Raw genomic sequence first — 144179 nt, 5'->3', positions numbered from 1 at the left:
TTTCTGGTGAAAATGAAGATTGTGACACAAAAAAATGATAATTCCCATTAATCATGAATCATATTGCAATTGCAATATCTGTCAAAATATGATATATAATTTTTTAACCATTTCGTGCAGCCCTACATTGTGCTAAGTATGCAAGGATGAGCCAAAAGCTTAGAGGATAGAGAAGCAAGATTTTTCAGGTGCAACTGTTAAGTGCATATTAGTTCAGTTCTTTTCCTGGAGATGAAGTTTAAAGTAGTCCAAAAATTGGTTACAATAGACAAGTATTGACCCACATAAGTTGTTTAACCAGTGTTTAAACTCGTTAAACACAAAAAAATTTAATAAATTGAAAATGTTGGGATTTTAAACTTTCTCAACTACTGCTTGCACAACCAAGACAGCAAAGATTGTAATCAGCAGCCGTATCTATTCGGTAGTGACTTTTCTTATTGAGAGACAGATTTACTAAGCCCTCTGATCTTAATTAAACAGGCACAGCCCAAATTTGCACCTCCTTGTCATGTGTGTAAATTTTTACCATGGTGTTAAAGGTCCAGGAGCACTGGGTGACCTTCACAGAGAGGGTGGACCATTTGGTGGAGAAAGCTCTAAGGATCAACATCAAGAACTCCATGATGAAACTCTCCATGGCAATCAATGGAGACAGCAAGACCACCCAATCACCCAATCCCTTGTTTAAAGTTCTGGTAACACTGCACCGGGCAACTCCTCAAACCACACCAAAGGTACCAGCAACCCTCTCAGTAACATGATAGTGATGTGTTTATACAGTGTTCAAATATGTCTGCATGTGTTAGGGAATTGTCCACATATGCTGACTTAGTCTTACTTATTCTTACTCAGATGCACGCATATAGTCATCCGTCCTATCATTGTGCTGCAAGTTTAAGTTCTGCTCCCCCCTCTTGTGTCAAGCTGAGTGTCGGTATGTTTGTGTGTGCATGTGTGTGTGTGTCTGTTTTGACAGGTCGAGTTCTCCCCCGCGCTTGCAAAGCTTGCTGAGATTGTGAACATTTTGCCTCAGCTCATCAACACCATCTCAGAATTTAAACGACTGGCTGAACTTCACCCTGGCAAACAACCACAGGGGAATCCCATACACATCAATATAGGTTAGAACAATTTTTTGTTTTGTAAACGTGTCTTTCGTTTTATTGCAAGCTTTTTTCACCAATCTTTTTTCCATTTTTCGAGAGAGAGTACTAGTGTGTACACCTGAGCTGTTTATACTGGGCGCTGAGCAAATGTGGGCCTGATGTGTATATGAAATCAGCTTTAGATGTGACCATGTCTATCTTTCTGTGCTTCTAGTCTTTGTCCCTGTTATCACCTGAGTCCTTTTTGATCCTTCAGAGCAAGACGAGGAGATACGGAAGATTCAGGCTGCTCTTTCCTCAGGGATGACAGCCAATGTCAGCCACCTGCAGGCCTCTCTGAAGAACTGGGACAAATACAGAGATATCTGGGAGATCAACAAGGACTCCTTTATACAACGTTACCAGAGACTAAACCCACCAGTCACGACTTTCGATGCAGATATACACAGGCACTGTTGATCAAAAAACTTATTTCTAAACATCCACACAGACTGATATCCTGATTGTGTTTGTTTTTGTTTGTTTCCATTCCCTAAGTGGAAACCCTTTAACTTTATTCTGTCTGAAGACATTCTCTAAAATCTGTTGTTTGCCAAGATGAAGCATGCAGAAGCATTCATCTCTCTCCTCTGCTCTTGTGTTCTGTCCATTCTCTGATTCACCCTCCAGGTACACAGAAAAGGTCAACAGTGTTCAACTGGAAGAGACGCTACTGAACATCGGCTTCGTCATGCTGGACTGTTCAAAACTTAAGTCCTCCTTGGTGCAGCACTGCAGTGACTGGCAGACCAAGTTAACTCAGCTGCTCAGCCACATAGCCAGCACCCGTCTAAAAGAACTTCATGCCTCAATGCAAGACAATGGCAACAGGTGGGGATTCAAGTGAAAGGACTTTATTTTGGGCTGAATTTTCATGTGTTCATTACAGACAGAAGGACTCAAGGAGCTCATGTTCTCATCGGGGTCCATGTGTTACGGTTGTTGTAGGTGGTTTGTAAGTCAAGTGACAACATGATGAATTTAGGTAAAAAAAGAAAGAAAAAATATCGATTTAATCTATCATGATCTCTTTAGTCATTAGGGGAAGAAGAGATGGGAAGATACAGGAAGAAGCTTTTGAACTTGAGATACGTATTCTGCCAAAGGTTGTGTGACACATTGTTGTTTTGTCTGTATGTGTGTGTTTAGGCTGAAACAACCCCCCCAGACACTGCCGGAGCTTCGTGAGAGCCTGAAACTCTTGGAGACTCTCCAGGGTGATTTGACTAAGACAAAGGTTCAGATTCCTCTCATCCATGATCAGTTTGCTGTCCTGGACAAATATGACGTTGACGTGGAACAAGATGTAAGTACCTCGCTCATGTATAAAGACAAACAAATATACAGCCAAGTGAAAGTGCTGTATATCTACACATAAACACATAAACACATAAACAATGTCATCATTATTCCAATCGTGCCACTTGGTTCACCCACAGGTGCACAAAATGCGTGAGATGCTGAATGAGAGGTGGGTGTGGTTCCAACAGCTGTTGATTGACAGTGACATCATGCTGCAGAAACAGAAGGTGAAGTTCAAGGACAACCTCATCCTTTCGGCTAAGGAGCTCAAGAAGAAGAGCCACAGCGCTTTTACGGACTTCAATAGAGCAGGTCACACATAGTCTCTCTGTAACACTCATTATCCGTTTTTTGCTTATACACTTTACGTCGTCAAGTAAATACCTGACAAACAAAGGTTCTTGGTAACATTTAATGTAGATCTGTAGACCTGTAAATTTAAATATTTCCACAAAGCAGCATAACAACTCTACTCACAATTGTCTAATTTAGCCAGACAGATTACACAACATATGTTACTGAATTTACTTTGGTAGAATCTTTGGAACCAATCTTCTGATTCTCAAGGCATATACCAACAAGGGATGCAACTATTATATACAATATATACGTTTTTGATGGTATGATTATAGTCTGAGGAAAAGGGCTGGTTTCATGGATTATAATGGATTCATTTATTTCACAACACTGCAGATGTGTGAAATCACATGAGCATTTTTAATGAACGTTTTTATTGTATTTTGACCCCACAACATATAAACCCCCATTCAAACACAAATGAGGGGAGTCACGCTCGTAACAACATGTGTGACTTTGCTTACCTGAACTTGTTGTAGCATGCCATTTTAAGATGGTGCACCATGTTTCTCTTTGTCCTTCCTGTTGTCTGCCAGTTCACCAGCAACTGTACTGTACAGCTGCTGTTCATAGAAAAAAAACATAATGTTCCTCTTTTGAGAGTGAGAAGAGAAACGCTGTGTAGCTGAGCATTCACGGAGACAAAACCATGACATTATAAACCGTTGTTAAAAGTGACGTCTGTAATGGTTGCACCCCCTATTCCAATCTGAGTGTGTTGGGAGAGATGACCTGTGTTTTGTTTTTGTTTAGTATGTTCTTTTTACTATATATATTTGACAAAGTTGTTAGTTGACAATCCATGGTTTGGATGATTGCTTTTTCACTTATGTGTGTATCTCCCTACATTCTCATATCCAGGGCCGTTTTCCAGTCAGCTGAGCACTTTGTTCGCCTTAGAGGAAATAGCAGGCCATCGCATCCAACTGGAGGCTCTAAGACAGGAAGAGCGCACCATCCTTCAGGGGCTGGAATTCTTCAAAATAGAATGGCCTCCATTCAAAACCATCCAGATGCTGGAGAAGGTCTGACACAGCACTAGGCTCATAGTCTTAACATACTGTTGTAATGCCATAATTGTATGCAGACTCAACGTAACCTAGAGAAGGTTTCTGTGGGAATTGTGTTTGTGAGGAACTGGCTCAACGTGTGTGGATGATACAAGCAGGTTATAAGCTTTTTTGGGCAGTTTTAAAAGTTTTTGATTGAGGGGTGTCACAGTATTCAGATATTGACGATAAATGTGATATTAAAAAATGAAATATTGATATTGTGTTATAACACATCCCCTCTTAAATCGGCTTGTTACCCGCCATAAACAGAAAATGGAGTATTCAGTATAATAGTACTTTTTGTAAACTTTTGTGCAGATTTGGTTATAGACACTCCTCCAACTCCTCACACTTGCATTTTAAGTGTAATTCATTTGCCAAAAAAAGATACAAAACACGCAATAAACACGGGTAAAAATTAATTTGACATATCATTTTTTAAAAATGTTCTTAGTGATAACATCAATATCACGGATCCTTTAGGCCATGACAATCCTGAAGTGAGAATATGGTATCGTGACAGCCTTAATTTGATGATACAGTATGATTGACGCAGAATCCATCTCAGGTTAAACCTAAGATTTTGTGATGGATTTTAAAGACATGTTTTTTCTTGCAGATGCTCGAGTAATGCAAGGTGAATTTAATAAAAGTGTTTGTGCCTGTATGTTTTGTACAGGACATAGACCACCTGCAGCAGGTCTGGGGGATTACACAGGACTGGAATGCCAACTGGGATGTCTGGAAGGGTGGTCAGTTTGCCACATTACAGGCAGAGGGCATGGAGAGCACAGTGCAGGACATGTTCAAAAAAATCCATGAACTCCAGAGAGAACTTAAGGTCAGTTCTGCCACACAGAATCATTAAATAGCTGCAGATTTTGGCATCCTGCTACAAGCTTTAATATATTACTAGTGTCAGCTTTGGTTTGTTTCATTCAAGTAAATTGTACAGAAATGCCCAAATGATCAATTCAATCCATTCTGTACTATCTGGAAGCTGTAACCTGGTGATGGTGTGTGTAGAAAGAACACATACTAACAGCTACAACGGTTGCATTATCTTAGTGGACACAGTAATCTTACAGTAATCTTAGCTTCAGATCCACAAATTCTGCCTTAAATGCCTTTTACAGTGTATAGCTTTCTCTCAGGATGCACAAAAGTAATTGCTAATACCATCAAAGGCACAGCCCCCCCAATGTGAACCCTAAGTTGCTCTCCCATTTACACGACACAGTAGTGAGGACCTGATATTTGTCGATTGCAGGATAAGAAGTGGGAAATAGTACATTTCACCAAGAGCAAGACTGATCAGTTCAAGCAAATCATCCCTCTCATCGCTGATCTGAGGAACCCAGCCATGAGAGACAGGTACTGTTTGAAACCAAAATAAATGCATGAATTTACTTGTCAGTATATCTTGCAACTATTGTCTTGCAATAGGCACAATGTACAAGACATAGCAGGAACATGAATAAGAAATACCTGTCAAATAGTTAAACAGTGGTTAATGTTTTAACATCCTTATTGAGAAGACCAATTTTAGATGAGATAAATGTTATGCACGCTTTTTTTGTTGACTAAAAGGGTGGACATAAAGCATGTTAAGTCACACACAGTAGAATAAGCATATTACTATTGTTACATCCCCGGCTCCAGGGAAGCAACACAATGGGACAAGAGAGACAAAACTAAGTGCAAGGTGGTTTATTAAGGCTAGAAAACAACAGAAAACAGAACAAAGGGATGGACAGCCAGGGATGCTGCAGCATGGCCTGCTGTCAGTGGCAGTGTGAGAGAGAGAGGGAAGGAGGTGTGGCCTGCTCTTTTAAGCAGGGGGCCATGTGACCACAATCAGCACCAGGAAGTGAGAGGGCCTGGACAAAAACAAAAGCACAAGCAGGCAAACAAACATAATATGAACATAACATGAGGCCTGTAACACTATGGTTAATCCAGTCTGCTGTTCTGGGAGTCTCTTCTGCTGCTTTCTTTCCAAGGTCTTCTTCCCATTTGTGTTTCCCCTAATTATTGTCTTTAGCTCAATTCCAAGCGGGGTGTACAGATGGTTTGTCCCTGTTGCCACAGTCAATAAGAAAGGCATTTAGTACACAGTAAGAAGGTCATGTTTGCATTCAAATCTGTACAAACAACATGTGCGGTTATGATGTAGGTGAGCAGTCTAAATATACAGTATATACGTATAAATCGGGGGTTGACCGATATGGCTTTTTCAGGGCCGATACCCATACCGATTATTAGAAATCAAGGAGATCGATAAATGATATTCATTTGAGTAAAAATGAAACTCTTTGTGTCAAAACTTTGAACAACCAGTGATGAAATAAGTACAGTTTACTCAAGTACTGTTCTGCTTATTTAAGCAAATGGTGAGTGGTGATTTTGGGATATACAGATTAAATTGACTTGACTTGACTGGAAGGTGTTACTATTCACCCTTTTTTTTTTCTTCTGTCAATCGTCTGGGTAATTTGAGACTAGTAGTACTTTAACACCAAAATTAGCATGTATAGGTGCTTTTTTTCATGAACCGTATGAACAAGTCTGCGTCCACCTGGGTGTTGTGTTTTCATCACAGCTGGAGCCGATAAATACACCCATGACCTTTGCAAGACAAACCATGCTTCCAATGCCACCTTTCTTTCAGGCACTGGGCGCAGATCTACGAAGAGCTGTCTTGCTATTTTGACCCAACCAGCAGTGAATTCACCCTGGAGAAGATCATATTTCTGGGCCTCGACAAATATGCTGAGAAGATCTGTGAGATCTCTGGAGCTGCCAGCAATGAACTCTCTATTGAAAAGGTCAAGTCTCTTCCTCTTGTCTAGACTGATGCTCAGTTGGCATTTTTGTAGTTTTCTTTTGCCTCCATTCATTTTAAACAGGGTCTCGCCTAGGAAGTTGGCATGTTTGTAAGTGCGGTATACTGCTGTAATAGCCCTTACACATACATCCAAGGAAATTAAAGAAAAGGAACTTTAGGAATTTTAGAATAACATAAAAAGAAGCACAGTATAGACTTATACTTAACAAAATACAAGACAATTTGTACTGTGTAGGGTGAAAAAAAAAGCATCTCTGATCTATGCAAGCTTTAGAACTCAAAGCTTAGATTTATGGTTTCAGGTCATTAAACAAACAATCATGAAAATGTAACATATTTAGCTTGTGGGGAAAAAAAGAATAGAATAGAAATTTTGCCACCTCTTCTGTCTTCTGTCTGTTGACATTACTTTTTGTGTTGGATATTTAAGAGCCTGGAGGAAATGACGACAACATGGGCGGAAACGTTCCTGGACATAGCACCATATGAAACTAAAGGCCACTACTGGCTGAGGTGAGAAAGCTTTTGGGTTGAGGGTTTGAGAATCAATAATGTAACCCAGGCTGAAACAACTTATTGTCATAGATTTTTGTTTTCCGTCACTTGATCCCACAGCCTTGGTAGCCTTTTTTTTTTAAATTTGGCCTTTTTTTTAACCAGGTAAGTCCCATTGAAATCACATATCTCTTTTACAAAGGAGCCCTGGCCAAGAATGGCAGCAACACAGAGTTACAACAGCAAATTAACAGACAAAGCACACTCAAATAATCAGATAAAACATATGCAACACATCTCCATATTCAATAACATGCAAAAAGGTGGACTCCACCAGTTTCTGTTCCACACCAAGTTAAAAGCAAGACTTGTTTCTGTAGTAAAATCCTAACAATACAGTGCAGCATAGCTGTACCAAGGGCATTTATGAAGCTGATGCCTGAATGATCTGTTTAAAGCCTTGTTGGAGAAGTCAGGAACAGGGAGTGATTGTGCTTGTTTGTAGTTAGAGATGAGTGAGCAGAACAGTTAGGTGAGTAACAGCCTGGCTAAAAAATTTATTTAGCAGTCCAAGTCTATTTAGCAGTCCAAGCAATTGCCACTGATTCAACAGAGGGATGAAGACTACAGTCAGCTACTGGCCCAAACGAAAGATACAGAGAAATGTTACCAAACATAAAAATATAATCAAACATGTATAAATAAGATATTTTTAGAAATTACCCATAAATAAAGAGGTGGAAAAAAATCCCACAAAAATATGTTTCTGAATTTTTTTTAGATGAGAAGTAGATGATGACCAAGATCTCGGTTAATATTTGATCAGCACTGCTTTGTTTTACAGTTTTTTTCAGCCTAAGGCAAAGGGCAACAAATAAACATTATCCACCTTCATAGTATTATTGTTAACAAATGGAAAATGAATTTGACATTTTGCCTTGTTAGGTTTTTACAAGCTCAAATTATCCCTTCAGATTTTTTTTTTCATAAATTATGTGCCTTCATCATATTCAGTCAAGTAATGATTATGAATAAGGGGACTACAAACACCTGAATTGTATGCAGTCAAAAAATGGAACAATAACTACAGCCTCAACAACTGGTACAGTACACTGGATTACATTAAACTGTGCTGGTTTACTTTATAAACAGATTCTTCTTCTACTTTTTCTGCTGTAAAAACCATGATAAGCAATCATCAGCAGTCATGCTTCATTCTCCCTCTCTGTCTCTCCCAGGAGTACAGAGGAGGTTTTCCAGGCCCTGGAGGACAACCAGGTTATTCTGTCCACAATGAAGGCATCTCGGTTTGTCAAAGCCTTTGAGCAGGAGGTAGATTGCTGGGAACGTCAGCTGTCCCAGGTGCAGGAAGTCATCGAGATTATCCTCACTCTACAGCATCAGTGGATTTCTCTGAAGGTACAGGAAACACACTCATGTATTTTACTATCTCATAGGATTCATTATTATACATGGGTATTCATTGCTTTATGATTGGCTTTTCATTATTGTCTGTGAATATTCATCGTGGAGTGTGCATTTATTATGTGTTGTGGTCTTTTGATGATAGTTCTTGTCAGTAGACATGTAGTTTAATTGTTTCTAATTCTGGCACAATACACACACAGTATGGCACCCCCTGTTGGCTATATTGTTGCTTTTCAGTGTAACAGTGCAGAGCAGCAGCATCTTCGGTGCTCCGTCTGTGTCTACACAGGACGCGTTTTATTCATGTTTCACTGACAGACAATTCTCATTTCCTACAAAATCATCTCTGCACAGGAGGCAGTTCAGCTGCCTTTCCAGTTATCCATTTTACACAGGAAAAGATATGCTCCTTTTCTTATTTTTTTTTTATTTTTATCAAGTTTTAGAATGGACACGAACAAGAACAGGCATACATTAGTTCTAAGGGATGCAGGTCAATACCACATATACATTTGTTTTAAGATTGTGAGACGTTATGGGTTGTAAACAATCACTGTTGTTACTTTGTAAAACAGAGAAAAATAGACTTGACACATAAGACTAAGTGTTATGCCGCATTTACTTATGTAGAGCGCAAGTAAATAGATAAAAGTAGGAGTTTTTTTCTGAAACTCTCCATATTTCTTCCTTTTTTTTTCATTGCTCCAGAACATTTTTCAAGATAAGGACATCCGGGAGCAGCTGCCTCATGAGTGCAAAGAGTTTGAAGACACTAGTTCTAGTTGGAAGACCACCATGGGCCGACTCCAGAAGGATAACAACGCCTTGCAGGGAACACACCACCCAAGTATGTACAGTACAGTACATACTGTATACTTTATGTTTAAAGCGGAGACAGACAACTTTTCAAATTCCCCCTCCTGGCGTTTCCCTGTTGTATTACTGCCAAGACAGCATTAGCACTGGCTAATGCTGTCTTGGCCTAGCCACTGTCCAAAACAAAAAACAGCAATAAAAATCCCAATTTGATCTAGAAACCCCGATGTCAGTGTGATGGAAGGCGGAGTAAATTGATGATTGTATTAATAGTTCGGAAGATTTTGTTACTTACTGATCCATCACAGCCTTTGACAAAACACCAGCGCTCTCCATCGAGTGAATGTCCATCCTCAAGAAAAGAACCTCAATTTCTATCATCTGCTATTTCACTTTCTTTGCCTCCTTCATCAGCAGGGTTCTTTTTCTTTTGTAGTGTAGAGTTTCAACAGTTATTCCAGTTGTTCCACAGTTACCTGGGGATAGTGACCGGGGAAAACAATGCTTCTCCCTCTTTTGTTTGCGTAATAGCAGATGTCTTTCCTCCGTATGTAGTGTGACCTTCATTTTTACAAAAAAAAAATGCAGCCTGGTGGCAGGCCACATAGCACAGTGAAAGCAAGGTCTATTGGAAATATATCTATGTGTTGATGGTGTAATTCTTTTTATTTATTTTTTTATAACTATTACACTGCGCAATTGGTGTTTACTGATTATGTTTTCAGAATGATAAGTTAAAGCAAAAATGTTGTCTCTTGCCAGTTTAAAGAACTATTTATTATCATGACTGTTCATGGAGTCACACCTTAGATAGCATAGAAACAAAGAAAAAATATATATTATTCAAATTTTGTGTATTCAGGGCCTCTATATGAGTCTTAAATTTGTGTTGTGTTTTCTAATGTTAAGATGTCTTTTTTTTCTTCTAGTTATAGTGTGATGGGTCTACAGCTGTTTTGAAATGTGTTCCATGTTAAATCCATATCTTTAATGTCAGATGCAGATTCTACCTGTCATTTGGAGTGAAGAAATTACCAACATTTTATTGTGTTAAGAAGCAAACCTGTAATGCTGATATTGGCCTAAATAGACTTCTTATTTATGAATAAAATAGATGTTATTATATGTTACATATCAGCATAAATCCTCTCCCTTTTTAGGCTTGCTGGAGGAGCTGGCACAGATGAGCACCAAGCTGGAGGAGATCCAGAAAGCCCTCGACATGTACCTGGAGACCAAGAGGCAGATTTTCCCAAGATTCTACTTCCTGTCCAATGAGGATTTGGTGGAGATCCTCGGGCAGTCAAAGAACCCAGAAGCCATGCAGCCCTACCTGAAGAAGTGTTTTGGCAACATCAGGAGCCTGCGTATTGAGGAGGCAGGGAATCACAGGCACACATACACTCAGTGGCCAGTGGCTACACTATTGCTGAGAAAGAGTCATTTAAGCCTATTTAGTCAAGATCAGATTACTAAAAATTATAGTTTTACATGACTAGTGTTTCTTTACCTGATGTTCTTGCAGCAAGTTTCACTCTAACAGTCCTCTACTTTATGGGTGTGATACGACACAAAATATAGGATATCATTTTTGCCTTTATTTAGTGAAGCAAGATGTAACAAATGAGACAAAACAAGACACAGCTTGATACACCTGGAAACATGACAGAATTAGCACCTTGAGGAAAGACGTCCAACAATTATTTTTTACTACTCATGGAATTGTCATGATGGACAACAGAATAATAATATTTGTGTCAATGTAGTCTACTTTGCATAAGTAGGGAATCTAAATAAAAAGTACTTTTAAATAAATATTAAATACTTAAATATATATATTAAGTAAATATCAGATCAGAGTTTGATCAGGATTCAGTACAAAACAAGACATAATAAGATGTGAAATCCACTGGTACATGCAATCTTATTTAATAATATGGAACCACATTACGTGCTACAGACACAACTTTTTAAATTGAACCTTGTGCTAAGTGACTAGTATGTATTATTCTTTACTAATCTTAGATGTTAGCATTTATCTCCAAAAGCTTGTGAAGGCTACAGCGATTGGGTTAAATTTTGCTATATTTATTGCTTGACTCTGTATCAAACATTCAGTATGGATTGGCCTTAAAATATGGACCTCAAAACACTGTATTGAATTTGGGATGGACCAGTACATACAGAAAGATGTCACTGTGTATGTATGTCTTCTGTAGGTGGTCACTACGCCTACGCCAATCGCTCTCGGGATGTTCTCTGCTGATGGGGAGTATATTGATTTCAACGAACAAGTGATGCTTGACAGATCTGTGGAGGTACGGCAGCGATGATTATGATAATGGTCATGGCTATAAGACTGTTATACGGATTAAACTGTGTAGTTATGATGGTACAGGCAAGGCTGTGTTATGATGGCAAATGTAAGCACCACTTTATTATGTGTGTATGTAGGTTTGGCTGTGTGATGTTGAGGAGAGCATGCGTGCTACACTAAAGATACAGCTGAAAAATTGCCTTTCTGCTCTGAAGAAGACATCAGGACAGAGAGACAAATGGGTCAAAGCATGGCCAGGACAGGTAAAATTGTCTTTTCCCTCTTTATATGCCTATTCTGCTTTAGCAGTGAGTGTTGGTCATGGGAAACAAGCTGTGTGTCAAAGCAGTGCAAATGGATTTCCCAATTTGAAAACTAGTGTGTAATCGCAACAATTTTTTTTACAAATACCAACTCAACTAAACGTTTACTCGATCCAGGTCATTGGTTGTTGCAGTAATTGCAGTAATATTTTGCTTTAAGGTACACAAGCTGTATTGCCTGATATCAAATGTATAGAATTTTCTTCTGCTTGTGGAGTTTATAGAGAATAAACTTGGAAACTTTTAATGTTAAAATCAGATGAAAATAAATTTGCAATGTTCTTAAAATTAACGGATTCAGTTTTCCTTAAGTGTGCATTCCTCCTGTTTTAGATGCTGATCACAGCCAGTCAGATCCAGTGGACCAGTGACGTTACTCAGTCTCTCAGTACCAGCAAGGAGAGAGCTGAGTCCTCCCTTAAGTCTGTAAAGAAGAAAAAGGTTTGATGGACTTTTGTCATTTCACTAGACTTTTTTTGTCTCTATACAGCAATGCTCGTTGTCCAGCATGTAAAATGTGTATTGTGTCATCTGTGTGTGTTTACATTTTCAGAACCATAGATAGCCAACATAATTTTGTTAAGGTGTAGTCCACATGTACACAGGTATTTTTGGAAATAGAGTTTGAAGAAAACAATCTCCATCTAAACGAGTGTTTTAGCACCATTTCAGATTCATTTAATCTCTGTCCAGTCCAACACAGACGAAACAGTGACTGCACTTAATCTTCCTGGATAATCCTATTTTGTCTGCAAAACATTGTCAGCAGCCAATGTGTCTGTCTTTATCATCACTGTATTTCAGTGTCCATTTGTATCCTTCTAAATGTAGACAATATAACACCGATTCCATCAATGTACAAACTTAAATACTCCACAATACCAAAGCACTTACACTGAGTTCACATTTGCCTACAATACTTCATACACTGATAAGGCCCAAATTAAGAAGTGGGTATGGGTGTCACCTTTTTTTTCCAAAAATCGCAATCTCTGTCCATCTCGACATAAACACAGAGAACAGTGTTCCTCGGTTTCTTCACCCTGCAAGGAGTTTTCCAAAAGTTCCTTCTTCAGTGACCTACAACGCCATTTTATGTGTGTACGAAAGGGCAAAACTCATAGAAAAAGTTCCTTTTAATCAATACCTGGAGGTCTTTTGCTAACACTGTCTTTGTTTCTCAGGCCTCCACACTTCAGTGCTATTCAGAGATCATCCGTGGCAAACTGTCCAAAGTTCTGCGTCTGAAGCTCATAGCGCTGGTCACGGTGGATGTTCATGCTCGGGATGTCATTGCTAAGCTGGTTAAGGCAGGCTGCAATGATGCAAATGCCTTTGAGTGGCTCTGCCAGCTGAGACTCTACTCTGAGAAGGTATGTTCTGATGGTCAAGCTATGATCAACTTGAGTTGAGCTGAGCTGAGCTGAGATGAGATGAGTTAGAACGAGACCAAGAGAACCTCCACTAAACTTTTTTTAATTCATGTTTTGTTTTGTTTTTTGTTTTTTCATTAGGATGATTGCATAGTCCGACAGACCAACGCATGTTTCACTTATGGCTATGAGTACCTGGGCAACTCTGGACGGCTCGTTATCACTCCACTTACTGACAGGTCACAATCAGTCACTCAGTCAATTAGTGCACCAACTAGATCATATTTTTATTTATATAATGATTTTTCCTTTCTACATGTTTTTTCTGTACAATAAATGAGCATGTTTGACTTTGTTCAGGTGTTACATGACCCTGACCACAGCGCTCCATCTCCATCGTGGGGGCTGTCCTAAGGGCCCAGCTGGTACTGGGAAGACAGAGACAGTAAAGGACTTGGGCAAAGCTCTGGGCATGCATGTCATTGTTGTCAACTGCTCTGAAAGACTGGACTACAAATCCATGGGACGCATGTTCTCTGGCCTGGCACAGGTAGGAAAGAAAAGACATCATGATGGCGATGCCAGCTATAGTTATTATCACAAAAGTGATGATGATATCAACCTACATAACAAGAGGCACAACAGTAGTTTTATATCTTTAAAGGATTACTTGTGACTGAATATGCTGTTCATTATGGCTAGATACATGAGTGGGTGTGTGTTCCAGATGGCATTTACGACACAATCATTGAAACACTGCTGTCATGCGAGCCAAGATCAAAAACACTTTTTACACTTTTATTTAAACCTTTTCTGGGATAGTTAGTGGTCGTTCTCTCTCTTTCTCTCTGTGTGTTCACCATGTACAGTTTATGATGATCAACAACAGTCAACAAGACTGTGTTAAGGACACAAGTGCAGTGTCTGTTCAAAACATGCTGTTTGGCACAGACGATCTGGTAATGTGAGGGGTCTACAGATCCAGTCTTCAGCCTCCTGAAATGCTCACTGAGTCATCGGCACCACCCAAATTATCAACATGTTTGTTATGTAAGGGATAATGTATAGTTCTGAGGTTGTTATGGAGAAATAAACCCCAACAGGTTGTATGGAACCCCCGACGCGAAGCAGGGTTTCTGTTTCGTTTATGTCTGCTTTCCTATGAGATCACGTGAGAGGGATCATGTGTGTGCACAGCTCTGCTTTATAGTTAGTTGGATTTATTTATTTTTTTAAATTTATGTAATTGGACTTTCAAATGTATATGTATATATTATATATTTATATTTGTATATGTATATATTTCATTATGTCCACACTGAACAGACTGGAGTATGGGGGTGCTTCGATGCGTTCAACCGTATCAACGTTGAGGTGTTGTCAGTAGTGGCCCAGCAGATCCTCTCCATCCTGTCTGCCCTCTCATCTAGACAATGCAAGTTCCATTTAGAAGGACAGCACATACCTCTGGTCGACTCATGTGGCATCTTTGTCACCATGAATCCTGGTAAGTCAATGCTAATGTGCAATGCACACACTACATTTTATGTTGCCGTGGACATACAGACATTGAACCATACTGAGCATATAACTTGACAGATTTGGGATGTTGCGGAAATAGAAACATTTTCGGGGAACAGATTATTTTTGTAATGAAAACCTGTTATAATTAGCTCTTTTGGTGTTTGGAATTGTCATCTTCCCTCTCCTTTTTTTTTTTCCCCCTAGGTTATGCTGGTCATACTGAGCTTCCGGACAACCTCAAGTCCATGTTCAGACCTGTCTCCATGGTGGTGCCAGACTCCACTCAAATTGCTATGATCATGCTGTTTGCAGAGGGATTCAACAAGCCCAAGGTACTACCACTCAATTAAAAGTTGTACTGGACATGTGCTGGAAAAAATTAAACAGATGAGAGGAGAAAAACATCTAAGTAAGGTTAGTCTTGGTCTTATTGTCAGGGTTAAACACTGACATGCGTTCTTAGATGAAGACACATTTTCTGCCATAGTTAATACTGAATTGTTTAGGTGTGTTTGCTGCTTGCTGCTCTGTAATAACTGGTATCTATACTTAAATTGTTTTACGTTTACGTTTATTTTTTTACTATTCACCTGTAGTACAAAAAGTGCTTTTGAGGTTATTTAACACAAGCAGCAGCGACATTCAATGCTCAATCACCCTGGCTCATCTTCTCCCTCTGTCCTTTGTTTTTCCCTCTTCTCTCTGTGTCTGTATGTTACTCTGCATCACTCTCACTCTTTCTCTGTCTTTGTCCTCATAGCCCCTGGCGAAGAAGGTGTTCACCCTGTACTCACTAGCAGCGCAGCAGCTATCTAACCAGGACCACTATGACTTTGGCCTGCGCGCTCTCATCTCCTTGCTCCGTTGTGCTGGAAATAAACGCAGCTCTTTCCCCAAAGTTCCTGATGAAGAAGTGGGTCTTTGTCTCTATCTTTGTCTCACTCTCTCTCACACAGAACTTGCTGAGGGCTTGTTCATCAACATTTCGGTAGATTAAGTCTTTAAATTCACTTGCGTGAAAATGTTGTGATAACTGAGATGTGAGAGCATCAAACATGCATTTTAGATGAATTTGTGGTATATGTTTTGAAAAAACATGATTTAAAAAAAAGGCTAAAAAAAGCCTTGCAGGTGCCAGTGTGAAAGCTTTCTTAGCCTGGGGTTAACAGCTCCCTCAGCCTAGAGCAAAGTTCAGTGTGGAAAGCACAAAAGAGAATTAAATTGCATATAAACTAGTGCCTGATGCAGACGGTTTTTAACCTGGAAGTAAGTGTATACAATCATTGTGATTTGGTCTATATAAGAAGGAATTTCATACTACAAAAGAATGTCACAGGGAGAGCAAGAAGTGTCTATGCCTGTAAAGCTGAAATGTGAACCCAAGCCACTATAATGTCAAATCAGATGAGAACAATCACACACACATTTGAATAGACTACCAACTTTCCTTTCCTTTCAAATGAACTAAACTCTTAAATAGGAAGTGTATTCGTGTGCTTTTGTATCTCTGTGCTCAGATACTGCTCATGGCTATTAAGGACATGAACACTGCTAAACTGACCTCGACGGACCTTCCACTATTTGATGGGATCGTCCAGGACTTGTTCCCGGGTGTTGAAACACCAGTTACAGATTATGGACAGGTGGGTCAGCAGTTGAGGTCAGCATTCTTTGTGTTATAACTAAAGTTGTGTTTAGTTATGTCAACTCTGACTGTAAGACTGTGTTCATTGATTATCCCTCTGTTCAAATAGATTCACAGGTAAGTACAGTTCAATTGCAGTTCATTTGCCTCAGAGGTTGTCCTGAGAGCTGTCAGCTCCTCTTAATGTTCATTACAGCACCAACATATTATAAACAGCTCTAAGCAACGCTAAAACTAGAATGCTCAGCATATTTAGACTACAACTACTGTCATTAAACCTGATGTATAACCATCGTCTCTCTGTCTCTCTTGTTTGCAAATAAATATATTAATATTTATTATATAATTAATTATACAGATATGCATCATCACATGCCCAGCACACACATGTTGTTGGTAAACATAATTCAACCTGACCCTGTTACATCGTGGTCGATGTATCATCATTTTCTACATATTTATAATATCACTCAAAGCATCACCTTCATAACTAAAGTCTTTTGCTGTCACTTTGTTGCAGTTGAAGGAGGCTATAACGATGGAGCTTTATCAGAGCGGTTTGCAGGTGACTCCTTTCACCATGACCAAAGTCATCCAGCTTTATGAGACGAGAAACTCTTGGCACTGCTCCATGCTGGTGGGCAAGACAGGCAGTGCAAAGAGCGTGACCTGGAAAACCCTGCAGAGGGCCCTCACTGCCCTGCACCACAAGGGAGAGCCTGGCTTCCAGCTGGTAAAGGTGGGTGTGGATGGAAAACAATACAATGTATAGGCAATATTGGCTAGTACTGCTGTTTTATCCACAAGTAACTTTGAGTGTTGTTGTGTTCCATGCAGTCAATTCTCCACAAATAGGTCTTTTTCAGGTCATGAAGTGCTCCAACTTTATTAGAGAAAGTCATGAGTAAATCAGGCAATCAAGGGGCACATTATGAGCAACATTATGTTGGAAAAAATCTGTTTAACATTTTTGCTGGCTGTAGAGGACTCACATATCTTGGCACACTTGCCACCACAATACAAAGCGTTACAACTATTCTACTGTCTGCCTTTCCCCAATTTTCTATTATTTATTTATTCTTTGTATTTGCACACAGAGACAGTCTTAGATTAGGTGACTGCTTTAGTTGACATGTTTACTGTTTTCATCCGGCAATACTTAGTTTATAAAAAGAGCTCTTTCAAAACAGCCAGAATCACAGATATGTTTGTTTTGTTTCTGCTCTCTCTTATAACTGAATCAAGCAGCATGTGTAACCAAGGTTTTAGTACACAGTACACACCCTAAAACATGTACTTATCCTTGACAGTCTTCAGTAAATATGATCTGCCGTTACAGTGCACTTTTGTCATCTTTTTATTTTCTTCTCTTTTTCATTCCTCCTGGAACAACAGGAGTATCCTCTGAACCCTAAGGCAATGAGTCTGGGAGAGCTGTATGGAGAGACTGACCTTTCCACCAATGAATGGGCTGACGGAGTGCTGTCCTCTCTCATGCGATCGGCCTGCGCAGGTGCTGACACTAAAAACACTCACTGCTGTACATACTACATGTGGTATAAGTGAAAACATACTAGGGTCTGATGATTCTTCTTCTGGCTATACCATATTCCCATTTTTCCACTTCAGCTCAACTGAGTCACATTTTATTTTATCTTAAAGAGCCTTTAATAATTCAAAAGCCTTGTTTAAAAAAATCCAAATGCTTTCACCTGTTTCATCTTGATACAATATTATTTCAATACTTGGAAAACAATGTGACATTTGCAGATATCAAAAAGTCTGCCATGATACAATTGTGATTCAATTCAGGGCCTTGCAATCGATTTGAAACAATATAATGAGCCAATACTTTATCCATACTCTATGTCACTTAATGTTTTCTTTCACACCTTCATTCTGCCTTCTATTCTCAGATGAGAAACCAGATGAGAAGTGGATTGTGTTTGATGGGCCTGTTGACACGCTGTGGATAGAGAGTATGAACTCCGTTATGGACGACAACAAGGTGCTCACGCTCATCAACGGTGAGAGAATCTACATGCCTGAACAGGTAAGTACAGCCAATACTGAAATCTATCAAGCCATCAATCAGCTGGGCAATTCCTCGCATTATAGTTCAAGATCTCCATCAAAACAAGTTTTTATTGTTGGAACATGTGTACATTATTTTAAGTCGACATAATTCATATGTTTTGAAACAACTGCAAACTAGGCATTGCCAACTTTCACATCTCTCCAAATGGAACAATACAATGACGAAAATGTTTTTTGTTTCAGGCAAATACTAAAAGGAAACCATCTGGGCTGTTATGGTTTTTGTGTAGTTAATTCGACAAAGGCAAAGCACAAAGACAGAGTAAGATTAATATCTAAAAACTGAGAGGGAGCCAGAGCATTCAGGCAGCTTGAGCCATTTAGCTGGCTTACACAAGAAATGGGACAAAGTGACAACCAACAAATAATAACCCTGTTTGTGTGCTTTACTTGATTGAAGAGAAAGGCACTTTGAATATTATTTACCTATTACTACATGCTGACTCAAAATTCATTGTTTAGAGTAAATTAATGTTGCTGTTTCTTTGCAAAAGCAGCAATCTGGTATAATGAAATGTTGTTCATGTTCCCATATAAACAACGTTAACACAAAACAAAAATTAATTACTATATATTTCTGTACTGTTGTGAACCATGTACAGTCAAACAGTCACAGTGACAACAACTATATGTAAATCCTTTTTTCATAGGTGTCTCTGCTGTTTGAAGTGGAGAACCTGGAAATGGCCTCTCCAGCAACAGTGTCTCGCTGTGGGATTGTCTACAATGAGTACGCTGATCTGGGATGGCAGCCTTTTTTTCAGTCCTGGCTAGACAAGCGTCCAAAGGTACAATGCACCCACTCATAATAACTCTTTATTAACTTGTTTTTTAAGAACACATTTATTAGAGGGGCATAAAAAACCTTTATGAATGATCCCCATTTTGTGGAACCCTCTGTCTTCCATCTACATCTATTGATCCCCCCCATTGCTGAATTTCTCCACAGGCCGAAGCGGACCATTTAAAGTGTCTGTTTGAGAAGTATGTAGAGAGCACACTGAACTTTAAGAAGAGCAACTGTAAGGAGCTGATCCCCATCACTGAGCTCAATGGAGTAACCTCTCTCTGCCGCCTCTATGACTCCCTGGCCACATCCAGCAATGGGGTATGACAACTAGAGTGCAATCTATAACCTCCACTGCACATTGTAATCCCACCTATGGGCAACCATTTTCCAGCACTTCAAATGTTGATCCTTAATGGAATTTAATGTAAAAGATTTGTTACTAATTGTAAGAAAAACATTATCCATCTTGGCCCCATGTCATCAGTGATTAAATCTCTTTAATAGCCCCAGTGTAAAAAACAACGTAATTCTCTCTGTAACTCAAGGTGAATACTTCGGACACAGAGAACTTAGGTAGGATGGTGGAGCTCTGGTTCATCTTCAGCCTCATCTGGTCCATCTGTGCTTCTGTTGACGAGGATGGACGCAAGAGGATTGACAACTTTCTGAAGGAGATGGGATGCAACTTCCCCACCAAGGTCCTCTGTAGAATATAATACTTGTTGACACATTTATAGTATACAAAGTCACTCAAATTGCAATCTCTCTCTCATCCGTCACTAGGTTTCTTGTAAGACCAGTGTTTAGTGTTAAGTAAGCTGTAGGTTACAACTGCTGTGGCTCGACTATGTTTTCCAAAAAAACAAACAAAATAATCAAATTAGACAAGTAAGGCTAACAAGGCTATTAATTTTTATGTCTGCTGAAAGACTTTAGAAAGAGTGTCCCATTTTGTGCCAAATGGTACCATAAGACAAAGTCATTACAGTGTCTATTAAACTGCAGTAAATCAATATGATGTGTAGATGCTTCAATTGCAAATCATGGTAGGATTGATTTACGCATTTTAAATGCAACACTGGTATAATACTAATGAGAGATAACACTGTATGCCACTTTCATCAGCAAGCTGGATGTATATGTCTGACATTCTCTGAACTTGTGATATAAACATTTTCAGGACACGGTTTATGAGTACTATGTTGACACCAAGAAAAAAACCTGGGTGTCTTTTGAAGATAAGCTGTCAAAGGGCTGGCGCTACAATGCCAAGTAAGTAAATGACATTAGCTGTTGTACACACATATGTGTCAGTGTGTGGATGTTTTATCCATTTGACTTTCTACCAGTTCAGTTAAGATAGATAATATAACTTAATGCTGATCTACAATACATCTGTATATCTCTGTCTGCCCTCTCCTGCAGAGGTCCTTTCTATAAGATTATGATTCCTACAGTGGACACAGTTCGCTACAACTTCCTGGTGAAGGCTCTGGTGCTGGGTCAGTACCCAGTGCTACTGACTGGGCCAGTGGGCACTGGTAAAACTTCAGTGGCCCAGAGTGTCCTGCATGGATTAGACAGCAGTTGGGCTGCCCTCACTGTCAACATGTCTTCACAGGTTGGTGGCTTTGCATGTTCTGTGTTTGTCTGTGCCTGGTCTTTGTTCTTGTTCTTCTATCCTTATTGAAATACGTTTGCTAACTGGTGAAGTTGCATTTGGTTTTGGGACTTCAGACCATCCGTATCTAGAGCTAGCTGCAGTTGATGGTGATAGTTTACAGGTACATGTTTGGGCACACTGCTACAAATAGCCAAAGTTGCTCATAAGGCTGCCGTTGTATCTAATGACAGCTGCACTGATGCTGTTGAATTGCTGATGAAACAGTTGGCTAAACTGTATTGCACTTATCACTTTCTGCTCTTCGGTTCTAATGAGTGGTAGAGTACGCATCCATATACATACGGATGTTGAAGGTTGTTTGTTCAAACTTTTATGAATAATCGTGAGAGTGGAAATGAGGCGTGTGCACATGCATCCGTTTCCTCAATGACTCAGATTTATAAAACAGAATTTTGCGCATCTGGCCATAGGTGTTTGGTGTTCATATGCTTGTGCATGTTTCCGTGTGAGAGTGTAACTGCCTCCACCCCAGCACGTCATGGCTTTGAATGGCCTCCATCTCAGCTTCACTACAATTAGGAGTAAAGTGCTGTGTGGTTCCAAGACAGATATCAGTGCTTGATAGCAGTGATGAAGGCCAACAAGAGAGCCAGGGATGATGGTGATTATTGCCTCCATTAGGCCAGAGATATACTTGTTTTTGAATTAACGCATTCATGTATTCAACCGGTTGCATCCTGAACAAAGTTGCTCGCATGCTTGTCTATATACTACCCATCAGGGTCTACATTAGCTGGTATATGCCGGCTTTTTGGCAGTATCGTGTGTAATTGTCCGGCAGATGAAAATATCAACTGCCAAAGTGGTGGGAAATGTGCAAAAATAAATAGATTAATTAACAGCATATGAAATAACCTAACATTGAGTGACCTGTATGAAATTTTGCCAAGACAACTTGTATTATTTGCAATTTGACTGTTAAGTCACGCTGTGTTTTTTTTTTTTTGATCACTGCACAAGGGCTTCATCCCAGCCAGCATACTGCCAGAGATTTCACCCTGTAAAAATGTAGCATGTTGTTTATTCTAGCAGTTTTTGCTCTTACATTGAAGTTAAAATATTCTCAACTCTTCAGTGCAAGTTGCGGGCCTCCACTTCAGGCAGTTTTTTTTTTCTATTTTCTTCTCTATTGCAAGATTTCTGAATTCTAATAAAAGGAATAGACAAAAAACAATAAAACAGTTGTTTATATTGACAGTAGTTATCATATCAGAGTCTGTGTTAGTATGACAAAGTCGGTAGTACGGCCCATAATACATTCATCACCAGCAACAGGTTGTTAATATCACTTGGTAAAGTTTTTCCTCTCTATATTTTCACATAGAGAATACTATACACACATGCAGATGTTGCCATTTCACGCTAACACGCCACATTAGTCTAATCATCACCTACGCTATTGTTCTCACATTCACTTTTTGAATGCTTTCACTGCTGAATTTTATTGTTACATTGTTTCCATTGATTCATAACATATGAAGCATTTCAAGGTACAAGATGGAACATACCATTCAAATCATATCATCTTTTCTGTATCTTTGTCTCTCTCTCCATCTCTGTCCAGACCACCTCTAATAACATCCAGTCCATCGTGGAGAGCTGCGTAGAGAAGAGAACCAAAGACGAGTTTGTGCCAGCTGGTGGCAAGCGGCTGTTGTGCTTCCTGGACGATCTCAACATGCCTGCTCACGACCTCTTTGGCTCCCAACCCCCGCTTGAATTGCTGCGCCTCTGGATCGACTATGGCTTCTGGTATGACCACCAGAAACAGTCCCAAAAGTGTGTAAAGGTAAGAAAAAACAGTGAACTGAGGTCTGTTTATAGGCATGTGTGAGATTAACATTTTTCTGCCTTCTTCTTCTCTGCCTCCTCTGCAATTACCTCTTAATTTCCATTCTTTTATGGAGTATGTGGGACAAAAGCTTTACATGTGAAATATGTTTAATAGATTTGTGATGAGTAGAAGTCACCAAACTGCATCTGCTTTCTTAGGACATGTTCTTGTTGGCGTCCATGGGGCCTCCCGGCGGAGGGAGGACTCACATTTCTGGCCGCTTACAGAGTCAATTCAACCTCATCAACATGACCTTCCCTATTGTAAGTCCTGCTGATTATTTTTCCTCTCATTTTCTTTTACCAGTGAAGCATACATGTAAAATAGCTATAGTATTACTTAAACAGTCACTGAAATATATTAAATATGCTCTTTTTCTTTATCTGTCTCTTTCCTTCTTCTATCATCCAACAATTTCTGTGTATCTCAGCAAGGTTGATCCTGGTAGTCTTCCACCTGTCAGAAATTTCATTATCTTTATCACCTTTTGTCATCCACTTCTCATCTCACCATACAGGAATTATCCTGATTATGATTATTATCATAACTCTCATATCCAACACCCAGGAGATTATGATTGTATGAAAGAGTCCCCATTCTGTTTTTCTTTCTCTTGACCAGTACAACTTTGGATATGTGTGTCTTATTGACATGGCAGTATCATTTACAAAATGTACTATAGTTGAACAGAGTTGTCTTCTCTGCATGCAGGAGTCCCAGATCAAGCAGATTTACGGTACCATGATCGGCCAAAAGCTCCAGGAGTTTAGGGAGGAGATGAAGCCCATTGGACAGGTTCTGACTCAGGCCACCTTAGAACTGTACGAAGCTGTTTCAGCTCGCTTTCTTCCCACTCCAGCCAAGATACACTACGTCTTCAACCTCAGGGATATCTCTAAGGTACTGTATACAATAATGCATAAATCGTGGTTAGATGGATACAGCTATACCCACAGCGCATATTTTGAAGAAAATACAACTGGAGCCTTGGTAATAGTGTAACTGGCTATGGTGATGTATTTTCTTGAAATTAACTGAAGGCTATTTGTACTATGTTGAATGACACATTGATGTCTTTTTTCCTGTTCCACACCTTCAGGTGTTTCAGGGTCTGCTAAGAGCTGACCCACTTTACCATGACACCAAAAACAGCATGACAAGACTGTGGATCCATGAGTGCTTCAGGTAAGCACCAAATAGTTGACTGCCTACAGTAGTGTTGTTTATTTACCAAAGTTCCAGCCTTATTATGACAGTGTCATTATACATCATTGTCTCTTAGCTGATGGCTAGGATGTATCCAATTGTAAATGGCTTTCTACTTTGTTTTCACATTAGCCAAAAAGTACAGGTACTTTTGTTGTGTACATGCTGGATAATGTGTTTTGTTGTTGATTTCAGGGTTTTCTCGGACCGGCTTGTCGATCACAGTGACATGGAGGCCTTTGTTGCTTTGCTGGGGGAAAAACTGGGCTCACTCTTTGGCCTCACATTCCACAACATCTGCCCAAACAAACAACCGCCAGTATTTGGTACATTTATTATTACACACACACACACACACACACATACATGCACATAGCAAGGACAATGTCTCACTAGTGAGTGTAAAATAATCTTACAGATACGATAGTGGATTGGTAAGGGACTGTCGTTCAAGCATTATGAAACTGATAAAGATGTGAAAGTGTACTTCTTCATCCCAGTTATTGTTCTTTTTGTGTGTTTCAGGTGATTTCCTGAGCGAGTTTAGTGTGTATAAAGACCTACAGGATATGAAGGCTCTCAAGGAGTTCATGGAAACCCAGCTGGAGGACTACAACATGACACCTGGTGTAGTTCCCATGAGCCTGGTGCTCTTCCAAGATGCCATTGAACACAGTGCGTCTGAGAACACAACACACTTATCCACACGCACTCTTGGACACCGATTTAAACGGACAACACAGCATGCATAAAATTCTACTACAGAAATCCTCATCTGCTGTACTGGTGTGTCTTTGCTGTGTTCACTGTTTGCCAGAGACTTCTCTCAATGACCACGTTTACATGCACAAACAAAAATCTGTTCACAGACAGACAGACAGATATATTAATGGCAGGTGTCACCAAGACTACATTTTGCCATAGTGACACACACTCTCACAGACTCAGGAAGTGAAAACATTACCAGCCAGTGCTGTTGTGACTGGAAAATATCAGTTTTTGCCCTTATTCCACAGACAATATTATTACCATACTCTATGTCAAATTGCACACAGGTAGTGTAAATAAAAAAAACTAGATTTTGTCACATGCAAAGTAATAATGTTCTACCAGCGTAAGCAGATGTTGGGACAAAGTACCAGAATAATAGTAAGAAACACTTGTCACGTCATTTGCACAAGCCACACTTTACAAGGATCTTGTAAATGAAGGATTTGCATAATGTTTTCGTGTTTCCTCCACAGTAACCCGTGCAGTACGTGTGATCAGTCAGCCCAGGGGCAACATGCTGCTGGTTGGTGTTGGGGGCTCTGGCAGACGAAGCCTGTCTAAAATGGCAGCCTCTATCTGTAAATACCAGGTATTCCAGGTGGAAATCACCAAGCAGTACCGCAAACAGGAGTTTAGAGAAGGTGAGATAAAACACACTCCATTTACATTCAAATATATATAATATATGCAAATAACTCTTTGTTCTGGAAATTTAAACAAGGAAACTTTGAATCAAAGATGGAAATAAAATTTGTGATGAATTACCTCTGGCTTTGTAAAATTAGTTCCTCTCATCCCCTCAGCTACATTACAGTCAGTGTTTTTTCTATCTTGGCTCTCAGACATCAAAAAGCTATATCATCTGACTGGTGTGGACAACAAGCCCACAGTCTTCCTGCTCAACGACACGCAGATTGTAGTTGAATCCTTCCTCGAGGACATAAATAACATCCTGAGCTCTGGAGAGGTGCCTAACCTCTACAAGCAAGATGAGTTTGTTGAGGTCTGTATTGTCGTCAAATCATTTTTGACCTCCTGTTTGTCCAACTTATTTTCATGTCTATGTGCATACTTGCATTATTTATTTTTTTATTTATTTATATATAAGTCAGCAGGTAACAAACTGGTGGTTTAAATGAACTCAATCATCTAGTCTGAGGTTTTACCAACTTACTATAGACTACTATACTATACTATATAAAACACCAACATAGGTGTTTTCCTTTGTGAAATTAATGAAACCTTTGCTGGGAAAGGTTTAATTGTCAAAGCAGCACATTTAACATTTTGCTTATTTTCTCAGTTTCTCTGTCTTGTATGTCAATGTTAAAAACATGTCTCATGTCAGTTAAATCCTAATTCTAATTGTCAGAACATGTTTCTGTTGTTGTTGTACCTATAGTTATGCAGTTCTCTGTCAGAGTCTGCCAGGAAAGACAACGTGGCAGAGACTCCAGACTCCTTGTTCAGATACCTGATAGAGCGAGTCAGGAGCAACTTGCACATAGTTCTCTGTATGAGCCCAGTCGGGGAGGCCTTCAGGTAGGTTCTGTCACTGTTTCCTGTAGCACAGTGTGTCCCACAATATATCCTTGTTCACAGTATATTCCTCCTTACTCTTTTTTTCTTCTCTCATGTTTTTGAGAATCCTGTTTGCTCTTGTTGTTGAAAGACATTTATGAAAAATAACACAGTTTAAATTAGAGTCTGACCTATACCCGATTTTTGGGGACTATGCTGAAACCGATATTAGGGGGTAAAAAGTGTAATATATTAATCGATGTTAACAGATCCTTTGCAGTGATCCCTCATACAGTATATAGTAATCAGACACTTGTGACAAAGTAATTTAATGAAGGCAGGATATTTTACAGTTTAATAATATACTTGATGGTCTAAAACTAAAGACAATTTTTTTTTTTTTTTGCCCACAGGAAACGCCTCCTCCAGTACCCAGCGCTTGTCAACTGCACCTCCATTGACTGGTTTTGTGAGTGGCCAAGAGATGCTCTGCTGGAGGTAGCTAAGAGGTTCTTGGATGGACTGGAGCTGGGCTCTCTGCCGGGGGTGAGGAATGCAATCACTCACACGTAACACATGTTTTACAGTGTGGGTACTTGACTTTGAACTTTCAAACCATTGCCCATTTAACCCTGTGATTCTCACATAAATAAGAAATACACAAGCCTTTACTTTATGAAGAGTGCCCCTGCCCGAGACCAGACACTTCACATAGATTCCCTAGGCGTGCAGAGGTAAAATATGTTTGCCAGAAGTGGATCAAGAATATTCTAATCATTATTTGTTAATTAATATTATTATTATTGTAATTTTGACCCTCTGTAAGTAATGTTTAGGCTACGTTGACATTTTGTTGCCACGCAAATAATAATAAAAAACACTTGAAATATGTTGGAAAAAATTTTTTTTCTCCATTTCTCTCTTATCTGTTCTGGTTGTTGTAACCAATGTCTAATATGTAAAATCTGAATGATTTATGATTGCTAAACTAGGGGCCGCTGTCTTTTAACATCTTTAATTATAATAAATAATAAGCTATATCTTCTGCTGACACTGTAAGGAGGCAGCAGCAGACACTGAGTTGCCACCACACGAATGGCAGCAATGCTAAAACACAAATTGGTCATCATTTTTGTCTGTAGACAATCTCAAGTTTAGAAGTTTAGAAAACAAACATTTAAACTTTAAACTTTAGCTGTGAACTGCACTGACCCTGTTATGACACTTAAATTAATCCTCATATCAATAGATAAATAATAAATAATCTGACTCCTGAAGTTGCATTTGTTGTGTTTGAATGTCATATCATAATTTTCATATTTGTTGCATGATGTTGTAGATCCAAACAAAGGTTGCCAGTGCCTTTGTGACCATACACCAGTCGGTAGCACAGGTGTCCAAAAGGATGAAGTTGGAGCTGCGGAGACATAATTATGTGACAGCCACCAACTACCTGAAGCTGGTGTCTGGATACAAGAAGTAGGCACCTTCAGACTTTCTCCTTTTCTTGTGTGTCTTTAGGGTCATGTAGCTGGTTAATGCAGATACACCATGCTGGTCCTGCTGTAGCACATGTATTAGGTGTGTTGGTTTGGGTAGTTTGGGTGTTACATGTATCAGATTAGAGCTAAATCAGATCAAGCAGAAGCATAAAACTAACCTGACTAATTTAGAAGATATTCACTTTACAGTTGCCATCTGTCCTCAACTACTTCAAGTTGTACTAACCCTCTGTGGCTAATTGCCCTGTATCTGTATTCAGTTCACTACATGTCTGTCAATCACAATAACATTGTCAATCATCTGATTGTGTTTTTGTGCGTCCATCCAGGCTGATGGCAGAGACATGCAGTGAACTAACGGAACAGGTGAGCAAGCTGCGTAACGGCCTTTTCAAGATCAATGACACACAGGAGAAGGTCGAGGCCATGTCTGTAGAGCTGGAGGAGGCCAAGAAGCAGGTGGTCGAGTTCCAGAGCCAGTGCGACGAGTACCTGGCCGTAATTTTACAGCAGACGTTTGAGGCTGACAAGCAGCAGAGGGTAAGCACCACTTACACCTTAACATGTACACAAATTATTAAGATGTAAAAGTAGAACTGAAAAGTAGTAGTTTATTAATGCACTTACATGGTTCACATCCACCTGACTTACCCAATGATCATATTGGATTAGAACAAATTTACATCTGTGGTTTATGTCTAGATGGTTGTGTGGTAGTTGGCTCATAGGAAAGAGGCATGTATCAGTCAATGACACATTGTTTGTGTGTGTTTGTGTTAAGGTGGTGACTGTGAACAGTGAACACATCAGAGCGGAAGAGTTACAGTGTAAAACCATGGCTGAAAGTGCACAGAGAGACCTGGAAGCGGCCCTGCCTGCCCTGGAAGAGGCCATGAAGGTAGATCTCTGTCCTGCTGATTGCTATAATCCTGCCTGTCACTCTGACCATTGGTAATTTTAACTTTACTTTATTTTACCTCTTTTTGCGCATAGGCTTTAGAGTCTCTGAACAAGAAGGACTTGGCTGAGATTCAGTCGTATGGCCGTCCCCCAGTACAAGTGGAGACAGTGATGCAGGCTGTGATGACCCTTCTGGGAAAAGAGCCTTCCTGGGCAGAGGCAAAGAGACAGCTGGGTGAGGAACAGTGCAGAGATTACAAATGGTTGAAAGAGAGTTTGATAAATAAACAAAGTAATTAGGAAAACTGAAGTACAGGTAGTTAAAGGTACAGTGTTTAATATATTGAGTATTTAGCGGCATCTAGCGGTGAGATTCCAGATTGCAACACTCCTGTGCTCACCTCTCCCTTTCTGAATATGCTCCAGAAGCTATGGTGGCCCTCACGGACAAGAAACTAACTTTCTAAATATGGACTCGTCCACAACAGCGTTGAGTATTTCTACTAATTCAAGTGATGAGGTGAAGATGTATTTAGTTATTTAGTCTATAAAACTATAGGTTATAACTAAAAACAACTTGGTGATGAGTGGACTTAAAGTCATACTTTGACTCCCAGCCCTAAATATCTTTGTTAGTTATCGCTCCATGTGTTGGAATAATAAATCTAAATAAATCTTGCTAACGCAACGTTACCACCAGCTCTTTGAGAGGCACAAACTGAGGCTACAGTGTGCTAAAATTTTACGTTATACATGGCGGCATTTCTTTTCAGTGAGACTAATGTACTGCTAATAAAAATTGTACATTATCTAGGTTTTGTACCATTAGCAGCGAAATGTGAAAGGCCCTCACTAGTGCCAGGTTTGTCTACTCTGGGCTACTGTAGAAGCATGGCGGTGCAACATGGCGACCTCTGTGGACGGAGACCCGCTCCCTATTTAGATATACGGCTCATTCTAAAGTAATGAAAACACAAAGACTCTTATTTTCAGGTGATTATACACTAAATAAAACATACTTATGAATATTATATTCCATTTCTGCCAAGTCTGTTCTGCTAGATGCCACTACATATTACACACTGTACCTTTTAGGGCAAATTAAACACACTCTTTATACACACTCAGACTTTAGTTTGGTAATATCAACCAGATTATCACAAATTCAAAAGGGTTATTTAATATAATTTGGCACTGCGGTACTCTCCTTTTTTTTTTCCTCTGCTGAGCATTCAATGGCAGCGCACGTGTCGTAGATACAACAAAGGTTTAAAACAGGATGGCACCTTTTCCCTTTGAAAGCAATGGTTCTTCAGAAATGTATCAAAATGAAAGCCACATATAAGAGCAATTGGGTTAAAAAACGATTTTCTTGGTTTTCTGACCTATGTGACTTTGAATTGTTTCTGGCAGGAGACTCCAACTTCATCAAAACATTGGTTAATTTTGACAAGGACAATATATCGGACAGTGTGTTGAAGAAGGTTGGTCAGTACTGCAGACAGGTAGACTTCCATCCAAACATTATTGGCAAAGTGTCACTGGCTGCAAAGTCCCTCTGCATGTGGGTCAGAGCCATGGAGGTAACATACACTTGAACACACACACAAACACACACACACACACACACACACACACACGCCCGCTTACAGATAGGAACAATCAGCAAAAACTTACAAGTGCACATAATAATTTGTAATAAATAATTGTTTTAATAATTTCTTATGCACGCAGATTATAGTACTAACAAACCCACTGTACCGCATAGCAGCAATGCACTTAGCAGTAAGGGAGAAATCACAAAACAATGAGGCTCCTTTTTGTTAAATTGTTACATGAACAGGAAAAAAGGGAAATCTAAATCCTTGGATATTTACACTTTTCATCCAGGTTTATGGGTGCATCTACGGGATGATGGCGCCAAAGCGGGCCCAACTGAACACTGCCACAGCCCAACTAGCAGAGAAACAATCTGCACTGGCTGAGGCTCAGGAAGAATTGCGAGAGGTATGGAATCCAGCACATCTAGGAAGTCAAGTCTGTATATGAGTGTGAAAAAAAAAAAAAAGCAGCATTGTGATTAGTCCAATGTACAATATGACAAGATAATTTTAATGATTTATTATAATGCTTTGTGTGTGTCTTTGTGTTTGTGCAGGTGGGGGAGAAGATAGACCAGCTGAAAAAGCAGCGCGGTGAGAAGTTGGCAATGAACACGAGATTGAGCAAGAAATCCCAGGAGATGGAGGAGAGACTGGACCAAGCTGACAAACTGGTGACTGAACTTGCTGGAGAGAGGGTCCGCTGGGAGGAGAGACTACCTGTAGGCCATACACATACACAACAAAAATAATAATCCTTCATCTGCTTTGACCTAAATTTGGTCGTTTCAAGCCAACATCTGTGTAGGTGCACACAGGCATACATATGTAATTTGTGTGTGTGTGTTTGTGTGTGTGTGTGTGTGTGTGTGTGTGTGTGTGTGTGTGTGTGTGTTTGTTTGTGTTGCAGGGTCTTGAGGAAAACATGAGGTACCTGGTAGGAGACTGTTTGTTAGCAGCATCCTACCTGGCCTACATGGGACCCTTCCTTTCAAACTATAGAGATGAGCTGCTTGCCATCTGGATGAAAGAGGTGAGACACATGCATAGTTAAAAGCTTGCCCACATTCACTGAAAGCGATAGTTGATCCAATGGCGCACTAATGGCATCAGATTTAAAGCCCCCCCTCCAGGGTATTGTGTGTTGATGAGCCACGCTGTTCGCAAATATTTTTGGACAAATAATTTAATTTTGCGCTCAAAGTCACAAAATTATTTTTTTTGCTAACACAGAGTGATGTCGTATGACTAGATGAGTAGAATCTGGGAGTCATACGTCCTCCTCCAATAGAGATCATAAAAACAGCTTGGCTGCTTCAAGAAAGCGAGATAGCTACCGTGACTGTGTTCAGAGCAGACCTGTGTTTGTGACCGGAGCAAAGGGGAAATTTAGCAGAGAAGTTTTCTAATGGCAGTTAATGTACAGTACAGGTCACAGTTTGACCATGAATAAACTCTGCAGCTCCTCAATACACAAGAAAACCTTCTGTTTGAGTGATAGCTTTCACTATCCCTGCTAATATCAGCTTGTCCATGCTAATATCGATGCTGTCGCTAATCCATGTTAGTGATGTTCATCTTCATAGAAAGGCTGTCACAAACGTAGACACATGGAAAATGTGTCAAACCCAAGTGTCAAGTAAGTTTCATGCACCTCATAATGCTTTTGATGCACGTTTAGCCACTTCAAAACGTGAAGTGTCAGACACTTTCATTGGGTTTGGCCCTTTACTTTCTCTCCTTCTACTAGCAAGTCTTGAAGGAGAAGTGTCCTCTTAAAATGTTAAATTGTTTATGAATTTATGGTTGTATTTCCAATGTTTAACCCATATTTTTTTCCTACTGTCTGTCTTTCTTTTGTGTTTGCACTCCGTGTATGCTCTCCTCAGTTACAGGACTTAGAGATCCCATGCACACCAGGGTTCAGTTTTGCAGTTTTTCTGTCGAAGCCTATAGCCGTGAGGGACTGGAACATTCAGGGCCTGCCCACTGATGCATTCTCTACTGAGAATGGAGTTATCATTACTCAGGGAAACCGGTCAGTACATGTGGATGCCATTTGCTGTAACAGTAAACAAATTAGGTCAAAATGCATTTGGGTTTGTATTTCTTGGATTTGGATTTGGCTATATTGACTTGTTTTATGTCTTTTCCTTCTTTCAAGATGGCCGCTGATAGTGGATCCTCAAGGCCAAGCTCTGAAGTGGATCAAGAATATGGAGATGGTGAGAGTAAGTCTTGACTCAGCCAATCCTGTCCTGATTAAAACTGAGTGACTGGTATTAACCATTAATTTTGGAAGGTTACATTTCTGGAACAATCATAAATATTGTATATTTAAGTGTTTATGTAGGAAAAACAGATTTGTGTTTAAGGTGTTCCATACATGACGGGAATACATTTGAATTCAACAAATAAATCAGTATATTAACAGCTAATAGTAATCAGTATTTCACATTTTGTTTCTCAAATTAATAATAATTAATAATTATCATTTTTAGAGTTGTCTAACTGTTTCTGATGCAGTTTGTATGTGTGTGTGTGTTACAGGCTGTATTTCTGTTGCCGTTTTTATTTTGCAAAAGAGACTGATGATGAGTCAGGTAGACTTCTAGATTAAATAAAACGTACTTATGATGTATTTCTCTTTCTGTCCTCCTGTCCACATGTGCAGGGTCTCAAAGTAATAGACTTTCAGATGCCAGACTACCTGCAGGTACTGGAGAACGCAATCCAGTGTGGGAATCCAGTTTTGCTACAAAATGTCGAGGAGGAGTTGGAGCCTTCTCTCAACCCACTTTTTAAGAAGTCTCTGACACACAAAGGTCACACACACACACACACACACACACACACACACACACAGAAATTCACAAATTATTTTTCTGAAGAAAACAGTCAGCTAACTCATTGTGTGTGTGGGTGTACATTTGCGTGCATGGTTTTCTAGGTGGCAGGCTGCTGTTGAAGCTAGGTGATAAGGAGGTGGAGTACAATCCAGAGTTTCGTTTGTACATCACCACCAAGCTGTCTAACCCCCACTACACACCAGAGATTTCTACAAAGACCAACATAGTAAACTTCGCTATCAAGGAGCAGGTCTGTGTGTGTGTGTGTGTGTGTGTGTGTGTGTGTGTGTGTGTGTGTGTGTGTGTGTGTGTGTGTGTGTGAGACTGTATATCTGTGAATGTTTGTGTCTTCTACATGTTTTGCCTCTAGTTCCCTATTGTCTATGTTACTCTGATACTCTACCAGTGTGTGTATCCTCATTTGTGTGCAGGTACAGTTTGAGAGTATGAGCTGCTGCCTTTAATTGTCTGTTTGTGTGTGTGCAGGGTCTGGAAGCCCAGCTACTGGGAATTGTTGTGGGTAAGGAGCGTCCAGAGCTAGAGGGACAGATGGACACTCTGCTGATCAGCATTGCCTCTGGCAAGAAAAGCCTGCAGGAGCTAGAGGATGAGATCCTCAGGTTGTTGAGCTGACTGTTTTGGAAACTGTCACCTTTCACATTTTTCATACATATATTATTATCACATATTATTAGTAGTCGAATGAAAGTTCCTTGCTGCTGCTTTGCAGGATTATGTGACTCATTTTTATAACAAGCAGTTTTAAACTTCATTTTCTGATGTATGTGAACCCTTATGCGTTTTTCTTTCTTCTTTTTCTATCATGCTTAGTAAGCAGTGTGGCAGTGTTTTGTTGGATTTATATTCATAGATTTATTTAAAATGTATTTGTGCACGTGTGTCTGCTCAACCAGGCTGCTGAATGAGGCGACTGGCTCACTGCTGGATGATGTGCAGCTGGTGAACACCCTCCAGACAAGCAAAGGGACAGCCACTGAGGTCTCAGAGCAGCTGAAGAGCAGTGAACAGACCAAGATCAAGCTCGACTCTGCTAGAGAGGTCAGGTGTATAGATGAAGTGATTCTGAGGGGATTTTATAATAAATTAAATACCTTTTATGTTTTGGACCATTAGTAAGACAAAGTAAGTATAAGCTATCACTGGGGTTTTTGTGGAAAATTGTGACATGCATTTCTTATTCATTTTAGACGACATATTTAATGAAATTTAATTTCTCTTAATAGGCCTACCGCCCATGTGCCCAACGGGCCTCTATTCTCTTCTTCATCCTAAATGACATGGTCCGCATTGACCCGATGTACCAGTTCTCACTGGATGCCTACATTAACTTGTTCACTCTCAGCATAAAAAAGAGCAAGCGCAGCCACAACCTGGAGGAAAGGATTACCAACCTCAATGACTACCACACATACGCAGTATACAAGTAAGCAAGGATGCAGCAAGAGATCTCTTTTTATAAGCCATGTGTTCATGCAGGTATTTGTGGGTCAAGTGAATTCCAGTCATATAAGGTTTTGTACAGACAGAGAAAGATCAATACTCTTATTTATGATGTACAACCAAGCTGTTCAAGTATGCTGCGTGAAATAGATGGATGGGCTGCATAAAGGAAAAGGGGCTTTATAAGTTGCCCCAGTGTCTTGCTCAGCAACACTTTTACAGGTGGACTGGAGGAGCCAGTTATTAAACCACCAACCCTGCATTTAGTGGACAACCTGTTCTGTTTCCTGTGCAAATAATGCAAATATCCAAATACTGAACAAGTGAAAAAGAGCTTTTTTTTTAGGTGTATGTTACCCCAAAAGTTACCTTGAACTGAAACATACTGTAGTGTCACAGACCTTAATGGTACAGCAGCAAGCGACAGTGTCCTTGATGAAGACGTTTATGTCCTAACTTACCAGTTTGTTTACAAATTGCCATTTTTTTGATGGTGTTATCAGTCAAAAACATTAACTTCGTCTGTGGAGTTACTTGAGCTACAGTAACTCAGTGTGTTTTCCTCTGCAGGTACGCATGTCTTGGTCTGTTTGAGGTCCACAAACTGCTCTTCAGCTTCCAGATGTATGCCAAAATCTTGGAGGTGGCTGGCAAACTCAACATGGATGAGTACAACTTCTTCCTCCGAGGAGGACTCGTAAGAAAACACAGAACACACACAAACATCTTCTTTTTGCTTGATTTGATTTGAGATAATCCAACAAGATACAACCTTTTATATAAGCATAGAGAACGCTTAATGACCCAAAAGACATTCTGTAATCAAATGCTGAGCCATATAGAAGTAATCCTTCCCCTCAAAGACAATGTGTTTCCCCAAACTTGCCATAGCCATTGGGAGATTTTTCTCACAACTTACCTTCTTCACCAGTGCATTGTGTTGACATACCTGGGTCAGGTCTGATACTGTATCATTGATCTATTAGTGGGATTGGTTATTGGTACACTGATGGAAGCAGAGTTTGATTCCTGATAAATTGATGGGTGTGATTCTAGCTACTTAATAAGAAGGGTCCGATGGACAACCCCTGTACCAGTTGGCTGGCAGACAGCAGCTGGGACAACATCACAGAGCTGGATAAGCTGCCCGATTTCCACGGCATCATGGTCTCCTTTGAAGAGTACCCCCGACACTGGAAGCTTTGGTTCACAAGCACTGAGCCAGAGAAAGCCACACTACCAGGTTTGTGTGTCTGTGTGTGGAGGATTTATTTTTCTTTTGTATTGTGTTACTGAAGAAAATTCTTCCCAGTAAGAACTATGAAAACAAATCATACACTTACAGGGTGGCTGTATGGCTGTGTATATAAGTATGTAACACTGTGACAATAGAGAGTGTATTACCTTAAAATGCTTTCTGTATTTGATTGGTGTGGGTGTACAGGCGTCATATCCCTCTAAAGATTTGTGACAACTGAGGTTATTTTAACTGTGTAAGATTTAGAGGGATTTAGGGTCAGAAATGGAATATAATATTCATAAAGTTTTCATTAGTGTATAATCACCTGATATTAAAAATCGTTGTGTTTTCGTTACCTTAAATATACCCTTTTAAATCTACAGAGGAAGTGGGTCGTCCTCCAATTAAATCCCCAAAGAATATATCAATAAATAACGTAATAACGTAAAAAAACGTAATAAAAAGAGACTGGTCTTTCCAACAACATAGATGCTGTTTAGTGTTTGCACACCAAACCATGGCTTCATAGTAGAGTAGTCCAGCTTATTTGACATGTTATATGACTTCAACAAAGACAAGAATGCCCAGACTGAATCTGTGGGCATATTAGATGGCGTTTTTGTGTTTAATTTCAAGGATACAAGGTCACTTTGTTATAGGAAAACAGTTCAGGAACTCCATCTATGAGCTAGACTTTGAATATTCAGTGACTTAAGCATTACCTCAGAAGCATTATTTTGTAAAGCATTACCTCAGAAGCGCTTTATACTTCTTTCAGCCTTTCCCCTCATTGTATTTGTTGTTCAGTTAACCCCCCCTTTTAACTTTCAACTCTCCTAATATTCCACATCATGTTAATAATTCATCTCCTTCACTGCTTTATTCCCTGGCTTTACCCCTCCCCTCTGTTTTCCTTCTAGGTGATTGGGAGACCAAATGTAATCAGTTCCAGAAGATGCTGATCGTGCGCTCCCTGCGTCAGGACCGTGTCTCTGTGTGCGTCACCTCCTTAATTGTCAACAACCTCGGCCCTCGCTTTGTGGAGCCGCCTGTCTTGGACATGAAGGCTGTGAGTGTCATCTGTTATCTTTTTAATCCCTATTGCTTTTTCTGTCCTCAGTTTAAGTTTTGAAGCCTTAAATGTGAACGAAACAAATGTTTTTGCATTTAACTTGTGTGATTAGATATAACTGTAGCTGACTTGAAAACTCAATTTCACAAAGCCCATCTCAGTGTTTCTGTAAGGTGTCAAGTAAGTTACCCATGTTGGCTCATCCATTCTCACTTTCTCTGGCCCTTACCCAGGTTGTGGAGGAATCCACCAGCAGGACTCCTCTGATCTTTGTTCTGTCTCCTGGGGTGGATCCCACAGGAGCCCTGCTGCAGCTGGCTGAAGCATCTGGCATGAGTGCTCACTTCCGTGCTCTCTCTCTGGGCCAGGGACAGGCTCCCATCGCCAAGACCATGATAGAGGAGGGCATCAAGAATGGTAAAACACCATCTTTGCTCTGTCTTTCTACCTTCTATTCTGTCTCAGATTCATTGTTATTTTATTCACCCGCGGCTGTTTTTGTTACTTTCTTAAGTCACTTGTTCTTTACAAGGTGTACTTGGAATTATGCATTTCTTCCTCTCATGGTCACTCCAAGATTACCCAAGGACACAAAGCCAACTAAACATGATGTACCAAATCTAAACAAGTTATATCAGCTTAGCTATCTTTTTCTCTGCCCAGGTCACTGGGTGTTTCTTGCCAACTGCCACCTCTCTCTCTCATGGATGCCTGAGCTGGACAAGCTGGTGGAGCAGCTACAGGTGCAGAAGCCCCATCCAAACTTCAGACTCTGGCTCAGCTCTGCGCCACATCCCGAATTTCCCATTACGGTCCTGCAGGCCGGCATCAAGATATCCACTGAACCGCCAAAGGTGCATACAGATTTCCATACTTGAGATATCTACTTTACAGGCAAACTGTATATACTGTACATGATCTACATGCCAACACGCTTACATGGAAGTTCTTTGTACATTGAGTTTTATTTACTTACACATACAGTAAGATATACATCTAACACGTAACAGCCTCCACAGTGTTAACACCACCCCCTGTTGTCCTCAGGGTGTGAAAGCCAACATGAAGCATCTGTACCAACTGGTGACAGAGGATCAGTTCAACAGCTGCTCAAGACCCGCCTTCTACAAGAAGCTGCTTTTTTCCCTCTGCTTTTTTCACAGCATCCTGCTGGAAAGGAAGAAGTTTTTACAGCTGGGCTGGAACATTGTCTATGGCTTCAACGATTCTGACTTTGAGGTCAGGACCTTGTCCGTTACCGAAGGAATCAGTGAAAGATGTTAGAAAAAACAGAGCAAAAATAGAAACTCTCTTGTTCATTCCAGTGAAGATGTTGATGGTGACGACTGAATCATGCGGTCAAGATAATCAGGATGGAGTTGTGGTTTTGACAGAAATGACTGATTAACTAGAATGTTTTTGTTAGTTTCTTTTAATTTTATTTAATAGGGACGATGCAGTTTTAGTTCCACAACTGATGTGCTGCAAAGAGTTTATAGCTGTTGCTAATTTTCAAAACTTGTCCCTAGTTGGGCTTCTACATTTACAGTATAATGAAAATATAGTCATCAGTATCATAAAACCGCAATACACAATAAAACAATACTTCAATACACATATACATCAATGTACAAATAGCTCTGGTTTGCTTTTTAGACGGCATTTACTCTGATAGATTTGAAAGTTAATTTGAGAATACAAAAATTAGTAAAACTCTCAAAGCTCAGTAGATTGTATCTTTTCAGTACGTCACAGTGATGGCACTGGAAGGGCTTTAATCCATTATATTAAGATGTAATGTGTCTGGTTGTGGACGATGATGCTTGAGTCCAGACTCAATACAATATGAAAAATGAGAAGAAATCATAAAGTGCATAATAATTGGGCTGCCTGAGTGGGTGTATAGTACCTGATTAATTTGAAACAATTAGGGTTGGTCTTAACTGTATCATTGACCTCTACCATTTATTCATTATGTAGCTTTATTTTAAAAATTGTAAAAAATCTGATCTGGAAAGTTAGACTAATAAGTAATGACAGTTAAGTTAAAATGTATGCCACTGAATCCCATTTTTTGCATTTGTTAACATCACCTCCTCTCCAGTCTATTTATACTGTTCCTGTCTACAGAGAATTTTGACTTTCCATTTGCATTTCAAAGTCAGTCTGTTCAAATAATCGTCTTCATGCCCCTCTAGGTGAGTGAGAGTCTGCTGAGACTGTACCTGGATGAATACAAGGAGATTCCCTGGGATGCACTCAAGTACCTCATTGCCGAGGTCAACTATGGAGGTCATGTCACGGATGAGTGGGACAGACGTCTTCTAACCACATACATCAATGACTACTTCTGTGATGCTGCCATAAACCAGCCCTCCTTCAAGTAAGAGACACTGTAACACAAATACACACTCACACAAGCAGTATAAATTAGAGTACACGCTGCTACTGAGTTACTTAAAGTAGATTCTTTGTCATTTATATTGTGAGGGTTTGTTTCATTGCTGTACGTGCATTATTATATCAAAGTTTAGTAGATGAGATGAAAATACTGTCTGCGTTGTGGATTATGAGGGAAAAACACTGTGTTCCAAAAGTCCTTGAAAGCTGTTTGCCATTAAAACAGTGTGTCCAAAGTAATGAAACAAGTCAAATGAAGATGCGATATCCTCCAGCCTCTGATAGCTATCTTTCTAGTAAGACAGGTTATATGCATATGTCCAGCATTAGCTACTTATATATTATGAGGTGTTACAGATTGGAGAATATACATTCTAATTATATACATGATAATTTTCTAATGTATTATTGTACCAAATGTCATCAATAAATGTATATCACTGACTTTGCATTCTGTCAACGCCCTTTATCTGTCAGGCTGTCCACCATATCCTCCTATTACATCCCCTGTGATGGTCCCCAGTCCTCGTACAAGGAATATATCCGCATGCTGCCGTCCACAGAGCACCCTGAGGTGTTTGGCCAGCACTCAAATGCCGACATTGCAAGCCAGATGGCAGAAACCAAGACGCTGTTCGACACCCTGCTCTCCCTGCAGCCCCAGGTCACCAGTACCACTGCTTTGGGGGCCACGCCCAGTAGAGAAGATAAGGTGAGGGGGAGCAAGGTGGATGAGGGGAGGGCAGAGATCACTAGTTAAATGGAAATACACAGGGTAGGATGAGAACAACAATTTTATATCTACGACATAATCGAGCAGTATACAGGGCCAAGCGTCATCTCCATTAAAGAGTCTGTAGAGTATTCAGGTTAATTTTAGCATCTTCATTCAGTTAAAGGTTGGAACATTCTAACTTCTTTGCCCTCTTTAAATCTAATTGTCATTACTGTTTATGGCATTAAATAACCTGTCTTATCTGCTTCTGTACAACGTTTCATTGGTGCTTCCAGGTTTTAGAGATGCTGTCAGACATACGTGATGAAATACCATCACTGATCAACCATGAGGGCACCAGGTTGCTAGTCCAGGGCAACCCCACACCTCTTAATGTGGTCCTGCTGCAAGAGATCCAGAGATACACCTCTCTGCTGGACACCATCATGTATGAACTGTGTGTGTGTGTGTGCTTGTATGTGTTTTGAAACCAACAGTTTCTAATGGGATGGTGGTGACTGTGTGTGTTATGTTATCAAGTAGAAATGGTTAAATTCCTTCATGAAAAGAGGGCTGTGCATTAAGAAACTTGGGAAAGACTTTAGCCTGTTTTCCAGATAAAATGAATTGCATGTGTTAGTTTGTAGAGAATTATGTTGAGCAGTTCATGAGCTCTGGTCAATCCGAGCCTGTAAGTTACAGACCAGGAAGCGGTGACTACGAAACACCTACAGTGTACACCTACAATATAAATGACTGCTTGTTGCTTGTTGCTGTGACTGTGTGTGTTTCTGTGTTAGGTTGTCCCTGGTGGAGCTGGAGAAGGGGATCAAAGGCTTAGTGGTGATGTCATCTAGTTTGGAGGAGACCTTCAACTGCATCTGTGATGGCAGAGTACCACCGCTGTGGGAGAAGGTACCACAAATCCTTCAAAACATGTTCTTTTGAGACTGCAGAAGTTGAACACAAATATCCTTGACTGGATTTATTCTCTCGTTATCTTTTCTCTACTGCTTGACGCACAAGCTTCAGCTTTGTACTATATGCACTTACACTTACTGTAAGTGTAAGTGGAGGACATTCAGGAATAAAGAGAGTAAACCTTTTAATTGTTATTGTGCATATCCACTGGATCCTCAGGAAGTCACCATCTATTATCTGCCCTCGTGTGCAGCCACAATACCCAGTTGAGTCTGGCAGTAAGGCGATCGCCTCCCATTCTGTTAAGATAAGTTTTCTCCCCAACATGAGGATGTCTGAACCCAGTCTGCCTGAGGTGCAGACAAGGATTTTAGAGGGAGAGGATCACCCAAGACAAACAAGCTTGGACAGAATGGGATGCCTAATTTAAGGATCATTTTGATATTCTCATATACAGCAGACCAGAATTTTTGTGCAACGGGGCAGGACCACATGCCTGAGACCAAATGCATAATAATATAGTGATAGATTAGGAATACCAAGGCCACCCTGGTCCACCAATTTAGGGCAATGTAAAGTCACAATGCTACTGTACTAAACTTATCTTGTTCCCACAGTTGGGGAGCATGAAATGACTGTAGATTAGCCATGTCCGTCTCTCTCTGTCTCTGTCCACTAGGCGTACCCCTCACTGAAGCCCCTGGCAGCATGGACCAGGGATCTCTGCCAGCGAGTCAATCAGTTTGCACACTGGGCAGAGACAACCCAGCCACCCGACTTGTTCTGGCTCTCCGGCTTCACCTCTCCACACGGTTTCCTCACCGCTGTCCTGCAGTCCCACGCTCGACAGCACAACGTGAGAGTTCAAACCTTTTACTGACAATTATTTTTGTTTTAATTTTCACAGTACACATAATACACATCTTAAACCACAGTGGGAAACAATTGTTTTCAGATTAACAGTGCGGTCTCCTTGTGTTGGTTTGCCGGCTCATCACTCCTTTCCCAAGCTCTTTTTTGTCCATACATTAATCTCAGCCAACAACCACCACACTTCATGCCGTACACGAGGAAACTTGAGTAATTTATCCGATAGATATTTATTCATATCTGTCATTTGAAAAATCTGTTCCAATATGACTTTTGAGCAACCGTTAACATTGTGTGAAACTCTCCTTGCAGATATCAGTGGACACGCTGTCTTGGGAGTTTATAGTGTCCACTGTGGATGACAGCAACCTCCCTTACCCGGCCAAGGTGAGTCCCTTGACACACATTTCTATTTCCATATAGATTTCCACAGACACCACTTTTCTGCTTTCAGCTGTCACCGCCACCTTCCATCACATTTGTCATGTCAACTCAAATATTGCTGAAAACGCATAATCAGCCAAAGCAGTACACCACTTGCGCCGTTTTCTTCCCATTCATCAAATCTTTAATTCCATTTACGAAGCAGAATTGCTGTCATTGTAGCTCTTTACTCCTCACTCACTTATTTTTTCCTGTATAGACTCTTCTGAATGTCCTGTCACTACTCTGTCCTTTTTCTCTATTTTACCTCCCTATACTACTCCAAAACCTTTTCACACTTCCAGGCCTTCCTGCCTTTTGTGCTCTTTCCCATTTTCTTCTTTTTATCTCTATGACTATATTTCCTTCCAAACTGATCTTTATTTCTTTCCTTTCTCCCTTTTCTCTTCCTTCCTTTTCTCTTTCTTCCAGTTGCCTGTCTCATGTCCCTCCTCCTCCAGCCCCTCTTCTCCTCAACAGCAGTTTTTGCCCCTTCTCTTCGGTCACTCCTTCCTTCTGCCCTCTCGCCTCCATCTTTCTCTTGTTTTAAACCTTCCTGATTGCCCCCTACCTTTTTCTTCCTTGTTAGTCTGCTAATTCCCTCCCTTCCCTTGCTTCTCCCCCCTCCAGGATGGAGTATACATCCGAGGTTTGTACCTAGAGGGGGCTGGTTGGGACAAGAAGAACTCCTGTCTGGTGGAAGCAGAACCCATGCAGATGGTCTGTCCCATGCCCACCATCCACTTCAAACCTGTGGAAAACCGCAAGAAGAGGGCCAGGGGTGAGTTGTTTCAGAACTTCTGCCAAGGACATCCTTCCTCCAATCGTCTGTCCGTCTTCTTTCTATTGAAACACTTCTTTGTTTGATTGTAACTTTTATTATCTTTGGTTTATTGTTTATTTCCATCTGTTTGTATGTTGTTTGTGATGTCATGCCCTGTGGTTTTGCTGTCTGAACTCTCTCTCTTTCGCTTTCTCTCTGTAGGTATGTACCTGTGTCCCTGCTACTTGTTCCCGGTGCGTTCAGGCGGGGCAGGCCGAGCCTCTTTTGTGGTCTGTGTGGAGCTGAAATCCGGAGCAGTAAACCCAGACCACTGGGTCAAGAGAGGGACTGCTCTTGTCATGAGCCTGAACAAATAAATAGCTCAACCTTTTTGGGGTTTTTTTTTCAGATCCGACAACACACACACATTTCACACGCATGCACATTGTACACCACTGACCTTACTGAATTCGACACCCCATATAATTACATTAAAATTCAATAAAAACATTAATTTGATGATTTAGTTTAGTTAAATATGTTTGAATCTAGTTTAATAAAGCGTTTTTTAAAAGATAAACATGGTGTTGTCTCCCATTTTTGTCGTGTTATGGGGGCTTGTCCATTTAGGCCATTTTAGTTGAAAAAGCTGGTTTTGGCTCTGCTTTTTCACCAGGCCTGTGTTAGTCGTGGGTGTTTTGCTCTGGTTTCTGTTGCTCAGGAGATACATACACCATGTGGAAGCCTTGTTTTGTGATTTGATGCCGGTTTGTTGTGTGCCATTCAGAAGGTAGGTGTTACCTTTTTGATGCCCTTTTGGATTTCTCCGGTAGGCGGTAAGGTGCTTTCCTTGAGTGTCCATCTGTTTATTTTTCTTGTAGTGTGAGAGCAGTTGTCTCGAGGGCACATTGGCAGCTGCAGGTGAGTCTCCATTTTACGGTTGCTCTGAGGCTTAAGGATGGGCTATCTAATACATCGACAACCAAACAGACTCACAGTACTCTGCGTCATATTAAATCAAATTTGATTATATTTTGAAGATTATGTGCAACATTGAGATGAGGAAACTAAATAGATAGATATGGTCACAGTGGAGCTGAACAGCACCTCTAGGTTTGAATGTTTTTGTAATTTTTCCGTGTGAGTGACATCACCACATGTCAAAAGCAGTGGGCTGAATTCTGGGTGAATCAGAAGGCACCAACAATAAAAAAAAACTGACTGACTGGACTGACTTATCAGGCCATCACATCCTTCTTGTTCTAATCAGACAACCCTTGGAGAGTCTAGTCACAGAGCCAGCACTTAGGGTTCATTCATTCGTAATCACTGAGGTCACAAATGTGGCATTCAGTTAACAAACACCTCTGTTACAGATACTGTCAATACGTATAATCATAATAATACATCTCCTTCACTGCTTTATTCACTGGCTTTACCCCTCCCCTCTGTTTTCCTTCTGGGTGATTGGGAGACCAAATGTAATCAGTTCCAGAAGATGGTGATTGTGCGCTCCTGCGTCAGGACCGTGTCTCTGTGTGCGTCACCTCCTTAATTGTCAACAACCTCGGCCCTCGCTTTGTGGAGCCGCCTGTTCTGGACATGACGGCTGTGAGTGTCACCTGTTATCCTTTTAATCCCTGTTGCTTAGTCTGTCCTGAGTTTTAGTTTTGAAGCCTTAAATGTATGAAACATTTTGTGTTCAATTATCAACACTTTTAGAGATGTATAACTGTTTCTGATGCAGTGAGTGTGTGTTACAGGCTGTATTTCTGTTGCCGTTTTAATTTAGCAAAAGTGATTTCAGGTAGACTTCTAGATTAAATAAAACTTATTTATGATGTATTTCTCTTTCTGTCCTCCTGTCCACATGTTTCGTTTGTACATCACCACCAAGCTGTCTAACCCCCACTACACACCAGAGATTTCTACAAAGACCAACATACAGTAGTAAACTTTACTATCAAGGAGCAGGTGTGTGTGTGTGTGTGTGTGTGTGTGTGTGTGTGTGTATGTGACTGTAATGTATATCTGTGAATGTTTGTGTCTTCTACATGTTTTGCCTCTAGTTCCCTATTGTCTATATTACTCTGATACTCTACCAGTGTGTGTATCCTCATTTGTGTGCACGTACAGTTTGAGAGTATGAGCTGCTGCCTTTAATTGTCTGTTTGTGTGTGTGCAGGGTCTGGAAGCCCAGCTACTGGGAATTGTTGTGTGTAAGGAGCGTCCAAAGCTAGAGGGACAGATGGACACTCTGCTGATCAGCATTGCCTCTGGCAAGAAAAGCCTGCAGGAGCTGGAGGATGAGATCCTCAGGTTGTTGAGCTGACTGTTTTGGAAACTGTGCATCACATATTTATTCTTCTCTGCATGACTGTATATCTGAAAGCATTGGCCAGCAGGTGTCACTGTTCTCTAATATTCTTTACTGAAACTGCAGATTTAATAGAAATGTATTACACTACTTACCATTGTTCCAGGCTCAAACTTTCTCAATGCCACTACAGGATCATTGACAATATTTTGGCTTTAGATACCGATTCCATGTAGATTATGGCTAAGATTAAATCAAACATTTCTTTGTTAGTGGTTAGGCTGCTGGTTTGTATCAACTCAAGCTTTGTGTGTAGTGTGTTAGATTTAATTCTCAGACTGGTCATTTGAGAAAAACTAAATATGAGTAGTTCAAGACATAAAACTGTTTTCTATGCACAACTTCTACCAGTGTATAGAACAATATAGACATGTTAGGATACAGAGACAGTTTTAAGCACACACATTTTAATAAAACACACAACTTTGGGGGCATTTCATTTTTGACAGATGACATTTTCATTGACAATACATCAGTTCATTCTTTCCTATTTGAAGCTATATGCAGCTGCATTAAATCACCATGTTTCTATACGGTTTTCTCCTTTCTCCTTCTTGCACTGACGGTCGACTCTCACCAAATCATTGTTTGAATTAACAGTGAAATTAATTCTGTCTTAAGCACAGCGATCAGTGATGGCAATTTCCTGTTTCTCTGAGTGGCGCTCTTGAACGTGAACCACTGTACAAGCGAATAGTACAAAAGTCGCAGCCTGATGATGTTTTCTTAAAATAATGAATTTATAGTCTCGCTTTAGGTGGTGCCAAAGCACTTTTTTATGTACATCTAACCATCATGAAGCGTTGTGTGTACTTCCAATGTGGGCCCAGACAGAGACATGACTTTTCAAAAAAGAAATGCAGTGAAGCAGCTGAGCAATCAATGGTACCACATCAACTGAAGACTTACACTAATGAAGAGTCCCATAAATATCCCTAAACACAGAAAGATCACAGACTGAGCAGTAGAGTCCCACAGTTTGCACTCCTCCTTTTCTGGACCTTTAATCCTTGCCCACTTCCTGTCCCTCAGTCCTGATATCTTCTGAAACCATAACCCCAGAAAATAAATAAAAACCATGAGCAAACATCACACATCAGCAACTGGATAAAACAGAAAAAATTACAACTGTTAAGAGGTATTTTGCACACACATACATTTGAAAGAAATTGAGAAAAGTGGAATGTTTAGTACCTTCAGTAACTTCTATTACTGGGTTTCAAACTGCATCGGCAAGCAACAACTTCTTTATGCTTTATCCGTTTTTTTGTGTAACAATAGCATTTGTAGCGGCTTGTTTTTTGCTGCGAGACAGTATATTCCCCTCCCCGCTTCCTTTTTCCTCGTTCATCCCCACTGTAATAATGTCAGAGGCTGATAGTTTTACACAAAACCAGCATTCAGAAGAGCACAATCAGTAGCTATCAGTATATTTCTACACATACTGCACCTGTGCTCACACAGTATACCTGCAACATCTATCTGATAATTAGAAACCAAATCGTGACTAGAAGATGCCTACGATGATGAACAAATGCAACATACTAGAATGTCAATATACATATGGTAAGTGCCTATACATGGATAAGGGGTGCATAATTCGAGGGAACTAAAATGTCCACTGTGTCTTCTTGCGAAGATGTGGATTTAAAAATGGTATGAAACAGTTGCAAGTGCGCAGGATCAAACTCGTGACCCCAGTGTTAGAAAGGAAACATGTCCGACTGTCTATACGGTGAAGCTAAGTAATGGTTCGATAGCACAGCAGGTGAAAATAAGACATGAGTAATACAGGTGTGTGTGTGTGTGGTTGTGTGTGTGAAGAAGTAGTGCGTCAAAATGTCGTACCCGACCTGGGTCAAATAGTATGTGAAAAGAATTATCAGTGTTTTTGTTTTAACCTGCTTGCAATGAATCACCCCATAGATCAAATCAGTGAGTATCAGTGTTACAGTAAAATATCTGAGTGTCAGTTTAGCACATGACATCTGAACTGACCGGGTTTGAATAGATCTGATGTGGTTAACTCATCTGCTACTCCGTCATACACTAAGAAATGTTTCACAGTAGTATTTCACCGAGGTCTGGTGTGTGTGAGCACCTCAGGTCTCCGCCTTCTCCTTCTGCTTCTTGCTCTTTTTCAGGAACGACGGCGGCTTGAACTTCTTCTTCTTCTTGGATGGGGACTTGGAGGGCGAACCCTCAGGAGTGCCGCCTTGTAGTTTGGCGGGCGGAGCGGCAGGCGTGGAGGAGGTGTCGTTGGTCGAGAGAGCCTTCATCCCTTTCTCCAGCTCCTCGGTCGTCTGCTTCTCCTCCTCTCCTCCGTTCTGTATGGCTGGAGAGTCGGGCTTTGCCTCCTCTGCTCCGAGGATTGTCAAAAAACAAACACAGAACATTCAGCAACCAGCGAGGGAGGCTCAAGTGGGGTGGAGCTGCGAAGCTAAATGCTAGACATGTCGCTGCAGATGAACATGCTCGCTTTAATGAGACGTGGGTTGTCAAACTGTTTCTCTGTACTTACTAGTGAGACAAGACCAAAGCACCAGAAGTGTGCCCTATGAATCAGTGTGGAGTGACACAGAAAAGGACAGACAGACACAGAGGGAGAGAGTACAACAGATAAAGCAGGTACACTGACAGATGGATTTCCCGACAAAGGGATGAAATGTGGCAAATCAAACAGTAACAGCCAAGACAACAGACTTGTGCCAGATGTTGACTTACGCAGGTGTAACTGATAACAGAAGCAATGTATGTATTCAGTTTACTTTGAGCCATTTCCAGGCTGGTGCTGGCTCACTGGCAGAGCTACATGTGCCAAAGTCTAGTCAAAATGTTTCTCATGAGAGAGATCGATTGCACACGCCAACCAAACCTGACCCCCATGTTACTCCTCCGGGTATCTCACATGTCAACGTCACACTATCCGTGACTGTATCTGCATCTCTCAGTGTGGTCACGATAATAATGATCAGGATAGCTCTTTCTAAAGTCTATGTTTTGTGGAGATTATATTTGTACTTAAAAGAAAAGAAGGAAAAACAAGACAATAAAGCATACGTCTAATCTACAAGGCAAATCCTTCAACAGTCTTCTGTTTTTTAACTAAACAGAGTCAGTATCAGCTACATGTGGGGAGGGGTAACATGGTTGTCAGTGAGCATTTGAAGCATGAGAGCGCAGAAGCACGAGTCCGAGATGCTAGACCAGAGGCAAGCTGCGGGTCGGATACGCAGCATGCAAGGCAAGCAGGGCAGAGCTCTGCCGAGCCTCACCTGAGAGAGGAGGCTGGCTGGGCGGAGGGCCCTTTGTGGGGGAGGTAGCAGGGGGAGACTCCTTGTCACTTGCCACCTCCTCCCCATCTTACACAAAGACACACACAGAGACACACAGTGAGAGTTCAGATGTGCAGGAGGTAAGATTTGTGAGGGCAAAGAGAAGTGAACACAGTTTACATGACACTCACAAGTGAAGTCAAGTTAACATCAGGGGGCTGTGTGCAGCATTTTAACCTCCGAAATGAGTATATGTGCGTATTCAAACATGACTTACGGGCGGTCTCTAACAGCATCTATACGACATTTAATTTTTTGTTACGTGCAGCAACAATTCAGCTGAAAATCTGCTGCATGATTTAGAGCCCACAATGGTGGACGAAAGACAGATTTCACAGGTTCTTACGATGATGGACGGTGGAATATGTTTGATTTGAACTGATGACATATTGGCATTTAAAATGCATTTAAAATGCTGCACACAGTGTGAAAGAAAGTGTGAAATGCATTAGCAGTGAAAGTGAGGGTTAGCATATAAAGCTGCCTTTACTATACTGCATCACCAAACAGACACCACTATGGTGCCAGTAAAAGACAGGAAAGGGTTATCACATGAAACAAAAATCTAAATGAATACAATAATTAATACAGTTAAATAACTACAATGGTTATGTTAAGCTTTGTGGTTGACAAATAAAGATTTAACAATATTTAGACGTCATAACGTTACAATCTGTTGATAAGTTTAGTTAATTTTTTTATGTTTTCCACTAAAATTCTTACACATCGCACCTTTAACCTCCGGCCCAAAGCTTCATATTTTTCTTTTACCTCCAGTCAATTGAGAAATCTGTTAATCTTAGCTCTTTTTTCAAATTCTTTGGTTTTTAGGACACATTTAATCATTTATCTATTCCATATTTTCCCCAAGTATTATTTCCTGTTTCATTTACCACATGGTTACTTGATAATGAGATGAACAGTATGTCAGGGCAGGGATGGGTCCAGGTTTGTTTCTGTGTGTGTGTGTGTGTGTGTGTGTGTGTATGAGGACTGTCAAAGCTAACTGGCTAACTAGCTAGCTGTCATGTTGAGCTCCGGCCTCTTCAGTTAGCTAGCTAGCCAAAGCTAACATTCACCAGGTCTTATCATCCCGTCACCCTGACCTCAGTAGCCGACCTCTCTAATGCTCTTGTGGCTGAATGGGAGAAAACTCCCTGCAACCAGAGACCAACATCTACCGGCAGGTCTTTGCAGAAAGCCTTAAAAGACACGTTCACGTTAAAAAGACATCTAAAAAAAACCTTCATTCTGGCTCTCTGCTGGACGTGATTTCAGCATCGGTAAAGACGTTAAATTGACGTTGTTTGGATATGTTTTGTGCTCAGTGGGGAGGCTTTTGTAGCAGCAGATGGTTTTGGGATGACCTGTTCAACTATCATGTATCGGTGTAATGCTCACAAACATACTTTCAACAATATAAAGCATGTGGGAATAAGATTAGCAGCTATATTCCTGTGTTTTAAGAATAGATTTAGCTGTAAACAAACGTCTCCTGTAGGTTATAGTATTGTAACTGTATGGTTGAGAAACTAGAGTTCAGCTGAATTGAGCTGAACGAATCATACCGTCGGTCCCTCCATCCTGTTTCCTCTGCACCTCCTTGCGATACTCCTCCAGCTCCTGGTCTGTCAGCTGGTTGAAGGGGTTGGGAGGCTCAGGCTCTGGTGGCTCTTTGGGTGGGCTGACTGGAGACTAATAGATGAGCAGAGACACAAAATCACTGCTTTTGAATCTGCAGCTCAAGAAAAGAAACATGTCTTGGCGAGCAGTGAGACTGCAGTTTACCGGAGGACTGTCGACTGTTATGACGCTGGCGAGGACTTGAGACTGCGGGCCTGCTGTCTTCATGTCCTGGCGGTTCTGCTGTCGGATCTGAGGAGAAGAATAGTCTTGTGTCAAAGGCGAAGATCGGGCTTGTGGGAGACAGAAAAGGCCAAAAGCAAAGGAGACGTCACCTTGTTTCGTGTCTCGATCACCTCTTGAGGGTTGGTGAAAAGAGGCACAAACTGGTTTGGGTTCTCTATCTTGATGGCTGTGCTGCCAGCTTGTGTCAGCTCCTCTGCCTTCAGCCACTAAGGGAAAGACAACAAAACAATATCTCATAATACACTTTAACTGGCAAATTATTAGAACTCTATGTAAATGTAAAGGATCCTGCAACAGCCACTGTGGTGTTTTTCTCCCCTTAAAGGTGCACTATGTAGTTTTGGGGAAGAAATTATTTTTTTTCAGAAGAGAAAGATCTTCATTGAGTTTGACTTTTCAAACTCTAATATATATTAGTATATATTAACAGTGACTGGGGACAATATTTTCCTCTGAGAACAGCGTGTTTAAATATGAAAATTCTGAGTTTGAATTTCTTCTCCAAAACCACAGTGTCCCTTTAAAGAGCCTGTTTTTAATCAAGCAGCTCTGACAGTGTGGATGTTTGTCCACCAGAGGGCAGACTGTGCACTGCAGTGGCCATCACAGAGCAGTGGGCCTTCACCTGCAATGCAGAGAAGAGGAGAGAGAGGAAGGTGGGAGGGACAGAGGAGGAGAGAAAACAGAGGAGAGCCAAGCTCCTCCCACTGATGGAGGACAACCAGTCTGATTTTGTTTTTGTCTCTGAAGGACTCAGCACTGCAGCTCTGCTCCATTGTACCCTGCTGTACGTGGAAACAAAAACAAACGCTCCACATTGTATATCAACCGCGGTGAGGATCAGAAAATTGTTGACTTTAGACATCATTTATAACCAATTTCTTTTGAAATCATGAAAGATGTGAAGTTAATTATTCTGTTTCTCTCTGTTACATCAGTCAGTCTTAAGGTGTAGCTCCAAACCTTTTCTTTTTTCATATCTACAAATCACCACTGACAGTTCACCATCCCTCAGTGGTTAGTCAATTCTTAGGTCACGATGGCCACAGTGTAGCACAGTCAGTGTAGCGCAATGTTGTGGAGTGATGCAAGGTTTTTGTGAACCTGCCACCCCCTCAACCCATGATTAGCCTTCTTCCTTCTGGCTGCATGTAGAGAGATACACTTGGGGGATTCATGCCCTCAGCTACAGGGGTTTTAAATAGCCTGAACACACTGGAGTAGATTTGTGTCGTTTGTTATGGTTCCTTTTTTTTTTTTTTGTCTGCGCACAGACTGAACACACATTTCGTGGGGGGGGGGGGCATTTCACATATCACATCAATGACATTGAGAGGTGAAACCATCAACTACAACACAGGGTCATAAGATGGTACTGATGAGGATGCTATAACAGACACATAATGATGATTATAAATGAGTGGTTGTATCTAACCAAATACACTATAGCATTAGTGGCTAATGTCAAATTTAGAAAAATGACCAGCTTTGTTAGCCTTATAATGCTATGTTGACATTAGCATACCTGCCAACATATGGCTTTGAAGAAGATGGAGATTTTCTGGGATATCTGCAAAAGGCTTACCTGTAATGCCCCCACCCCCATAAAGCCCTACACCACAGATTCATTCTATAAATACAGGGATGTTAAATGACTTCTAATTAGCCTTAAATTCATAGCTCGCTGTAGAATAAGGCAAACTGGAAAAAAAAACTAAAACTTTCAGTCAACATCTAAAACTCTCATCACAAAATAGGTGAAATTTGGAAGCATATTTCTTCTTCTTGGGACGTGTTTAGTGTTGAGTGGTGCACATTGGGCGTCTGCGTGTGCGCCCCTCAAGGACCTTATATCAAAATCTGGACACAGTGTTGGAGGCGGAGCCCCATTCATTCCTATAAAAGCTGCTAAGTGGTGCATGAAGCCCAAATCGCTCAACTTCCCAGCTATAAAATTACCTCGATCTTTCGCTTTGTGTGGCCCACAGAGTCTGCACACTAGAGACTTCCGCCGACTGAGCTGGCTAACTTGAATGGGGATAAAATAATTTAAACTTGACAATTTCCAAATGTTATTGGACCAAATGGCTCAAAGTTTTACAGTCAAATGAGTCATTTCAAGGGGGTTGTGACACTCAAACAAATTTATCCACCGTTTTACAGCCACTTCTTTCCCAATGATAGCTTCAGGAAAAGAAATTTTTAGGGCTCCAGTGACGATGTAATTACTCTTTCTGGAGGCTTGGTTCCCCTCTACCTATGGACTGGGCTGCCGGATACCGAGACACATATGCCAGACACTGAGAAAGACCCTTTTGATTTATATCACAATTAAATCAGGAGGTTAACAGGAGAAATTATCAATCAGGAGCACAGAGGGAGAGAGGGTTAAAAATAGGAATACTATTAATAGGAACAAACAGGACACCCACGAAAATCGGAAGTGTTGGCAGGTATGTATTAGTTTGGGTACTTTTACAGAGATTTGTCTGACGGTAGACCAAGGAAAACAAAAAACACAATACAATACAATCAGAAAACGCTCGTCTGCATCCAAATTATCCCACCTATCAAAACAAAGCACCACGCCAGCTGGAGGACTTCACACCTCCTAAAGGCCAGGTATAAGGATGAAGTCGGAACTATTTCAGTCGGTGCAACCCTAAAAATATTAGTTGTGCATAAACTCTGTCCTAAGTTAGAAATTAAATTAAATCTAGGCTACATTTAAACTTAAGCATAGCTTGTGCAGCGCAGTGCTGGTCTGTAACTTTATTTTACACATTTCTTCAACACCATCTATACTGTAGATCTGTTTAATAAATCAATAGAAATCATTGCAGAGCCTCACAGTGGTGCGGTGTCCCGGGCTGGCTTGCTCCTGGCTGACTTTTTGGTAGGTGTTGGGGGTGTTGAGCCAACGGGTCCTCTCCTGCTGCTGGCGCTGGGCGAAAGGGTGCTGCCTCAGAGCCGGGTGGATGCCGTCGTCGTCAAACTGGTGGAAAGTTGTGGCGGTTGCGGGCACCTCCACCTCCCTCCGCGTCCGCGTTCGCTCCAGCAGCACAGGGAAACGGTAGGCGTAGCCTGTACGGTAGCCCTGAAACACAGCAGAGGACAGAAGCTTTAGCTGAAGCAACAGTTCATCATTTCAGCAAGTCTCACCATGTTTAGTTTTCAGTTCTATAGCAGCTTTAATGCAGAAGTTTCTGCGGTTTGTTATGGCTGTATTTCTCGTTTAGTTACAGCTGATGCAAACGAAACATTTCCTGCTGCTGTTTTACATTAAAAGCTTCCCATCTGCAAACCACAGGGAGGCTTTTATGCTGCTGTTGAGGAGCAGCTACAGGAAATTGAGTATTCGTCACATGCTGCGCTCACAGGATGTAGGAGAGATGGGAAAGCATCCCATATTTATGACTAACAATTTATCACATCATCAAACAACTCAAGACGGCTGCAGAATGCAAAGTTAGTGACATGAAGGTTAAAGATCCTGTGCACAGAGGATACAGCAGTATATCTATTACACTGATTCCATTATTGGAATTGGATGTTGACGTGAATGGTATTTAGACAATAGTAACTATGGTAACTTCCATATAAAATGAATGTGACATCAGTATCTAGCTGTTATTCTGTGCTGTTTGTCAGTGGATCAGTTCATTGTACTGGAGGAGAAAGAAGCAGCTGCCACAGCGAGCTGGTTCGGATGAAGAGCTGCAGCTGACAGACCTCCTGCAGTTTGTGTGAATCAGCAAACCTCCCACACACATCAAGGTAGAAAAACCTTTTAGCGGGCCACCCTTTGAATTTGCAAATCTTAATAGAGATAATCCTGCAAATTAGTATCCCACTGGCACAAAGAGGGGAGTGTTGCAAGAGAACTATTAAAAAACTGAATATTTTAAATCAGTGCAGCAAATATCCTGACTTTCATCCTTCCAAAAACATTCGATCCAACATTTCTTATACGGGACTCACAAGCGTCTTACATTAGATATGCTGTGCTCCATGTCTTTAGTGCAACTCATCAGGGTTATTTTTAGCTTTAAGAGCTCCCTCATGAGCCACAGAAGACATAATATGACTGTGCTCATAGACTGTACAAGACTGTATGAAAAACAAAGGGATGTTCATGTGTAGAAAAATTGGTGGAGATAAAAGATTCATTAATCCTCGATCATCACTGTACATGCTTTTGGGTTCCGACACCATCTTCACAAGTCCCAACCTATCAACACTGAACAATCTGACTGAGCGACTTAAGTTATCAAATAAATGTAGTGGAGTGGAAGTATTAAGCAGCAGCAGGTTCCTCAAAATTGTACTTAAGTACAGTACCTGAGTGAATTAATGCAATTAGTTCACCAACTTCAAAGGATTTGGTGGATCCATGGGAACCGTGTAAAAAGGCAGCCTACCAAGTTATCCAGAGTTCTCATGAGGGCTTCAAACTCATGCTCCCCAATGCGGCTCTTGTGCAGGGGTCCAAAGGTGGAGCCGGCCCAGCCCACGGTGCCGGTTGGGTTGGGTTTATGGATGGTGCGGTCCAGCAGAATCAGGTTGTTTTCACCACCGGCAGAGCACAAAGCTGTAACCTTACAAAAAACAAAGAAAGAACAGAAGATTCAGAACAAGCTGCGGTTCATTTTCTCTTTTCTAACGTCTACTTCATGAGCACACATTTAAATCTGAACCATCTTGTGAGAGGGGAAAACATAATACAGTATTGACCTTACAGTGACATATCTGCTTGCCTACAGAGCACTGTTGGTCCTGTTAGATTACTGCAGTGTGTGTTTGGCACGCGACGCTCCTGTGCTGTAGTGTATATCATACTGCAGTGCAGTCAGGGCTGCTGGCTGAATAACAGTGAAAGGGTGTCAAGAGAAGGGCAACTGCCCAGGTGTAAAATTATGTACACATGCCAGCTCACTCTCACAGACCCCCATACACACACACATGCGGTGGCAGTGTGTGTGTGTGTGTGTGTGTGTGTGTGTGTGTGTGTGTGTGTGTGTGTGTGTGTGTGTGTAGTACCTGGATCTGGCAGGCAGCCTGGATGTGGTAGATGGCATAGAAGGCCTCCTCCACAGACTCCCCCAGAGCCACAATGCCGTGATTCCTCAGCACCAGAACCTGCACATCATAAAAATCAACATTCACACAGGAATAAAACCCACATTAATTGTTTCTGTTTCATTTCAGCTGCACGTTATTGAGAAATGTCGACGTAGAACGAGAAGACACGCTGAGAACTCCCAAGTGTCGTCTTCAAGCAGCAGCACCAGTTTCCATAATTAACCCGGTGTAAGACCACGTCACCTCATGTCTTTCCTTCATCCGTTCATAAAGCTGAAGATGAAATGTCTTTACTCTTGAGGTGTGCTCACCTTACAGGTCGGGCCCAGGCTCTTCTGCAGCTCCACCCTGTCCTCCTCCTCCTCCATGACTCCATTGTAGTCATAATAAGCCACATCACCAACCAGCAGGGCCTCATGGGAGAGAGGCAGGAGGCCACACTTCATAGCTGAAACCTGGAGACAGTCGGCTGTCAGTCGTGGCAGCAAAGGTCATGAAATAATATCCAACCTAATTAATCATCATAATCTTAAATGTGTATCCCTCATTCTTCTGTGTGTATGTGGATGTGACCAGCAGTAGTGTAATGTGTCTCCTCTAAACGGGACGGGATAGAGCTGTGACTTCATGCCAACCTCTCTTTTGGCACGAGCCCATCTGACTCACCGCAGCCGTGGCCGGTGTGTGGAGGTGAAGCAGACAGCGGACATCTGGCCGTGCGGAGTAGATGGCCGAGTGCAGGCTGAACTTCTCTTTGTCCACACCCAGGTTGGTGCTGCCCTTCTCCACCACCTCACCCAGGATATTCACCTTCACCTGGAAACCACGCAGCTCAGAATAATTAGATTTGGCAGCACTTCCTCCAGGTGTATGATGTTCAGGAAGCAAAGTCATCAGCAGTGTTATAAAATGCTTACACCAGTGATATTACAATGGAATGAATAATAACATAAGTATTTGTCATACACACAGTTTTAAAACTCAAACAAAAGCATATTTCAGCTGACTGAATGCTTCTTGGAAATTGTGCAACGTGCTTCAAATTAAATCTCTGTGGAGGGCAGAGTGCGTTCCAAGGCTGCTAGATTAACAGCCAATGATTTTCATCTATATTATAATGTAATATTATGAACATTTAAAGGGACAGTTCACCACAAAATCAAAAATACACATTTTTTCTCTACCTGTAGTGCTATTGTTTAGGTCTGAGCTATGACAATGAGAGGTGTCTAAAATAATAAATCTAGAAGACACTCGGCTTGTGGTGCTCAAAGCACGGAAAAAAAACATTTGTCATCCATGTCTCTTTTCAGAAATCATGACCTGGTTAGTCACGATAATCCACAGAGGATAGGTAGGTAGAGGTAGGAACTAAAGTTTTTCTACCAAACTACACCCACCACTGCACGGAGGGAAGCTGAATCTGTTCACTGACATGGTGATAATAATAATAATAATAATAAGGAGCAGCAATAGAGAAGGCCAGGTTTGCGTCAGCTGACCGGAGGGTTCAGGTGGGAGTGTGCCGGTGGAGGAGCTCAGTCAGGTAGAGTGGGAGCCAGATGGTGGAGGGCTTTGTAGGTGATGAGGAGGAGTTTAAAGTGGTTTCACTGAGAGGCAAGGAGCCAGTAGAGGTTCTGAAGGACGGTGTGATGTGGTCACGGGTCCGGGAGTGGGTGAGCAGGCGAGCAGCAGAGCTTTTTTGTATATCAGATTTTTTACCAGAGAGGACACTGTTGCAGTAAAACACATGAGGCTAGCTTACTAAGCTAACTAAACAAGCTAACATTACAGCTCAGCAGATAAGGATGCCATTCATTGTTGAGTTTTTCAAATGTATTTATGTATTTTTTTTGGTGCACTACAAGTTGAGTGCCATCTAGTTCCATTGTATTGGAGAGAAAGCAGACATCCTTAAAGCTGATATCTCCAAAAGCTGGTAACTCACTCTCTCGATGGAAAAACAGCACTACAGGTAAGAGGGATAGTGTGTATACTTGATTGGGACTGGGATGAGTCTTACTCACCAGACTGGATCCAGTCACCTCACTGTAGGCCAGGCCGTCTGGAAGCACCAAGAAGTGTTCCTGTTCTTTACTAACACGCAGCTGTCAGGGAGGGAAACACACACACACACATATTAGTAAAGACACATCAATGATGTAAAGTAAAGCTACATCCAGTTCATTTCAGATACAATACTTCCACAGGGAACTACTGCCCAAATCTGATCTTATGATGGCTCTGACCACCAAACAAACGAAGCTGAAGTCATGTAAAGTAAGAAGATCGTGAAACTAACAGTGAGACAGGTGCGGCTGATCTGGGCCCAGCCGAAGAGATCAAACAGGCGATGGACACTGGAAAGCTTGCAGCGCATCAACCTCTCCCCCTTCACCATGCTGCCAGGCTCCCAGCCGTGCAGGTCGTTGATGGGTGTCACCATCATCATGTCTGTGGAGGCAAGAGAGAAAACCAGACAGAAGCAGAGAAGGAGGGAGAGCAAGATGAGAGTCTGCAGACAACAGAGGTAAGCCTGATCGATTCTTTCACAGGTAAACAGTTCAACATAAGGACAAATGGCATTGGCTGTGTGGATATGGATTAAGTCTGGTTTATGTCCTTTTCTTCTGATGTTTTCTTTCCTGTTGCTTTAATGGACATTTACCTCTGTGTGATGAAAATAACTCATTTGTAATGCAGCTCTACAAGATTTAATCACAGCTCTGACAACCAGTACCTCTCTCTGACTGGACAGTGCAACTTAAACCATGCAGTGCAGAACTTTTGTGTCCCCCCTCTGGCAGTGAGAGGAATTACACAAACACTTGAGCGCTTACGGCGCCGCAGGCTCCGCCATACTTCTATTTGCTGTGTTGCTGGGTTCGGACAAACAATGGCCCTTAAAATTTAAATTTACTGCTTAACTGACAACTTCACTTCTTTTCCTCTTCTCGGCCCGCTTCATCTTCACTTTCCCTCACTCGCTCAACCACACACTTGCTGCAGCACACACACCTTTTATTTTCCCCCGTTTCATCAATACTGTAGCAAGTAACTCAATATCTCTTTGCTCATTCATATTTTAAGACGCCGCAAAGGATATCCTGCAATAAGAAATCCTGACAAGTTGGCACGGAAGTACAGAGAGTCGTTGCATATCAACCCTTTTTCACGGCAGACATTTTGACCAGTGGACGTTCATTTATATGTCATGTATAAGTCTCGCACTACAGGTTTAACCTTTACTACTATGATGAGTACACTGACTTTGGTGACCTCATATCATCTCCTGCACGGCTCTGCCAAACTTAATTTTCACTCTCCTCCCAGCACGCAGCATTCAGTGTTTTACCCTTATGTGTGCCAGTGAATAAGCATGGACAGGAGCAGCTACGTAATGGAACGCATCCACTAATTAATGTTGTTGGTTGCATCTGTGCCAGACAAGCGTCAAGTATCATCAGGTCATCCATTAAATCAAGTAGCTAGTAGGGTTGACACTGATTATTACTTAGCTCTACTTTTTATATGATCAACATCTGGTCTAATAATGACAAGAACAACAAGACCCAGACTAAAGAGAGAACACCTGGTTTAAAAAGAAGTTTGATGGAGCTCAAGCTCAAACTGGGTGATCCACCTGAGCTAACAGACGATCCACAGGACCTCTGATTCATGATTTAGAGTTACCCAGTGGAAAGCTCTGTTGCCCACTTCATTGTTGAAGATTTTGGATGCTCTGGGTATTTATTTCTCAAACTAACAAGTGACTTCCTGTGTCTATTCAGCAGATTTGTCCATGGCACACAGTATGTGGATGTGTGGCTAGTGTCGTAATAGCCAGGTCTTACTCCCCAGCCAAAGGTCTGCGATAGGGGAAAGAAACACTCTGGCTTGTTTGTATTTCTTTAACCTGATCACAATCATCTTCTGTGGCGCAAAGCCCAGGATGTAGTGATGGTGAGCAAAATAGTGTCTGGGGAAACATAGTTTGATTGAACATTTGTACATCAGGAGACAAGCCCTGGAATTAAAATGGCAAACTCGCACGCAAAACAAAAGGTAACAACTGCTTGTCTGTTGAGCGCTGGTTCTCAGGGGCCTCCTGCCCTGCAGCTTTCCCTGCCCCACCACACCTGATGCAAATGAAAGGCCTGTTATCAGTTCAGCAGAGCTCGATGACGAGACAGTCATGTGAATCAGGTGCATTGCAGCAGGGTAACATCTAAAACATGCAGGGCAGGGGCCACCAGGACCAGGTGTTAAGGTAACTTGTTAACGGTAACTTGTGTAGTTTTCAAGCTCGAAAATTGTTGTTGTTTTTTTCCTGTGGAGACGTGCAGTCAGTCAATGGCAGGCTTTATACCAACAGTGTACATCTAGTGAGTCAGACTGATTGTCAACGTGGGCGTATTCACACGCACACACACACATGGTTGGTGCATATGATGCCAATTAGCTTACAGCAACAATATCTGTACAGTTGGTGTGTTGGATGTTTTGGGTGAGTTAACTAAAAAACAATCATGTGAGAATGAAGCTTCACCTTGCATTAAGTCTGAACATGTCAATGTTAAAATTTAGCACCTTGTAATAGATAATAATAGAACACCAGACCTAAAGATGCTCAATGTAAGAGGTTTATCTGAAAGTGTTGTGTACTTACTGGAGGGGGAGACAGGCAGGGCGGCTGGAGAGCCATGTGAGGCCATGAAATCAGCCAGCTGCCTCAGGGCCCATAGGTTGGACGAGCTGCCACCCTTCTTCATCTGTTCCTGGATCATCACATCCAGCTCCTCCCGGAACGACTACACACACACACAGATATTAATATTAATATTAATATACTATCACACATGCTGCATACACAGATCATTTCAGTTTCAAAATAAGACTCCATTAAAGCTCCTGTGTGTGGGAAAGTCTCATTTTGTTTCATCATGGGAGCTTTGAAAACATACAGAACAAACACTTCAGGGCAGAGGGTGAGTAAACACATTTAATTAATGAGTCAGCCTTTCTCCATCAGTCCTTTCACTTCATGCTCACCCTCTCCACTTCACACACAACTTCATCAGCATCACACAGCCTCACTGGTGTCCAACCATAAGCAGAAACACACACAGCCATGCACTCAGGTGTCATCTGAGAACAGATTTATTCTAATGTGGGGTGATAAACACATCTAGAGGAGAGGAGGCAGAGAAAGAGGAAATAAATCATATAAATCAAACAGCCATCTCACCGGACTCTGAAGGAGGCTGGAGATGCGTTTCTTCTGCTGGGGCCCGGAGCCAGGGGTGGAGTGCTGAGGAGACTGGAGGCTCTCAGGGACCCCATCACTGGGGCTGCGCTGCACCGGGGTGCCTTTGGGGGTGGGGGACGTGCTCATCTTCGTCTCTTTTTGCAGAGGGTGACTTACAACCAGGGGTGGGTTGGAGAACTGTAAAGAGAGTGTGTGGATATTATAGATGCTGCTTAAAGAGCACAATTTAAAACCAAAAACAGAGGTAGCATTCTGAGAACAGTACCTAAAGACACCTAAACTACATTTAAAGTGGAAACAAACAACTTTTCCCCCCAATGTTTCCAAGTGGTATTACTGTTACTGCCGCTGTCACAAAGAAGACTGGATTGCTTTTACATTTACCACAAGTCACGGCTACCAACAACACAGGACAAAACATGAGTCTATGCATTCATTTAGACTATAATTGAGATGTAAAGCAGATAGAAATGGGTTCAGGCTGCCGTTCTTGGCCTGGTCTTTCTATCTGCCAGCCTGACCGGATCTGACCTACATTTTCCCGTGAGATTGACATATTACAAAGTGAAAGCGAGGTTCTGGGAAACCAATCTAAGCACTGATAGTGTCATTATTCAGCAGGTATTACATTGTGAAATCAACATTTTCTTCATAGTGATAACTTAAAGCAAAACAAAGTCTATTGCCAGTATAATTTACACATGTTAGAGATTAGAAACAGACTTTTACGCTACAATGAGAAGATCCATACCACTCTCAGGTCTGTCATTAATTTAAGAGGCACCGCTAGCAGCCAGTTAGCTTAGCTTAGCACAGAGACGGGCGCCAAGTGGAAACAGATATGAGTAAAGAGTAAAAATGACAAGTTGCGTTTTAATGTACCAAGATCTTTCTAGGACACTGTGTATTTTAAAAATATGTTTCAATTCATCATTTCCTGTTCATTCCCAATATGAAATTCCCCGAGCAGGCAAATGAGGTGAATGTAAAGTACAACAGGGATGTGGTAGACATGATTTAAAGATTTAAGGAAGGATCATTACAGGTTAATTAAAGTCACAAAAAGCAGAATTTCAAGAAATCAGCTATTCTAATTAAACTAGCCATATGCTCATGAAGCAGCTGCGATAATCATGTGAGGAGGAAAAGTCACTTCTATCAGAGCTTATCCTTGGAAACATAAGTAAATGTGCAAGTGAGCAGAATAGTTTTTAATCTTCCTGAGCTTTAGAGAGTCCACATAAGCCCTGCTTAGTGCTCCTGTGGTGCACATCAGCCCAGAGGAAGTCAAAAACCAAAATTAAATATCAAACAAATGTCAGTTAGATCACTTTGCTCACTTGCATTAAAATAAACAATAAACAGTACACTGGACTGCACATTCAGCCTTCATTTCTTTCTGTGTTCAAATGGCTGCATTAAGATGAAAAACCTACCCTCACATTAAGGATGCTGTATTCCTTGGGGCACCGGCCGGTGGAAGTGAACAGCTATAGAAAACGCAGCATTAGCAGTAAGAGCTCACATGCAGGCGGCCGCGTCAGAACCACTCACAGGAAGTTTGCTGCTGATACAGCCCGGTAATTGGAGAAAGAGTCAAGAGTTACTGTAAGGATCTTCAGTAAAAACAGCTGGCCACTCCCTGAATGAAACACGCACACACACACACGCGCACACACACAGTGCTGCAGGGAGCAGATAAGGCCCCGAACACACCACACCCTCTCTGCTGTGCTACGTCTCACAAACCGACTCAATTGCTTTCTTAATTGTGCATCCCTGATCACACGCATCGTCAGTCTCTAACATCCAGGGCGGACTTTAAAGATGCTCTCTTCAATAGCACAAGAGGAAGTTAAATCAGATCACCGTGCATTACTGAATCTCATCGCACTGCACAGGAGAAACTCTGACAGATGACTAAACCTTTAATGGAGTTTCTGGGTAAAATGTGCACTTTATCCTGCCAACGTCAGGCCCCTGAAACATTACATCAGCTCTCCGGAAAAACATCAGCCATTTACTAAACTATCAACTAATCTCCATAAACACACAAGCATTATGTTCCCAGATCATAACAACTATGTTTTGATAATTAAACAAAACTACTCCTAAGGTGGTTTGAAGCAATCACAAGCTCATATATTTATATCTGGGTTATAATCCAAATGTATTTTTAACAGGTTGCTTATTTTACGATTATAAGCAGGAGTCAGTCTATAAAAGCCATCATGTGAGGCCGCAGCTTTCCCTTCCTCTCTCACAATAGAGCTCGGTTCACAGTGTATCCGACTCTCTCTCTGGGGGAAGAGGGGGCCCAGCTGCTGACAGGCAGCAGACAGAAAGCCTCCCTCTCCAGGGAGGCTCCTAATGACTGAGGGGAGACGTAGAGATCTGGCTGCTGGCCCACACCAGCCCTGCCTGCTCCTCCTCCTTCTTATCCTCAGTCGCACTGTGATGGCTGACCATGATGCATCATCACCTCACTTTTGTTTCAAAAAATCTCAGGAGGCAGGGGAGCTGACTTAGGGCCACTCTCTCCTCTTTTTACGAAACTCCCTGCAGAATTTCAGTATTTATTACATATTATTTGCTGTGCTCTGCTACGAGACACTCTTCTGCCTAATCCCTACTTTTAAAAGAGGTGAACTAAACCATCAATCTTCTAAGTTTGGTGCACATAATCTCCACACACACATGCCTGTATTGACTGCTGTAAATCTACCTACTTGCAGTGGTTTAAGGAGGCCTGTGTCTGAGCTCTGACATCCAGCAGCAGAGAGTCAGATAGGGATAATATTACCTAAGTAGCTCTGGATTGATTTCCTCTGGCTTGGCTTTCATTAGGTTTATGTCATAATGGATCCAAACCAGCTGCTTGGTTTTAACAAACCGGTACCTTTACTACCAGTTTCTCAAATAAGATAAAACCATTTTGAAATGATTTGACATTAGAAAAGATTTTTTATAATAAACATAGTGATGGGACAATTAAAGATTTGAGTGCAGATCGAATAAAAAACACAGTAAGTTAATACAGGTGAATTTTCGTAATCGGGATAATCGTGAATATCCTCCATGGATGACTTGAAAAAGCTGTCTATCTCACTGACATACAGTCGTTTATTGGTTTCCTGTTTTATTTTGAAATGCTTAAGCCAGCCACCATGGCCCGCACATTGTATCCCCCACAAAAACAAGTTCAATCGGATGTTCCTGTCGTCCCATGCCTACTCACATATTCGCTTATTTGAAAAGTAATGAGAAAGTCCTCATCGAACCATGATCACCTCTGGACTGCATGCAGCTCCCGCATTTTTATTGAACATAACACATCTTCACACATACCATTCTTTCTAATAGTCCTGCCTAACACAGGCTAACGTTAAGCCTGGCTAAACTAAATCATTATTGCATATTTATAAGATAATATTCATAACGTTCAAGAGGAAATTTGCTGGATTCAATCTGCAAATTAATGGACTCATTAACTCTAAACATCTAGCAGGCTGAGTGCTTTGCAGAAATGCTGCATAAACAAGATGAGAAAGCATTAACGCATGAACGATGTAGAGGTAGAGGAACATTTTTTCGAAGTAATTTCTTTTCCATACTGGATTATTTCTCCCGTAATGTAAAAGTAATTTAAAAAAATTAATTAGGCAAACGACGATGTGAAGAGTTTATGTCACAATTATCCTGTCCAACATAACTGCGATTCACGTTTTTCATCAAATATTCTTAAAACTTTAAAATAGAAACAAAAAATGCACTAAATCATACCGGAATCACAAATATCTTTATTGCATCACAGATAGGATATACATCTTTTTAAATGAACATAAATCATGATTCATGAGATCTTCTAGCACAAATAAAGGATTAATAAATGGTGGTAACCTCATCTCCCTGTTGTTCTCAAGACACATCCGATTTAACTTGTGTTTGTGGGGGTACGATATCCAAGTCATCCCTTCAGCCGTGGTGACAGGCTGCCAATACAGGATTGTACGTAAATTAACTAAATAGCTTTTTCAAGTCACCAGGTGAGGATGTTCACTCGGATATCATCTCGATTCACGATTATAGTCATCCGTGATCAAATATTTTATTGTTACATCCATATATCTAATATATAAGCTTAATTAACAGACCTTCTACAGGGCTACATGTCCTTAATCCTTACAGTTTGTTTACTTGCCCCTCAGAGTCTCATGTTTGATTTTCAATAACTACAACTTGAAATAAGGTTTTGTTGTAGGGCTGCACATGAATCATATTGCGATTATTTTTGACAGATATCACAAATGTGAAATGATTTCCTAGGTGTCATTTAAACTGGAGACAGCTCCCTATCACTTTTTACAAGCATAATTTGTTAAAATGTCTTAATATCCTATGAACTGTCTATGAAATGTAAACATAACATTATGCAAGTTTCCCCCCACTGTAAATATCTACATTGACCTCATATGGTCCTCCAACCACTGCCTGTTAAAAGACTCTTTCAGCTGAGCCCTAATGTCCTCAGCACTTTTCAGTGATGAATCATCATTGAGAATTCAATGATTAAATTTGCATCACAATTAATATTTTCTAATTGACAAACCTAATAAAAGCATGATGGGGTCTGTAGCAACATCTAAATCATCACCAAAGGCTTGATTTATGTCTGATAAGCTTTCCAGTAATTTAACACCTTACATCTTCCACTAACACACTGACTTTCACATGAACTTCTACGTTGCTGTGGCTCAGATGAATCTACACAGAGGTTCAATGTGTCTGCCATTGTGCTGTGGGGGATACAAATCTACATACTCCGCTCCCAGAGGACGGAGAGGACAGGCCCATCGACCACAGCGGCAGGGCACCATGTTGTGTATCTACGGCACCATATTTCTACATGAATGCACGGGGTTTTTGTGGGGGTTTTTTTGTCTCCCGCATCCTCCGTTCATCCACCCGCTCGCTCCTCGCGCTCTGCATGGCTGCCTAGCAACACACGCGCCGCAGCCTCAGCACCAGCGGAGCGGAGGATCCGCTAATGGCCACCCGCAAAAATGCGGAGGCCAGCAGCGACACACGCAGCACTGCGCGGCTCTCCGCAATCCGGAGCAGACCGGTTAAACAACACAAAACCACCACTGGCTCGTTAATGAGCGAGACGAACAAGGCTCTGCCATCACACACTCCAGCCTCACTGTGACCGCACGGATGGGAGCTCGCACCCATCACGAGCCTTTATGTGTGCACGCACGCAATGAGGAAATAAAAGCAACACGGAGGAGATGCTGCGCAGATTTTCAGCGTTTATCCGGGATGATCGGCAATAACATAACAAACATCAGGCAGTGAGGACAGAGCCGTGTCACACTGAGACATCACCAGCGAAATGCGCACACACCAATCATGCACGCGTCAGGGAGGACCTGTACTACGCCCAGCCATTTCACCATGAAAGCCCTGTTCACCTCATCTGAACACAGACACGATCAGGCGGTCCACTCACCTCAGTGCATCCTCAGGACCGCGTCCTCTGAGTGGGTGCGGCACACCCACAGCCCTCCGCCGTCCTCAGGGTGAGCAGACGTGTTTAAATCACAGTGAATCTGTCTTCTTTTGTCAGACTGTGTCAGGGCCTCAGCTCGCACCAAGTCAATACACCCTGATGTTGTTCATCGCTCAGTGCGCCTGGACCAGCCCACTGCCACGCCTGTCCCCTGTCTGACACCCAGAGGCTCCCACTCATGCAGCTACACGAGGCATCAATCGGAGCTCTGCTCCTGGGTGTTGTTTGTAGCGCTTACGTGCAGCCCGGGAGGATCTCTAACGCTGTCTCCTCAAACGTTTAGTTTGCAAGGCCGTGTTCAGATCAGACAGATTATGTGACATCAGACAGGCGCCACCTGCTGGTCACATGGAGAAGAGTCTGCACACTGTGAGATGTGAGGATTATTATTACTCCACTGCATTTTTACAGCTGTGCTTACTAGGTTTTACTTTGCAAATAAAGATTTGACATTCAAAATATACAGGAAGTGGAAGTAATAATGTGTAAGAATTGTCAAAGGTCAAACTAAATGGGTGAACGCATGTGAGCAGAGGAACCACTAACGATTGCTGACTGTACTTTTTTCTGTAGCTTTCTGTGGCTGTAGCTAGCTGCCATTAGCTTGTTAGCTCAGTTAGCCGTGCAGCTAGTGGCCTCAAACTGACTTGAGTCTCTGCAGGCCGGTAGCTTGACTCACTTTTTTTCACATTCTGTTGATAAGTTCAGTTAATTTTTTTTTTTTATGTTTTAACTGGAATTCTTCCACAGATATTTCATAATACACCTTTAATGCATCATTAACACTAATCCAATCAGACAACATATGCAACATTCTGCATAATGAGAATGTAAAAACTCAATTTGATTCATAATTTAGGCTGAACGTGCTTCTGATCTTAAAGTTAAAATAAAAAATTCACCCAAAAATGAAAATGCAGTCATTATCTACTCACCCCAATGCCACTGGAAAGTCGGGTGAGGTTTCTGGAGCGTCACAGAAAAACAGCATTGCAGCATTCTCCTGAACAACTGAAGTAAATTGAGACTCATTTTAAAACATTCAAAAAACAACCTGAAATTAAACATAAAATGTTTCCAAACAGCTCGTCTGGCATAATCCAATCCTTATTTTTGTCTCCCCATTTTACACGTTCTGCTTTCTATATCTGTGTTTGCTTTTGCAGCTGCAATACCTGCTTTTCTTGTGACTTTTTCATTGTTTGATTGGTTGTATGTACAGCACTTTGTACTAAAAGATGCTATAAAAATGGCTATTAATTATGATAATAATCTTCACATCTGTCACAAATGATATAATAGTTTGGAAAAAAACAGCAATTAAAAATGTGTCATTACATTTCTCATTGAATATCCCAGTTGTAATGGTAGGTGGTAATAGTATGATGAAATCAAAGCTTCTTTATTATTTGCAGCTTGTTTATTGGGTAGCAAAGTTTTCAATATAGAATATTTACATCATTTTTTCTTCAGAACATAATGAAGAACCCTGATGTACCCTATAGTTCAACCCATTCATAAAGATGTTCTGTATCTTTACTCTAGCAACCTCTAGCATTCGCTCGTCTTGTTAATCTCTCCATATATATTATATGTGCTGCAGTGCCATTGATATGTCCTATTCACCAAGTCAAGCCCACTCTCCTGCCCACACATTAAATCCTTCCTCCACTTCCCTTCCTCTGCATCTTTGTTCCTGAGGTTGTATATGCAGTAATATAAAAAAAGAAAAAAGGAAATACATAAATATCCTTCAGATAAACCAAACATCATAATTTTGCAGAAGAATACAGTAAATTAGCAAAAAATGACCGCAAAAAAGTTAATATTAAGACTGTCAGTGACGACTCCACCCACTACTGCACCTGTCCCCCCCAGGTAAGCCAGTCTAGAACCACTCTTCTTTTATACTTCCAAACAAATTGACCTGTAAAGTTTGTCGTGTAGTCGCAACAACAAATAAATTTTTTCCACTGAGTAAAATTGGGATGAAGGTCCCTTCTCTTGCCTGTTCTGTGCTACTGCTTTCGTGGCGGATGCAAGCAGCATAGGTAAAAAAGTACTGAACTTTACAGTATATAGTACCTTTCATACAAACATGGAACCATAAGTTCTTCATAGAGCAAATCAAAACAGTTCATTTTTCACATCCCTCCAGTAGATCTGTTTAGCAGTTGTGTTTAATATGGAGTGTTTATGTGTGTCATATTAGAAAATGCTCCATAATTTGGTGACCATTTTGAATTCTAACGAGATACTGTCCAATGACTGACTTTCTGAGTTTCCCAGATACGGTGTTTCAGTAAGAAGCTTATATTATACAAATTTAAATCTATTTCTAAACTGTTCAAACATCTTTAGTTATCTTTAGTGATGGATGAATGTGATTGATATTTCTAATTTAATCTAATTTTAAGGTGGGGAACTTTAATCTCAAATAGGCAAGACTTGACAGATTTGAGAGTTTACCAGAGAGACCAGAAGTTTACTGCATCTCTCTCCGTATCATGACTGTTGTTTTGGACCATCTTCCGAGATTTATCATCAGGGAATACCACCTCTGACAGAGTAGTTGTTGTGCAGGCTGATTTCTCAATCTCTCATCATAACTGCCTCTCCTCCACCTGTGACCCTAGCTGCAAGACCTTGTATCATACCATGGATGTCTAACCAGGAGATTAGGCGAAAATGAGAGAGAAACGTGTTTTTCGGTAGCATTTGTGCAGTTTGGAAAATAAATGTTCTGTTGTTCTGACACATTCTGTGATACCTGATGAAGTGAGGAGCAGCAACAACCACCTATTGAGAAAATGAAAGCGTTAACATCATAAAACATTCAAACACAGCATTCAATTATATTGACAAATTAACTTTATGAGAGCCAGAAAGTCTCAGTCATCTTGGCGCAAGTTTCTCCCTTCAAATGAGAATTCATGAAAGCTTATCATTTTCATTTAATATTTATCAAGTACTGGTACCATGAAGGGTTGTATTGTAGAGTTGTAAAGTTGAATTATTACAGGAGACAACAAATCCTCTCAAGTAGAAATTTTAAAAAACAGAAGCTGTTTTGTACATTTTATTTAAGGACTGCCAAGGATACAGTTTGTAAAACAAAAATAAAAACACATTCATATTTACTCAAACAAAATTTAAATTTCAAAAGCTAAATTAAATAAGAAATAAAATTGCATATTCTTCGAGAAAAATCCTTTCTTCAAAGCAACAGGTCCCTGAAAAAGAAAGAATTACTTTAAAAAACACACCGTTCACTTAAAACAAATACTAAATTCAGTGATTCAGCGACTGCACTGATGCAACTGTTCTCAGTACACCCTGATATCCCTGTAAGTTCTCATCATGGGAGGCATCAGTGCACACTGCTGATACCACCTAACAGTGATGCAGATTTCAAACAATCAACCAGAAGAGGGCACTGTAACAATGCATTTCATATCTGTAGCAAATTACTATTCAAAAATCTGTTCTACTTTGTTCCAGTGCTGTTAAAGAATAAGCATGAAAAAGTCAAAGAGGGGTAATTACTTCTATATGTAAGAGTTCAGTGACCTCAGTAAACCACCAGCAGATGTCTAATCAGCCAGAATAACTTTAAACATCAGTGTCAGTGTACTGGACCTGTAAGTACAGGGTCAGTGTAGTGGTAGCAGGATGATATAAGGGTTTTAACATTGAATAGGTCAATTAACATTGCAACATTTACTGTGGTTGGAAAACTGAATTAATTAGTGCACTGAAAGGACGCAATATCACAGCAGCCATTTTGACTTGTCATAGAAAGAAAAGATGGCTCTGGTCTATTCAAGTGATAGTCTGACAATGATCCAGCAGGACCAGGACCCTGAAACTGAAGCAGCAAAATAGAATTCAGCCTTCATTACTTTGATTTATTACACCTGTGATTTTGCTACTGGACATGTCACCCTGGCTACATCCAGATGTCCACCCTCTGGACTTGCAGACTGAGCCCTTGTGGACTTCAGTTGTACATACCGTGATGTGTTCACTGTCATCACATCAAGCCTGAGAGTGCGTGAGACGGCACGGCAAATATAAGCCACTGATAGACAGACCTGAAGACTATAATAATAAAATCATTTAGATTTACTCTATAATCTTTACTTCTACATATTTCTCAAGTACTCTCTGAAAGTCTGCAGAAAGACCACTTGGGGGCCCCTGCGGGCTGGATGAAAAGTAAGTTTGAAAAGCCCTAAAGACTTGCAGACTTCCCAAGAACACACCCGCAAAGTCCGCTAGTCTGCAAATAAGGTGAAGTCTGGGAAATTGGATGCAGCCTTTGTCTTCCATGAGTAAGTCCTGTGCTGACTTTGCACTGTCAAGTGAAGAATTAATTCAAATTCTCAATCGCCTTTCAGACCACATGGGGGCAACATTTGTATACTCCACAATAATAATAATTATATGCATCAACAATAATTATAATATTCACGGTATTATAACCCCTGATCTAACCAGCCTGATATTTACAGAATGTGTCATGATACAATCATTTATATGCTTCAGTGTTAGTTTATTGAAATCATACCAAAAATTAGGAAATCTGACTTTTACTGAGCATGTGCCTCTGATAACTGATTTGATATTCATGTATTAAAAACCAACCTGGCAGGTTTCCACTATTGGTCCAACTGCTTTAAACATCACTCAGAAGGGTTGAGAAACCTGTTGAATTAAGAAGGTAAAGACATAAGCACTCTTAGTGTTATTTTTCCTGGCTAAGGCTTTAAAATTAAGTAGTGCAACTAATCATTAAAAACATGTTTAAGTTACTCAGGGATATCTCTTATACAAAAGCTTCAACTTTCCACTTTAGACATATTTCTTTATCCAAGGCAGCTAACCTGCAGCACATCACAATAATTCTGTGAATAGCATAATGGTACGTGTGTAAGGAAGGACTGTGACAAACAACTGATTCAGCTTGAATTATCTAATCAGATAAGGAGGTACTTGTGAGGATGCTTTGAATGTCTCAGATGTTTCAGTCAAAGACAGAAGTGTTGATTGCTGATTGTATCGTATTCCTGCCATATCATTTTATTTAACATCTGTCTGATTGTTTATTGTTTGAAGGGTCTGTCTTTAGACCTTTATATGAATGCTGCCTGTCTCATTTTCGAGAGATTGGATGAACTGATTTTGCATTAACTTAGCATATCAACTAAATGTTATGATAATGAAGGTTCTCAATCATCCAGGTCAGGGTAATTCTAAGTGCTGTATCGTAGGCAACTGGACTTGTTTCAGTGTCTTGAAGACGCTTCACCTCTCATCCAAGAGACTTCTTCAGTTCTCACTAACTGGAAGGGAGTTGCAGAATTTAAACCTTGTGTGGGAGTGCCCTGACAGAGTAATTAAGGTCACGTGTGAGTCGTTGACCCAACCGACCTTAATGTGGGATATTAGGGCTGGGTGAGCCCAGACGTGAATGGTAAGCTGTCTGGGGAGGGAACTCGGTACAGCATTGTAGGTGGGAGATAAGTAATGCTGTAGGCCACCTCCTCTGTTCAAAGATGGTCATTCCAGTTTGATGATGGGTCTGACATCCTTCTCCTGTTGGCTGAGCTCTCTGTTAGACAAGTTTTTCTTGTATGTATAGACGTACTGTGTTGTTCATGTCTTTATTTCTCCAGGTGAGAGCTTCTGTTCTAAGTGAGTTGCTTTAAAGTGTCTGTAATGTTTGGATTTAACCAATAACACAAGGAAGAAGCACCACTCAGATCCATCAGCAGCAGCATCAACTCAGTTACCTATAACATATCCAAGCACTTAACCAGTATCCTAGCTCCTTTGGTCAGTAACACTCAACACCACATCAAAAACTCACAGGATTTCGCCAATAAGGCGAGAGATATTACACTAGACTCCAAAACAATGGTTTCTTATGATGTCACCTCACTTTATACATGCATTCCCATCCAAGAAGCTGTAAAGATGGTGAAGAAACTCCTGCTACAGGACAGCACTTTGCCCAGCAGAACCAACTTCACCCCAGACCACAATTGTGACTTACTTGACCTCTGTCTGATGACCACCTTCTTCCTGTACAGTGAAGGTTACTATACCTGGGTAAAAAAGAACAAGGGAAGTGGAAACCTTCACAGAACATGTGGACAATAACATCAAGTTCACGCAGGAAGATGTCAGGGGAGACACTCTGCCCTTCTTTGACTGTGCAGTACACATTGAAGATGATAAAAGCCTCAACATCGAGGTGTGCGGAAAACCTACACACACAGATCAGTACTTGCTGTTTGACTCTCATCACCCACTGTAGCACAAGCTGGGGGTCAGAACTCTAAACCATCGGGCTGAGACCGTGCCCACAAAGAAAGAGGGGAAGGAAAAGGAACAGAAGCACATCAGGGAAACACTTAAAACCTGTGGCTACCCAAACTGGACCTTTGTCAAAACCTCAAAAAGATCCAGAGCAGACAGAGAGGAAGACATCGTCATTCCCTATGTCACAGGAATATCAGAGAAACTCAGGAGGATCTACAATAAACATCATATTCCGGTTGACTTCAAACCTACCAACGCACTGAGGCAGAAACTTGTCCATCCTTAGGACAAAACACCCAGGCATAAGCAGAGTAATGTAGTTTATGCTGTTCAATGCAGCCGCACAGATCTGTACATTGGGGAGACAAAACAACCTCTCTATAAATGAATGGCACAACACAGGAGGGCCAACTCCTCATGTCAAGACTTTGCTGTCCACTCACATCTGAAGGAGAAAAATCATTCCTTCAAGGACAAGCAGTGTATCTCTGGCTCTTCATCTGCTCTTTGTCAGATCATTGTCTCAGCTACAGGGGTAGCAGACATTTCAGGGCTGTCCTCGTGTTTTGAGATAAAGTGATTTTACGTTACTTATCCTTTTTTTATTTTTCAGGGTCAAACTCATCTGCCTGCCTGCTGCTTGCCTGCTCTCCAACCTCAACCACCTGCTACTCCTGGCCAGTGCACACCATTCTTCCCCATTCATAAACCCAGCTTCAAGAAGATCCTGCCATTCCTCACCGTGACTCCTGCTCTCTGCCTCAGCCACTTTGTCTCCATTTACTGATGCACTCACAATAAATTCACTTCAAAAGGTTAACTCCACCAACTCCAGTACTACTGCATATGTGAACAAAGTAGAGCCTGACCAATATGTAATTTTTGGCACCAATGCAGATATATCATCTGATAGACACAGCAGTGATCCCTTAAAATTGATCATCAAACACTTGACACATATATACATAAATACATAATGGAGGCAGCATATTTGACAGTCTAACAATAAACTTTAGTGTCTTAAATAGCACCATTTCAAATTTAATGATTATAAATTACCCCAAGCATCGTCTTTTGCACAAATTTCTTTAAAAAGCCAAAAAGTTTTCATATCAGCCGATATCACCATACACGCCGATACGATTTATCTGTAATAGGCCAATATCAGCCAACCAACATATCTGATGGGCTCTAAAACAAAGTATTATTAAGCCCTTTGTGGCTCCAAAGGAGCTGAATGTAATCTGATAAATTGCCTCCAGTAATGTCACTCAGTGGCAAAGTTGCACTGTGGGTAATGTAGGCACCAGGTTTTAAAAAGCCATCTACTGGTTTAGCATTGCAGTCCGAGAACACTGTTGGACTCATTAGGGAGAGGTTACAAACAAATGATCAAAATCAATACAGCAGAATCAAGAGATATCGCCCCAGCTTCCAGCTTTTCATATTTCTCTCATCTCCCACCCAACTGTACTTAAAGGTGGTGGACAGAAACTCTACATAAAGTACAGTCAGGCAAACCATTATGGCAAAACAGACTAAGAGCGCACTCATACTCGGCAATCCGTACCATGCCCAAGCTAGATTGACCCCCAAAGTCCGCTTTGTTTGACTAGTGTGAGCACTCCATACAGCGCTCAAAAATGGTACACTTTGATGTGGTGTGCTTCGGCACCGTACGGTTGCTCATACAGGAGCACAAGCACGCAACTATGACACAAAATAAGCCACAAAAAAGTTAGCTACGACATGATGATGTATGTACAAGAGGTAACCGTGCTCAGGCCTGGTTGCCGCCGGAGCAATGTGAGTGCAGGCCAGCGGGGGACTGGGGAGAAGGGACTATCGTACTTCAGCATGATATGGAGCAAACGGGCCAAGTGTGAGCGCGCCCTCAAATAACCAGAGCTGAATCACCCACTATTTTGAAGCACTGAACATTATAAGCTTCAAAACTGCAGCATTACAGGGCTTTTGTGCTGGACTGTATGTTATTGTGAAAACATTCCTGTTGTTGTGTTCTCCTCCTGCAGCATCCCATTATCTGCAATTCAGAATCACTTTGATCCCAACATTCAACCAAAATCTCTGCCTTACATACAGTAGAGATCTGATCAAGTATGACTGTTGTTTATGAGACTGTTGTGGATGGAGGAAAAAAGGCAGATATAAGTATATGTACGTGTATTTGGGTGTGTGTGTGTGTTTATGTATGAACAGAAAATGAATGTAACTAAACCAAACCCAGACTGAAAGACCCCCCTGAAATACATCAAAACCCAAAATTCTTATTTTTCTCCTCATTTATGTTCAATTTAATACTGTTTTACATTATTATGTTGTTTTTTTCCTTTACATGCTGTCTCCTGCTACTTATCTGTCTTGAGTCATATGTTGTTGCCTTTGACGACAACAACAAAAGCATTCTGCACAAACAAAGTGTAAAAACTGTTGTAGAAAAAATATATAGCCATAACATGTGTATTGATTTTCTCTTTCTGATCCATAACTGAGGCTTTTCTTTTTCTGAGACTGACTGGGAACATGCATCTTCATAATTGCTGCACTATGTCAGCTGGCTGGACATTGCCAGAAATTTAGCAGAAATGTAGCTGAAAAACACCAAGCATAAAATTAGACTCAATATTCAGAAAGTTAAATGACTTACAGAGGTCTGATCAGGTGCTACTTGGATGATGAACTGGTATGCAGGCATCAAACAGTGTTGCAACACCAGTCTGTTCATATCTCCGTCATCTGTTACCGGTTCTGGAGGCAAAGCAAATTCATCTTCCATCTCTGACATGTTCAGCAACTGTCAGGAAAAAGCATGCAAGAAAAATATATCAAAATATATCCTTCCAATATCAAATAATATGATTATCACTTAAATAGTGAATCCATGACAGTTACAATGATTTAAAAATATAGATGGATCAGCCTAAACATTAAAAGGACTGACAGGTGAAGTGAAGAACATTGATCATCCTGTTACAATGCAAGTTGCTGCTGGGAAACTTTGGGTCAGTTGACATGCACCACCGAACGCTGCTGCTCAAGTCCTAACAAGGATGAAAAAAGTAGATCACATCACTCCAGTTTTTAGATCTTTACACTGGTTTCCTGTCTGTCAAAGAATAGATTTCAAAATCCTGCTGTTGGTTTTTAAAGCATTGAATGTTTAATGGCCAAAATACATTTCTGTTCTGCTGCTAAGTTATGAACCATCCAGACCTCTGAGGTCGTCAGGTACAGGTCTGCTTTGAGTCCCTAGAGTCAAAAGTAAACATGGAGAAGCAGCATTCAGTTATTATGCACCACATATCTGGAACAATCTCCCAGAAACCTGCAGGTCTGCTCCAACTCTCACCTCTTTTAAATCAAGGCTGAAGACCTTTCTGTTTGCCACTTTCAATTAAGCATTTTCAAGGCTTTGAATTGCACTGTGACTTCTATTTTTTAGTCTCGTCTCTTTTAAATCCATTATATTTTAGCTTATTTTCCTATTTTTAATTTGTTTTAATGTTTTGTTCCTACCTGTTTTTAATAATGTCTTTTAATGTAATTGTATGCCCCTGTAAAGCACTTTGAGTTGCCTAGTGTCTGAATTGTGCTATACAAATAAACTTGCCTTGCCTTGCTTTAAGTAATTCAGGTAAAAGACTGGAAAAATACGAACAAGTTACCATTTGAAACACGTTGTGAAAGGGTAAATTTTAACCCAAACAATGTTTTTTGAAACCTAACCAAACACAACTAAAGATATCCTGCCAAAAAGGGACAATCTTAACACAAGACCAGACCTTGTGGCCCGGAGTACCTTTTGCTACATTGCATCTGTCACAAATATCAGTACCATTAGGACACATTTTGTGTGGGAATAATGTAATCCATGCATAACTTTGAACTGGTTCAATAGCAACCTTGCATTAATTGAGCATTAATTGAACCTTGACCGATCCTCTCTATCTCCTCCCTTCACAGCAAAAATAATTCCTTCTTTTATGCTTTTTATGCTTTCCTTCCTTCTTTGGGTAAGCTTTCAAAATGTTTGGAAATATTCTTAAAATGTCTGACCAGCAATTAATGGAAAAATTGCCTTGTTGAAGGGAGTATGTTTCTTTCAGCTCCATAAAAGATGGAAAGTGATTATTTATCTACAAGTCAGCAAATGTTTTCAGACCTTCATCCCTCCGGTGAACAAGCCAAACAGTGGCAACTCAAAAACATAAAAAAAGTGAAATATTAAGTGAACTTAGTGAAAAAATAATACGTGTAGAGTATAACAATGTTCCAAATGGGATACAGATCCCGATCTCTTGGGTGAGATTTCCTGTACTTAATAGGGGTCGACCAATATGGCTTTTTCAGAGCCGATACCGATTATTAGAAATCAAGGGGACTGAAACCCTCTTACGATACAAATTACTCAAGCACTGTATTTAAGTACAATTTTGAAAGGGAACTTGACTTGAGTATTTTTATTTTCTGCTACTTTACTCTTCCTCTCCACTTCATTTATTTGATACATTTAGTTACTAGTTACTTTACAGATTTAGATTATTCACTGTTTATAGCTATCAATGTGAAGTGTTACCCATCAGATATTGTTGTGGCGGGAAATTCTGTGACACGACTGAAGACAGACGAACAATGAAAGCGATAGCTTGATGTCTGACTAATGTACACAAATTATAAAAACTTGACCGGAGAATCATTTTACACATAATTACGTGTTAAGTCCAATGATTTTGATGTACAGCCGAGACATAACATTTGTGTTGCAGAGCCCTGCTGCAGTCGATACGTGTATGGAAAGTAATACAAGATGGATTAACATGGATCTTATCTGAGTTCCCTTCCTCTCTTCCCTATGGCAGTCCAGCTGATCAGGTTGAATGATTGATAGATGCTGTGGGCAGTGATCATCTCAAAGTCCACTGCTCTCAAACCAAAACACCTGATTTCTTCTCAAATGCTGATGAATGTATTTCTCCCATAGGTTATACTTGTTTCAGCAATAAAGCCGAAACAAAGAAAAATGAAGTGGAATTTGAAGGAGCTGGCTGAATGTGCCACTAAAGCAAAGCAAGTTTGATTTTAAAATACTGACCCTCATCTTTGTTTGTGTTTTTCACACATATCAAACTAGAAATGTAGGGGTCATCCCCATGGTTGCCTTGTCTGTTTCCACTGCACAATATCTAAAAAAAAAACAATACTCACATCATCCCCTCTCCATAGGTCACTGCCCAAGCCTTCAGTCTGACCATAAGTGATTGCATTCTTTAGGAAATCAGTCCCATCATTCTGACAAATAGAAAATAACACTTATCACCATCTCAAAACAAATTGCCGTGCAGTCCTTGGGAATTGGCAGAGGACACTTTCTATTCAAGTTCTGATGAATGCCGTACTTACGCTGTCAGTATCCTGCAAAACTGCAACAAGCAATCGAATGTACTCCGTCGCAGCTTTAAGTGTGTCCACTTTGCTTGGCTTACGGTCTGGTCGCATTAGTGGCACCATGCGCTTCAAGCGGGAGAACATGGTGTTCAAGTTCCTGATCTGTACAGAGGTTTCATATATATTTATATATATCCTTTTATTATGTTTGATTTTCATCATCAGACCAAACAGACTGACAACTACAAACCAACTCCCAACACACAAACCCCACATTCAAAAACAACAACAGAAACAGACCAGACAGAGATTTATACACCAAAGTTTCAGCCTAAACAAGACATATGACAAAGAATGTCCCATACTTTCAGATATTTCACAAAACCCACGTGTGTTGCGACAGGGCCTTTCAAGATGTATCCCTGAGACGGGCTCCCTAACCCATCTAGAAAAACAAGGAGCACTGGTAGCCTTACATTCCTTTAGATTCATTCTCTTTGTCACTAATATACCAAACATAAGAGTCTGCTGTACAGTATGTGGCAGTGTAAGAGAGGCCTCGGAGCAACCAAACAAGGCAATCAATGCATCAGGTTCAATATTTAGAATTTACAACTGAAGACATCCTGCCAAAAAGGGAAAATCTTAACACAAGACCAGAATGTGTGGCCTAAAGTACCTTTTGCTATATTGCATGTGTCACACATGTCGTTAATTGTTCTTTAGAATAATGTAACCCATGTATAGCTTTGAACTGGTTCAAATGCAACCTTGCATTAACTGAGCATTAATTGAACTTTGATCGATCCTCTCATCCCCTCCCTCCACAGCACCTCAGGCAACTCCACACCAAGATCTGCCTCCCAGGCAGATTTGATATATTCAGATGATACTATTTGAAAACAGTAAACACATTTTGAGACAAAGTGTTTTGAATCAGGTTGTTGCCTCATTAAAGCATAAAAAGAGTGTTTGTTGGGTAAGCTTTCAAAATGCTTGGAATTATTCTTAAAATGTCTGACCTGTAAATGTAGATAAACAAAATAATGATTGAAACAAATAGGTGCCGGTCCCGTTTTATTTGTTTTATTTTAATTTTGCGGGGGAACAAGTAAAATGATAATGATGAATAGAGTCAGACCTCTAAAACATTTAATTTGTCTTGACTTTATCTTCCATTGCGGACTATATGAGCTGCAGCCGTTTTGTAAAGCCATGTGTTGTTTTTTTGCCCTGATTTGATCATAATGTCCGTGTGCAGTTTTCTACAGGGCTCTGTACAGCAAATAAAGCCGGCACATGTCATTTGATGTTATTCTGAACTCAGTGTATGATTTCAGTACTTCAGTTTAATGTACTTCAGTTTCATGAAAACAAAGAGAGTTTGATTATTTAATTTATTTAGGCATAAAGATTTTTCTCTTCTGATTGAAAATGTCTTCCCCAAAACTACATAGTGCACCTTCAAGACATGTTTGAGGAAACTGATCGTAAACCCTTTATATCGATTAATGCATTTTCCTAGTTTGACTGAAAGAATCGAGTCTGCTTTCTCTCACTTACTGCCAAACTGCATTTACAATTCCTTGAATTTAAAAAAGGGCCATGCTTACTGCCAAATACAAAACTCATAAAACAAGATTTAGGCCTGTATTTTTACCTAGAAGTGTGCATAGTCAAATTATGTGTATTTAATAATCATATTGCAACCACGCTGATTAAAAGCATGGAAATAAAGAAGTAGCTGACTGTTGTTGGCCTATTGAGACCCAATCAATGTAGCTGGACACAGTATGAGCTTGGAAAAAACACTGTACTGCAGGTATTTGATATGATTGGTGGTGTGTGGGATGTAATCACAGACATATTTCTGCAACACTTCTCATGGCAGAGGAAGCAGCTGCTACCTGCCATGAGCCAACTGTTGGCTAACGGTGTTTGGCATGAACGTGTCCTCTCGACCCTGCCGAACATATTACAATATACCCATCATTTCTTCGTGTCAATTAAATGATAAGCTCATTTCCAGGCAGCACTCACTCTGAGTCGTTCCTTGGCGTTGACCAGTTCTCGTTTTTTCACGGTTTCGTGGAAGTCTTCAGCGACAACATACTTGCCGTCCTTCCCCCGTCTGAACTTCTCGATGTTGCTGTAAACAGGGAGCGCAGACTCGCCCGTCAGTCGCTTCAGGATATCGCTCATTAATTCCTCCTCTGGCACTTTCATTCCAGCGAGTGACATTTATGTTAAAGTTGCCGAGCGGTCGCTTCTTGTCACATTATTTTCCTGCGCTGTGTAATAACACTGAGAGGGCGAGCAGCTCCGAGGGTCACACACCTGTGCTGCGGGTTTAATCAGGCCGCTGCAGCAGCGCGAGGCTGTCCGGCGAAGAAGAGTTGGCCTCACAGGTAAGGCAGCTCCAGCAGGCCACAGCACCTCTGCTCATCGTTGTTTGTATCAAAAACTGTTAATTCCCTGTGTCACCTGCAGCACAACTAGCCTACAGCATTTGCAAAACAAAGCTTATTAACGGGGCTACTTGCACCGTGGGGTATAGTCACCAGAGACAGAATGAAAGCAGGAAAAGAAAAAGAAAATATCAAACAACTTCATGTGAAAAGTTTAAAGGTGCACTATGTATATTCATTGATTTCATTGACAGATTTTTATGCCTAAACAAACTAAATAAACATTTTTGATTGATTGTTCGTCCGTGATTATATTTCACACACCACCAATCATATCGAATGCCTGCAGCTTAATGGTTTTTCCAAGACATTGTTTGGGGCTCAATAGGCCAACCACAGTCAGCGACTTCTTTATTTCCATGCTTTTAGTCAACATGGTTGCAACATGCTTATACACAGAAATACACTTGTTTATTCGCTTATGGAACAAATAAATATTTCTGACCTAATTGATATAATTATATAGAAATGCAACTCTTAAAGGATGACTGAGTTCAGAATAACATCAAAAGACCTGTGTGGGTTTTATTTGCTGTACAGAAATATTTGCTGTCTGTGTATCATCCGTTCATGTATCTAAGTGCACTTACTGTGTTGTAATAAAGTACAATTTTGACCTACTTGTTTTTCCATTATTTGCCACTTGATACTTTCACTCCATTACTCAATTTTCCTAGACAAATATTATACTTTTTACTCCACTACATTTATCTGAAAACGTTACTTTGCAGGTTGCTGCATCAGAGCCAAAGCAGCACATTTTTTAAGATGAATTTATTTCATTGGCAATCAGATTTCTTTATTTTTTTTTTTAAAAGCAAAGCAAAACACCTATTATAAAAATCAGAGAAAGGCTGAATATTGGAGCTGATCATCATACAACATACATTTAAATATAGCCTATATGTAATTTGCTTTTTGATAATTAAGTAATATTATTGCCAGAGAATTACTTTTGATACTTTTAAGACTTTTACTTAAGCACTATTGCGTGTGGGTTGCGGATATCTTTACTTTTACTTGAGGATGACTTGGTTACTTTATACAACACCTTTATGCCTTTATGTATAAAATCTGTTACTCTATGAATACCCTACACTCTGTTATGGAATAAATTATTTCGTTCACTTTATGTACCCCACAGCCTTGATCTGACCCTTTTATTGAATCTTTATTAAATGGGTTTAGTATTCAATTCTGTATTGGTGCAGAGTTTGTATCCCATCTTTGAGGTCAGTTTTGGTTGCCTTACCTGAACCTGAAGTACTTTTCCAAAAACAATCATATCCAACAGCCCGTATGGGCGGTAGACTCTCAAGGGTCATATGGGTAGACAGTCATCTTGTTATTTACATAAGAGAACTTCAGTTACAGGATTTAATCTGTTCAGTATGTTCAGGGCTCATTAATGTGGAATTGCTGGCATACACTTCTCAAAGGACATTGAGAAGTAGCTGAGATACAATATAGCAGTTTTAATTACTTTGACATCTAAAACAAAACACCTGCATTGATAAGTTGCCTGAAAGGATTTTACATAAATACCCAACTTATGGTTCACTTACAAGAACACTTCCTCAGCAGTTTACAATCAGCAGATGGATGTAATTGTGATTGAAATCGTGCTAAAATCATTTATCTATTATCAAAAATCCTGTCGTTGGTCAGCGTGGAAATGGACCGAGATCTCCCTTTTCAATTGTTCTAAGGCCGGTTGTTTGGTCCTCACCAGGGTTTGACTGACAGATCTCACACTAGCCCAAACGAACCACACTAACTGGGACAACGCACCAGGGTCTGTTGATCATTTAATAACACCAAGTAAGGCAAGGCAAGGCAAGGCAAGTTTATTTTATAGGTGAGGCGAACAACCTTACTCCTGACTTGTTAAGGCAAAATCCATCTGCCTTGAAGAGGTGTCTGCGTTCCCAGAAAATGTTAAAATTGTCAATGAAGTTCACTGATTGAGCGGCACACTTTGAGCCATCTGTTCAACATCAACAGCCTGCTGAATCTCTCATCACCTCTTCAGACAGTTGGTAGAGGGCCACTGACAAACAGAGAGATCTGACTTTGCTCAACAGATCAATAAAGTCTTGTTTCATTACCACAGATTGTTGTTTCACAACATCAGAGGTCCCTGTGTGTAAAATGACAGATTTCGCTGCTGGATGTTCAGCAACAATGTCCAAAATTCTTTCTGAGATGTCAGAGACCATATCGTTGGTAAATCAAAGTACTTTGGTGTTTTTCTTGCTGCAAAAGCTTCTTACCTCCTTCACAGCACCATCACCCGCAATCAGTGTTTGAGGCCCAGTCATTAGCTCTCTCTGTTGCCCTTTACTTTTAGGTTTGGTCTCATATCTTTCCTTGTTCTTTGAGGATAAGGTGTTTTTCAGGTCGTGGGATGGAGAGCTTGTGAGGTCATGTGAGCATGGAGCAAATCTGTTCTTTAGATGTGTTTTTGTTATTTGAGTAGGTTTGCTCTTACTTTTTCTTTTTTCACTGCTGTCCATGGCTGTTTCCTCCTTGGTACGGGGGTTGAGGAGGCACTCCTTTCAGATGACAGTGCAGGCCAACCAGTCGCATCACAAATCTCAGGGCACTGAGCTCTGCCTGTTACTCTGCCTGTTACTTGTTCTCCCATATTCAACGGGAAATGTTTTATCTTTAGGCTTATCTTTACCCTAGGCTAAGGTCGCAGTCATTGTCACTCTGCTTTCCTTGGTTTGCAATCTTTTCAACTAATGCATTGTGAAGAGTTGATGCAGGGCTACATTCAAAACCTACTCATCTGTTGTGCACTGTTTATTTACTAAACAGATGTCTCTTTTCAAGAAGTGTTGTTTTTCACACTGTGTCGATGCATTTCTGTTCTTCTCCTCTACATTTATCAGCTTGATGAGTTTGTTGGCCTTGGTTAACTGTAAATGGTGATCACATTTATGCTCTCTTTCTCATTCACTCCAATTTCCAGTGCTTTACCCTGAGCTGCTGTTAAAAATCTCAAGCCTGTGAGACTCAGAGTGGTTGGAAAGATTCACCTGACTGCCATCATGGGCAAACTTTAGTGAGGGAGTGTTTATAAAAGCCAGGTGTGTCCTGTTCAAGTCCCTCTGTTTCTTTGTGTGAGACCAGGCTGCCACATCAGTACGTTTGTTTTAACATATTCTGACAATTTGTCCCTGATATGTTATTGTTATATCCTTTAAGCTACATTTTCATGCACCCAGATGCATGAGCGTAGGATTGGGTAGGGAGTGATGCTAGGGACATGTCCCCACCAATATCCGGTGGGTATTCCATCCATCCCAAACAATCAGCCTACCTGCTGCAGTCACACTACACATTACCGCCCGTTAAAGAGAAGGATAAGATTAAAACTAAGCTAGATGAATAAATATTCCCATGGTATGGAATGATTATGAGAGAAATAGCAATAATCATGAGATAAAAGGTAGGAATTATGAGATAAAAGATCATAATTATGTGACAAAAAACTTGAAATTAGATTAGCTTGAGATGAGAGTCATAAGTATGGGTTAAAGTCATAATTATTAGTTGAAATTGAGATATAAAAGAAATAATTTTCACTTTCTAACTCATAATTTTGACCTTTGTATGAATTATCTGTCTTTAACTGGGTCATTTTGCTGCTAAATATATTTTTAAATAATAATATTTTCTAATTCCTTTTTAATGCTGCTCCTTCTAGTGTGCATTATGTCAGTATTTATGAAATCATGACAACAAGTGCTTAAACAAATAGCACTACACCCCTGGTAATTTAACTTGTGTAACTGCTCTCCTCTCTCTCTTTCTGCCCTTCTGGCGCCAGCAGACACCTAGAAACCTCCCGGCAGGGCGCACTTTCAAACTCTTCACAGTTCAATATCTGTGATTTCCTCTGTCCCCGCCAATATCAAAACCAAACCTACATTGTTACCCAGATGTCTTATTGTTTATATCTCTTAGGTTATGTCTACATGCACCCAATATTTAAATGAGTATTTGCCTTCTCACCAGACTGTGGTGCATTATTTGGTGTTGTTTGGCACCTACCCCTACTTACCTGGGAAGAATCTTAAGAGCTGAGAGCTTAAGACTCCTTAACACTACTGGATGCATTAATAATGTAATCTAACTTTGTTCTCCTGCATTTAAGGCATGTATGGCAATATATTAATTTATGTTTGTATTGTACAGAAAATCATCCATCCTATCATCCAAGCATCCATACTCAGTAAATGGTTAAGCAGCTCTTGGATCCTTGTGAATGTGCACACCAGTCAGATGTTCTATGGTCCTGTCATCCCCCGAAGCACTTTTGATATTTGAATAAACAGTCTTTTTCAGCTGCTGCCTGCAGGCGCAAAGCCACTTAGAAGAGCTTGTTTTTGCTATTGTCTGAACCAGGTGCTGAAGGTCTGAATAGCACATTGAGTTGTCAGTCGACCCTGAATCACCCTGGTAACACATTGTTAAGAGCTGCTGAGCAGGACCCAGGGCCCACTCCCTACAGCAACTAGCTATGTTGCAACTAGATATGCATCTAATAAGTTCTACCTAAAGACACTAGACTTCACTAAGGCCCAAAAGTGGCCTTGATATCAGGGCTGATAGAGCAATGTCAGAGAAGGGAATGTAGAAAGTTTGTTTCATAGTCATGAAAGTGGGTTTTAGTGGCTGTGTGGGATGCTCTTGCTGCAGCCTAGTCATACTTCCACCTGCAGGACAGCAAAGAGGAGACCCACCGAGACCAGAGGCTGCTAAGAACCTCCAGCTGGCTGTGAATCAGAAGGAGTGAGCTCTGAGTTAGTGCTGCTGGGACATGAGATATTGATGAAAAATATATTAAAAACAAATTTAGATATTATCATATGGCTAGTGTTGTTTGATTTGTTGTGAGATTTTATTTACACCACATTGCCTCTTGGCCGCACCTGTGCTGTAGAAATCTTAAGTTCACTTACCCGTACATGAATGGAAGAAGCCACTCATTATCATGAGCCTGAACATCACTGCCATCACTGAAAAGTCATAATGCTTGAGCAGTCAATGCCGAGTAAGTGTTTTCTAATTTGACAACATTTTACAGCTTAGCTCATCTTGGTTTTACTCTAAAGGTCCAGTATATACTGTAGGTTGTAGGGGGTCTATTGTTAGAAATGGAATATTCTATAAATTATTATGTTTTCATTAGTATCACCTGAAAATAAGAAACCTAAAATGAGCCTTTTATGGCTTATAGAGCGGACAAACCAAACACTGGTGCTAGGTGCCACTGAATCCTACACACTCTACCTTTAAATCACATTTTGATGTGATGTGAATGTTATTGCCTCATGCATTTTGTTATTATTACACAGGACAAGCCGTTCAGTTTAATTTACCCTCTGTACACATACCAGCTTTTTCTTATTTTAGTCTATACCCCCTGTGACCAAGCATAACTTTGAAGCTCATTCTATAAATAATTATTCATCTGATACCTGGATCACTTGCTTATTTCACTATGAGGGGGTGTTTGTATGTCATGCTTTCAACATGAGGGCAACCAGCACAGATACTGCGTTAAAGAGTATTTTCTGCTTGACCGTTTCCTTTTGTAAAGAATGGTCAAGGCTTTGGTCACAAGCTGCACCAGGTGCCATGAACATGCCTGTGGAACAACATTTTCTATTTAAGAGGACAGTAACTTAACACAAATAAAGAAACAGAGAGATTTGAATATGTATCTCCAGCCTTAAATTTATAAAGTTTTCTTTATTATTTAACCATTACACACTATGCAAAACAACATCAAACATACAAAGCCTCTTAGGCATGTTGACTATCTCAAATGCCTGTAGGTGTAGGCTGTATATCACCCCCTGCTCCTCTCATGTCTCCTCTGGCATCAGGCCACAGCAAGTTGTTAAAGTTGTTTTGTAGCATTCCAGACATCACAGTGAGGCTGAATATATTCAAAGGACATCAGAATGACAAAATAAAAGCAAGTTTCATCATAGCATGAAAAATACATTCATTCATAAGAAGGACATGACAAGTGCTTTCAATACACACACAGACACATAAACACATTCACATTAAGTCACCCACTCAAAAGCCATGCATTGGTACAGTGCATGATCTTCTGCTAGCTTTACTGTACTTACAAAGCATTTCTGTGTTGTTTCATTCTACAGGGACCTCAAACTGACGACTAGAGTTAAGGATCAAATCAAATCAAATCAAATCAAATCAGATCAAATCAGTTTTATTTAGATAGCTCAAAATCACAATCGCATTGCCTCAGTGGGCTTTACAATCTACAGTGAACAACATCCTCTGTCCTTAGATCCACGAATCGAGTGAGGAAAATTTGCCATATTGAGAAAAAAAAAAACTTTTAACAGGGAAAAAAAAAGATGGAAGAAACCTCAGGAAGAGCCACAGAGAGGGATCCCTCTCCCAGGACGGACAGACATGCAATAGATGTCGCATGTATAGAACAGAACAACAAAATCACAGTTTACAAATTGCATTGACAGAATATCTGATACAAATTATATTATATGTAAAGTGTGTGGATCCAGGAGGCTGAGCAGGCCGAGTCATCACGAAGTGGTGCCCAAGGCACATGACCTCCTCTCCATCGTGGTGACCTGGAAGAGGGCAGGCCACACAAGATAATTAGCAAAAAACAGAAAAGACCAGAGTGAAGAGGCATAAAACTTTGCAGAAAAACAGATATAAGGAGATAGAAAAACAAAGGAGAGCAATGATCCAGCGGAGCCCAGGGTATGTAAATCCATATCTGTCAATATGTGATATCAGAATATCAGAGGGGAGCCTGAATTAAAAAAGAGAGGAGGAGGAGAAAGAGAAAGCTATAGAGAGTGAGAGAGTGACACAGCTTGCAGCTTGTGGGAACAGAAAACAAAAACAAGAGTTAAGAGAAATGCAATGTTAATCAGAATAAACAGATTGTTTCTTGTCAGTAGGACAAGGAGCTGTCAGTTATTGTAAGAAATGAGAACAATCGTGAAGAATATGCTGCAGCTGCTCAATATAATAAAACTGATAGTTTGAGTTTAGACTTCATCAGCTTCAAATCATTTGAAGTGGAGGTGAAGCTAATATAAACTACTTAATATACTGTTTATGTTCTGGAGGGAAGTTAAACCTAGCAAAGTGCATCACTTTTCACAAGATCATGTTTTATGTCATTTTAAAGGTGCACTTTGTAGTTTTGGGGAAGAAATTGTAATCAGGAGAAAGATCTTCACTGGCAAACTAAACAAACAAACCCCTGTTTCTACACCATGCTAACCAATAGACAAACTCACATGCATCAAAAACAGTGCCTTCAAAATGATTGGCCTTCCCACGCCTAACCTTTCTGACCTCTGTAAAGCCCCAGGCACCTCCTCTACTCATTCTTCACAGTGCTTTTGGCTATTGGCATGAAAGTTTAACAACAATGTTGCCAAAGCATCTGTCCAAAAACTTGGACAGTACACAACAAATAACAACACAAACACAACACCAAGACTGATTTACATTAATCTATCTATCTATCTATCTATCTATCTATCTATCTATCTATCTATCTATCTATCTATCTATCTATCTATCTATCTAGTTGACCAATTCCAATAAACTTAAATATGACAGTGTAAGCTGAACATTATATTATATTATATTATATTATATTATATTATATATATTCATATTATATATAAATCATGAAAAAAACACAGACCATTAAATGCTTTTAAGTTATTCTTATTATTTTGTCCACGCTCCTGTACATCCGTGAAAAGGAGATGACGCCGCCTCTTCTCTGCAGCCAATCAGCGCCATCGATTCAGAATGACGTCGACGCACTACCAACTCCAGGAAGTTGGAAGTTTGTCCGTACGACGTTTTTAACCAACACTGGGGTATTACTTACTTCACGGCTTTTAAACAATTAACTGAGCGAACGGCGGGTGAACATATTATTGCCTTTGTATGTTTTTTAAATTAAAGAAACTGACTTCGGAGATAAACTCTGACCAACTTTGAAGCAGGAGGACGAAGAGGACGTGAAGTCGCCACACTTTAACAAAACCAAATATGTTAGCCTCGGGTCTGCTGGCTAATTACTACACTGAACTCCATGATGGCCAAACGCATAAAGTAAGTAACATTACTGGTGTAAAATACTCGTCTGGGTTTTGTTGTAGGGACGTGTGGTCTGTCGTAACATTTGACATTTGCGTGTGAGAAAGTAAAGAATGGGGTCAAGTAAGTGTTTCTTAAGACACGACCTTAATGAACATCACCTGTGAGCTCAGACAGGATGTGCAGCGCCTTAAATGTCACAAGGAATGGGACAGCACTGTGTGAAATCACAGAATTGAGGCTCATTTCGTACAATATGTACAGTAGTTCATTGCAAGTGTAATTTAATGAATTCAGAGTATATCTACTACATGTGTAGCTATCTAGCTATATAACTACTAGGGGTAGACTGAGTATCAGCCTGACAGATTACTGGGGCTGATATTCAGCCTTTTTTGGTTTAGAGATTAAATTGGATTGGATATGTTTTGAAAAAATGTTTTCCTTCCCGATTTCGATACCTGGGCATTCGGTATCGACTGATACCAAGTACTGATTCGATACCAGTGCGTGTTTAAAAAAAAGAAGAAGAAGAAAATCAGTATATACAACTATATACAGCTGTATATACTTAGGCCCCCAGGAGCCAGGCTCTGAAGCCAGTTTTCGTAGTGGCCAAACTGTGTAATGACATCGTCACGTGATGCACTGGGGCCCAAAAAGACTTTTTCCCATAAGCTAACGTTGTGTAAGAATTGTCTGTAAAACGGTTGATATAAATGTTTATTTAGCTTTGCAACCCCCGCTAAATGACAGTCATAATTTTAGCTATTAGGTCCAATAAAATTTGCAAAGTCTAAAAGAGCTGCATGATTGAATTATTTTATCCCCATTCAAGTTAACTGGGTGCTGAACTGGAAGTTAGCTGGCTTGGTCGGCGGAGGTCTCGAGAGCACATGCTCTGTGGGTCCCATAATGTGGAAGCTATACGTACACAGTCGAGTCATTTGGACCTCATGCGCCACTGAGCATTATATAATTATAACGTCCTTGATACTACTAACCCTGTATGGATGTGATACGATTGCTATCATTGTTGTATGGCCTGGCTCAGGTAAAACCTTGCAGAGAACGATTGCCAACATTCTTTTATCATCTATTTTGACAGTGAAATCAACTTCTTCTTCATCGCTCTAAAATCAGTACTTGCCAGGGGCAGCTCAGCGCTACTTCCTGTGTTGGCTTTTAGGGCAGCGAAGAAGAATTGATTGTTGGTGTGTAACATTGAGCAGAGCCAACGGAGCTAAGTGGGAAGTAGCAGGGTCCCGTTTCTAAATCACGGTATCGGCTCGGTGCATAGATTCACGTCCCCACCGCTACCTGCATTTTTGGCAGTATCGGTGGCTTTCTGATACTGGTATCAGAATCGGACAACTCTTTTTCCGGTTATTGGTATCTGTGATTTTTCTGTCAGATTGCTACAAATAAACGTAGTGGAGAGGAAGAATAAAGAAGCGGAAGTACCTCAAAATTGCACTTGAACAGTACTTGAGCTAATTGTATGTTTATTTCATCATTTTGACACAAAGATTTACATTTTTACTGCAAATGAAAATGTTCCCACATATCGATTTTCAGTCTCCTTGCTTTCTAATAATAGGTATCGGTCCTGAAAAAGCCATATCAGTCGACCCTTAATATCTACTGTATGTAAACATGAATCAGACCGAATTCAGTGTAGCTACACCTGATTCAGGCTGCTGATATTGTACATGCTGGCACACTGGCACTCATGGCTTAGTACTGATGTCATTTTTACCTTACCAAGGAATCTAAAAGAGAAGGAAGGATCATCTTGCTTTGTGGCGTGACAGCTGTATAGAGAGCCGAAGTCACGGCCCTTCCGGTGGATCACATGGGACCTTATTTCAGAAAAGCTTTGTATGGTAGTGAATGAAGAGAGACAAATAAATGTATCGATCCCGGCTGAATTGTGCCATAATTCACACATGATGTTTGTCAATTAAAAGATCATTTTCCAAGTCAAGAAAGTCGCAGTTCATAGTTTAAGTAAAATATCATCTAGTTTTGTGTTAAACCGCTCGGTCAACTACATCGTCTCGCTCAACACACATCACCAACACCAACATGGCCGCCAACTCGACACAGAAAAGGTACTAAAAAGATGAAAATCAGAATAAATCTGGTCATATTGACAACTGCAGTCATGTGAAAGGGTAGTTCATCATTTTTGTGAGCTGCTAATATACAGGAGCAGCTCTACAATGTTTAAATTACGGGTTTGGGTCATCATTCCATGAGACAACGTCACTAATGCGACCGTTGGCTGTGTAGTCTTTATTATTTTGTATTTTCACTGTCCTGTGTTTCATTAGTTTAATGACAAACTAACTTAATCAAGTTGAAAATGTACCTTTAAATTGACAAACATCATAGATGTACTTCATGGCACAATTCAAACGGGATCCAAAAAATATTTGTCTCTGTACATTCACTACCATACACATTTTTTTCCTGAAATAAGGTCCCATGAGGGATGCAGAAGGGGTGAGACCTCGGCTCTCTATTGGAGTCAGTGGGAGATTCATGGAGTGACACACTAAAACATACATATGAAACTTATAATATATATATATTTGCTTGTGACAAAATTCATATGTAACCTGGACAGGATATTTTACAGTTCAACAATAAACTTTATTGTCGAAGTGCACTGAAGATCTTCACTGGGAATTTAATGATTATAAATGACCCAGGTCAGTTTTTTTCTGCATTATGTTCTTTAAAAAAAAAAAAGTATATCTGCACATATCGAGCATCTTTAGGCTGTGGTCAAAACAAGATGTTAGAGCATGTCATCTTGGGCTTTGGGAAACACTGATTGACATTTTTCAATTTACTTTGATAAGTAATTGATTAACTGAGAGAATAATCAACAGATGAACCGACAGTCAAAATAATAATTAGTTGCAGGCCTTATTTGCAGTGCATGGTAGTACAAATGCCCATTGATACTTCTGCCTTTTCCAATTTATTCTTTTTGAAAAATGGTTGAATGGAGCTAATTTTCCACTTGTCCCCTGCTGTGTGCTCCCACTGTTGCCTTCTGTACCATGCTACAATTGCAGTAGATTGGAGGGATTATTTCTTTGCTGGAAGAAATGTGGTTGGAAAAAAATCTTGAATGATCATGAATGGAGATCACTTAAACGTTACCACTTATCAGTGAAGGTAATCAAAAAAAAAAGGTTTCAATTTAGGTATGCCTTATGCTAGGGAGCATAAAGATAGGATGCTGAAGCAATGGTGATAGAGAGCATCAGAGATGTGCGTCTTAGCTGGCCTCACGATTCTAACTCAATGATGATTCACCTTCTGACAAATCTGTACTTTTTCACGATTTACTACAAGCCATAAGATCTAAAGATCTAAACAGCCTTCTATTTTCTTTATAAATCAGACCACAACTATCTGCAATATAAAAGCTACATCTTTTAAATACTGAATACTACACTAGTACTACAATACTTTCAATATCTGTGTGACCCTCACACACCTGACCTCAGAACATAAACGCCATTCATAAGTCCGTTTGCAGTACTTTACAAGTGCGTTCATTGCAGCTCTAAGAGAGGGCACATGGGAGGTCATATAGACACAGAACTTCTTCTTACTTACTGTGAGCAAGCAAAACCTTTTTATATTGGACATTTCATTCCGTGGAAGTGTTGGCTGTCACGGAAATTGCAACCACACAGCCTATGTGGATAGTGTGAAAGTAAAATATGGACATAATTAAACACATAAATATTACATGTGAGTTTGCTGTGTAAGACAAAACCAGTCAGCAGTAATCGGAGCCTCTTTTGAATGTCATATCATCAGGTGGGAAAATCTTGTTGTCATGGTCTCATCCAGAAAAGCCTTCTCACCTAATTTTGTCAAGCTTTCTGGTTACGCTCTGCTACCCTCACTGTATCCAATTTCAGATTGTAGTTAGGTACAGTATAGTACAGACAGTTTGTGCTTGTGACCCAGGACCTTTCGTTCTTTAGTATACAAGTTCTTTGTTTCCTAGATACATGGTCAGACCGTGGGATCAAGGTGACCTAGTAGGAGGGCTGATACTTTTTTGGAAGTTACAGAAGTTGAAACTTTGTTTGAAATCCATCTTTAAAACCTTTGTGTGAAATAAGAGGGAATCAGAAAACTGTGTGGCTGTAATTTCTTAAAGTTAGAGCAGGAATGAAAGAGGGGTAGAAGTCTGTTTGCCTTTACCTTTGCCACTGATCTCTATTGTATGAGGATGCACTGATTTCCTGACACTTGCTTGAGCAAATGAACAACAGAGCAGCACTAAGAGCAGCAGTTTAAATAAATAATATCCACACTGACGGAGCGTGTCGGCCAGCAATACAAGAAGAACTGCTTTTGAGCAAACGAATAAGGTTATTTTGCATCCATTTGGTAGGACTATAAAAACAGAGCGCAACGCATCATACTCTGAAAACCACACCCCCTAGAAGGGATAACGGTTGTTGCCACAATATGCAACAAAGGGCTAAAACAGCAACAAAATGCACTGAAGCGGTTGTGCACTTACTCTCTTGGGTTCTGTGATGATTCAGGCACAACTGTGGCTTTTTGGCTTCGACCAGCCATTTATGCTTATAACAATTCATATCAGAAATTGCTAACAGTATGTTAAATATAAACAATACGAAATGACAGTATATGTACTTGATAACAATCAATTCTAATTAAGGTCTTTCACTGCCAACTTTGTAGTAAATAGCTCCAGCAATTGCAAATACACAGAAAAAAAATAATTACTTAGCAAGTTACACCACAGAGATTTTATGAAGCTACAATCAAGCTAGGCAAGTACCAATAACATGGTGAGGTCAACAAATAACTGCACAACCAATACCATCACAAAAGCATTTGATATTGTACGAGCCATCTTACTCATACACACATGGACACTTAACGTCAGGCATACCAAGTTTCCAGATCAGGAGCCCCCAGTTTTCACTTTCCTCCTGATGATGCTTATTGCATGGTACCACTTTTCTTCATAAAGGCTCATACTTTTGGTTCTGTAGCTTTTAAACCTGAGTTCAGGGTTCTGTACCATGTTGGTAGTGGACTCACCCTCTGTTGTCTGCTAGTAGACAGAAGTGACAAGATGCACCATCACACAATACAAAGTAAACGGAGAGCAATAAATTATTTTCCCCTCAGGGGCCTCTGGGACTTAAGTGCTCTCTGTCTCTGCCACTGCATACATGTTGTCATGCAGGTTATATCTTTACAGAGCTGTTTGACCGTATTGTTGTTTTGTTGAATTGAATGACAATACACAAACTGTTTATTGACTTGCTGCTGTATTTGAAATGGTTTAGGCAGACAAATACCTGCAGGCTCTCCAGCTGTCAGATGAGACTTTGATGGATGTGTCAATAAGATTTAGACGAGAAATGGACAAAGGCCTGTGCAGAGACACAAACCCAACAGCTGCCGTCAAGATGCTGCCCACGTTTGTGCTCTCCACTCCTGATGGAACAGGTAATATCCCTTTTCATACAGGAAGCCCGTATGTAAAAGTGTGCAACTGCAGTTTCATACACAGCACCACGAAACCACAATATGATAGAATGTCATTATGTGAACAAGAGTACACATGTACAGTCGTGGTCAAAAGTTCACATACACTTGTAAAGAACATGTATATCATGGCAGGTGTTCTGAAAATGTGACCCAAACTGCAGACGCAAAAATATACATTCAGTAATTCTAATATTTGGTTAAATGTCCGATGACCATTTTCAGAAGAACCATAATAAATTCAGATTTGAAGCAAATATCATGATTTTTTTTTTTTTTCCATTAATTCTATCACAGAAAATTGAGAGCTGTTGAAATAATTGGATCTGAAGACTGCCATGATATACATGTTCTTCTTTTCTTTCTTAAGTGTATGTAAACTTTTCATCAACGCATCATCAACTGTTTTTGATAATTAAGTCACTGTTTGAGTTCCTTTTCATGCTTCTTCTAGTTTTTTCGAATAACCCTTATTGTTGAACATCATTGTAATTGTAATTTATTTATGTTTTTGAGTGAACTCTAGTTAGCATTTGTGTGTTTGTGTTTGTGTCTGTGTGTACTTGTACTGCTATCTTTGAGTGTTATTAAGGACATTTTTGGAAAGTGAGGACATTTTGGGTGGTCCTGACTTTTCGACAGATGGTTAATGTTAGGCTAAGGGCTTGGGATTGCATAATGTTAACGTGGGTCCTCACAAGGATAGAAGTAGAAAATGTGTGTGTGAGATTATGTGTGATTATAATGTTTTTAATTTTCTTTTTCAAAGAGCAAGGTGAATTTCTGGCCCTTGACCTAGGCGGATCCAATTTCAGAGTGCTCCTGGTCAAAGTTATGGCTGATGGCGAACAAAAGGTGGAGATGGAAAATCAAATTTACGACATTCCTGAACACCTTATGAGAGGCAGTGGGACCGAGGTAAGAGACATTGAGCAACACACACAGCTAACATATACTGCACAGAACAAAACACTGAATTGCTGTAGCCTGTCACCTGTGGTGTCAGTGCACTCAATTTTTAAAACTGACCTTTTCTCTCTCCTGCAGTTATTTGACCACATAGCCGATTGTCTGGCTAATTTCCTGGAAAAGTTGGGCATGAAGGATAAAAAGCTTCCTCTGGGTTTCACCTTCTCTTTTCCCTGTCAACAGACTAAGTTGGATGAGGTGAGTGATTATGTTGTTTTATTAAGGTTCTTTTTCTTTAAATGAGACTTGGTCCTCATTATCTGGATAACCTCATGTCTATGAAAATACTGGTGAAGTTTGTGAGTGTGTGAGCTTCAGTGCGGCCTTGCTTTAGCCTTGTCCAATCACAATGGCTGTTTGAGTACCTGTGGCAAACGCTGCAGCATATTGTTGAGGCGTTGCTGTAATACCTAGAGACCATCTTTTGATGGGATCACTCCGGCCGCCATGCCCGTCAACATGTTGACATTACGAACCATGACTACTCAGTAGTAATTACTACCATATAACAAGAGTACTCAGTACTCATGGGTCGAACCACACACATCTTCATACTCGGTCTTGATTTTGATCTACACAGAACTTCTGTGACTGTGTCTTGCAGAGTTTTCAGGACTGGTAATAGAGCAAATCTCTCCTTAACCTCTTCATCTGTGAAGCATCACTTCTCTGTAACAATACTTCCACTGTGCTCATTTTTGTAATTTTGTTGTTCCGTTCTGTACTGGCGACATCTGTTGTATGTCTGGCTGTCCTGGGGGAAGGGTCCCTCCTCTGTGGCTCTTCCTGAGGTTTCTTCCACCTTTTTCTCCCCTGTTAAAATATATTTTTTTCTCAATATGGCAAGTTTTTCCTCACTGGAATCGAGGGCCTAAGGACAGAGGATGTCGTATAACATTGATTTAACGAGCAATGTGCTGCCACATACTTGCAGCCTGTCTTTGTAACTAGCGGTAAATTCTCCTCTGTGGGTAGCTAGATACAGTAAGCTTTTCTGTACTGACGGAGGACAGCGAGGGCTATTCAAAGAATTGCAATTCTGTTATTGAAGGTCATGCATTGTGTGCAGCCAGCAGTGTGCAGAATTGATGCAAAACAAAACATCATCTATCATCTTATGTGTTGTAGAGCTGAAAGTTTGTGGTGAAGTACACCTAATTCAACAACCAACCAATGGTGCGAACCAAATTTATTTTATTCACCAATATAGATTTTTACTCTCATTTGGCAAGTGGTGGTTAATTATTTTTTTACCCTGAGCATGTCCGTAGCTAAATATACAGCATGTCACAGTAACATTACAGTATGACTGTAGGGATGATTTGGGATGAAGTGTTTTATGAAGGTTAAGTTGGATCTGATAATAAGATTTTGAACCTTGAGCTCAGTTGGTGTTTTATTTGACTACATTGAGATTTCCTGTTTATATTTTATCTTATACAATATATTAAATCGGTCTTTCACCTTCAACTAACTTAACTGGGTAACATCCTTTTCTTTAAGTCCTGTTAAGTTGTTAATTCACAACTCAAGTGGAATGTATACACATACAGATCTGTATGTGTATACACTGTTTAGGATAACATGACTGGCATAAAACAGTGAAAGGTCATAACCAAGGCATAGCATAGCATGGATTCAAGTAGGACATTAGTCGTCTGAATCCTTCATCTTTCACAAAAGACAGCATCTGTTGATCAGAGCGTATGAATTGCATTTTGGCTGATAATTTCTTTTGGTTTCTTGCTGTTGTTGCAATGTCTCCGTTACTGACAGCTCAGTGAGTGAAACGGTTCCCTCTCTCTATCTTCTATCTACACCGTGCAAATTAGAAATGTATAGTCTTTTTCAAAAAACTGGTAACTGCCAAACCGGTGAAGCTGTTTTAGTGGCGAGTAGAGAAATTGTCCTATTGTTGTGTGCCGGCTTTTCAGATCGACCTTTATAGATCCCTGCAATCAGATTATTAAGAATGCTCCAAAGCCTCTGATCCCAAAGTGTAGGCCAAATGCCATTTAAAAAAAATCAACAAATGCTTTCCATTTGAGGCGAGAGAGAAAATTGTGCAATCTAATTTCTATCTGTATTGAACTATATTGATGCGATTTTTCATGCACGTTTCATGGCCCTGATGGAAACTGGCTGCTATTTTACATGATGCTTGACTTGAAGTGGAATGCATTATGGCTCTGGTATAACATGTATGCCCGTGTTCTTTTACCATTTCTCTGTTTATGAAAAAATAGCAGCCTGCACTACTACAAGGTTTAAACATAAACTGTGGGTGCACAGAAGTGGCTGGAATCAGCAATGAACAAAACATTTTGCCTGCAATGAAACTTGGATCTTTTCTCTGAGTGTGCAGGAGTTTTGTTCCTCATTTCTCTATTTATCAAACAAGGTGACATGGCTGTATTTCCCAGTAGATATTCATGTGATACAACAACATAAAGTATTTTATTAGTATTATTTAGTATATGTTATATTTGCTTTTATAAACTACATGTTTTTTGGGTGTACATAGTAATAAAAAATATTTTCGTATTGATGGTCGTTCGATGGTCTGCATATCGACGTGTCCTCAGGCAAGATACTGAACCCCAAACAGGGATGTGCTGGTCGGCACCTTGAATGGAAGCCACCGCCATCAGTGTATGTATGAATTACTGTAAGTTGCTTTGGACAAAAGTGTCTGCTAAATTCCCTAAATGTATTTTTTTTTTACACGTTAATGCTGCAGTGCCATTTGAGCCATTCTTGCTACACAATGTTTTTTAAGATCCGTAGACCGTACCTGACTCAAACATTAGATTGTTCATTGGTAAGTTCTGTGTCACTACTCTGCATAGTTTTTGATCCATTATTATGACATCATATGTCTTTCTTTTCATATTTGCAGAGTGTTTTACTGTCTTGGACCAAAGGCTTCAGGGCCAACGGAGTAGAGGGAGAGGATGTGGTCAACCTTCTGAGAAAATCAATCAAAAAACGAGGGGTAAGTATACAAATTATAGTTTCATGGTACATTATGTACCATTTTCATACATTTCCAAACACATCAAAATCTCACAAACACCTAGAAATCTTTTTTTATTTAATCTTTCAACGGATACCGATAACTTGCCTGTTACTTGATGCATGAGTTGACGTGAATCAATCAACACAATCGAAATCTGACAACGTTGACCAACTTTGAAAGTCTGGTGGTCTGTGTGCCTTTATGAAGTGACAACTGTGAGTCTGGATTGACAAAAATAAAGCTGGAATTCGCATTTTATCTACCGGGGTGGGTGGCTTAAGAAGAGCCTATATATTGGGAAACACCGCTGTCTCCAATTGTGTCTCGGGTGACAACTTGTAACAAGCTGACTCTGGTCCAAATGAAAATCAGACAGCGTTTTTCTTGTGGTTCCACAAGAATCCATTCGGCCTGTCGCTTCTTCTTCTTGTTTTTGCAGATTAATATAAGGTGCGTTGTTGTGTGAATGAGTGTGTACTTCAGCTAAGGCAGAGGACGTCAGTTGAGTAGGCGATCCTTCAATGTGGCGACCTATGCTGCGACCTGCATGCGTGTGCACGTTTCTAAAAGAATGTCACATGTCGCCCAGATCACATTCAAATGTTGCCAAAGAATTCAGATGGCATTGTATCCTCAACAATATAGATGGGTTTTTGGATGTGAGATTCTTGGCTTTGACATATTATGTGTGTGTGATGTGGAGAGCCCTGAGATAATAAATGTCTAACATCTTAATGTATAGCATGAAATTAATTTGTCATTGCAGGACTTTGACGTTGATATTTTGGCTGTGATCAATGACACAGTGGGAACCATGATGACCTGCGGCTATGATGATCATCTCTGTGAAATTGGCCTCATTGTGGGTGAGTCCAGTTTACTGATCAGTGAAGGTCCCTCAGTGTTTGCTCAGCATTTTGATATTGATGCTGGAATCAAGTGTAACACTACACAATAAGCTGTATTTAAGGAAAAAAGCATGCAGCTCTTGTCACTGTCAACTCCGATCCTGGGGGACACTTGTACCTGTTGTTCTGAATTGGCACAGACTTGTAAATGTTGCTATCCAAAACAGCTTTATGTATATCTTTAAAGTGGATCAAAAGGTACACATTTATTCATATTATTTGTGTGCCAGCTGGTGCTCACAAACCTGCCTGATATCTCTCTCAGGAGATCACATTCAGGTACGCACAAGAAATGCAACCTGGATTTCAATAAAGTGGCTTTGACCATTTAAAAAAATGTCAGTAGGGCTGGGCAATATGGCCTTAAAATAATATATTATAATAATAATAATAATATATTTCATAGGCTATACCGTGGGACGCGATATCTCAATATTTTGAATTCTCCTCAAAAGCATTTAATACAATCTAGAACATGGTAACAAAATCAAGTATCACAATATTTTTGACCAAATACCCATATCAATATTACACATAAGTATGTCTTCATCACATATGCTAAACTTAATCAAGTTTTTTTCTTTTCTCTTTCTTATGCTAACATCTCTTTCCTTAAGGAACGGGAACCAATGCCTGCTACATGGAGCAGATGAGGAACATTGAGCTGCTAGACGTTGATGAGGGTCGGATGTGTGTCAATACAGAATGGGGAGCTTTTGGAGACGATGGTGGCCTGGAGGACCTTCGCACTGACATTGACCGGGAAATAGATGCAGGCTCTCTGAATCCTGGCAAGCAGCTGTGAGTGTTTGATTTCTGTTTGTGACAGAGAGCTGTGGTTCTAATTGGCTAATTGTATTGTTAAGCTGCTGACGATGCATCTCCACACTATGTGCACTGATGTTTCACATTAAAAGCCTTCCAGCAACTCAGAGGTCATAACCTCTATTATGGCTAATATGTTATCTTGAGAAATCAAAACCCCATTATATCAGTATTATTGGGAGCTGTTTTTGTGTCCATTGAAGCGGTATATTTGGTTTACAGTAAATTGAATAGCCTGCAGAGCAGTAACAGATTTGTCATTTCCAAGCACTTTACAGCACCAGATTATACACACACCATACACTGATGGCAGAGGGTGCCATGCAGGGTGCCAACCTCATCAGGAGCAACATAGGGCTTTCTATTCAAAGCCTCCTCAATGATATTTCTATGTCTAGCCCAGAGAGTGTCGCACTCTCACACACTGACGGTTATCAGGAGTGAGTCGTCTCATTAGTGGATGGCCTGCTCTACCTCCTGCGCCGCAGCTGCTCCGAAGTATAGTGATGTAATGTGATGTAATTTTGTGAAATTACAATTGTGAATGTTGTTCTTCTTGTTTGAATACTTGCCTTTACCCTCTTAGTCATTATATCCACATTACTGATGATTATTTATCAAAAATCTCATAGTGCTTGCACCGAGGCTGAGTCGTTGGCCGTGGCCCTGGTTCGAGTCCGACCTGTGGCCTTTTGCTGCATGTCTTCCTCCACTCTCTCTCCTCTGTGCAGCTCTTCAGTGTCAAGCCATGTTGATGGGATATCAGACAATGCTGATTGTCAGCAAAGATTTGGCTGGGAAATAACTTCCTCGAGTTGTCTTATTACTGCCTGTCAAATTCTGTGACTTCCGATATTTTCCAATAGTTGTTGGCCTACCACAGTGGTAAATATCACTTGTGAGTTTTGACGCATCATTTGATACTGTAGATGTAAGGAGAATTGAAATGGTTGATGGATGATGTTTTTACCCAATTTCAAGTATTCTCAGATCTTGGTCTCAGGAGTGAAAGGGCTTTCTTGTACTTATCCTCTTCACAGAGTTTCCAGAGTTTATGTGTCAAAAGTTCAGCATCTGCTAGGCTTTCATTATGCTGCATATGTGTTTTATGTGCGGATAGATTATTTTGGTATGACTGTTTAAGGTATTAATATGAATAAATGAAACTATTTACCTGAACACTTTCTTGTCAAAATGGATGTGGTTATATTTTCTTCCTCCTTTTTTTTTTTTTTTTGTGTTGCCGTGTAGTTTTGAGAAGATGATCAGTGGCATGTACATGGGGGAGCTGGTGCGTCTCATCCTGGTGAGAATGACCAGAGAGCAGCTGCTGTTCCAGGGCAAGATGACAGCAGAGCTCCTCACCACTGGAAGCTTTAAAACCAGCTACATCTATGGCATCGATAATGAGAAGTAAGTGTCTGTGTTTGTGCATGCGTGTTTGAGAAACTCTGATGCACTGATGTTTCAGTGGTACTGTAAGCAGCAGACCAATAGCGTCAAGAACTGCAGAACAGTGAAACATCTTCAAGCTAATAAAAATTCCCAATGGGTAGTTTAACTTTGACCTGACATTGTTTCAGCTGGATGAATGAGATGACTCTACAGACACTATCAGAATGTGTTAGTCACACCAGTATTCGCTGATTAAACATAGCGCAAGAACCAAGGGCTGAAAGTACAAGTCAAATGTTATATTATCTTGTTTGTAGGCCAGTGAAATATTGCACTTCATGCTGCCATGTACAACAGCACTTGTTTGCTTTTTCAAGACAAATGAGAAAAGTGGATTAAAGCAAATCAGATTTGTATTGTGTCACAGGGTTTTTCAAATAATTGGTTGTGGAAATTGTAGTGTGGTTTATGCATTGGTCTTGCACCATGAATACTCAGATATTTTAAATGAGCAGAAGTATATGGAGATCAGAGCTTCTCCACAAATCCCCTAAATTCCCCAAACACATCTGCATCCTTAGTGATGTAGCAGAAGCAGATGTCAAATGGTAAATGGCTGCATTTACAAAATCTATTTTATCCAGAGGGCTTTACAGTGTGCTTCTCATTTACCCATTCACTCACCAGAGTTATACTAAAAGTGATTTGTATTGTGCTTTTTCTGTAGCGATGAGGAAGGTGTGGCGAGTGCTGAAAAGGTGCTCCGGGGCCTGAGTCTGGATCCATCTGTTGAGGACTGCATAGCCACTCAGAGAGTGTGTCAGATAATATCGACACGGGCTGCACACTTGTGCGCTGCCACTCTGGTGGCAGTGCTGCGGCAGATTCGGGATAACAAGGCAGCTGAGAAGCTTCGTACCACTATTGGCGTGGACGGCTCTGTTTACAAGAATCATCCAGAGTAAGTGTTCCTGAACCTCATCACATCGATCTCTGTGTATCTCACAAATGCACACATACAGTTGATCAATAGAGCCTAATTTAAGACATTATAGTGAAGAGACAGGATTGAAAGTATACCAGCTGAGCAGCGCTGAATAGAAGACAAGCAAATAGCAGTAATTGTGCGAATTCACAATGCTGTACGTTTACACAGTCACTATTTATTCTGTATAGCTGAGTGTTCCTGCAAGTCTTTGGCTTGAGGGAAGAAAGCAGAACACACAAAGGAAACCCATGAATGCAATCTCCACACTTTCTTTCTCTTCGGCTTCGGTATGAAGTGAAGAAAATCAGGCAAACGGCTGTTTCACTAGATGAAGCCAGAAAGATTATAGTAAAAATGGATCGTCAAAAAATCCTTTTGACTTGTTACAAAACATCCACACCCTTATTATGTCTAATTTTTCACCAAAATAATTTAGTATACTAATATATTTTATTTTTATTATAGCATGTTATTCTTATTGAAAGTAAATGTTGGAAAGAGAGGACAGCCAGACGGAAGATTGTCACACAGTGTTTACACTGTTTACACTGTTTACACTGTGTTTACATGACATGAAACAGCAGTTTTGCACATTGAAATTTTAATGAGCTTGTCTATGTGAGAAAATGGTCAACAGAATTGATAACAAAGTAACATAGATTCAATAAATGTGTCTCCCTTTTCCAAGGTTTTCCAGGAGGCTTCATAAGATGGTGCGGCGACTTGTGCCGGACTGTGATGTACGTTTTTTGCAGTCGCAGTGTGGCAGTGGGAAGGGTGCAGCCATGGTAACGGCAGTGGCCTACCGTCTTGCCGCTCAAAATGCTGAGCGTCAGCGCATCCTCGACACCATGCGCCTGAGCCGTGAACAGCTGCTGGAGGTGAAGAGGCGAATGAGTGAGGAGATGGTCCGAGGCTTGTCAAAGCAAACCCATGAGCAGGCGAGCGTCAAGATGCTTCCCGCCTATGTCAGATCCACACCAGATGGAACAGGTTGCATTAAAAGAAAAAATCAACTTTCCACATGACTTGGTGTTGAGTCAAGTTTTCTCTTTTCTATAATGCTTTTATGTATGTGTTGAGGATCCTTGTCTTTATCGTCCTCATCAGAGCATGGCGACTTCTTGGCTTTGGACCTTGGGGGCTCCAGCTTTCGGGTGTTGCTGGTGCAAGTGCAAAGTGGACAGAGACACAAAGTGAAAATGCACCAGAAGATCTACAGTATCCCACAGGAGACCATGCAGGGCACAGGGGAAGAGGTAAAACATCACAAGGGGGTTTAAAGTTTTAACTCATCTATGTCTTTACGAATGATAACATGCATTAATTAAAAAGTATTAGTAGTAGTAGTAGTACTATATTAAATACTATTTTAGTTTACTTTTTTTTTTATCATTTACTTTTTATAGTTTTTTTTCAAAGGGGAAAAACATACATACATATACACATACAGTACATATACATAGCCAACAAAGTGTGTCATACATCAAATTATCACGGCAAACTACACCTAAGACAGGACAAGAACAGAAAACAAGGACAGAGGGAATATAACAAAGACAGAGCATTATACAGTATATATTCTAGGTGATAAACATCATATGTACCAAATAGTACATCACATTATGTAAACTAAATAATACCTTCAAATCATACATGTCATATAAACCAAAAAACAATTTTAAAGAATAAAACCATTATTGGAAAGGTTGCAACTCTTCAGGACCTCAGGATACCGTAACAGGTATCCTTGAGCTGGATGCTGAACCCCAAATTGCTCCTGATGAACAGGTTGGGACCTTGCATGGCAGCCTGTCATCAGTGTATGAATGTGTATGTGAATGGGTAAATGTGATCAAGTGGTTAAGTGTTGTAAAGCGCTTTGAACAGTCAATAGACTGGAAAAGCGCTATAGAAATGAGAAAAATAAAAAAAATAGAAACAAGTGCATGTACCATTCATTTAAAGAGCACCTTTCAAACAAATCAAAATGCAATTGCAATTCAAAGTGCTTTACAAGTGATTGAAAGAAATATGTTGTATATTAAGAAAACTTAAACGGATTACAGACTAATGCACAATAATTGCAGTAAAATTATTGGTTAAATGAACAAAAGATAAAATATTGCATGTAAAAATTCATGACAAAAAATGTTAATAATCTATAATATAGTAATAATAGTGAAATATAAATAAAAATCTATGTAAAATATAGATTAAAAAAAAGAATAAAGGGTTTTGTTAAAAAACATATAAAATAAGCGTTAACAATTAAAACCATAAAATTGGAATGATTAGACAATACATAAGAGCCAGACTGAATAGAGGTGTTTTTAGTCTCAATATTTCCAGCTCCTCTCAGATCCTCTGGCAGGCTGTTCCAACGGCTAGGAGCATAATGGCTGAAAGCAGCGTTATCAAATGTTTTAGTTCATATGCGTATATGGGGAGGGAATAGGAGCAAGGAGCTTACCTCTGAAACCACCTTTGTTCCTCTTATTAAATCTATCCCAAGTTAAGGATACAGAAAATGCCCCATCGCTCAATGGGGTGATTCTGGTCATCACATGACAAGCATCTGAAACAGTTGTCGTTGTATTTATTACATTTTTAATATTAAGTAATGAACAACATTGGAACACAGTTCATTACAATGAACACCAGTTTGATTATGTTATGTGCAATTTCTCATGCATATCCCATATAAAGATATGTAACTTCAGTGTATTAGAAAATGATTCTTAGTGTTGTAGATACGGGAGATATGTATAGTAGTTATCTTGTTCTAGAGAACGTTATGTACTATCCCAAATATTTAACTTAACATACTTTGCTCCACACAACACACACCAGAGCAACATAAGAGAGAGAGAGACAAACGCAATCAGTAGTTACTAACTGTGCAGAAACTTGCTTTTCGCTCTACATGCAACATGTAAAACCTCAGAATACTGTGTATTTTTGCAAAACTGAGAGCAACATACCTGATAGAGATGGTACATCGTTTGTGAACTCCTTATGTTTCTGTGCATTGTCTTGCGTTTTGTGTCAGCTTTTCGACCACATTGTGGACTGCATTGCTGCCTTTCTGGAGTACATGGGCATGAAAGGAGCTTCCTTACCTCTGGGATTTACATTCTCCTTCCCCTGTCATCAAAGCAGACTGGATCAGGTACTGTTTGACATAGTGTGTGTTTTGGGTACTGAAAGGGCTTTGAGCCATTGCAGTGACCTTCACATATCTTCTTTATAGTGAAATGCTTTTATTCTCTTATTCTTTTTATTGTAACACACACTGACTTGTCATTTGTGCAGGGCATTCTTCTGAAGTGGACAAAGGGTTTTAAAGCCAGCGGTTGTGAAGGACAGGATGTTATTATGTTGCTCAAAGATGCTGTCCGCCGCAGACAGGTCAGTACACACATCACAAAGACGTTGTCAGAATTTTTATTGGGAATATGGCCTGTGAATGTTGACTCGCAAGCATAGGTGTGGAGCTGTCGGAGCGCACCGGAATGAGGAAATAAGTGAGGAAAATAAAATGTTGAATGTTAGAATTTTAAAATGATGAATTTCTAAAACTACTTAGTTTTATGGCATGTTTTGAACAAAGGTTTGCAGCTTCTCATCAGCAAAGCTGTACAGCTGCATGTGGAATTTGTTACATTATGTGACGTGTATGTAACAAGCTGGGCATGCAATGTATCGTCCTGCCATCCACTCTGTCTGCGGGGGGCTGCATTTCACCCGACCTACACCCTCAAAACAAGTAACTTAGAGTTACAGCACAGGAACAGGAGCAGCAACAGCGTTTAGGACCTGAGCCAACCAACTATTAACCTATTTCAATGTAAAACGTGACATGTCCAGGCTTTGCGCACTAAGTCAATATGGAGTTTCTGCTTTGTTTTTCCTGGCAAAAATATTCACAGTGGGGGGCACCACAGTAGCTCAGTTGGTAAAGCGTGCATCCCATGTACAGAGGCTGTGTCCTCGCCGCAGTGGCCCAGGGTTCTGGTCTGACATGCGGCCCCCTGCTGCATGTCATCCCTCCTCTCTCTCATCCCATTTCCTGTCATCTCTCAAGCTGTCCTATCGAATAAAGCCATATATATATTCACAGTGGGACAACCATTATGACAGAAGTTATAGTGCACAGCAGCAGCTTTGTAGGCTCTGCCTACCTTGTTGTTATCACCTAATCCAAAAGTGCCCCAGGCTTTGCACAAGGTTCACAATGATAAATATGAAAGCCCATTTCCGCCAGTTAAAGAAAAAGATACGATGAAAGCAAAGCTTTATTTCCATAGTAAGTCATAACTATGAGATAAAAGGTAGAAATTGTGAGATTCTAAAAGTCATTATTATGAGATAGAAAGTCAAAATTATAAAGTAGAAATTTGAGTTTCAAGAAATTCTGAGATAGAAACATTTTAATTACTAGATAGTCGAAAATTGAGATACAAATGTCATAATTACGACCTTTCTATCACATATTCATGACTTTTTACCTCGTAAATTACACTTTATACCTCAAAATGATGTCTTACCATGGGAATATATAGATATATTTTTTTAATCAAGATTGTTAATTATTAGAAATAATGTAACTGTCTACGTGCATGCACCTATCGCATGCGTGTGTACGTACACGTGAGCAAGTCTTAGGTGCGCACGGTACTACATCCCTGTCCGTAAGGGGCCAAAGTGGCTTGCAAACAACACATATGGTCATATAGTCTTTGTTGTCTTGTATAGAGCTCAGCAGGTCTGCTTTCTATTGCATGTGATGTAACTTCATTCACTGTCCCTTACAAGAACTGTTTTATTAATGGGTACACCTGAAACTCTTGCTTAGGCTTTTAATCTAGAAACCTCAGTTGGTTTTAAGAATCAGTCAGGGCTAAAGTTAATCAGTCCTTAATTTGAGTTAAAGGATGAACCTTTGCCACTAAAAGCAACCAGCCTTAAGGGGTTATACTGCACTGAGAATCCCACATATGAAGGAGATTAACGTGGAGTGTCTAAGGAGGTTTCAGGATATCCTAAGGCGTGTAGATCATGTACATAGTTCTCATTCTAAATGTTTGTAGAAGGTTTCAGCTTCAGCCCAGGTTTGTAAGATATATTGTAACATATTAGGTTCCTAAAACAGCAAAGCTGATATTGTTTTAAATTTAAATACTTTAATAAAGCTTCACCAATATATAGGGCTGCACGATATGGTGAAAAAGTGATATTGCGATTGTTTTGACAGATATTGTGATATTATTCATGATTATTATGGATGATTACATTTTACATCACAATTTTCATTGTCATGGAAAAACTAGTAAAATCATGATGATGTGGCATTTCTCCCAGTCTCTGCCAAACAAACATGTTTTATTACATCTGGAGAACAAGCTTTGTAGGCCAGAGCATTTCTGCATCACTACACAATTTCATTAAAACACTGTTTTGTGACACATTTGACCTTTTTTATAGAAAACTTGCAGTTCTTGCAATTTGGATATGGCACTAAGTCATAATTGTTCTGCCCTACCCATATAAGTTTTTTTCCATACTTTAGTTGATTAGACCTCGTCTCATAATGAAGTTTGGCATAGGTGTGCTGGGAATAACCTGAGGGCATCAAAGCCAATGTAGTAATAAGAATAACAATGGTGTAAGTTGTCCTGCTCTGACGGACGCAACAAAACTAATGGGAGATGTAAAAACTCAGTCAGCTGGAAATTAATTGGTTTTCACTGCTTCCAGGAATTTGACTTGAACTTTGTAGCAGTGGTTAATGACACAGTGGGAACCATGATGACCTGCGGCTATGAGGACCCCAAATGTGAATTGGGACTCATCGTAGGTGAGTCTGTCTACCCCCCACCTTCCTCTCTGGAAACCAGTCTCTTTGTTCTATTTTTAACATTTAAATTAGTATACTGTGAGCAAACATTGAATGAGTGAATAGGTGTGTTTGAATGAAAAACTTGAGGATCTCCTTCCTTGAATGCACTTTCCACCTATGTTTAATTCAGGCACAGGGACCAATGCCTGCTACATGGAGGAAATGAAGAACATTGAACTGGTGGAGGGTAATAACGGTCGTATGTCTATCAACATGGAGTGGGGAGCATTTGGTGACAATGGTGAACTCGATGACTTCTGCACCCAGTTTGACCACATTGTCGATGATTCCTCTAACAACCCTGGGAAACAGAGGTACTGGATGACGATTTATGACACATTATTTCCACTATTTGGTGTCAATAAAAAACAACCAGAAGTGCCAAATGCCAAATCAAATGTACCATGTACTCACAAATACAGTCTAAACAGTTGGACAAGAGGGCACAGAGGACCGACTGCCTCAGAGAGAGGGTCTAAAGACAGAGAGCATCCAGTGTCCTTCACGTCATTTCTGTGAAAAAAAAACATTGTGCAGCATCTGGTTGTTGCAATGTCATTTATTTATTTATGCATGTTTAAGTTTTCTGTTTGTGTGTCTTTTTCTCTGAGGTATGAGAAGATGATCAGTGGCATGTACCTGGGGGAGATCGTGAGGAATGTTCTGATTGATTTTACATCTAAGGGCCTGCTGTTCAGAGGCAAACTGTCCGAGCGACTGAAGACCTGGGGCATCTTTGCGACAAAGTTCCTGTCACAGATTGAAAGGTTAGTGTTTGACATTGTTCTAGTCTAACAGGCTGGACACACTGGATGCCTGTGTACTACGTGGCGGCTGCATTGCTTAGCTGCTGTAGCTCACTCGCGTGTTTGTGTTCACATAGGCTACGTGGCAGCTGTGCTGCTGCTGCAGCGCCGCTCCTGCCTGCCCTATGTGTCTACATGGAGTTCACCTTTGTTAATTATCAATAAATATGATGACGTGATTTTCCCGTGATAACGAGTTAATTTCATTTGTTTTCTCGAGATCTCGAGTTATTATCTCGAAATAACGACTGCCGTTTTCCCGAGATAACGGGATAATTTTCTCGAGATCTCGAGATAACGAAACGTTGTTTTCCCGCGATAACGATGTAATTAATTCGAGATCTCGAGATAATGACTGTGATATGGTAGGCCTGAGATTATGGAGACGCCCGGGACCTCATAGTTGGTCAGCTATGTAGTTATTGACGACATCAGGCTCACTTAGATTGCGCCGCCGATATAGCTGAAGCCTTGCTAGCAATCTTTTTAGATTACGCACACTAATGTGTATATTATCTGTAATAGCAAGGCATAATGCTATTTCAGTCTGTGTCAGGCCTTGATTGAAAAGATATGTGACGCGGTGATCGATATGCTCCTGCTCCTCTGACATTGCTACACTGAATGATGTTTCCTGCAATGATGTAATATACTACACTATCGTTTTGTTTTCTCAAGATCTCAAATTAATTATATCATTATCTCGGGAAAACAAAGTTTTGTTAACTTGAGAAAATGATCCCGTTATCTCGGGGAAACCGGCAGTTGTTATTTCGAGATAATAACTCCAGATCTTGAGAAAACAAATGAAATTAACTCGTTATCACGGGAAAAAGGAGGAAATAAAATGTATGATGGATTCCGTATTTATCTGCTTTGAATGAGCGAGAACTGCTTTTGCGAACTGCCCCCTCACTTGTTTCTGCACTATGTAACTTCAGTGAGAGGGTAGGATCATAGAGTTACATACATCAGCATACAAGTTTTCAAGACATATGATTATTATGACGTAATGAGTTTTGTTTGTAGTTAGCACCTACATTACGTCTGACAAATTGTTACAGACCTGGGATTTGTATTCACCACAGTGATGTCGCACTCAGAAACTGTGGGAGGATCTAAGTGAACGAAACAAGTTACCATAATATCCTCTTGAAACCAGCAGCTGCTGGGAGTGTGTTGGTGGTGGTTGATCTCTACTATATTAAGCAGATTCTTTGCGAAAGCTAACTTAAAACCCAAAATGTGTCTGACATTTTGATTTAGTTCTACCACTCAATAAAAATAATCCTACTTACAGTTAAAACCAGACTGCATTTTTTTTTTCCGATCCATTAACTCACGGGTGAACCTCTTTATTAGCTGCCAGCAGTTGTACATGCTGATACAACCTTGAAGTTGATTACCCTTCAGTTATCTTATTGAGTGTAATAGTAGCCAACAGCGTTCCCTCTATATACAATCAATTTTAACAGTACCTTTGATGTCTTCTTCAGGATTGCTGTTTATTTATTACAAAAAAGCTTCATGTTTCTCTGAGCTGTAGTGGTGAAAGACATGTACAATAAGGCTGCAGTGAAGCAGTCTGTCAGGAGTCCCTTCAGGGAAGAAACAGTGCTGTTAATATGCAATGGTTCTTCACATTAACACATTAACTGATTAAATCACTGAACTAATGGCTAAACATGTAAAAGCAGCTTTGAAATACATTTTAACAATGTGTTTGTCTACATAACAGCATAATGGTATTCAACCTCCCGTAAACTCAAAACTGATTTTATAGGTTTAACAGTCCATCACATGTTGGCTAGTGCTGAGAGCAGCACATCTCTTACATGTGTGTAACCCGTCTGAATCTCTGATCCCAAAGTGACCGTCTGGCCATGCGACAGATCCGCTCAATCCTGAGGCACCTGGGCCTCACCAGCTCCACATGTGACGACAGTGTACTGGTGAAGGAGGTCTGTAGTGTGGTCGCCCGCCGTGCAGCTCAGCTCTGTGGTGCTGGTTTAGCCGCTGTGGTCGACAGGATGCGACAGAATCGCAACCTCAATCAGTTTTCCATCACCGTGGGAGTGGATGGCACCCTTTACAAGACGCACCCTCAGTAAGGAGCGATTATGTCCTAACACCAATATTTGACTTATTTTTTCAGTATTGAACAAGTCTGTCTATTTCTACATATCGAAAATAACTAAGTGTGCATCAGGATGAGATTCTCAACACTGAACCTTTTTATTCTCTTCCCTCCTTCCTTCTTCCTCAAGTTTCTCCAATATCATGCAAGAGACGTTGCAGGATTTGGCCCCGCAGTGTCAGGTGACTTTCCAAAAGTCAGAGGATGGAAGCGGGAAGGGAGCAGCACTTATTACAGCTGTGGCCTGTAGGATCAAGAGCGAAGGGCAGCACTGAATCAGACCGGTGACGGAAAGGTGAAACCAGAGTTACTATGAAAATAAATACACCCTGTGTTTAGATCTTTAGTACTGAAATATTAGATTTTGTGTGTGTGTGTGTGGGGGGGGGGGGGGTTCACATGTACATTTGTGAATGTATGTTTAGAATAGGTGTTCATATTTATGGTATGAGCTCACATTGTGGAGGACAGTGGTTAATTAACTTCAGAAATCACAGTTAAAGGCTGGCCACACTGGATGCTTGTGTAGTGCGTGGCAGCTGCGTTGCTGAGCTGCTGGGGCTCACTTGCGCATGCGTGTCCACACAGGCAGTGTTGCTGCAGCAGCACAGCTCCTGCCTGCCCTATCTGTTTACATGGAGTTTGCCTTTGCTAATTATCAATAAATATGATGACGTGATTTTCTTTTGCCCCCATAAAGAGAGCGGGAAAGAGAGACGAAAAGAGTGCAGAGGAAAAATCTGCCCTTCACCTGTTGTGTGTAATCTGTTCATGGCTCTGACATATGATGCAGAAATCTGCAGGTCTACAAGTTGTTTTCAGGTCAATTTTTGCCGAGAACCGCACAAATTGGCTGCTGCAGCCTCACTTGTCAGCCTGGCCATTCTAACTTGTAAACACGAAATGAAAAGCAAGACATAACATCCCATACAGGTGCTGCTCACGCTTCCAGTGTGGCCAGCCTGTTAGAGTTGAACGTTCTGTGAAATATGACTGTTACAAGCTGTGGGGCTCATTTCACTCTCCCTTTTCGTTTTTTGCACCTTCAAAACAGCAGGTTTCCTCCTGCTGACGGTTCATTTTTATATTGATGCCTGCGTTGTCTTTCTGAGCATCTACAGTTGTTTATGTATTACTGTTTTTCCAGATCAGACTTCACAAAGTGCCTCACAGTAAAAATCAAATCAAAAGCAAGATATAAAAGAAAATTAAGCAAACTAGAAGGAAATTGTTGAGTCGGGGAAGTATTCCTGTATGCAAAAAAAAACAACAACATGAGAATAACCTGAGCAAATAAATGAAACACATATAACTGTATAAAGAATAATTTGTTCTATGCTTTTCTTTGTCAGGCTAAGTGCCCAATTAAACCAAAATAAAATGGCTTTCTAACCAAATCTATGGTTTCACATTATTTTTAAGATTGATCAAACACAATGTTTGAGTTTAAATACTTTTCATGCAGTTGTGAACTTACTTTTTCCTTTTACTCTGAATTTCATATTATATATTACTATGAAAATATCTCTTGACTGAGTATAGCATCAGAAAGAAAAGACTAGCTCGACTGAGACATAATTGGAACCAGAGCTTATTCATACAGAATGACAATTAGTGCTACCACAGGTCAAAAACCCTCACCTACCAGTGGGCTTTACAAACTGTACAGTGAACGACATCCTCTGTACTTAGACCCTCGATTCGACTTTCAAATAAAAAAGATGGAAGAAACCTCAGGAAGAGCCACAGAGGAGGGATCCTTCTCCCAGGACAGACAGATATGTCACATGTTCACAACAGAACAACAAAATCACCGTTTAGAAACTGCATTGACAGAATATCTGAAAGTGTGTGGATCCAGGAGACGACTGAGCAGGTCGAGGCATCGCCAAGTGGTGCCCGAGCCACACGACCTCCTCTCCACCGTGGTGACCTGGAAGAGGGCGGGCCACACAAGATGTTGATTGCTATTAAACTGTGCGTTCTGACTTGCACAGGCTTAAGCTGACACAATGAAATGGCAAGATTTACTGAAGTTCAACGTTCTTCAGTATTTTGTTTGGATGATACGTTGTACAAAAGGAAGCAAAAAATTACAATCTCTGACATCCATTAGTTCTGCAAGTGTCTGTACCAGTCTAGTTTCAGAGAAAGATTTCAGATGTTCACTGAAACAGAAGGAAATGCAAATCTGTTGATTTGCCGGAAATATGTTTTGATAAAACCAATTGTACATCATCCAGTTGTACAGTCAATAAAATCAATCGTTTATGGAACAAATGTTTATGCAGTTGTGCACAAATAAAATGTTTTTACCCCTCTGATTACTTAAATAGATGAGCTTCATATGAGCTTTCCTGTAATGTAAAACAAAGCTTTACTTTTTGCTCTTTAAAAGACGCATCCTGTATTTGTAGAAAAACAGCAGCAGATTGTCTGCTTTTCCTTTAGATACACGTCTGTTCATTTTCCGCTACAGAGCTGCTGTCATCAACATCATTAATAAAAGGACTGCCACAAAACAGCTGGACTTGTATTGCTTTTTCCATTCCCTGCCATCATTTTTTTCTTGCCACCCCACATCGCTCCACATTGTTGCTGCCGTCAGTTCCACAGCAGAACAAGACCAGCTAAACAAGCTCATACAGTATTAAACAATTCTTCTCATGTTAATTTTAAATTAGTTTCCTGTCAGCAGTACACTAAAGAGTCTGATCTGCAGCACACTGCATTATTATTACAAAACACATTGTATTTTTTAAAGAGGGTAAAGATTTGTCTAGAGCTGGGTGTTATGAGTAAAATGCAAAACTTTAAAGTATCATCATGGAGTGCAAAATGGGAAGCATATGAGTCAAATATGTTGCATAAAGATTACAATGTCATGTTATATTGTACATGTTTGAGAATTACGTGCATTTATGTTTGATTAAAAGCATTTTACAAATCTCTTAATTGCTTATCTGGAGGGGGAAGTTAATTAAACCACAGACTTGTATTATTTATGTTTCTTGTTTGTTTCAGATACAACCTCTACAGCTTGATGATATAGTTGTGAGAATCTGTCATTTTCCTTGAAATGTTTTGTTAATGTCCAGTTGTATAATCAACCAAAAGCAAACAGACCAAGAGTCATTCCTAAGCAACAGTGCCTGCAATGCATTTCCATTTTCCCCTTTGAATTAAAGAGATTAAAAGCAGTCTGCTTAACGTACCTTTCCTAGCAATTATCACAATGCAGTGGTCTAAAATGAGCCTTAATTAGATGATATAATGAGACTGGCAGCTGCCAAATAAAGAATAATAATCGGTTATAGAAATTGCTGAGATACTTATCTAATTAGCACATATTGTTAAAGTTCTCCATTTTGCACAGTTTTATGTTTCCAATGATGGAGCTGCATGTACAGGGATCAAGAAATAAGTTATTAGGAGGCACTGATTACACTAAAGATGGGAGGAATTATACTGATAGTGCATCATGTAAGACCATCTTCACATGTGCATAGCATATTCAAATTGAATACCAGTGGGTCACAATGGGCCCAGCCCTTCAACCTACACATCTCAAAAGGACCGAACAGTCCAGTTTCATAAGTAGGGTTACATCCTAGCTTCTTCCACTCCAGTCCTGTTGAAATTATTTTGTTTGTTCAGAGTGATTACCTAAAAGCTGCTGCAGCCATAGATGTTGTACGGATTGCAAAGCCCCTTGAGACATTTTGTGACACACTGAATAAAATTGACATAATACAGACATTTAATTGGAGACATGATGACTACAACAATGTGTCAGCTGTGGGTTTTCTCATTTCCTTTGCGGCCGTTCCGTTTGTCCTTTCATTTTGCAGGTAAATCAGAATTTTGTCATGCTGACCTGCTTGAAGACTGGCCGTGAAACTGGCTTGTTCAGTAATCCCTCCATGGTTGCAGCTGCACACCTTGATAAATGTTTCAGAAATGTACAGTATATACTCTGCGGTGGTGGCTCAGGAGGTAGAGTGGCCGTCCACCAATCACAAGGTCTATATGCAGCCCCAATGCTGCATTTTAACCCCTGGTCATTCTGTATACATTTCTTATTCAATGGAGCTTTTTGGCCATCAGACTAGACACCATCTTTGGCAGACACTGCACATCACCAAAAACACACCATCCTCACAGTGAAGCATGGTGGTGGCAGCATCATGCTGTGGGGATGCTTCTCAGCAGCAGGCCCTGGAAGGCTTGTCAAGGTAAAGGGTAAAATGAATGCTGCAAAATATATGGAAATCCTGGAGGAATATCAGATTCAGTCTGCAAGAGAACTACGACTTGGGAGAAGTTATCATCCAGCAAGACAATGACTGTAAAAACTACACAGAAATTGGAAAGGAAGTGAGGTAGGTAAGGAGAGTGTGAGAAACGAGAAAATAAGAGCCTTTACTACACACCTGATCCCCACACAACCTGACAGAGCTTGAGCAGTTTTGCAAAGAAGAATGGAGTAAAATTGCAGTGTCCAGATGTGCAAGCCTGACTGAGACCTATCCACACAGACTCACTTTCATTTTGACGTATAAGAGTTTTTATATTTGGGAAATGTACCAACTGTGTCGAAAGCAGAACAGATATTAACTACCAATACTATTAGCAGGTAGTAAAAAAGCAATAACCAGTACATGGCTAAGTAAAGAGTCTCCAGCAATCTCTGAATGGTTAGAAATAGTTCAAGAAATTTAAATTATGGAGTGGTCGACATTTTCTCTGAGACATGTTACTGAAAAATACTTGGAAAAATGGAAATATTTGAACCATAAGTGACATAAGTGAAAGATTATTAAAGATTATAAGTATTTTTTTTTTTCCACCAGATCGCAAGTCACAGGAGAGAAAATAATTTAGATCAGACTTAGAAAATGAATCACCAGAAAAATACATTTCTCACTACAATACAAAGATGTCCTAACATTAAAACTCCCTCACATTCTGTTGATCATTTTAGTTAATTTGTGAATGTTCTCAATGAGAATTCTTACGTAATACACCTTTAAGCGCCAAAGACCTCATTATCTCTGCCTACATAATGACTTGATGAAACAGCAGGGATGGGGTCGAAAAGAGCTGGTGACACTGTACAACCTGAGAGGGCATAATAACGATATCAGACACCCTGACAGATCGCCTGACAGTCACACGGCTTCAATATACTTCTGAGGCACAGCCATGTGAGCATGTGAGCATGTCAGCCTGGAGCGGAGTGCAGTCCTAGTTAGTGAACCAGCTCATGGTGAGTACAGCTACATTTCTGATGAAGCTTTGTGAGCTCCAAATCTGAACAGCCTCTGTATGTACGCAACACACGTGAACAGAGAGGCCTTTGAGTTAATCATTTATTTGGTATCAGGCATAATAAACAACACTGATAATGTGCACATTAAACATAAACACACTGTAGGTGGCTGCATACACTGACACACTTTGACGATTTACTCAAAACTTACATCAAAACTCCAAAACACAGTTGTGCTGACATGGCAAACACTTAATAATACTTAATAATACTGTCAGTGTAGCAGCTTACTCTTAACCTCACATGTAACTGTAAACCCATGAGTTTTAAACTAACAGTCATCAACAAGAAACGTCCCCAGTTGATTACTTACATTAAGAAAATTATTATTATAGTGATCTGAAATGTTTAAATATGCAAATGATGCATGACTAGTTGTAAATGCACAACTTTACGTAGATCTCCAGAACAGAAAATTCTCTCAATTCATGAAGAATAATAAAAAAAAAGTTTGCCATGTTTTTGAGAATAAAATGTTCTATAAATCGGGTTATGAATAATAAGTGAGCAAAGCCCACTGTGAACAAAGAGAAGCGTTTCGTTCCTCAAAGCATTTCTCGAACATTTTCACACAAAATCAAAGATGATTTTTTGAACAGAAAATTGAAGACTTCAAGACCACAATATCAATAATAGAACTGGCCTTCAATAAACCCGTAGCAGTCGAAACCAAGTACATAAACACAAGTAGAAATAGAGAAAGTCGAGTATTACAGCCATTTACACAGCCTGAGAACAGGATAGACAGCAACAACAGCCACTTACTCACAGTCACCGTAGTCTACAACGCCTGTTTTGGTTCTTATGAGGTGTCATCAGGCAAAACAGACTCATTAGTATTCAACAATCTCTTCTGATAGAATAATACATTCAAATTGAATTGAAATTGAAAACAACAGCTTGTCTCCCACTGTGTGTATAGCGTTATTAGTTCATGCAACTGGAGGTGGGATGCTTTGAAAAAGCTCACAAAAGCAGATTATTACCACATTTTCATTATCACATCATGAGCACAGTAACAACAAGCTTACTTGCATAAGAGGGCATACATATAACATGTCAGTATAATACGTTTCTCAATGCTGTCCACATTGACAAGGCAACAAACAAGGGACACATTCAAGTTACATCATGCCATTGACTGCTTATGAATGATGGCACAAAAACCCAAGGATAAATAAAAGTACTTGTATCATGACCAATGCTTTGGTTGTGGCTCTGGTAGATAAATCTGTACAAAGCATATATATTTTATGTATCCAATTCTTTAGTTGTATTTTCTATGGTAGTGGTGCAGTGAACCACAACTCCTGAATGCAAACACCATGTTTTTCTTTTCTTATATAAGTCACAAACAAAGCAACTCCAATCTATAAGCAACACAATATCTTGAGATCAATAAAGTTTCAGAGCATAAAGATATTACAAGTCATTAACTTTTCACAACAACATGTCTCGCGAATGAGATATCCTGGTAATGTGTACAGTACTTCAGGAAACAAGAAAACATCCAGAATATTTCATTTTGTGAATAAAACATAATAATTGTTTATTGTGTAAATGTGTTTAAGATACGGCTCTTTTTAACATTTTCACGTCGGCCATGTTAACAACAGCAAACCAACCGACAGATGACCAACTTAAGCTTTTGCCATTTAAATTTTATAGTGTACTTTACTTGGTAATTCTGAGGTAATCGCTCACCATCTGCCAGCCTGTGCAGTACTGCAGAGGAAAGACCTGAGGATGTACATTATAACTACTGCAAAATCTATTTACAGAGAAATTCTTGCCAAACTCTACTCCATATTTTGAACATTTGTAAACACAATCTAGGTAGGTGGCTGAGCAACTAATTTAATAAAAGAAAAAATATATGGTACATCAAAGACTGCTGTTCAGTTCAGTATATCATCACATTATGTAACACATTATATCAGAAAGATAAAGATACAACATACACACAGCATTCAAACAGTTCTTTGATTAAAGGGTTACTCCAGTGAAGTAAAAGTCAAAGCAGCAGAGGTGAAGGTATCCTGACTTTTAGGCAAAAACCCTGTTCCACGTCCCATAATGCATCTAGAAAGCATCTTTCAATAGACCACCTCTTTCATACCTTACTTCATTTGTAAATGCCCCCGCAAAAGGAAAATTCCTTGCAAGAAATCCTACGTTTTTTGTTTCTTTTTTTCCTAGGAAAATTTTTATTTTTCTGTAAAGTAGGCATTTTATAATAAAACCTTCAACCTTCATCACAATAATACTGCTGAATGTATGTTCCCTGGAGCTAGCAGTAAAGACCATTCTTAGGATGCTTCACATTCACAGTTTTGTCGTCTTTATCCCTGTAAAAAATGACAAACCAGACCAGGCATGATGAGCATACCACTGCATGTTTTGCGATAAAGCAACTGACTGCAGTGCTGGGGTGAGCTGCCATGTGCCTATGCTGCAGCAACATACACGGCTAGCATTAGCTGCATCATAGGTTGTTTAGCTGGCCAGCCAACAAGACTGCAACTCTCTATCATTATTACTGATGAGTTTTGAGGCTGGCTCCACCTTTTAAATACTGCACTGATGTTCAGTTGTGTTTTTGTGGAAACAAAACAAAGTGCATAGAGCATGGTTGGTAGTTGGTGGGGGACTGGATGATTGCAGTTGTAGGCTGGGGGCCTGTATCACAAAGTGAGGGGCAGCATTGTATTTTAGGGCTTAAGTCTGTCCTCACCATTTTAGCGACCACTTTGGGTTTAAAGCAACATTTATCAACGTATTTTTGAATCGTGTAAATCTTTCCTTACAGTGACGTTGTCTCTGTCTCCTGCCCAGGGACAGCAGGTGTAAATTAGCTTGTAGCTAACTGTGGTACAGCTAAGAAGCTGTGTCCCTGTCAAATAAATAAACCAACTAATAAATAAATAAAGCGTTTTGTTTGTAGACTAATGTGATTAAACAACTTTTGCTTGTGTTAGCTTACTGCTACCTTGTTACACTAATGCTAAATTTCCCTTGTACAAATTGTAAATAGCATAAACACAACCACCAAAATATAAATATATATTAGCAGCCTCAAACAACAACATTACCTCCTTTTTATTTACTTCTGCCAAGTACATCCATTTGTGGGTTAGTTGGTTTGTCAGCAGGCTGACACAAAAACTACTGATTGAATTTCCATGAAACGTGGGTGGAGGTTGGCTCTCAGCCCAGAATAGACCCCATCAACTTTTGGTGCAGATCTGAGTAAAGGATGTTTTATCTCACTTTCTTTAACTTTGTGAGGTAGGGCGTTTTCCCCCATTTTTGTAGATTTTTCCATCACGCATGGATCTTGATGTAAAAAGAAAAAATCAGATTGCTCATCTTTGTATTCACTTTTCATTTTTCTGACCCTTATGTTGCACTCTCACACCATTAGACCAGGCTGTAGGTCTGTAGCACATTAATTGAGTTGACCTTCTGATAATGATTGACACCTCAATAACCTTTTCTATGACAGCTGCTCTTCTGATCATTTATGCGGTCTTGTCATGAAATGCTTCCATAATACAAACTGATAGCACTGACCCCCACTCTTACCCCAGCCTACCTATCCAGATGTGGTGTGTTGCAAATCTCAATAGGTTGCACATATCAACAGAGCACCAGCTCTTTGTCTTGCCTTCAAGCGTGGTCTTTTTGTTAAACACGACCTGTGCAACCTACTACTTTTGTTGCACCGACCCGCCTTTAGCTCACTTTGTGATACAGGCTCCCTCTTCAAATCTTAGTAGCCACAGGGGTTTGGGTGAAGTTACTGCCATTGGTCAGCAATACTTGCAAACCCTAGTCAGGAGCGTGTTACTGAATGCAACTTTATTCATTATTGTTTTCATATGAAGGGAGGGGATCTTTTGGAATTGTCACACATTATCTTGGGCTTGTTAAAATCCATTTGTGCTTTAAGCTAACTTTTCATTTTGTGCCACTTTTTTTAACATTTAAAAGGCGTAATGGTAGAATATTATTCTAACAATCCAAACACTTATGTAGTTGGAGGTTATTTACTGAGTGAGCTGATAGAAGGTGACCAGTAGCTTTTGTGTAAATAATTTTATAGTAATAAAATGTACAACAAGGAGCTCTTGTTCATTTGCAGTGATGTGGAGGTAGATTGTCATTAGCTACTGTTTGAAGGCACAGCTCTGAAACGCTGCTGAATGTCTTATAAAATGTCCATCATTTAACTAACGAGGTATCAACAGGTAGAACGCTTTAGCTTGCAGTTACATTAACATTCCCCACTTACCTGTGGATACTTAAACTCAATTATCACATACTGACACTAGCCTGCATACTCTTTATACCAAATACAACAAATAAAAGTAAACACAAATGACTCTCTGTGTTGAAATCTTCTGTTACATGTTACTTCTACTGTTTCTACCAGATAAGTACTCAAATATATTTACATGTATATCTCTCTTTCACAGGCTTTACAGGTAACAAAAACAGGTTAAGCTGTGTATCAACTCATCTTGCATTAAAACACCATGAAAGGATTGTAACAATGTGCCAGTATTTCTACCCATATAAACTTGCTATTACTATTTTTAACCCTTTAAGAATGATGATTTATGAATTAACATCTGCTAACTTATTTATCTAACTAACTAAAATCAGTCACTGTGATAATCTCTCTTAGTATAAACAAAAATGACAATAAAGCATTTTAACACGCTTGTGTGGACTCTTATTCTGAAAGCCCCGTCATGAAATAAACCTTAAATAAACCAAAATAGGACACAATATGCATTACAGGAAGTAGCTTTAGCAAGCTAGCAACGATTAGCACGTCAGCATTTCACTACGCACACACAACAGCTCTTTAGCTTGCTTTACACTGGTGCATGGCTAAACTACTTTACTAAAAATACTCTTTGAGTTCACCATGCTCTACACAGTTAATTAGCAGACACAAGCCTTTCCAATATTCAACTCTGGCTTTTAATTTCAGTGACTTTATCTCACACAGGAGGTTACCGGGTGGCGCCCTACGTATTAACCATGGGAGACTCAGAAGTGGTTTCTGTGTGTGAAATTATAGTTTCTCAATGCTTCCTGATACCATTCAAACAGGACTGAACCAGAGTACATGGGTCATGTGGTGGAGGAGATTAATACAGAAAGATGCAGAGCACATGTTAGTGGCCTTTCACATGTACACCGTTTCAGCATTTCTTAGTGTCTATAATTATGTCCCTCTTGTTCCCTTTCAGGCTTTGCTAACAGGGTGAGGAGACCAGTAATTACAGGCGTTGCTTACATTGATTGTGTATGTTGGAGGTTTGACGTTCGTAACCTGCCAGCTGAAGCTTTTAGCATAACCATACTAATGTGTGGCAAGGATCTGCAGATTAAACTAAATGAGCAAAAAGGTCCAAACGTAGATTTAAACCAGCTTCTATCGTGGGTTAAAAAGTCAGCTGCATCAAATGTTTTGTTGGCAGTTCTAATGTCTACTCATGTTTGGACCTCCAAAGAACGACCCGTATTTGTAAGCTTGATTTTAAATTTGCTTTGCTGTCCAAGACTTGTTTCCAATGGTAGAGGGCATTATGCTAGTCTGCAGCAAGGGAAAATAGTCCAAAAATACAATAACCCCCAAAGTACTTCTACCACCTGTTGTGGTGTCACCTGTGCAACCTAAACAAAGTTTTCAATGTGTGACCACCATTCCAAGGGGTAACCGCATTACACTTCAACATCAGATCATTGGTAAATATATATATAGTATAATATAAAATAGAAATTAACCAAAGCCATAGCAACTTGAGTTATACTGAGTAACACTGAACACTCAGTTATCCCACGCCTGATATACTGCAGCCGCCAGTGCACTAACCCTCATTGACTCTTCACCATTATTTCTCTCTCTGTGCACCACCACACACCCCACCCTCGCACTCTTATTCACGCCTGCTGTGTCAGGCAATTTGCTGTCGTTGTGGACTCGATTCCTCAGCCCCAAGACAGGATTGTTGTGATTCCTCATGGCATCTCTAAAGGCAGCACCTGCACAAGGCGCTTGCACAGTCCGTTCGTTCCTGGCCTGCCTGGCCATCCTCCTCCACGACTTGCACACAGCCTGGAAGCCCCTCTTAAAGTTCTCATTGTAGTAGCCGTAGATGATGGGGTTGACGCTGGAGTTGGAGAAAGCCAGCCAGTGGGCGAAGGGGAAAATGTAGCTGGTAAGCAGGTCCAGCTGATCTCTGTCCAAGCCTGCGTAGTCCGCCATCATCATGAGTGTCCAGAGGGGCAACCAGGACAGCATGAAAAGCAAAGCCACCACGATAAGCATCTTTATCACCCTGATCTTTTTCTGCGATATCGTCGGTTGACCGCCTCTTCTACCAGCAACCGGATCTGTGGCGCTGGCCAGCGGCAGGTCTCTGTTTGCAACCACTGAGGAAGACAGTTTGATGCTGATGCTCAAGTACATCACTGTGATGACAGTGAGGGGCACCAGGTAGATGAGCACTAACAGGACCGCCGTGTAGACCTTGCTCATCTGAGGGTTGGTAAAGTTTTCATAGCAGGTGTACAAAGGGAATGTGTGGTTGAAGTCATCGTTGTAAACCATGTAGTGGAAAGGAACTTTGTCCACAGTCAGTGCCACAGCAGCAGGACACATGACCAGCACTGCTAGCACCCAGATCAACAGAATGGCTGCCTTGGCAACAAAGACAGTCGGCTTGGGGTGTAGAGGGTAAACGATACAGCGAAACCTGCAGTATGTGAGGACAAAAAAGTACTGCCACTGATTAGATATATGACTAAACATACATAGATACATACATACATTCTTATTAATAACTAATATACTTACTTATTAAACATCAAATTAGTTTTCACAATAATCTTTCCTTTATGTAAGTATTGATATAAATATTTAAAATATTGATGAATCCCCATCTCAAAAGAGCCAAAAAAATGTTTTAAAATGTCAAATCTTTCATCAAAGATTACAAAGGCTCGTAGCAAAGCAAGCAAATACTTAATATGTGACCCATGTTTGTGGCGTGGCTCCAGGGAGGCCAATGTTGGACTGAAATATCTTCTATTTATATCTAATATAATACATTTGGTACAGATGTCCATGTTGCCTCTAGGATAAATAGTATTTGGTGAGTTATTATTAGGTCATAGTTTTACTATGACTATGGGGGGAATGGATTTCATACCCTGCCACAGTCGTCTGGTTCTGACTGGGGGCCCGCTTTGCATTCCTGATAGCTTGGTTCAGGTTGGCTCTTGCTGACCTAAGGGTTTATAGTGGCTGGCATGTCACCAGATTTGATTTAACGTCATTTTTGGTAACTCTTAAGTACTCTAACCCCTTAATTTTCTCAGTAGATAACCTAGTAACGTAACATGTAACTTTTTAATTACAGTAATCTTGTAACATAATGAGTTACTTTTAAAAGTAATGTTACCCAACACTGTAGGTAAGTTCTATAGGTCAAACTTAACATTGCTTGAATTCAGTCACTTAAATAGTTTTATCATGTCATTGTCCTAGCATTAGCTATTAAACCACAACATACACTCACCTTTCAACAGCAATGGCCACCAGGGTGAACACTGATGCAGAAACGGACACTCCCTGCACAAAGCCACTCATCTTACACACTGAGTTGGAGAAGGGCCAACCTGTTGGAAAAATGACAAATGCTCAAGCTAGTGGCATAATCTCAGTGTGAATACAGCTGTCATGTTCAAGGAGACACAAAGTGAGATGTGACAGGACAAAGGACCTGTCGTGCACAAAGGATGGCTCGAGTTTACCATTTGCAGACTGCTTGAATAGAGCATCACATTAGCAGAGAAAATTGATCTCAAGGTTGTAGAAACTTGCAAACCAAATAATACAATACGCTCCTAGTTCAACTAAACACTATGATGCAGACGAAGCCTGAGGTACTTCTAGCATGATTACCGATTGCAACAGCAATATATAATCAATGTAAAAAGATAAAATATTACAGTATTTAATTTCTGCACCCAGAACTCACTCCTGAGCTTCAGTGAAGCTGCAGAAATTCCCACAAAAGAAGAAGCTGCAAATTATAAAGTAAAGTTCAACCCAGCAGGCTGCACAGAAGATGTCTACAGTCAGCTCAGTTTCAAGGTGGACACCTAAGATTAGTGTCACCAACACCTGACCAAATGTGAGATATGGTCACAATCTGCCCTCCTGTTCCTGAGTTATGGTATGGAATAATGAAAGTGTTTTGCAGAACACTATGAGGTCACAGTGAAGTTGACTTTGGACCTTTTGTCTATAAAATTGCATCGCTTTGTCATTTTGTCCATTCAGACATTTTTGTGAAATGTCATTAAAAGCGACTTTTTAAAAAAGATGACGACTCCTCCATTGTTGGATGCATCAGCGTTGACGGTGAGGAGGACTACAGAGGACTGATAAAGAGCTAACCAATTTTATTTGTAGCACAATTTAGTTACCTTCTATTTAATTTTATATATATTTATCTTATCTATCCTATTTAAATTTGTATTTGTGCTTACTTTTTCTATTTGCAACTTTGTCTTTGTGCGGCTGCAACACTTGAATTTGCCCTCTGAGGATAAATAAAGGATTATCTTAATAAAACACTTAAGGATTTCCGACTGGTTTCACAGCAGACATGACTTTTATCCAGTTTCATCCAGTTAAATGAAACTCATCGCGAAACAGTGTACAGAGTTTCATTTGGCCTAGATTAATATGTTTAAGAAAAGCACAGGCAATGTTTTCATAGGGTGCAGCCCTAACAGCCTAGAGCCCACACAGAGTTTATTATACAAACATGGGTTGATGATTGAAAGTAACCATTAGCCCGCTAATTGTTATTGATGGATGCTATCATGGACTAAAGGGCGGCTGTGGCTCAGGGGTAGAGCCAACGTCTTGTTATCGTCTTGTTGAAGGTTACTGGTTCGATTCCCCTGATCTGCATGTCAAAGTGTCCTTGGGCAAGATACTGAACCCCAAAACTGCTTCTGATGTGCTTGTCGGCACCTTCCATGGCAGCCACCACCATCAGTATGAATGTATGAATTACTGTAAGTCGCTTTGGACAAAAGTGTCTGCTAAATGCCCTAAATGTAAATGAACTTAGTCAGAAATGGTTGTTCAGAAATTCACAGTTCATGCTCCAAGCCTCCTCTGTATGGAGGACATATTTGGTCATAATTAAAATGAAGAGTCCAAATATAAAATTAAATATATATATATATATATATATATATATTGCTGCTAGGAAAAATCAGGCCATAATTAAACTTGTAAGAGGAAATTGTAAAAGCTAATTTAAAATGTGAAATGATAAATGTGAAAATGTAAAGAACATGTAAATAATTCCAGAGAGTTTCTGTGCACTAGTTCGACTTTATTTTCTCTATTGTCCAATAATGACTTTTAGTAGATAGCCAACAGGTGCTGCCTGGCATGCATTTGCTTTTACCTCATGGTGGTTATTTGTTTAGTTCATTTATTGATTAGTAAAACAGTAAAGTGTGGTCAGCTCTAGATCTTAATAGAAGGACAAACTCACCTGCTGGCAGAGTTCAGCCAATCCCTAAAACAAACACCTTAATAACCTCTCGTCATGCATGCCATGATAAGCAAACAGCCAGAGGACCTTAAATGTTACTCTACCGCAGTCATGGTGGTTGCTTTAAGTGAGTCTGAGATTATTTATTCCACTGCACACCTGCGTTGCTTCATACCTGCGCCATCCCACTGTGCCATTCTGTTACATTTCTGTCTGTAGTAACCAACGAATGATGGACTCGATCCAATCTGTTTGGTTAATGTTTAACAAGATATCAGAAGCATCAGCGGGAGAGACAGCAGTCTCATAGTGTTTATGTAAAACACAGATGAAGGACTCCTCCTGTGTCTGCACATGACAAAGCCATAATAAAGGGGCAGCGAGAATTTGTGTTATTCAGTAAACAGGCTTTGAGAACACAATCTCTTCATCCTCACATCCATATGTCTGTGCTTATGAATGTGGTGTCGTGATGATTTTTCATTTATCATCTCTGCCGGTCACGTAACTTGTGCCACATCTTTTCATTACATTGGCTGTGCCAATCACAGTTGTGCATGTTGAAAATGATTCATTGGTTGAGTAAACATTATTGTTGTAATCTTAAAAGAAAGATACAAGACACAAATTAACAGGAGACCACTGTGAGCCACAAAATATTGAAAAGTAGCGTCAGTTTCAGTGAACTATAGTAGTCAGCAGGGAAAGATTCAAGCAGAAGTCATGAATGGGATGAAATGCAGGACTGATGCTTACAAATATTTGCATACATTATATTCAGACTCAGATGTTTTGTGTTTTTGTGTGATTTTAAAAGGAGAAACAAGTTTTAGTCTAACCCAGTACAGAGTTGACCTGACATCTCTCTGACAGCATGACCAGACAACAAATATAATATGCATAATAATGGTAGGGATTATTGCAGGGCTGCTGTTTTGAACTGCATCAAATCAGTTTGTGCATATAGAAACTGTTACTGTTATTTAACTGTTACCTCGTTACCTCAATATAATTGGTTGTGACACATTAAAGGATACGTTCACGCCCCCAAAACAAAGAAAGTAAGGTGCAGTTTTGTAGTCAACCAAATATTTTTGGAGCTTCACAGCAAAACAGCGCTGAAGCGATCTCCTAAACAACCGAAGTAGATGGGGACTTGTTTTAAAACGTTTTTTCTTTAAGTCCCCATCTACTTCAGTTGTTTAGGAGAATGCTGCAATGCTGTTTTGCTCTGAAAAATGTTTTGTGGACTAAAGCCTAGTTTATGCTTCTGCGTCGCGGCGACGGCGGAGCTACGTCGTCGACCCTACGCCGTCATTGAGCATTCGAAGTTCTGCGTCGAGGGAACGCGTTCAATTCACCGCCAAGCCAGGGGGGGGGGGGATTGGTTTCGGGGGGTTCTTGCTCTCTTGCACTGCAGTTGCGGTCAGAGCGGATATGCTGTGTAGCATTCTGGTCACAGTGTGGGGCTACAAGCTACATGCTACACAACACCAATACTCCTCCTGCCCTGCTGGGATCTCACAAAGCATGGAGTTCACAAGCAATAGGAGACAAGCATGCAAGCAGCAGAAGTAACTGGCGGTGTTGTTATACTGTTGACCGGAAAAGCAACTGCCGGAATGACGGTCTGAGCGGACCAATCCCAGTCCTTGCCGTTCGCGTCTCGACGCGTCGACGTGACGCGTAGTCAGGATTTTTTGGAGGCGCACGTCAGGCTACGGCGCAGGGTCTGCGTAGGGGTCTGCGTCGACGACGTAGCTACGCCGTCGCCGCGACGCAGAAGCATAAATCAAGCTTAAGACAGTTGACTTTCCATCGGCATGGGGGTGAGTAGATAATGACACAATTTTCATTTTTGGGTGAACTAATCCTTTAAACAAACAAGAACTATATGAAGCAGTTAAATGTACATAGCTCAGATACAATACTGAAATGATACGTACAAGCTGAGCACAGATGCTTCATCAGGGGTTATGGCTCTTTCTATGGGGTTGCCTTAGTAACTCTGTAGCCGTTACAGAAAGCAAAAAAGAAGCTTATTATAACTCATAAAACTCAGGATGTAACTAACACTGTGAACTTTTCACACATTCTTTTGATCCTTTTCATGTACAGTATGACCTTCTATCTAAACACATTTCTGGTTCTCACATTTTTGACAGAGCTGTTGAGGTTACCTTCATGTTTCTTTTTCTTTTTCAAAGAAATCACCCAAAAAATCTGAACTCATCAATAAAGCCATCATAAAACGCTCAGATCCTGTTAAGTAGCTCCTGATTCTTTTATGTGGTCCAAGACGTCATTAAGAATTGGCTGCTCGTTCATCCATAATGTGTTAGAAAAAAAGAAAAAGAAAATTTGTTTCAACATTGTTTCCACAGGTGCATCCCACTTCAACTAAATTGCATCCACGTTCCCCTCACTTGCGTCTTTGTGTGTTTTTCCATTCCCCTCACTTGTTTCTCTGCCTCGCTCCGCCTTCACCTCAGCCCCTCGTTAGTTTACTTTGTATTTAAGTCCAGTCAGTTTTTTAGTCATTTGTTAGTCATCTGTTCAGATTCTTGATCCTGCTGTCGATTTGTGTTGTGTTTGCCTGTTCCTCTTGTGTCCTCTATGTTTTTCTTTATAAGGAGTAATATCTGGCTGTGTTACTGTTCACCAGCTACTCTCCAATGGTGTCTGGCTGACATTTGGAGCTAGACAGGTGGCGTACAGTGGGTTTATCTGAGTTTTTTATTTAAACCGCTTCCTGCTGCAGTTTGAAACAACACTGAAGAGTGGTGAGAGTGAATCATAACCCTGAATAATCTCCCTGGGCTCACGCCGCGTGTGACGGCTGCATCAGTGAGGTGCTGCGACTTGCACGCTGTCCACACACACAGAGTTGCTCATGCAGCACTGCCACTGTGAGCACAATATAATAATAATCAACAGGTAATTTTTACTGTGAGCCGCGCTGCTTATGGTGCGTTCAATTGACCTCTGACACAGAAAAGTTCTATGGAACAGCCAAACGGAAACTTTTGCAGGATCTGCGTAGTCCGAGCTCGCCAACATAAACATGGATGACATCACAGTAGTATGGCGGCGCACACAGTGAACAGCTACTTTTTACCTAATCATCACTTTTTTTACTTCATATAGTGTGTGTTTGTGAAACGTGCAGTAAATACAACTTGTAATAGAAGTCTTTGAGAGTATGTGTTAGGAGTCGTCGACTCGTGTCTTTTTTTAAAGTGCTATAGTGTTGTATCAGCTGCTGGAGTTGCTGTTAAGTTTGCAGCCTTGCCATTCAAACACCCGTTTGCAGCGAGCGTCCATGTTGCGTCCGAGAAAATGCTGTGGAACGCTTTCAGATTGGAAGTCATAGGAACGCACCATTACTGCTCTAATAACCTGTTAACATGGGTGCCGAAATGAAAAGCAAGAAGTTCCCTGACGCACACGTTGCTCGTGCTGGCAGTGTGTCCAATGCATAAGTTACAGGTTGTAAAATGCTCCATGGATCAGAAGGAAGTGATAATTCTCTGTGGGTCTGCTCTGTAAGTGACCCCTTTTACATTATACATAATCACTTCGTAAATATATGACTTTGTTTTGTCTTTGCCTCACAGAAAATGTGACATTAATTAGTTGAAACCAGCAGAGAAACAGTTTATACATAGGTGGCGCAGGCACAGTGACTGCTGTTTGTACTCCACACCAACATGGTCATGAAGGCTGCTGAGGTAAATCAATAAAGCTGATGAGGTTAAAATATTGAATATATCGTGTTTGTTTTAAATTGAGTATATGTCAAAAAGGAGTAGCCAATTATCAGTATCGGCCCGGAAAAAGCCATAGTGGTTGAGCCCTAGTCTGAGTACATTTCTGAACAAGTATTTTTATTTGAGTAAAAAATACTAAAATTAACAGTAATTTTACTTTAGTACAATATTCTAGTACTCTTTTCATCTCTGGTAATATGCCAGTTTAAAGCCAGGGCTTTGTTCTATTTACATTCACCACATGAGGCAGAGCAGGCCATCAGTCTGGGCACTGAATATAAAGGTGCAGGCTTCAGTTGTACATACCCTGATGTGTTCACTGTCATCACATCAAGTCTGCCAGTGCATGAGGCTGCAAGGCAAACATAAGCCACTGATAGACAGCCCTAAAGACTACAATTACAAAATCAATTTGATAACCTCTATAATATTTTCTTCTACATATTTCTGTTTCATGGTGTGGTTTAACATTATTTCTGGCCTACAGGTAACATTTCAATAAAGTAAGCCCTCATGAATTTATAATCTGTACGATCTGTCAGATCGAGGTGTGACCCCCGCCTGTCAAAATGAAGGACAATGAGAAAGTCTGACAGCCTCTGACTGTATGATCATGCTACTGTTACTTGATTTGCATTTTCTTTTACATCATAACGGTGAAAACCAAAAGAGGCCTGACTAACATGCATGCAGTAGAATCATAGCTGGATGTGACCTGTTTGCACCGCTGTAACGCAGCAATCATGAGTATCAAATTAAAGCGGTTCAAACACTGATATCTTACCAAAATATTTAGCATCACTCTGGTCAAGAGTCTTCAAAACAAGAAGAGAGGTCTGACTTTAGGGCAACACACTAACAATAACCTGTTATTGCACAGAGGAGGACTTAAGAAAAGGTGATCACCTGTGATGAGGTTGTCCACCAGTGTTGTAGGGACGCAGAAGATGCCAACCAGTAGGTCGCTGATAGCCAGGTTGAGAATGAAGAGGTTGGTGACTGTGCGCATACGGCGGTTTTCGGCTACGATGAGACACACCAGGGTGTTTCCCACGATACATAGCAGGAAGATGAAGAAGTAGGCTATGATGTAGCTGGAGGCCACATACAGAGAGTGTTGATAATAGGGGGAAAAGGTAACTTTGGTGAAGTTTTCAGAGAAATAGAGACTTGTATTCATAACAGCTGCTGTGGTGGCTGATCCCTCGAGCTCCATCCCGTCCTTGGCTGTGCTGTCCTGTATCTCCATCCTCTGAATGCACCAACACTGCAGGAGAAACCAAACAGTGAGAGTGAGAGAGCTCATTTAGAATTCAGTTTGAAACAAACAGTATCAAAGATATCACCCGATTCCTGTGATACATGGGAAACAAAAACAACACACAATGTCTCATCTGGAATATGTGTATTGTTGTTATCTGACCCTTCGCTTAATTCTTCTCCTGTGTAGCAATTATCCAATCATAGCTTAAAACCTGTAACCCTAACAGCTTGTCAAGCTCTGGATTGCTACAAAATGCTGTGGCATGAGGCTCTGTGTCCACATAGCATTTTTTTCTGAGCACCAGCATCTTTTTTCAATTGTTCCCAATGAGGAGCGTGCGTTTGTATTAACAGGCAGCTGTCCAGAGAAAATGTGCAGTGCCCAGTGTCTTTTTTCCGGGCTCTCTGCCTTTTTTTGCAGCTGCTCTGAGCGCTTCGAGTTGAAAATCTCTCAACTGTTCAGAAAGGTGCTGGTGACGTCACCGCTGATCTTTTTCCTGGCCTTGGCAATAATATTAAAGGTGCTATTTGTAAGAAAAGTTGATTTTTAGGTCTCATTCCCAACTCGTCAAATACTGGCGCTTTCGGATTGGAGGACGAGTCGGCCACCATCCCAAAGCACTAGTTTTTGACGAGTTGGGTTTGAGACCCAGAAATCAACTTTTCTTACAAATAGCACCGCTAAGCTATTTTACACACCATGTGTAAACTCAGGGCCAGTGCCGCAGTTATGGTGCCCTACAACTCTCATCAGGTTTGCATCATATCAGTTACTCAATAATGACATTAACTAAACTACACTGCTGCGCTTGAAACCTGATTTATAATTGGAAATCTGTTGCTAAGCCGAGATCTTTTTTTACTACTGAACAGGATTAAAGACTGGCTTGACTTTCTCATTGGCCTGCAGTTTTTTTTTATGCATGCAAATTGACAGAATTGCAAATGACATTTAGTGGCAGAGAAACTCATAATAAGCTGTGAAAGCTGATTTCATCCAAGTTGAGAATGATCAGGCAATCACAGAGGAAGTTAATGTGTGCAAATAACATAAATAGTGCTAAATGTGTGATGTTGTTTAACCTCACAAGCAACTGAGTCATTGAAAAAGTCTGATTCATAAAACGATGAGTTGTGAAGTTTAGTCTGCCATGCCACTATGAGTGTGAAAAACACAGGAATTGTCACATATTCATGTTTACGCGAGCATAGATAGATTCACATCACACACAGGTTACTACAAATTGCTTGACTCGGCACGGCAGTCCAGGGCAGCAGAGATTTGCTTTTCCATTACAACAGGGCTACCTGCTTGAAGGTGTGTTTTTTAAATTGATGACACACTTGTCTTGAGTAGTGTTTAGAGGAACAGCTGTGAAAAAAAGCTCTGCTAATTCAATGACAAACGCGTTAAATGCTTCACAAAAAAAGTCCTCCATTATTTATATGTTGCATAGGAACTCGGATACACTGAGATCAGTGAACAAGAGATGAACAGTCTGATAACCTGACTCAATTAATACTGCATAATATTGTTTCAGTAACATATTGTGTTCGTAAGCACCAGCGTTGATAACTGCGCCTGCTGTAGCTGTGTGACGTCATGACTCGTCTATGTCGGGCTGCTGTACGAATGCTCGCGACACGGAAGTAAAACAACACAGTTCAGCTCTATGCTCGTGTGTGTTTTTTTCAGCAATACATTACATGGTGTCAGAAGTCTGAAGTGTAGAAAATAAACATCACAGTTTGAGCACCCGAGGATCGACTGGGATGCTGCCGACTTATACCAAGAGTTTGAAAGATTCCGAAGTCATGTCACGTTTGTCTTTGATGGTCCGCTCTCGGAGCTAGCAGCTAAACAACAAGCCGGCTGGCTCGGTACGTGGCTTTGGGAGCAGGGCAGGGAAGTGTACAAGACATTCACCTGGGCTGTGGGGGAAAAAGAGGATCCCTCTAAAGTGCTGGATAAGTTTGCAAGCTACATCAGACCAAGAAAGAATAAAAGGATTGCAAGACATCACTTCAAGCAGAGGAAACAAGGTCAGACTGAAAGTTTTGACAACTTTTTGAAGGATCTGAGACTCATCCTGACTGTGAATATCCTGATCCGGATGATATATTAATTGATGCAAAGAGTCTAAGAAAGGCTGCTGGATAGAGGTGAGGAGCTGACACTGCCGAAAGCTATTGAAATTTCCCAGCAGTTTGAAATGTCACAAAAACAAATGAAAATTTTCAGAGAAGAAGAAGCAAAGGTGTCTGTAGTGACTGTGAAACCCAAACACCTTGCACTGATGGACTACAGAACTACTCACTTGAGTCAGTAGGCCTGTCACCTGCACAGCTGTTAATGGGCAGGAGACCTCGCAATACGCTGCCAGCTGCTCGAGCTCTGCTCACACCAACAGTTTATAATTCCCTCAAAGTGAAGCGCCTGCTAGACAAAACAAAAGGCACTCAAAAGTTCTACTATGACCTCAAGAGAGCAGGAAACCCTCCTGTTGCTCTTAAACCTGGTGATGAGATCAGGATGCAGCCGTATCCTGGCAACAGCAAATGGTCTCCTGGAGTTGTGGTAATACAAGAAGTACTTGTGTTTCTGTTCTGTTTATTTCTTCCTTGTTATTTGGCTTAAAAGCTGATATTACTGTGTATATTGAACAATGAATGTTTGATGTCCGAGTTACAGAATTTCAGGTAACAAATAAGCAGTACTGAGTTTATTTGAAGTTGAGTGAAATGCAGTCAAGTTTGTTTAATGTGTCTATTTTTTCCTAAGGAGGGGAGATGTAACATATTGTGTTCGTAAGCACCAGTGTTGATAACTGCGCCTGCTGTAGCTGTGTGACGTCATGACTCGTGTATGTCCTAGCGGGCTGCAGTACGAATGCTCGCGGCACGGAAGTAAAACAACACAGTGGTTCTTTCAGTAATACATTACAGTTACCAAACCTCTGTCACGGTTTGGGTTTTTTGGTTTGTTGATCTTCTGTTTTATTTTGTGGTTTTAACCCTTTGTGTCTTGTTTTTACTTCATTCTCCCAGTGTTATAATTTATGCCGCTAATATACTGCTGTTTTCTGATCGTTTACAAACTTGAAGGCGTGATGATGATGACTGACACAGATATCAGAGGAGATGACAGCAGTCAGTTGAAATGCTGCGTTCATCAGGCAGACTGCTTGATTTGACTGGATTTCAGGGCTGCAGCTTCAAGAGGATCTGTTAGACTGATGACAAACCCCAATTGTGAACGTGTGGCAAATGCCGACCCATGTGGAGAGCAAATGTTGCCTGCTAAAGCCAGAAGCATGTATTGACACATGGAGGGTCTGTGCTCGGGGCAAAGTGTGTTTAACAGAGTGAGACAACTCGTGTGCATGAAGCACCATGGCGATGCAAATACACACAGCTGACACACTGCCTGTAGGCAATGTGTTCTCTGGCAGCAAGGGTTCCTGAGGGACGGCTAAAAATTGATAAATCTATTTGCTTTGATTGGTGGATTTCTTACAGGATTTCTGATCACCATGGCAAATATATTTGCTTTCTCCCTGATAATCTATGTCCTTGGTTACCCCTGTTCCACCAGGGAAGTTTGAGGGCCTGTCCAGAGCTGACCTGATCATGAACCAGTTCTTTGCCTTTGGACAGCCAAAAAAATGCCCCCCAGGCAGGAAGCCTGGTTTAAGGGTGGCACCAACAATTTGCTGGCCAGCAAAACCAACTCAACTTTTGTGTAACCATTTTGTAGTGTCTTACTCTGCCTTCAGAAGAAAAACCAAAGCTTCAGAATGGACGTGAAATTGAAGCCGCAGTCATCCAACGAGGACACAAACTGTCTCCTTGCAGTGTGAAGTTAGGAATTGACTAGAGCGAGCTTCAAGAACAAAAATAGTGTACAAGCAGATACAGCAGGATATGAAAAAAAGGCTCAATAACAAACTCAAGAAACTGAAAAGGAGTACAGGGACCCAAGGGAGGACGGTGGTCGCAATGGTCGGCCACAGAGAAATAAAAAATTCAACATTCCTGGACTGACTAAACTAAGCAACAGCAATGCTGGATGATACGCTGATGCAAAGTTTCACTGTTCCTGGTAAATTACAATTTTATCTGTTTTACCTTGTTGTTGTTACCTAGCAATCTATTTGTGGATGTCTACATTGGTCTAAAACAATCCCCAAGCAAGCATAGCTACTGACGTCTCACATCACTCAAAGGCTCCAGTCTTGCTGTACAGTATCCTACGCTTTCAAAGACATTAGAGTAGCTCTGTTGTGCTTCAATGGTGAGTGGAAGTCTATACTGAATGAAAGGCCTGCAATAATGGACATACGTCCTGTTCTCTCTTTATGACCATCAATATTAAATCAAAATGTTCCCTAACAAACAGTAGTACAGTGTACAGCTACAGTAGTGAGATAGTGCCGAACTGATAGAGAGAAGTGCAAATCAACCTGTTGATGCCCATAGCACTAATACAGAATGACAACAGTGGCACACATTAGATTTAACTTAATTAGTTGCAAGCTTGTAATCTCTGTTCTGTTTTGGCTTCGATGAAACACATCCTCACATCTTAATGTAGTTTAGGAAACACAAACTGAATGTCAGTTCATCCATCTGCTTAAATAATTGCAACACATTTATCCGCATAGAAAAAACACCAATGCATACAGTAAAACACAAGTTTCCAACTGGCTAAATTGCTGGGCTATGTGCTGTTAGCATGCCTTCTGCCCACGCTTTCTTACTTGGCATGCAAGATACAACTGTAAACATAATCAGGGAAGATACAGTACATGTTCTGACTTTGCACTACACTATGTTTGGCACATTTCAATTTCACTGAAAAGCAATGTCACTCATATATTCACGATACTGGTCGTCCAGTTTCATTTCCCAGGACGGTTTGATTGTCAGCTCATTACTGAGGTGTGCTTCTCTGTGTAGGGATATTTAATAGCCAAGTTGGATTGCTGTCCTAATCTCTCTTCATTATTATTAACTACGTTAGGGACTTCAAGATCTGTTTGTGAGTGCATCGGCATTTTTTATGAGCTCATTATATCAGCTCACTAATTCAGTTGTACCGTTAATAACAACTTCAATAATAACGATTGAGAGTGCCAGTTTGGTCTTCGTTCTTTGCTCTGCTATGTTCTTGTATTCAGCTCGACATGCCTCATTGTATGGCTTGCTGCTGAACATCAAAAAAGGACAAAATGACTGAATCAAGTGAGGAATCCATCACAGGGCAATAGACTAATCTGCTTAATGTGGTGGATTTCAATTTTTGTGCAACAGCGCTATATCACGAAACAGTCAAAAACTCATTATGAGTCTCATGACATGGATGTTTTATTTTATTTTCCAACCAATTTTATGCAAGTTAGCTACACAGACATACAGCATCTGGCCATGAAAACACAGTTGTTCACATACATGCTGGCTTTATGCTGTTGATACTGATCTGATTATGCAGAATGTTGTGTCTGTGCATGACTGCTAATGATATAATGATCAGAGATACCTGACTGATTTACCTAAATCTATGTTAATTGGGGGGAAATTTGATGTAAAGTAGGAGGCTACAAAACATCCTGCTACGCTGTAGGATAATGCTAATGCAAAAACATGTGATGAGTTTCAAGATTTCATACCTTCACAAAGTGCAGTTCAACACTACAACTTAATGCTGCTCTGTCAATGTTTGGACTTACATACTCTACTTGAGCTAAATGCTAACATCCTTAGGGAACCATGAATGTCTGTAAAACATTTTGTGCCATCCAGCTGGTAGACGTTGAGATTTTTCCCCGGATAAGTGAAAACTTCAAAGATTTGATGACATGTGATTGTGGGCTGCACAAGAAAACCCATGAACTTGTCATATGATTTGGGATTGTTCTGATGATGAGCTGTTTAACATTAAATTCCTCGAGCACTGAATTCACCGGTTCACAGATAAGGAAGATGTATCAGCCCTGTGTCCAATTAAATAAGAAAGGATCCATTTTTCTTTCTTTCTTACCTTTTCTCATTAAACACTGTTGCAAAATGACTTTGTGTCAGACTTTGTGCAATATGTTTTTGTACCGTGCCTGTTGATATTTATGTAATACCTCCCACAGGTTTCCACCCAAAGGCATGAAGCAGAGAGATTAATTGCAGATCGCTCTTGGGAACTTAGAAATGTCAAACTCAGGAGGAAAAAAGGCAAGCATGACGTTACTAGGCAATAGATGTATACCCTTTAAAGACATAATAAGTAACATTTTCACATTTAAATCTTAAACCAACTAGAAATCTGTATTTTGTTGAGATGTGTACTTATAGTTTCACAAATGTTTCGAACAACATTCAAACCAGGAAAAATCACTAATTGAATTCAAGGTAACAGTGTGTTTCACTTGGTTGCTTGTCACTTCATTTTAAAGCCAATATTTTAAACATCTTCCCCCCAGAGACCCCTAGGGGGTATAGATCTTTGTCACACTTTTCAAGCCTGAAACAGCAAATACAATTCCCAGACGATGACTGATTGTAATGATTTGCTTTAGTCTTAAGGGTATATGACAATTGATAGAAATCATAATCCATAATTTGAGCCATTTGGTCCAAAAAAATTTGATCCGCATGATTAAATTATTTTAAAAATTGATGAAAAAGGATAATAGTCATTTAAGTGGTGACGTTGAACCTTTTGCAGAGCCAATTGGACAGTTTCATCAACAGCATAAAGGGCGATATGGCCTTTAAAAAGTATGGTATTATTTTTGGGCAATATCACGATACACAATGCATATCTCCATAGTCTGAAATCTCCTGAAAAGCACTCCATACATGCTAGTGGGCAACATAATAAAAACTATCACAACATTTTTCACCAAATACTACAATATGGATGATTTGGACAGTGTTGTAGGGATGATTATTGGTACTTTCACAAAATATTAATACAACATTTTTGATAATAAAATCAGTAATGTGGATATAATGATTAGGTGGGTAAAGCCAAGTATTAGATCGCGTACACCATCTGGTAAGTTCAGAAAATGACATTGCTTTACTGTAAGACAATGCAGTGCTCAGCTCCATCAATAGACCCTTTTCAAAACAAACATTTTGACCTTGCAAGGCAGGAAAAGCATTGTGGGGCATATAATAACATTAACAATGGTTCCTTAACAGTAAGTGTCAACATAAGCTTTGTCAGTAAGTAAGCATGCACAATACCAATGCACAAATAGTTCATCATTGAACTAGCTTTAATATTATACACAAGTTTAATGTAACATATCGTGCACTGCACATTCATTTTGTTTATTTGGTTGAAAAAACTTCAAAACATCACTTTTATACCTTCTGGTCCCCCTGCCTTTAATGTTTGATCAATACAACAATGTCTGACAGAAAATTGTAATCTTACAGTTGCCTTACAGATGCAGTACACAGGGGAGCTGCTCCTTTGTCATCCATTAATGAAACTGCTGGAACACAATGACAGCAGCTGCTGCGGTTTTGCTGAGATATGAGCAACTCCTGTGACGCACAGCTGTAAGCCCTATGTTCATGTAAAACTCATCTGGATGTAAATGATCACAAACAAAATAATCTATAGGCCTGTTAAATCAGAAACATCAGCGCTAGCCTCACATCTCATTTTCCAGCACAGGGAGACAGCCGTCTATGGTAACTCACTGACATGCACGTGATACTAGCAGTTCAAGGTAAGGCCATGATGAATTGAAATCGCATTCTCACCAACACCAACATCTTTTCAGATGTAACAACCTGTTGAGCCTAGTGTACCTGTTCATCTGCGTGCGCCTGAGTGTTCACATACTCAGGACTATTGTATGCACTTGAGACTTCAAACTATGCAGCTTATAGTTCAGCTGTAAAGCACTTTTTTTCTTATTAACAGATGTTTGGCTCAGACTTTCAGCTGCTATCTGTGTAAACTTAAACAGATACGTATATATCTTTTTGGGTGATTCTTCTTTTAGGTGGCTAAAATATGTCTTGCTGTCGGCAGGTTTAGCAGTACAATGCTCTGCTTCCCTGTCGGTGCTACAAGCTGCCTCTCCACGCGGGAGGAGAGCTGACAGTCATCGACTGCAGGTAACACACTAACAAGGGCCACATTACCACCTGCAGTACCCCACATCAAAAGACCTGAGCTATCACTTTAAAGTCTACTTATAGGAGTGCAATTGCATTTGTGATAAAAGAGCGTTTTGTGGCTCCAGAGGAAGCAGTGCAAAATGGACTCCTAATGGCTCAGTCACCCTAACAACAGACTCAAGACTGGACGGATGGACGGATGGATGGATGAATAGGGTACTGCTTTAAAGGGCTACAGAGCACCCCTCCCACAAATTACAGCACTTAACCTCACTGTTATTATATGTAATATTTCATATAATATGATTATATATAAATAAAGTTATTATTATTATTATTATCGTTATTATTATAGGCGTCTTTGTGTTTATTTTTAACGTCAGGGACATTAGCCACAGCCTAAAATGATCTATTTTTTTTTAACACAATAACTTCAGAAAGGGATAGATATATGATACTGTAGGAGAAAATACAGAGCAGACCTTTTAGTGGAGCTGGAATAGTCTGAGCCATTGTTTTCACTCTATTTGTGGTTTTGCTTAAAGAAAAGGGAGCTGACAGCTTCAACACATGGATGCTGGAAAACTACTGTTGAGAAAGCTCAACCCGGTCTGTAGCTCCCTGTCGTGAACTTAGGGTTTCCTTATTAAAAAAGCGTGTCCGTGTGTGTAGCAGTAACGTTATAAGACAAAGGCAAGTTGGGTCAACACACTGCGGGTGAGAAAAGCTGAGAACCAAGTGTGTTTGCGTGAGCATTTTGCCGACACGCAGGTTAAAGTTGTGTGAAAGTGACTCACCTGTTCTGCTCCAGGTGCTCTGTGATGCCAAGTGCTGAGAAATGAGCCCGACCAAAATGCGACAGGTGGTCCGTGTCGTCCGCGGATTTCCAGATAGTCTGCTAGTTTTAGTGATGACACAAAAGACGTAGTTAAAAGTTAGAATGAGGTCAAAGAAGCGAATCCTGATTGACAGTGAGGACCGACGGTCCGCTGCCGCACACTCTGCACACCGACTGACAATGAGCGCAGGGACCCCTGGAGCCGCTGCGGCACGGTGTGTGGACCACTGACGGGCTGCAGACAGCACTCAGCACCCCAGGGCTTTCCACGCGGATATTATTTATTCATGTGTTCATGCATGTTTGTTTTATTTATTTCAAATGTGTCTATTCAAAACCAGAATTTTAATATTTACATTTTATTATTTTTTTTTTTTTCCATAACTGCCTACTATAAATCTTGAAGCAACATTATGTAACTTTTCTTTCTTTCTTTTTTTTGTTTTTTAAAAAAAATTAAAATAACGTAATCATTTCTCTCAGCCACTCCGCCCCTCTGTCACTTGTTTCTGCACTGTGTGACTTCAGTGAGAGGCTCAGAGCGTCACATACGTTTTTACCTCGAGATACAAGTTTTCAAGGCCTGACACTGTTATGACGTAATGAGTTTTGTTTGACCTTAGAAACCTGCACATCAAAACTACTGTTGCGTGATGATATGGCCCCATGGAAAAGACCAATGCATTATATAAAGCTGTGTTTGTGTGATTAAAAAGAAGCTCAATGCCATATAGTCAATAATACAAGACCGCCACTGAACAATATGGTTACATCCTAGTCCCTCAAGGTCATTTTGTCCATCTTGAATAGTGTGGGGGTCTGTATAAATACAGGTGACGTTATGAAACATCTAATTAATCTTCAGCTACTTGAAAAACAGCTGGAAAGACTCATTAAAAAAATGTGTGTATGCATCTCTTGAAAGGTTATGATCACCTTTAACAGTTTATATAAGCTACATGTGCTAAGAGTAGCCTCTTATACACACTGCAAGTTGGCTGGTGGCACAACACTGACGTCCAGAACATCAATCCACAGTATTGGATGGGATGCCATGACAGCTGATGCAGATATCCATGGCCTTCTCACACCGTTAATCTTCTGATTTTTTTTCTAATGCCCAGTTAGCTTGACATTTTATGTTGTCAGTGAAAAAAAGAAAATCCCTAAAACATTGACTTTATGTATTTAAATCACACATAACATCTTCCACCTAATCCTATTACATACATTCTACATAAGGATTATAAATTAATGCAAAGTATTTCTATCACGATGTGAATAAAGTAAAATAACTTAAATTGAGTTCATGTCATTTTATACATAAAAGAAATCCAGATGTAATTCCATGGAAATTGATTGAAATATGTAAAGTCAATGTTTTAGGGATTTTTTTTATACTTACATAAAGAGACGTTTCACTGACAGAATGAGGTATTCTGTATTCAGATGATCATTTTCTCTCTTGTTCAAAATTATAAGGCCTTCGACAAATTCAAGTTCTTCTTCGTCTGCACAGTAAAAGTCTGCCATAATGAATAAATTCTTCAGCAGCTCATCTTCACTTCCATATTTCTAGTTTGTTGAAAGGGCCAATGTGTAAGGCCAGAATTTTAGTTAAAAACATAAAAAAGTTAACACTATCAACAGAGTGTGAACAAACGACAGTGCTGGCGTTATTTCAAAGATATCTATGTACTGTTTTACAGGGACCAACCAGCCAACCAGCCAGCCAGTCAGTCAGTCAGTCAGTTAGTGTTGTCCCTCTCATGAGCATGTCTGCATGTGGTCCTGGAGGGATGGTATGTTGGTACAGTATGTATTTTATGTACGGGCATGAAAGATTGAGAGCCAATTAGGAGACTCAAAGGTTTGTTTAAATCTCTGCTACACCTGCAAGAGCTCTTTCCCTTAATCCTTTTTTTCCATTTCCATATTTCCATAGGGAGGAGAGGGTGATGAAAGTTTTACCTGAGATTACCTCAAACATATACAACAACTATTATGCTACCCAGTGAGATTATACAGACCTCTGACAGCTCTTCATCTTTTGTCTGTAAAAAACTATTATTACAAAGAGAGGTCCTGCTCCTAGTTATTTAGCCACTTTGCATGACATATTCTGTATTCAGAACTTTCTCTCTTGTTCAGAATCACATAATGGTATAGCTTCAATATAGAGAAATTCTTTCTTTGGCACAGTAAACGTACAAAGTGTGCTTCAATGGCTGCAGCGTTGCTATAGTGGCTTGTCTGGGAATAATAGAACATCTTTGCTGCTCCTGTCCTCTCCCCTCTGGAGAAACATGGTGCATTAACAGTGAAGAACAACATGCATTGATGGTTTCAAGACCTGTGCTTGTGTGCTGTCTGGATTTGTAAGGTCTCTACTGCGGGGCACTGCCAGGTACGTTCAATTTAATCAGGTTGGAGCTGTCAATGTAAAAAATAACTGCTTGTTAGAGCCAGTCAAACAGGAATTTTGGACACTTATTAGCTGCAAGGTTATCATTGAGTTAGTATTTATGGTAATCAGCTCATAACCACGACAGCCTTATTGCCAGACAATCTCCATCAGTCATCAGAAGACATGTTCCTGTGAAATATAAAATAATGTATTAAGATGTAGATGTTTACCAAGATATTCAAGGAGCAAAGCAGGGTGGAGCATAGTGAGACATAAAGCATAGTGTTTTTGCGTCTGATCTTGTGACAGTGAAGAGAATTTGCCTTGAACGTTGGTTCTCAACCTGTTTTGTGCCGGCGCCCCCCTATCCATTATCCAGGTCCCTTAACTCCCCATCACATATAATGTAGGCTGTCTTCCTTGAATGTTTTTTATATTAATGATCATTATTAGTATTATTACTCCGTCATTTCTATATTAAATCAAATATATTTCTATTATTATATCATTTATTTATTTGATCTATTTATATTCCTATTATATTGTTGTTCTGTGTTAAATCATTGGAATGATTTTTGCTTTCTGTTCCCTCAAGATTTAGACTTTTAGACTTTTTTTAGACATTTTATTGTCGTTCTGTGAGCAACAAATGAACACAGAATGAAATTTTGTCTCAGAGGCTCAGCATATAATTAAAATGAAAGTATATCAAAAAATACCAAAATAAGAAAATAAATATCAAAAACAGAAACATACTAAAAAGTGCAAATTATTGAAAGTGACATAGTTGAGTTGAGTCAAGCTACAAGCTCTCTCTCTCTCTCTCTCTCTCTCTCTCTCTCTCTCTCTCGCTCTCTAGCTTCCTCCTCGTCCTCGTCCTCGTCCTCGTCCTTGTCCTCCTCCTCCACCCTTTTCATTCAGGCTCCTTTCTCTTGAACCTCAGCCCCCTGGAAACATCTCTCTCTTCTGACTACCGCTGCCTCACATGTTGACGGATCTGAACCGTCGTACCTTTGGTCTCACCATATTGATGTCAAATGTCTTGATCCAGACAACAATTTTTTCTGTCACACAAAGAATAATTGCTGCTACTAAACAGAGGAACAGTATAATCAAACCATTAGGACAGATAACAGATTATCATTAATCCACTTCAACTGCAGAAGCCTGTCTGCAAACTTCAACAACATCAAGGAATACTGAAGTCACT

General features: G+C 40.3%; 5 protein-coding genes and 1 long non-coding RNA gene across 9 annotated transcripts in view; 3 read left to right on the top strand and 3 right to left on the bottom strand.

Annotated features, from left to right (window-relative positions):
* Positions 1-43639, top strand: part of LOC311261286 (dynein axonemal heavy chain 2-like) — a 49471-nt gene extending 5832 nt beyond the window's left edge. Inside the window, exons 10-80 of the mRNA XM_084359785.1 lie at positions 543-737; positions 980-1124; positions 1366-1558; positions 1779-1979; positions 2298-2454; positions 2588-2762; positions 3669-3832; positions 4539-4700; positions 5130-5233; positions 6531-6687; positions 7138-7220; positions 8441-8621; positions 9339-9477; positions 10607-10824; positions 11666-11764; positions 11901-12026; positions 12420-12527; positions 13271-13459; positions 13601-13698; positions 13820-14009; positions 14786-14966; positions 15188-15315; positions 15744-15896; positions 16501-16626; positions 17149-17367; positions 18024-18141; positions 18545-18681; positions 19376-19513; positions 19675-19833; positions 20061-20213; positions 20696-20787; positions 20941-21136; positions 22764-22988; positions 23192-23296; positions 23745-23933; positions 24133-24218; positions 24435-24565; positions 24765-24914; positions 25484-25651; positions 25853-26013; positions 26413-26552; positions 26945-27077; positions 27871-28010; positions 28363-28573; positions 28815-28931; positions 29027-29168; positions 30347-30516; positions 30824-30940; positions 31092-31256; positions 31445-31567; positions 32424-32572; positions 32699-32759; positions 33209-33359; positions 33485-33633; positions 33870-34003; positions 34298-34442; positions 34628-34827; positions 35415-35541; positions 35901-36087; positions 37005-37153; positions 37390-37573; positions 37820-38010; positions 38204-38395; positions 39355-39539; positions 40034-40268; positions 40568-40719; positions 41072-41186; positions 41872-42048; positions 42375-42449; positions 43116-43266; positions 43471-43639. Of these exons, the coding sequence (XP_084215911.1) occupies positions 543-737; positions 980-1124; positions 1366-1558; positions 1779-1979; positions 2298-2454; positions 2588-2762; positions 3669-3832; positions 4539-4700; positions 5130-5233; positions 6531-6687; positions 7138-7220; positions 8441-8621; positions 9339-9477; positions 10607-10824; positions 11666-11764; positions 11901-12026; positions 12420-12527; positions 13271-13459; positions 13601-13698; positions 13820-14009; positions 14786-14966; positions 15188-15315; positions 15744-15896; positions 16501-16626; positions 17149-17367; positions 18024-18141; positions 18545-18681; positions 19376-19513; positions 19675-19833; positions 20061-20213; positions 20696-20787; positions 20941-21136; positions 22764-22988; positions 23192-23296; positions 23745-23933; positions 24133-24218; positions 24435-24565; positions 24765-24914; positions 25484-25651; positions 25853-26013; positions 26413-26552; positions 26945-27077; positions 27871-28010; positions 28363-28573; positions 28815-28931; positions 29027-29168; positions 30347-30516; positions 30824-30940; positions 31092-31256; positions 31445-31567; positions 32424-32572; positions 32699-32759; positions 33209-33359; positions 33485-33633; positions 33870-34003; positions 34298-34442; positions 34628-34827; positions 35415-35541; positions 35901-36087; positions 37005-37153; positions 37390-37573; positions 37820-38010; positions 38204-38395; positions 39355-39539; positions 40034-40268; positions 40568-40719; positions 41072-41186; positions 41872-42048; positions 42375-42449; positions 43116-43266; positions 43471-43625 (10821 nt within the window). The 3' untranslated portion in view covers positions 43626-43639. The remainder of the gene's footprint in view (positions 1-542; positions 738-979; positions 1125-1365; positions 1559-1778; positions 1980-2297; positions 2455-2587; positions 2763-3668; positions 3833-4538; positions 4701-5129; positions 5234-6530; positions 6688-7137; positions 7221-8440; positions 8622-9338; positions 9478-10606; positions 10825-11665; positions 11765-11900; positions 12027-12419; positions 12528-13270; positions 13460-13600; positions 13699-13819; positions 14010-14785; positions 14967-15187; positions 15316-15743; positions 15897-16500; positions 16627-17148; positions 17368-18023; positions 18142-18544; positions 18682-19375; positions 19514-19674; positions 19834-20060; positions 20214-20695; positions 20788-20940; positions 21137-22763; positions 22989-23191; positions 23297-23744; positions 23934-24132; positions 24219-24434; positions 24566-24764; positions 24915-25483; positions 25652-25852; positions 26014-26412; positions 26553-26944; positions 27078-27870; positions 28011-28362; positions 28574-28814; positions 28932-29026; positions 29169-30346; positions 30517-30823; positions 30941-31091; positions 31257-31444; positions 31568-32423; positions 32573-32698; positions 32760-33208; positions 33360-33484; positions 33634-33869; positions 34004-34297; positions 34443-34627; positions 34828-35414; positions 35542-35900; positions 36088-37004; positions 37154-37389; positions 37574-37819; positions 38011-38203; positions 38396-39354; positions 39540-40033; positions 40269-40567; positions 40720-41071; positions 41187-41871; positions 42049-42374; positions 42450-43115; positions 43267-43470) is intronic.
* Positions 43640-45115: 1476 nt separating this feature from the next.
* LOC311261288 lies at positions 45116-46701 on the top strand. Its single transcript, XR_014623126.1, has 2 exons — positions 45116-45222; positions 45434-46701. It is a non-coding gene; the product is annotated as an uncharacterized lncRNA (long non-coding RNA).
* On the bottom strand, positions 46013-67118 carry add2 (adducin 2 (beta)). 2 transcript variants are annotated; one of them, XM_084359786.1, is made up of 15 exons: positions 66693-67118; positions 61160-61357; positions 60581-60722; positions 58214-58365; positions 57939-58019; positions 56578-56727; positions 56223-56366; positions 55870-55968; positions 55251-55427; positions 53681-53926; positions 50919-51035; positions 50749-50835; positions 50529-50655; positions 48901-48987; positions 46013-47984 (listed from the first exon to the last, which is right to left on the bottom strand). In XM_084359786.1, the coding sequence occupies exons 2-15, from the start codon at positions 61304-61306 to the stop codon at positions 47728-47730; spliced, it is 2013 nt and encodes a 670-aa protein (XP_084215912.1). In that variant the 5' UTR covers positions 61307-61357; positions 66693-67118; the 3' UTR covers positions 46013-47727. The 2 variants fall into 2 exon arrangements, with proteins under 2 accessions (XP_084215912.1, XP_084215913.1); XM_084359787.1 differs by lacking the exon at positions 48901-48987.
* Positions 67119-69817: 2699 nt separating this feature from the next.
* Positions 69818-80857, bottom strand: figla (folliculogenesis specific bHLH transcription factor). 2 transcript variants are annotated; one of them, XR_014623154.1, is made up of 7 exons: positions 80526-80857; positions 78501-78647; positions 78306-78389; positions 75748-75894; positions 72811-72862; positions 71400-71459; positions 69818-69985 (listed from the first exon to the last, which is right to left on the bottom strand). XR_014623154.1 is itself a non-coding variant. In XM_084360235.1 (6 exons), exons 1-5 carry the CDS (start codon positions 80724-80726, stop codon positions 71442-71444), a joined length of 597 nt encoding a protein of 198 aa, XP_084216361.1. In that variant the 5' UTR covers positions 80727-80855; the 3' UTR covers positions 69818-69985; positions 71400-71441. The 2 variants fall into 2 exon arrangements, 1 of the variants encoding a protein (XP_084216361.1); XM_084360235.1 differs by lacking the exon at positions 72811-72862 and having other exon boundaries at positions 80526-80855.
* Positions 80858-88816: 7959 nt separating this feature from the next.
* On the top strand, positions 88817-113018 carry hk2 (hexokinase 2). 2 transcript variants are annotated; one of them, XM_084359383.1, is made up of 19 exons: positions 88817-89119; positions 94471-94633; positions 95442-95590; positions 95720-95839; positions 98541-98636; positions 99427-99526; positions 100186-100369; positions 101645-101806; positions 102516-102749; positions 103465-103769; positions 103887-104035; positions 105829-105948; positions 106092-106187; positions 108537-108636; positions 108809-108992; positions 109290-109445; positions 111355-111591; positions 111752-111916; positions 112679-113018. In XM_084359383.1, the coding sequence occupies exons 1-18, from the start codon at positions 89057-89059 to the stop codon at positions 111894-111896; spliced, it is 2763 nt and encodes a 920-aa protein (XP_084215509.1). In that variant the 5' UTR covers positions 88817-89056; the 3' UTR covers positions 111897-111916; positions 112679-113018. The 2 variants fall into 2 exon arrangements, with proteins under 2 accessions (XP_084215509.1, XP_084215508.1); XM_084359382.1 differs by having other exon boundaries at positions 111752-113018.
* A 9780-nt stretch (positions 113019-122798) lies between these two features.
* npffr1l2 (neuropeptide FF receptor 1 like 2) lies at positions 122799-133915 on the bottom strand (the record flags this gene model as incomplete). Its single annotated transcript, XM_084360911.1, has 4 exons — positions 133907-133915; positions 131232-131592; positions 124552-124651; positions 122799-123726 (listed from the first exon to the last, which is right to left on the bottom strand). Exons 2-4 carry the CDS (start codon positions 131572-131574, stop codon positions 122799-122801), a joined length of 1371 nt encoding a protein of 456 aa, XP_084217037.1. The 5' UTR covers positions 131575-131592; positions 133907-133915.
* Between the last annotated feature and the right edge of the window lie 10264 nt (positions 133916-144179).

This window comes from Pagrus pagrus (genome assembly GCF_965226575.1).
Source record: "Pagrus pagrus genome assembly, chromosome: 8".
Lineage (NCBI taxonomy): Eukaryota > Metazoa > Chordata > Actinopteri > Spariformes > Sparidae > Pagrus > Pagrus pagrus.
Note: the sequence above shows the minus strand (reverse complement) of the source record. Positions and strands in the feature narration are given on the sequence as shown.

Bases quoted from the DNA above. Each gene is read 5' to 3' on its own strand.
- hk2 (XM_084359383.1), top strand. From the start codon at position 89,057: ATGTTAGCCTCGGGTCTGCTGGCTAATTACTACACTGAACTCCATGAT. The intron at 89,120-94,470 runs GTAAGTAACATT...GAAATGGTTTAG, and splicing joins ATGATGGCCAAACGCATAAA to GCAGACAAATACCTGCAGGC. The intron at 108,993-109,289 runs GTACTGGATGAC...TTTTTCTCTGAG, and splicing joins AACAACCCTGGGAAACAGAG to GTATGAGAAGATGATCAGTG.
- figla (XM_084360235.1), bottom strand. From the start codon at position 80,726: ATGTCACTCGCTGGAATGAAAGTGCCAGAGGAGGAATTAATGAGCGAT. The intron at 78,648-80,525 runs GTGAGTGCTGCC...ACCTCTGTACAG, and splicing joins ACGCCAAGGAACGACTCAGA to ATCAGGAACTTGAACACCAT. The intron at 78,390-78,500 runs GTAAGTACGGCA...TCTATTTGTCAG, and splicing joins TTTTGCAGGATACTGACAGC to AATGATGGGACTGATTTCCT.
- add2 (XM_084359786.1), bottom strand. From the start codon at position 61,306: ATGAGCACGTCCCCCACCCCCAAAGGCACCCCGGTGCAGCGCAGCCCC. The intron at 56,728-57,938 runs GTGAGTAAGACT...CGTGGTTTCCAG, and splicing joins AGGTGACTGGATCCAGTCTG to GTGAAGGTGAATATCCTGGG. The intron at 56,367-56,577 runs GTGAGTCAGATG...GACTGTCTCCAG, and splicing joins ACACACCGGCCACGGCTGCG to GTTTCAGCTATGAAGTGTGG.